Source organism: Hemiscyllium ocellatum, chromosome 2 (assembly GCF_020745735.1).
Source record: "Hemiscyllium ocellatum isolate sHemOce1 chromosome 2, sHemOce1.pat.X.cur, whole genome shotgun sequence".
Taxonomy (NCBI): Eukaryota; Metazoa; Chordata; class Chondrichthyes; order Orectolobiformes; family Hemiscylliidae; genus Hemiscyllium; species Hemiscyllium ocellatum.
The window spans coordinates 93,075,038-93,187,184 of record NC_083402.1 but is presented as its reverse complement, the minus strand read 5'-3'; the positions used below and the strand labels follow the sequence as shown (position 1 = coordinate 93,187,184).

Below are 112,147 nucleotides of genomic sequence, written 5' to 3'. Positions count from 1 at the left end.
GTTCTTACTGACAGAATCACATTTGGTAAGTGTGAGCCTTCCTTCAGGAAAGTACATGAAAATACAAGTAAAGCCAGGGATACCAAAAGCCCACGTGCCTTATTATGCATCCCTCAATAAGCGGTCTAATCAGATATTTGATTTTATTGTAAGTAACCTCAATGTTTTCTTTCCAATGTTCTCATGTTCCAGCTATACTTTGAGCTAGAAGATCTTAGCAAACTACTTTTCGAAAAGAAGAGTCACAGTTTATTCTGCAAAAGTACATATATTTTATTCCATCAAAATATGTATGCAACACTCCGTTTAAATACAAAATATTTTACAATTTATACATGGACATATATTCAGAACAACAGGTCATAAATTACTAGTTACAGCACAATAAGGAACGTAATGCCAGTACTGTACATCTGATGTGCTTTAAAATCCCTGATACAATTATATTAATCACCTTATTGAAGTGACAGAATTCAGAACCACTTAAGTTGCAACAGTTTGTACCTTCAGGCAATAATTTGATATGGTGTGTTAAATAATGACACTTAATATACTATAGTGCATTTTCACAAAACAAAATGTATTCAAATTGCTTTAATATGCTATCAAATATATTTTGCAGATACAAAAAGTACGTGACTGTTGTCCAGTTGATAAGAAAGAACTTGCTCCTTCCCCCTTCTTGTGCTAATCATCAACAATTCTGTAGTCCCTACAGGGCAGACCCATTCCTGTATTGTAATACTGACTGTATATACTGAATTACAGTAAGGTTCCAATAACATGTTTAAGGAAAACCGAAATCATTTAGTAGTTGATGGTCTTAAATTTGGATCCCTAAAAAGGCAAACAGTGCACTTCCAACTAGTTTGCTAAGACAGTTGAACATACAAAAACAGCTTTCTCTGTTAAGAATGAACAGATACCATGCATGCGGCCCAATCTCAAATTCTACGTGATGGATAGGTTGAGCAAAACAAAATAAGACGACAAATATGGTGCAAAAAGATTGTTAATGCTGAGAACAGAATCAAAAAACAGTGTATCGACTGAAAAAGAAATGCTGAGGTTTTTAAATCACCTAAAGGTTTGTGGTTGCAGAAACAGCAATTTAATGTAGCATGACATAATCAAGAGTGACTGTTGGGGATGAAGCCTCAGTTTTATTCTCTAATGAAAATCACTTTTCTTCATTTTCATAAAATAGCCAAAATTTATGCTCTGATATACATTGTTCCAAATTGTCTCTATTGAATTATCTATAACTCACACCAGTATAGTGATCTGTAAGGCACAAAATATAGACTCCTGACTCTATCACATATACTTTGGTATATTGCTGTTGTACGTGTGGAAGACATTGCCTTGATGATTATATCATATCTGTATGCAAGGTAATATTCTGAAAATGGCAATAAAGTTTAATCTGGCAGTTTGAATGAGCACCTAGGTTTATGCTAATTGTTACTGTCCAGTTCAGTCATTTCTTACAAAAAAGGTAAACAGGTCTAAAATGTATCACTGAACAACTTGCAGTGATGTGTTCTAGAAGCCCTTGCTTCTTAAATTAATGGGAAGGAAACTTCTTTCTCCTCTCCTGACTATGGTCTAGGTTGAGACATTTTGTTACTGTTCTTTTTTCATGATGCAGGGAGTCTAGGTTGTTTTCCAGGGAAGTAGGCAGACATCACTGGTGGTGGATTTCCTTGCTTTGGCATTGGTGGACGTGTGGGCACTAAATAAACATCACAAAACAATGAGAGAAAGAAGCCAGAATTATTTCTATAGGTTAAAAATTATTTATTTCCAATCTTGTCCAAAAAATGTTTTATTAAACTTTGAGTAAAAAATGAGGTCTGCAGATGCTGGAGATCACAGCTGCAAATGTGTTGCTGGTCAAAGCACAGCAGGTTAGGCAGCATCTCAGGAATAGAGAATTCGACGTTTCGAGCATAAGCCCTTCATCAGGAATGATGAAGGGCTTATGCTCGAAACGTCGAATTCTCTATTCCTGAGATGCTGCCTAACCTGCTGTGCTTTGACCAGCAACACATTTGCAGTTATTAAACTTTGGGCAGATCTTTTTTAATCTTAAAGACATACAATCATAGTGCACGGAAACAGACAGTTCAGCCCAACTTGAATATACCAACCAGGTTTGCTAAGCTGAACTGATCCCATTTGCCTGTGTTTGGCCCATATCCTTTGAAACCTTTCCTATCCATGTACCTGTGCAAATATCTTTTAAACATTGTAACTGTACCCATCTCAAACACTTCCTCTGGCAGATCATTCCATATATGCATGAAACAGTTGCCCCTCAGATCCCTTTAAATCTTTCCCTCTCACCTTAAACTTATGACCTTTAATTTTGGATTCCCCTACCCGAGGAACAGACCATGGTTATTCACTTTATCTATGTCCCTCATGATTTATAGACCTCCAAGGTCACCCTTCAGCCTCCTGAAGTCCAGGGGAAAAAAAAAGTCCCAGCCTATCCAGCCACTCCTTATAACTCAAACTTTCCACTCTCAGTAGCATCCTTGCAAGTCATTTTTGCACCCTTTTCAGTTTAATAACATCCTTCCTATAGCAGGATGACCAGAAATGCTCGCAGAACTCCAAATGTTGCCTTGCCACTCTCTTGTATAGCCGTAGCATGACATCCCAACTTCTGATCTCAACATTCTGACTGATGAAGACAAGTGTGCCAAATGCCTTCTTAACCACCCTGTCTACCTGTGAGGCCACTTTCAAGGAACTACGTACCTGCACCCCAGGTCTCTTTCCAACAACACTCCCCAAGTTCCTACCAATTATCTGAAGAGGTGACAAGTAGGTTAGACCAGGGAAACCTAGTGGATGTGGTCTATCTAGATTTCCAAAAGGCCTTTGATAAGGTGCCACACGGGAGGCTGCTGAGCAAGGTGAGGGCCCATGGTGTTCGAGGTGAGCTACTGGTATGGATTGAGGATTGGCTGTCTGACAGAAGGCAGAGAGTTGGGATAAAAGGTTCTTTTTCGGAATGGCAGCTGGTGACAAGCGGTGTCCCGCAGGATTCAGTGATGGGGCCACAGCTGTTCACGTTATATATTAATGATCTGGATAAAGGGACTGGGGGCATTCTAGCGAAATTTGCCGATGATACGAAGTTAGGTGGACAGGCAGGTAGTACTGAGGAAGTGGGAAGGCTGCAGAAGGATCTAGACAGTTTGGGAGAGTGGTCCAGGAAATGGCTGATGGAATTCAACGTGAGCAAATGCGAGGTCTTGCACTTTTGAAGAAAGAATAAAAGCATAGACTACTTTCTAAATGGTGAGAAAATTCACAAAGCCAAAGTACAACAGGATCTGGGAGTGCTAGTCGAAGATTCTCTAAAGGTAAACATGCAGGTTGAGTCTGTGATTAAGAAAGCGAATGCAATGTTGTCACTTATCTCAAGAGGGTTGGAATATAAAAACACTGAGTTGTGCTACTGAGACTTTATAAAAGTCTGGTTAGGCCCCATTTGGAGTACTGTGTCCAGTTTTTGTCCCCACACCTCAGGAAGGACATACTGGCACTGGAATTTGTCCAGCGGAGATTCACACGGATGATCCCTGGAATGGTTGGTCTAACATACGGGGGAACGGCTGAGGATCCTGGGATTGTATTCATTGGAGTTTAGAAGATTAAGGGGAGACTTAATAGAAACTTACAAGATAATATAGGGCTTGGAAAGGGTGGATGTTAGGAATTTTTTTCCATTAGGCGAGGAGACTAGGACCCGTGGACACAGCCTTAAAATTAGAGGGGGTCAATTCAGAACAGAAATGCGGAGGCATTTCTTCAGCCAGAGTGTGGTGGGCCTGTGGAATTCATTGCCGCAGAGTGCAGTGGAGGCCGGGATGCTAAATGTCTTCAAGGCAGAGATTGATGAATTCTTGATGTCACAAGGAATTAAGGGCTACGGGGAGAATGCTGGTAAGTGGAGTTGAAATGTCCATCAGCCATGATTGAATGGCGGAGTGGACTCGATGGGCCGAATGGCCTTACTTCCACTCCTATGTCTTATGGTCTTATGGGCTTATTAAATGTGTATGTCCTGCCCTGGTTTGTTTTACCAAAATGCAACACAAAGAACAAAGAAAATTTACAGTCCAAGAACAGGTCCCTTGGCCCTCCAAACCTATGCCAATCCAACTCCATTGTCTAAACCTATTATCCAATTCCTAAGGATCTGTATCCCTCTATTCCCCACCTATTCATGCATCTGTCCAGACACACCTTAAATGAATCTACCGTGCCTGCCTCTGCTGGCAACGTGTTCCAGGCACTTGCCACTCTCTGTGTAAAGTACTTTCCACGTGTATTCCCCTTAAACTTTTCACCTCTCACCTTGAAAGCGTGACCCCTCGTTATTGGATTCCCTCACCCTAGGAAAAAGCTTATCTCTATCCACCCTGTCTATACCCTTCATGATTTTGGAAACCTCAGTCAGGTACCCTCCCCCCAAATCTCCTTTTTTCTAACGAAAACAATCCTAACCTACTCAACATCTCTTCATAGCTAGCACCTTCCATTCCAGGCAACATCCTCATAAACCTTCTCTGCACCCTCTCCAAAGCATCCACATCCTTTTCGTAATGTGGCAACCAGAACTGTACACGGTATTCTAAATGCAGCCAAATCTATGTCTTGCACAATTTTAATATGACCTGCCAGCTCTTATACTCAATATCCCGTCGAATGAAGGCAAGCATACAACATGCATTCTTGACCACTCTATCCACCTCTGCAGCCACAATGGAATTGAACTCCTGGATCTGTCTGCTCATCAACTTTTCCCAAAGCTTCTCCATGTACACTATAATTCACCCGAGAATTAGACCTTCCAAAATGCATCACCTCACATTTGCCCGGATTGAACTCCATCTGGCACTTCTCGGCCCAACTCTCCGGTCTATCAATATTCTCCTCTATTCTTTGACAGTCCCCTATACTTTCTGCTACTCCACCAATCTGTGTGTCATCTGCAAACTTACTGATCAGACCACCAATGCCCTCTTCCAGATCATTTATGTATATCACAAACAACAGTGGCTCCAACACTGACCCCCTGTGGAACACCACTGGTCACCTTTTTTCATTTCGAGAAAGTGCCTTCAACTACTACTCTGTCTCCTGTTGCTCAACTAGTTCTTTATCCACTTAACTAGAATGCCCAGCACACCATGTGACTTCACTTTTTCCATTAGTTTACCATGAGGAACCTTATCAAACACCTTACTTAATCCATGTATATGACATCTACAGCCCTTCCCTTCATCTATCAAGTTGGTCACTTCCTCAAAGAACTCTATTTTTTTGATAAGGCATGATCTCACATGCACAAAACCATGTTGCCTATAAGTGATAAGCCCATTCTCTTCCAAATATAAATAGATCCTATCGTTCAGTACCTTCTCCAGCAACTTTCCCATCATTGACGTCAGGTTCACTGGTCTGTAGTTACCTCGAATATTCCTACTACCCTTCTTGAACAGGGGGACAACATTAGCAACTCTCCAGTCCTCCAGTATTTCACCTGTATTTAAGGATGCTACAAAGATATCCGTCAGTGCCCCAGCTATTTTCTCTCTTGCCTCCCTCAGAAACCTAGGATAGATCCCATCCAGTCCTGGGGATTTGTCCACCTTAATATCCTTTAGCCTACCTAACATTCTCCCACCTTATGTAAACGTGATCCAGAGTAAACAAACTTCTATCTCTAATCTCAACATTCATCATGTCCCTCTTCTCAATGAACACTGATGCAAAGTAACCATGGAGAATCTCACCCATTTTCTCAGGTTTGACACACAACTTTCCTTCCTTATCCTTTAGTGGATCAACCCTTTCGATTCTCCTTAATCCTGCTCACTAGAGTAATTTTATGACACCTTTCAGCTCGCTTGATTCCTTGTTTAAGATTGGTCCTACTCTCCTGATATTCCTCCAAAGCCTGTTCTGTTCTTAGCTGCCTGGACCTTACGTACGCTTCCCTTTTCCTCTTGGCTAGTCACACAATTTCTCCTGTCATCCATGGTTCACGAATCTTGCCTTTCTTATCCCTTGTTTTCAAAGGGACATGCCTATCCTGCACTATCTTTAAAAGCCTCCCACATCTCAAATGTGGACTTCCCTTCAAATAACTGCCCCTAATCCACATTTCCTAGTTCCTGCCGAATTTTGATATTATTGGCCTTGGCCCAGTTTAGTACTCTTTCCTTAGGGCCACTCTTATCTTTGAGTATTCTAAAGCTTACCACAATTGTGGTCACTATTCCCAAAGAAATCCACCACTGCAACTTCTACCACCTGGCTTGGCTCATTCCCCAACACCAGGTCCAATATGGCATCTTTCCTAGTTGGACTATTGACAAATTGCTCTAGAAAACTTTCCTGAATGCTCCTTACAAATTATGCACCATCCAGACCTCGGACACTGTGTACCTCAGTCAAATGTTGGGAAAATTAAAATCTCCCATCACCACCACCCTATTGTCTCTACATCTTTCCATAATCTGTTTGCACGGTGGCACAGTGGTTAGCACTGCTGCCTCACAGCGCCAGAAACCCGGGTTCAATTCCCACCTCAGGTGACTGACTGTGAGGAGTTTGCACATTCTCCCCGTGTCTGCGTGGGTTTCCTCTGGGTACTCCGGTTTCCTCCCACAATCCAAAGATGTGCAGGTCAGGTGAATTGGCCATGCTAAATTGCCCGTAGTGTTAGGTAAGGGGTAAATGTAGGGGTATGGGTGGGTTTCGCTTCGGCGGGTCGGTGTGGACTTGTTGGGCCAAAGGGCCTGTTTCCACACTGTAAGTAATCTAATCTAATCTCACAGTCTCTGTTGGGAGGCCTGTAATGCAGTCCCACCAATGTAACAGCACCCTTATTTCCCAGCTCTACGCATAAAGCCTCACTGCTCAAGCCCTCAATAGTGTCCTCCTTTAGCACAGCCATGATATCATCCCTGACCAGCATTGCAACTCCACCTTTCACTTCCTTCCCTGTCCTGTCTGAAGCATCTGTATTCTGGAACATTTAGTTGTCAATCATGCCCTTCCTTCAACCAGGTCTCTGTGATCGCAATAACGTCATACTCCCAGGCACCAATCCAAGCCCTAAGTTCGTCTGCCTTACCCACTATTCCCTTGCATTAAAACATATGCACTTCAAACCACCTGTTCCCTTGCGTTCATCTGCTCTCTGCCTACACTGCCCCTTGGAAATACTAACTTCATGATCCTGTTCGTTATAGTCTCTAGTTTCCACCGCACTGCCTACTAGTATTCTCTTCCCAGCCCCCTGCCACATTAGGTTCCCCCATCCCCAAACAGCAGTAGCAAAAGCTCCCCCAAGGACATTAGTTGCAGTCTGGTTCAGGTGTAGACCATCCAATTTGTAATAGTTCCACCTCCCCCAGAACCGATCCCAAAGTCTCACAAATCTAAACCCCTCCCTCCTACACCATCCCTCAAGCTACGCGTTCATCCTGACCATTCTTTCATTTCTACCCTGGCTAGCACGTGGCACTGGTAGTAATGTTAAGATCACTACCTTTGAGGTCCTCCTCTTTAACTTCTCTCCTAGTTCCCTGAATTCTGCTTTCAGAACCTCATCTCATTTTTTACTTATATCATTGGTGCCTATATGTACCACAACAACTGGCTGTTCACCCTCCCCTTTCAGAACGGTCTGCAGCCAATCGGTGACATCCCTGGCCCTTGCATTTATTTGAATTAAACTCTATCTGCCATTCTTCGGCCCACCAGCCCAGTTGATCAAGATCCTGTTATCTTTGGGTAACCACTTTCACTGTCCACCACACCACCAATTTTAGTGTTATCCATGAATATACTAGCCATTCTTCCTTTATCCTCATCCAAGTCAATTATATATAAAGTGACAAACAACAGTGGACCCAGCACTAAACCTGGTCACAGGCCTCCAGTCTGAACAATGACTTTCTGCCAATATATCATCAAGTCAAATTTACTAAACTAGTCTATCATCAATCTATCTTCTCGGTCACTTCTTCAAAAAAAACAAATCAAATTTATGAAACACAATCCCCTTGCACAAAGCCATGCTGATTATCTCTAATCATGCCTTGCCTTTGCAAATGCTTGTAGATCCTGTCTCCCAGAATCCTCTCCAACAATACACCCACTACTTACATTAGGCTTACTGGTCTGTAGTTTCCTGGCAGCCTTTCTTAAATAATGGCACAACAGTAGCTACCCTCCAGTCTTTTGGTACCTCACCCATGGCCATTGATGATACAAATATCTCAGCTCGGGCCATGCAATTTCTTCCCAAGCTTCCCAGAATGTCCTTGGACACACTTGATCAGGTCCTAAAGATTTATCTACCATTATGCTTGTGACTTAATCTCAACATGTGATGGAAAAGTGGGCTAAATAATCAAAAAAACTTTGCTTCTGGAAATCAAAGGATCTATTCTAAAGACACAGCAATTTAAACAGTTAATAATGGATAAAGGGGATCTAATACCAATACTGATACAATACTAGAAAGACTCCGCATTTGTGCAGACTGTTTTGATTTTCTCTAAAACTTTTTTTCCAAAATTGTTAATGAAATCTTGGCATCGCTAACAAGGTCAGCATTTAAATTGCCTCTTAGACAGCAGTACAGGGATTCTTGACAGCTGAAGTCAGGTTGTATATGTGTATCCTGATAAGGCAGTTCCAGGATTTTTACTATTAGTGGTGGTATTTTACCAAGTCAGGATGATGCAGGACTTGAAAGAGAATTGCATATTGTGGTGTTCGCATGAACTTGCTGTTCTTTTCTAATGGTAGAGATCATTGGTTTGGAAGATGCTGTTTAAGAAACTTTCACGAGTTTATGCACTGCATCTTGTAGATGGCGTGCCCTAAAACCACAGTGTGTTACTCACAAAGGGGTGGAATGCTGATTAAATGGCCTGCTTTGGCCTTGAAGGTGTCAGATTTCATGAGTGTTCTAACTGTCCTCATCCTGTTGATTATTTATAAATATTTCTGTTTGTATTTCTAATTTTAAGCTTTTGCATGCCATTTCCCAATTGTAAGGACGCCAGAGTACACATTCTTACATTCTGTCCAACTCTGAACACTTACTGTATTAGAAAGCAAGCCAAATGGTTACATTGTAATATAAATGTAATGTATGGGTACAATGCCTTCTAATAATTAAACTTTTGCTACATTAAAACAAATTATCCAATAATTTTTAACAAAAAATACATTCCACAGCTTTTCAAGATTTTTTTCAGCAAAAAATTAAAGTAGATACAAATCACATATTAGCATCCCATATGACTGTCTCGACATGCAGACATTTAAAAAACTTTACTGTACACATACATTTGACCTAGTCCCATTGCTCTATTACCTGTGCTAGATGGACATGATGCCTTCTGTAGTGACACCACTCGAGACAACATTGGTTTACCAGCTTCTCTCTTTTCTAAATATTTGAGGTCCAAACCAACTGGTTCACTATAGCAAATAAGAAATATTTTTAATTAAACAGCTGGTTGAGTTGTTCAAATCACAGACAGATAAAATGCTAACATGACGTAAAGTATTTCAGATTTTAAGAACTTTATTTTGAAAATTAATATTTCATTAATAGATTGGAGGAAATCGTATACTGCTAGGTTACAGGCTTTGACTTTTTGAAAATTATACAATTCCAAAACTTAAGTGGGCTAACTAAACACAAACTCTGCTTCCTCTGTTTCAGCCAATTATTTCCCAACAGTGCCAATTATTTCAATAAATAAGCTTACAATAGTTTCATTGTACAGAAATTTATAAGATGCCAAAACCCCCAGTGTAAACTCCTCTAAATGTTTTCATATGTTTCATACTAAAAATTACATCAAGTTCTTTAATATTAAAGGCTTAATTTATAAAACCAATAAAAAACTTCTGGAAACTAGTTTGTATAACTAATTTAAAATATAATGTGCCCAGTCACCTTGAATTCTAGTCTGGCTATATTATTCACAAACATATTCCTTGATTATAACCAGAAGTTCCATTGTAGTCTACACAGAAGTAAAAACATCAGCAGGAGAATGTCTGATAAGACCCACCATGTCTGCTTACCCATCAAGCCCTTGCTTATTTTTTGCAATCCACCTGAAACACAGGGAGTAGCTAAGACAATGTTTCTCTCCATTTTTTGTAAATCTGAATTAAATATTGATATACTCTTAAATGTAGTCCAGCATATTTAACACACTATTTTCACTCGCCTGATTTCCTTCCATTCTTTCAAGATGCTAATTTTCATCATCATGTACCTCAAGAATCTATTCCCATTGCAAGAATTTTTGTACATCGATTTTAGAGTTATTTGAGTTGAACCTTATCTCATCATCTGATAAGGTTGCAGTTGCGTTCCTGAATACTGTGACATTAGGTGAAATAACTAAGTGAAGCATGTAGGAATTAATGTTAGGGCAGAGTTAGATTCCTGCAGACATTTTTTGCTAAGAGAAATAGTGTACAGATTGAAAACTACAGTGCACATGTGCAGAACTGTGTATTTCTAGTTTAAATGACCAGCAAAAGAAAATAATTTATTATAAATCAAACTATACAGTTAGGTATTTCAGTTACTTTACCAGCAGAAAGCAAACAAAACATGAAGCTGAAGTGGTGGAGAATTAACTGCTGGGAGGTTGGTACCCCATCACTAAGTCGCCCTTTATTTACATGAACAGAATACATGAACTCTGACCAGCTAATTCAGTACCAGTTCCTAGAGTGAGGATGTTGAGACTCCTGTTTATATCCGTCAGCCAGGGATACCTGATTGGCACAGGTTAACACTCGCAGAGATCCACCTTAGCATGAGGCTTTTTAATTAGCATTAGTGGTAACTACACAAAACAATTCTCATTGGAGACCGGATGGAAGCGTTAATCTGTACCAGTTCCCCAGTACATGTTCTCAGTCTGGCCGAGATCTTGCACAAACATAAGGGTTGGAGTCTAGAGAGAGTCTTGTTAAAGACAGTTCTGCAATAAATTATACAGCTGTGCACGTATCAACCTTCATGAGAACTGGGTGACCAGTTAACCAGACTTTTATTTTGACTGGTTCTGATTTGGATGTTGCTAAGCAATTTAACTGTTCCAAATCAGATACAGATTAACTTTTCAGGGTGTGCACTCTCCTGGATACTAGCCTGTGAGTTTACTTTAGATACTTTAGATTCCCTTCAGTGTGGAAACAGGCCCTTCGGCCCAAGAAGTCCATACCGACCCTCCGAAGAGCAACTCACCCAGACTCATTCCCCTACATTTACCCCTTCACCTAACACTACAGGCAATTTAGCATGGCCAATTCACCTCAACTGCCCATCTTTGGACTGTGGGAGGAAACCGGAGCACCCAGAGGAAACCCACGCAGACACGGGGAGAATATGCAAACTTCACACAGTCGCCAGAGGCTGGAATTGAACCTGTGACTCTGGTGCTGTGAGGCAGCAGTGCTAGCCACTAAGCCACCGTGCCGGTGAATGTAGGCATTGTATGACTCCTTTGCTATCTCAAGTCTACATACCGGCAACAACTACAATGGCTGGCTGGCCTGGATCCTGAAGAACGTTTTAGCCATTTGGCTGAGGCTCAGCTTTGTTTTGGGGTGCAAAAAGTGTTAAAATAAGACAAAAACAATTTAAACAAAACAGACCAATGCAAAATAAGTTACGTGTGGAACAGCACTGACCACAATTTGTTCCATATAAAAGCTAGATGTTGAGCAGTTAAATCTGTAGCAAACCACAACTTGCTCCATTTTAACCAAAGAGGAAGTTGTGAACCACATTCAACTTATGTGGTGGGAGTCCAAGGCAAATGACCTCATAAGTGAGACATAACCAAAGTGGAATACAATTGATCTACTGTGTTACCAAGGCTTTAAAATCAATATGTAATTGGTCAATAAGAAATCACCAAGATATGATTGACGCGGATTTGTGTATTAAGACATTATTGCAACCGTTGAAAGGCAGATTCTCTGAGTAAAGACGACTGTTGACCCTTTAAGGTTAAGTCCCTTGCAATGCAAGTAATAAAGGTGCTGTGTAACAATAATACTATCATCTGACTAAATGTTCCTTCGTTAGGGCTTCTGCTATGGGTCTCTCCACTCAGGGTGTGTCCTATGTGATGCTCTGCAACTGCTTGTACTCAAGTGGTGTGCCCCAAGCTCAATCAGACAGGTGAGGTTGTCCACTTCCATTAGGATGCCCTGGAACACTCATGCTCCACTTGCTGTGTTTTCTAATGACAAAACCAGTTGTAGTGCCTGTTTGAAGTCCAAGTGAGCTTCAGCTAGTAAGCACTTTTGCATATTTACGTCATTAACCCCGCATACCAAATGGCGTATCTCATTCAGAGTTAACCCAAAATCACGTCTCTGCCAGTCATCTTAACATCGTCGAAACTCCCAATACAGATTCCTATGGTTCTTAGACTGCCAAATAAAACAAATAGCATCTCAGAGATGGAGGTGGTTTGTGGTCATAATATTCCCTAACTAAATTGTCAGCTCTTGAAAGGTTTTAGCAACTGATGCCTCAGAGAAAATTAGGCTCCTAATAACTGAAAATGCTGCAGGTCCACAAGCAGTCAGAAGAATCACTCACTGCTTTTCCTCTACCCCAATATCACTTGTCTGGAACACATTCAATCCACATACTGGGCCCAGCCTTCGACAGCAGGATCGAATGAGTCAAACTTTTCGAACAAAGGCATGATGCCAAAAATGCTTACCCCAACTGAAACAAGACTATTGCAGGTGAAATTTCTTCAGGAGCACATTGCTTTCTCTTATCACCATTAAAATAACTGCATAGAGGCCAGCATCTGGTCACAAAGTCACTCCTACTTTTACACAAACACCGCACATGGAATCTGGCCAGCTAGCTCAGTGCCAGTCCCTAGAATAAGGAGACTCTCTCAGACTCCTAGCTGTTTGTGTGTCAGCTAGGGCTCCCTGATTAGCCCAGATTAACTCCTCCAATCAGGGATCTCATATTCTACGAGATCCACCTAGCCAATCCCATTCCAATCACTACTGTGCACAGTCCTAAGTGCCTTAATTCATAAATAAAATAATTTTTACAATAAAAAATCTAAAAAACTACATAAATGCAATTACTGTAAAGTTAAACATCTGCAGTTTTAATTGAGCAAGTTCCACCTAGTGGCAGAAGAAGATAAAACTAATTGCACCAATCAATTTCTGTCACTAGGTTGAGGGCAGGACATCAGTACAAATTCAGAAAAGCAGCCTGAAGAGAAACAGTACCAAACACTTTAAAGGTAAGTACGGAGGGTGGGAACAGGATTAATGGAAGGGGATGGATGCGTATGGACTAGGCAGCAGCAGGAACTGAAGGAAATCCAGGGGACTGACGAGAGATAGATATATTGTGATTACTTAGTTGACGACGTTAAAGACTCTAAATGGGGATTTATTGTACAGTACATGCATTATATGGTAATAGTCACTAGATAGTGCCACATTAGGGGCGGCACGGTGGCACAGTAGTTAGCACTGCTGCCTCACAGTGCCAGAGACCCGGGTTCAATTCTATCATTCCAGCACTATTGAAGCCAAATAAGAGGGAGGTTCACTGTTAAAAATATGTGCAGCTTATTCAGTGCAACCCAGAATTTGAATCATGGCCTGTCTGTTCAATATCACACAGAATTATACCCTTTAAAGTATACAAGGTTATGAAATATCTGAATTCTCTTGCTTTTAGCAGGAGAATTCAGCAGTATCACACAAACATACTATCAATGAACTTGCAGCTCAATGTTAAAACATAAATGTAACTACACCACCATGTTCTACCTAGATCAGTGTACAAACAGGCTTCTTTCAAGGCTCCTACACACCTACAAATGACTCAAGTTAATTCTGGAGCTCAGCCAAATTGCTCAGCATTACCACCTAGCAACAATCTTAGCTAGGTAATTATATTGTCCTGAATTTGAGCAATCCGAACATTTACAGAAAAAACAGTTTTAGTCAACAAAAGTTCTAAAGGTCAAAGCCATTTAGGAATGCTACAGTTATGGTGAAATGGCTTCAAAACAAAAATAGAATAGTTTTTAGTTACAAAAATACTGTCAGAATAAAATGATGAAACAAAAACTCAAAAGACAAAAACCCCTCCCCCTTCACATATCCATTTCTATTTTGTTCTAATCACTGGATTTTGCTCTTTTTTTCCTTGTTTCCTTCCTTCTACTTTCTTCTGGTTAATTTGCACCTTTTTGTGTTCCTCCCATTCCATGCTTCTTTATTCCTCTCCCCTTTGCTTTACTTTCCATCTCAAGTTCTTAAATTCCTCATTCCTTTTCAATTGTGGGTTAGAGTGGGTGGGATAACTGAGATGGGAGGAAAACACCAACTGAAGCATCCAAAAAATGTGATTAAAGAAAGTAAGAGCTACTGACCAAATGCAGCTAATAAAGCTCAGAAATGTAATTCACACTGAGATACTTGGGACTTATTCAAAGCTGCATTTGTGGCCAAGCAACTGCTAGTTGAAGCATCATGTGCACATGTGTAATTAGGAATCTGGCTTTTAAACTTACATCCAGCAGCAACACACTGTTTTAAATACAAATACGGGGCAAAGTGAAAATATTTGGGTGATGACCTTGAATGTTGCCATTAAAATACAGCGTTTGGAATTTTGCCCCATTCTTTCTGCCTGTGCTTTAATAGAATTTACTTTAAACCTTGAATTTACAGTGAGTTGCCTAATTTCCCTTAAGAAGCTATATTTTTCAACCTGGACCCATATACAAAATCTCACCACGTTTCTTCTAAGTTTCCTGGCAGAAATCTGTTCAGCTTTTTAGATAATGGCCTTGAGATACAGCAAAAACAACTTATGGGTTTGACAGGGTTTTAAAGAACATTCAAATGCATCAAAGGTTACAACTAATGGCATTCTGTTATAACCAGTGTTTCGTCAATGCAAATTCGCTGTGATGTCATTGACAAATTGGGTTCACTGCTTCTAATGTGCAAACTTTTAAAATATGTGTTGGCTGTAATGCAATTACAGCACCAACACTTTAAGCGCTGTTTCGAAAGAGTGATTTTTCTATAATGCGGGATTGCATAAGAACGCAACCATTGCATTGTAGAAGAACTGACTATACAAAACTCAGAACAGGACAAGCCCAGGACCAGGCCTTTTGGTCCACCAATGTCACAGGTATAACAGTGAATGTGTAAGTAGATCACATTGGGCACGTATAACACTAGTGTAATGAGAGTAAGTGTTCTATCCTGAATATCCTCCTGAAATTGAGTTCTGACAGATTTATGCTTTCAAACAGATAACATCATCAGGGATTTGCTGCTTATAAAGCCTTGCCCACAGTTCTTTGCACAATGGGTTTTCTCATCTGTGTGGGGGAAAGGAGGACTGGGTAATTGTTTAACAGCAATTTGAAGGAAGGGAGGATTGTCGAATAGAGCAGCTGTTGAAACAGTCTCTAAGTAGAATTGGGGAAAAAAACTGAGGCAGAAGGGGGCAACAGTTTACTCCAAATTGAGACAGAGAAATACAACTTCTGACAATACAAAGCAACTCACTTTCAAGTTAAAGAAGAAACCTCAACTGTTTTGCATTGTGGCTGTTATTCATCTCTGTTGTCATCATTTAAGAATTGGAGTATATGTTATTTACTGTTCCAGTACTTTAAATACTAGATTTCAATATAATCAATTTATGCTTTTTTTGAAAATTTGTAAATTTATAGTTTGTAATCAGAATGATAATATCCAATGGCAGCATGGCGGCTCAGTGGTTAGCACTGCTGCCTCACAGCCCCTGAGACTCGGGTTCAGTTCCCGCCTCAGCGACTGTCTGTGTGGAGTTTGCACATTCTCCCCGTGTCGGAGTGGGTTTCCTCCGGATGCTCCGGTTTCCTCCAACGTCCAAAAAAATGTGCAGGTTAGGTGAATTGGCCATGCTAAATTGCCCGTAGTGTTAGGTGCAGGGGTAAATGTAGGGGAATGGGTCTGGGTGGGTGCGCTTCGGTGGGTCGGTGTGGACTTGTTGGGCCGAAGTAATCTAAAAAAAAAGAGTATGCAACAGAAACTACTAAAGATTCATCGTGGCATTAGAAAATCACATAAAATGTATTAATTCTGCTACATTTTTATGGGTGCTCCAATTAATCCATACCTTTTAGAAGACACAGGCATTAGAGATGGTGTCGAAGCTGAAGGGCCTGTTTTAGATTCCATTGAAGGAATGCTGCCAGGATTTAGCTGCAAAGGACTGAAGTGCACCTAAGAGAATTTTGCAACATTCACTTGTTATACACCAAGTTTTTCTGAAGAAAGTTACATTGGTGTATTATTTCAATGTCAATAAACAATAACCCCATGCACACAGTCATCCAGTAAATCACTTCAAACACACAGATATAACGACTATTAAAAACAGACAAAGCACACTCGAAATTTAACTGTGTTAACATTACAATACCCTATCTGGCAAGTAGCAAAACAGTTTACATGGTTAAAAACTGATTTACATCAAACAGCCTGAATTTATATGTGCAAGTTACTTTAAAACTATATTTTATTTAGAGATTTAAAATGTAGCAAATTCCAAAATATTTAACTTTGCTCAAAATGATAGAAAAGTACAAATAATATATTTTAAACCAAGCCTGCCTGAAGACCATGTCGTGGTGCACCAGGCTTCAGGGGTGGAGTATTCATCCGTACAGTGGAAACAAAGTTCTTTGAGTAAATATCCATAGGCAAAGCAGAAGAGACAGACTGTGGCATCAAGGTAGAAAAAGGAGGATGCAACAAAGATTGCTGGAAAAGAAAATGCAAAAGTGAAGTATTAGTATTTATGAACCTTTAAACTAAAGGTCAGCATCAATTACATTAACTTTCAGCAACAAGACACTTCACACATCCCACTGTTCACTGCTGTATAATAGCAACTAATGCAGAAAACCAAAGAAATAATTTTAAACCATCATCTTTTTTGTTCTGTGCCATGCAGCCTTTCCCGTATCTGCACGCCTTCCTATAGAATTATACAAACCCACAGTGTAGAAGTAGGCCACTTAGCCCATTATAAGTCCATACTGACCTCTCCGAACAGCATCCCTCCCCCTACACTATCCCTGTGGACCTGCATTTCCCACAGCTAATCTACCTACCTTGTACATTTCCGAAACGTGCAATTTAGCATGGTCAATTCACCTAACTCAAACTTCTTTCTACTGTGGGAAGAATCCAGAGTGCACAGAGGAAATCCACACAGAGATGGGGAGAATGTGCAAACTCCCCAAGGGTGGAATCAAACCCAAAGATGTGCAGGTCAGATGGGCAGGCTGTGCTAAGTTGCCCATAGTGTTCAAGGATGTGCAGGCTAAATGGGTTAGCAATGGAAGTGCAGGGTTACAGGAACAGGACTGGGGAATGGGTCTGGGTGAGATGTTCTTTGGAGAGGTTGGTGTGAACTCAATGGGCCAAATGGTCTGCTTCCATGCTGTAGGGGATTCCATCATTCACTATTCAGTCCACTGACAGCAAACAAACTGTACACATTAGTCAGTTTTTACAAGTTATTCAATCATGAGATGCTGGCATCACTAGCTCAGCTAGCACTTATTGCCCATCCTTAACTGCGCAGAGGGCAGTTCAGAGTCAACCACATTGCTGTGACACTGGAGTCACATAAAGGCTACACAGGGAAGGATGGCAGATTTCCTTCCCTAAAGAACATTAATGAACAGATGGGTTTTCCCTGACAAATGGTAATGGTTTCACGGCAATCAGTAGACTCTTATTTCCATATTATTATTGAATTCAAAATTCTACCATCTGCCATGCAGGATTCGATCCCAGAGCCTGAGTCTCAGGATTAATAGTCCAGTAATAATACCAGTAGGCCATCGCCTATCCGACTGTTAATGTGCTGTCAAGCCCAATGTTTAAATTTCCTAGATATCCCGTGGCAGATCTACCTTTTGGAAATATCACTACCAAATAAAAGGATGAACAGTCATACAGAGTAGAAGAGGCCCTTTAGCCCATCAAGACTATACAGTCACAAATGTACTGCTACCTACACTCATCCCACTTTCCCACACTGGGCCCATTGACTTGAAAGCTATGACACTTCAAGTGCTCGTCCAAGTACTTTTTAAAAGTTTAGGTTTCCGGCCTCAACTGCCCTCTCTTTCATTTTAAAATTACATCTCTTTGATATTGATCCCTCAACTAAGAGGAATAGCTGCTTTCCATTCATGCTATCCTTGCCCCTCATAATCTTTTACACTTCTATGAGGTTTCCCCTCAACCTTCACTGCTCCAACGAAAATAACCTAAGCTTTCCAGTCTCTCTTCATTGTTGGAATGCTCCAACCCAGGCAACATCCCAGCGAATCTTCTATGCACATTGTTTCTCTAGTCTGGTGTCAATCCCTATATTTGAAATAGCACACAGTACTGCAGTTGTTACCTAACCAAAGTTCTGTACAGCTTCTGTGCAATGAATGAAGACGAGAGTGTCCCATATGCCTTCTTAACCACTGTATTAAGTTGTCCTACCCAGTAAGGGATCTTTGGACGAGCACCTCAAGATCCCTGTTCCTTCAAACTTCCTCGTGCCCTGCTGTTCATTAAGTACTCCTTGTCTTGTTCCTTCTTCCAAAGGATATGACCTCACATTTATCATGGTTAAGTGCCATCTACCACTGATCAAGCTGTTTCTATCACCTATCCTAGCTGTTTCTATCCTCCTGTAACTTAACACTTTCCTTTTCAGTGTCAACTACCCGGTCAATCTTGGAATCATCTGCAAAGTTACTTTTCATCTACCTCACATTCTCATCTACATCATTTCAATATCACAAACAATAACAGTCCCAACAATGATCCCTGTGATACACCACTACACATTAGGCTCCAGTCCTACAAACAGTCTTCTACCACCACCCTCAGACTCAGTAAGTCAATTTTGGATCCAACTTGTCAAGTTACCCCAGATCACATGAGCCTTTTTAGTTTCTTTGTCAGTTTTTCATGCAGAACTTATCAAAGGTCTTGCTGAAATCCATATAAACTGTAGAAACTTCCACAAAGAATGCGACAAGATTTAATGAGCATGATCTCCCTCTAACAAAGCCATGCTACTATCCCTGATCAAACGTCAGTCCTGGCAGTCAATAAATAAATATTTCACTCAGAGGTGGAGTTCACTGAATCAATTAAATATTGTCTAGTGGTTGGAATTAAAAATCTTGCATTGCACAGTCTCAAGCTGAACAGCAAGAGACATTAACATTCCGTTGAAATGCAGGTGAAGTAAAGAGTACTAACATTTCAATCAATTTTTTTTAAAAAATACTGTTCTTTATCCCATACCTTTGTTACTCATTTTCCATACACACATCTGAAAGTGTAAAAGTAACTGTTCCTGGACACTGTTAATGGTTCACTTACCAGACTATTCTGCATACCCCCAGGTCTGGACAAATTGCTGTTAGATATCGTTGTTGATGGATCAAATGAGACTGGAGTTTCTTGCAGCGCTGCTAATTTATTTTCATTCAGTTGTTTATTCAACCAGGATATTACTGGGAAATATAAATAACAGCATATCATATTATACTTGTTCCAAGTTAAATAATGGAGGTTGTTCCTTCCCTCACCCAATGAAAAAGTAAAAGTTATAAGAACATATTTGATCAAGACAAGTTTACAGTTTTGAAATGCTTTTTTCATCATTTCATTTTTCATTAATTGCTGGTGACCGCAAATTATTAGTGCAGCTGATCTGAAACAGGGTAGGTTATATAATTGGGGGAAGGGTAAATACGATGCTGCAAGACAGAATCTGAGGAGCATAAGTTAGGAGCATAGGTTGTCAGGGAAGGATGTCGTTGAAATATAGAACTTTTTCAAGAAACAGATACGACGTGTCCTTGATATGTATGTACCTGTCAGGCAGGAAAGAGATGGTCGTATGAGGGAACCTTGGTTGACGAGGGAGGTTGAATGTCTAGTAAAGAGGAAGGAGGAGGCTTACATAAGGTTGAGGAAACGAGGTTCAGACAGAGCGTTGGAGGGATACAGGATAGCCAGGAGGGAGCTGAAGAAAGGGATTAGGAGAGCTAAGAAAGGGCATGAAAAATCTTTGACGGGTAGGATCAAGGATAACCCCAAGGCCTTTTATGTGTATGTGAGAAACGTGAGAATGACGAGAACGAGGGTAGGTCCGATCTAGGACAGTAGCGGGAGACTGTGTATTGAGTTGGAAGAGAGAGGAGAGGTCTTGAATGAGTACTTTTCTTCAGTATTTACAAACGAGAGAGACCGTATTGTTAAAGAGGAGAGTATGGAATGGACTGGTAAGCTAGAGGAGATACTTGTTAGGAAGGAAGATGTGTTGGGCATTTTGAAAAACTTGAGGATAGACAAGTCCCCCAGGCCTGACGGGATATATCCTAGGATTATGCGGGAAGCAAGAGAGGAAATTGCAGAGCGGTTGGCAATGATCTTTACGTCTTCACGGTCAACAGGGGTGGTGCCAGGGGTCTGGAGAGTGGCGAATGTTGTGCCCCTGTTCAAAAAAGGGAATAGGGATAACCCCGGGAATTACAGGCCAGTTAGTCTTACTTCGGTGGTAGGCAAAGTAATGGAAAGTGTACTGAGGGATAAGGTTTATGAATATCTGGAAAGACACTGTTGGATTAGGGACAGCCAGCATGGATTTGTGAGGGGTAGGTCTTGCCTTACAAGTTTTATTGAATTCTTTGAGGTGACCAAGCATGTGGATGAGGGTAGAGCAGTGGATGTAGGTACAGCAGTGGATGTAGTGTATATGGATTTTAGTAAGGCATTTGATAAGGTTCCCCATGGTTGGCTCATGCAGAAAGTCAGGAGGCATGGGATAGTGGGAAATTTGGCCAGTTGGATAGAGAACTGGCTAACCGGTCGAAGTCAGAGAGTGGTGGCAGATGGTAAATAATCAGCCTGGAGCCCAGTTACAAGTGGAGTTCCGCAGGGATCAGTTCTGGGTCCTCTGCTGTTTGTAATTTTTATTAATGGAAGAGGGAGTCGAAGGGTGGGTCAGTAAATTTGTGGACGATACGAAGTTTGGTGGAGTTGTGGATAGTGAGGTGGGCTGTTGTCGGCTGCAAAGGGACTTAGATATGATGCAGAGCTGGGCTGAGGAGTGGCAGATGGAGTTCAACCCTGTCAAGTGTGAGGTTGTCCATTTTGGAAGGACAAATAAGAATGCGGAATACAGGCTTAACGGTAGGGTTCTACGTCAGGTGGAGGAGCAGAGGGATCTTGGGGTCTATGTTCGTAGCTCTTTGAAAGTTGCCACTCAGGCGGATAGAGCTTGTAAGAAGGCCTATGGTGTATTAGCGTTCATTAGCAGAGGGATTGAATTCAAGAGTCGTGAGGTGATGCTGCAGCTGTACAGGACCTTGGTAAGGCCACATTTGGAGTACTGTGTGCAGTTCTGGTCGCCTCACTTTAGGAAAGATGTGGAAGCTTTGGAGAGGGTGCAGAGGAGATTTACCAGGATGTTGCCTGGAATGGAGAATAGGTCATACGAGGATAGGTTGAGAGTGCTAGGCCTTTTCTCATTGGAATGGCAAAGGATGAGGGGTGACTTGATAGAGGTTTATAAGATGATCAGGGGAATAGATAGAGTAGACAGTCAGAGACATTTTCCCTGGGTACAACAGAGTGTTACAAGGGGACATAAATTTAAGGTGAAGGGTGGAAGATATGGGGGTGGGGGGGGGGGGGGGGGGATGTCAGGGGTAGGTTCTTTACCCAGAGAGTGGTGGGGGCATGGAATGCGCTGCCTGTGGGAGTGACAGAGTCAGAATCATTGGTGACCTTTAAGCGGCAATTGGATAGGTACATGGATAGGTGCTTAAACTAGGACAAATGTTCAGCGCATCATCGTGGGCCGAAGGGCCTGTTCTGTGCTGTATTGTTCTATGTTCTATGAAAAAAGTTATCCAGGTGAATGTCTATCCATATTGCCTATCGCGGTCATTATTGAAATAAGCATTGCTATATTTCCATGCCAGCAAATTCCCATATACTTTATCTATCATTTTAGTTTGTTTTCCTTCAGTGGTAACAGTTTTAGCACATATGTTTTAGTGAAGGCAACATAATTATTGAATGTTAACCCACTAGTCTTGTAATGTGAAGGCGCCTCATGAGTTTGTAGGGTGCAGCCTCACAAAACTGATCACAAAAGATAATTTCAGCTCCTTCACAAAAATTTTTGTCAATTTCCTAATGCTTTTTAATGAAGTTCAGTATTACATTTGCCTGATAATGCTGTTGTGAGGTGTAATAGAACATTTAACTTAATATATGTTTCAAGCACTAACCATTTTCATTTGTCTTTAGAAGCTGCTTGCTTTCTTCAAGTTTTTCGACAGTGGTATCAAGCTGCTCTTGTAATTTACAAACCTAAAAGAGAATTTTTGACAAAAACATGATTTTTCTTTCTTAAAAAAAACTCATTTTCAAATAAACTCTTATTCTCTTTGTATACATCTTCTAAACTCTGTTATTACAATGCGGATGATAATGAATTGTAATTCAATACCTCTTCTTCCTTTTGTCTTAGAGACTGTTGAACTTCTTTTAGTTGTTCCTGCTCTTTCTGCAGCATTTGTGTCTTTTCTCCTATAACTTTTTCTTGCTGCATTGTAACAGTATTTTTCAGTCTAATTTTTTCCATCAATTTTTTCATGTCTCCCTGCAGTTTTTTGATGATTTCATTAGCCTACACCAAAACAAAATCACATGTTAATTACATTCCAATAATCTAATAAGGTCAAAATGAATTATAATAAAAGTTAAAGGAGCTGTTAGTCTTAGTAAAGGCAAGTAGCAAAGATGTGCATTTTTAATAAGTTGAACTTACAACCATTTTGTATTATTTTCAACCTGTGTCAAAGAAAACCTTAGGGTCCTGCACTCCAATTTTAGTCTGCAGACCAGGCTGAGGTCTTTGGGTATTGCATAAGGGCTGGATTTGAAACCAGATTTGCACCTGCTCATTTTCTGATTTTTTTTTATTTATGTAGGGGATGACCTTAAGGATCAGCCATGATCAGGCTTGAGGGACACATGGCCTATTTTTGCACTTTTTTGTATTCCTAAGCTAGTCAAGAAGCATACCTTGCCAGAGCGCAAAAATGCAACATTACACAGTGCAGGTGCCATTTTAATAAAGTAGTAAAAGGGCTTGAAGATACCATATTTCATCACTAAAGCATTTAATAAACACCTATAATCTCAGCAGCTCTAAATCCACAAAAACGCAGGTTAAATGAAATCCACAGATGGTCTGTCTTTATTCTGATTTTAATACGATAGATAGGTTCCAGCCAATTACATGATAATGCTGTATACCTTGGAAAACCAATAGGAAATGTACTGTGGCCCATTTCTCTCATTTTGCACCCCAGTCAGTTTAAAGCTGCTAAATCTGTACAGCTGTCAGGAAAGCTACCAATTTATTGTTAAAACTAGGCACCAATCACATTAATTAGAAAAGAATGCAATTTCCCAGTTTTCAGTGCCTGGTAGAAAATAAGTTTTTCAAAGACCCAACTGGTAGACTTTTAGTCACTAAGAGAATTATGGGATGTGGAACAGGACAAGAAAGCAGAGTTGATTTAAGAACTTCATTCATGATCCTATTAAGTCAATAGATGCCTCAAGAATCAAAATGCCTGCGTCTGCACTTATTTTCTTGTGCTGTTCTTATACAGTCACAGAGTCATAGAGATGTACAGCACAGAAACAGACCCTTCGGTCCAACTAGATATCTCAACTCAATCTAATCTCACCTGCCAGCACCCGACCCATATCCCTCCAAACCCTTCCTATTCACATACCCATCCAGATGCCTTTTAAATATTGCAATTGTACCAGCCTCCACCACTTCATCTGGCAGCTCATTCCATACATATACTACCCTCTGTGAGAAACTGTTGCATCTTAGGTCTCTTATTATCTTTCCCCACTCACCTTAAACCTATGCCCTCTAGTTCTAGACTCCGCCACCCCAGGAAAAAGACCTTGTCTATTTACCTTATCCATGCCTCTCATGATTTCATAAACCTCCATAAGGCCACCCCTCAGTCTCCGATGCTCCAGTGAAAACAGCCCTAACCTATTCAACCTCTCCCAATAGCTCAAATCCAACCCTGGCAACATCCTTGTAAATCTTTCGAGTTTCACAATATCCTTCTGATAAGGAGGAGACCAGAGCTGCATGCAATATTCCATAAGAGCAGAACCATTAGAGCCGCACATGACCTCATAACTCCTGTACTCAATACACTGATCAAAAAGGAAAGCATACCAAATGCCTTCTTCACTATCCTATCTATCTATGACTACTTTTTAGGAGCTGTTAACCTGCACGCCATGGTCTCTTTGTTCAGTAACACTCCCTAGGCCCTTACCATTAAGTGTATAAGTCCTTCTAACATTTGCTTTCTCGAAATGCAGCACCTTGCATTTATCTAAATTAAACTCCACCTGCCAGTCCTCAGCCCATTGGCCCATCTGATCAAGATCCTGTTGCAATCTGAGGCAACCTTCTTTGCTATTCACTACACTTCCAATTTTGGTGTCATCTGCAAACTATACCTCATATGCTCACATCCAAATTGTTTTCATAAATAATGAAAAGTAGTAGACCCAGCACCAATCCCTGTGGCACTCCACAAGTCACAGGCCTTCAGTCTGAATAACAACCTTCCTCCACCACCCTCTGTCTTCTACCTTTGAGCCAGTTCTGTATCCAAATGGCTAGATCTCACTGTATTCCATGAGATCTAAGCGTGCTAACTAGTCTCCCATCCGGGACCTTGTCAAACACCTTATTGCAGTCCATATAGATCACATCTACTGCTCTGCCCTCACCAATCTGCTTTGTTGGTACTTCTTCAAAAACCTCAATCAAGTTTATGAGACATGATTTCCCATGCACAAAGCCATGTTAACTATCCCTAATCAGCCCTTGCTTTTCCAAATACATGTACATCCTGTCCCTCAGGATTCCCTCCAACAACTTGCCCACCACTGACATCAGGCTCACTGGTCTATAGTTACCTGGCTTGTCCTTACCACCCTTCTTAAACAGTGGCACCATATTAGCCAACCTTCAGTCTTCCGGCACCTCACCTGTGACTATCAATGATACAAATATCTCAGCAAGAGGCCCAGCAATTACTTCCCGAGCTTCCCACAGAGTTCTCGTGACACCTGATCAGGTCCTGGGGATTTATCCACTTTTATGCATTTCAAGACATCCAGCATTTCCTCCTCTGTAACAGACATTTTGCAAGATGTCACCATCTATTTCCCTACATTCTCTATCTTCCATGTCCCTTTCCACAGTAAACCGATGCAAAATACTCGTTTAGTATCTCCCCATCTCCTGCAGCTATACACAAAGGCCACCTTGCTGATCTTTGAGGGGCCCTATTGTTTCCTTTTGTCCTAAATGTATTTGTAAAAACCCTTTGGATTCTGCTTTACCCTATTTGCCAAAGCTGTCTTATGTCCCCTTTTTGCCCTTCTGATTTCCCTCTTAAGTATATTCCTACTGCCTTTATACTCTTCTAATGATTCACTTGATCTCTCCTGTCTGTACCTGACATATGCTTCCTTCTTTTTCTTAGCCAAACCCTCAATTTCTTAAGTCATCCAGCATTCCATATACCTACCAGCCTTTCATTTCGTAACAGGAATATACTGTCTCTGGACTCTCATTATCTCATTTCTGAAAGCTTCCCAAATTCCAGCCATCCGTTTATCTGTGAACATCTGTCCCCAATCAGCTTTTGGGAGCTCTTGCCTAATACCGTCAAAATTGAGAATTTCAATTTTTAGATCTGGTCTATCCTTTTCCATCACCATTTTAAAACAAATAGAATTATGGTCGCTGGCCCCAAAGTGCTCCCTCACTGACACTTCAGTCACCTGCCCTGCGTTATTTCCCAAGAGTCGGTCAAGGTTTGCACCTTCTCTAATAGATACATCCACATACTGAATCAGAAAATGTTCTTGTACACACACTTGACAAATTCCTCGACCGCTACACCTTTAACACTATTGCAATCCCAGTCTACATTTGGAAAGTTAAAATCCCCTACAATAATCACCCTATTATTCTTAGATAACTGAGATCTCCTTACAAATTAGATTAGATTAGATTACTTACAGTGTGGAAACGGGCCCTTTGGCTCAACAAGTTTCTCAACTTCCCACTGACTATTGGGGGTCTATAATACTTGAGTATTTTGAGTAATTTTACAATCCATGCAAAATGATAATCCAGAGCTAATTAAGGGAAGTACAATTAAATAATGCAAAACTAACATTTTAAAGCTACTTTTGAATCAATGTTTTTTGCCCCATTCTTACCTCGTCATGATGTTGTCTACCAACAGTCTAGCCATGATACTATCAGATTAGATTAGATTAGATTACTTAGTGTGGAAACAGGCCCTTTGGCCCAACAAGTCCACACTGACCCGCCGAAGCAAAACCCACCCATACCCATACATTTGCCCCTTACCTAACACTACGGGCAATTTAGCATGGCCAATTCACCTGACCTGCACATCTTTGGACTGTGGGAGGAAACCGGAGCACCCGGAGGAAACCCATGCAGACACGAGGAGAACTTGCAAACCCCACACAGTCAGTCGCCTGAGGCGGGAATTGAACTCGGGTCTCTGGCGCTGTGAGGCAGCAGTGCTAACCACTGTGCCATTGTGCCGCCCACTATTTTGGTACTCTGATGAGATAATCTTCCTGCCCTGCCCAAAATTTTGAAACTAACAAGAACTTCTCAAAATATGAACAAATTATAGAAAATAACTCAGCAGATCTCTGTGGAGACAGAAAAAGAATGAATATTTCAAGTCCAATTTCAAGTCCTTTGGAAGTGAAGAGAAACTGAAATTTACTTATGACCAAAAACATTTAATTTATTCAAGGTAGATTTAAGGCAAGTATAGCAAGCCAGATCAGAAATGCAGCAAAATGTCTCAATGATTACCTTTAATAATTCTTCTGAAAGAGACTTCACAGTAGCTTCTAACTTTCCCATCTGTTGTTGTTTTTGTTCCAGACTTTCTTCCAGATTTTTCTGCAAATGAATGGTGTGTCACTTATATTAATTACTCCTGTGGCATTTTGTAAAGTCTCCCATTCTATTCTGCTCTTAAAAAGTTTTTTTGAGGATAGTGATGGGAGGAATAATAGCAGAGTGGAACTGCCACTGCACTAGAAATCTAATCACCCAGGTTGATACAAGTTAAACAAATTAATCAATTCAATTGACTGATTTTGTAAAAAAAAGGAATTAAAGTTAGTTCTAGTAATGGTGCCAAGGCTACCCCTCCTGGATCTGTTTTCAAAAGGAAAGATATCTGGTCAGCATGGACAGGTTGGACCAAACGGTCCATACATCTCTATGACTCCATCTATGTCACATGCAGACAGCTAGAATGTGTTCATAAAAGCAACACCACTATGCCCAGCTTTTCTGTTTGGTACTAGAATTTGCAAAAAGTGTGGTAAGCATTTATCACTCCAGTATTTCTTTCCCACTAAAAGAAATTGTTTGGGTAACTAAATACAGCATTTTCCCTGGCATATACTCAGTTTCATTTTCTCATGATAAAAACACAAAATGGCTTTATGACCTAACTTTTGAAAAATATCAAAAAAAACTAAGACCAATCAATGATTTTTTTTCATTTCTAAATTATTTAATAATTCACTAGTGAGAAAGTATCTGGACCACTTTAATTCTCCACCATTCTGGAGTAAGTGATTCTTCTACTTTCCTGTAGACATTGAATCCTTTCTGGGATGTGGTTTAACAGATAAGGCCTTTCCAGCATAACTCACCCAAATGACTATTCCCTCCTGTTCATGTGTGAATCTTAACAGAGAATAACAGCAGGCTATTCAAATGTCGAAGACAATACAAAGAGGAACCTCACCCTGTCTTCATGTACCCTAATTTTCTTGCTGGAATTACTAGAGTATAAACATGAACAAAAATCTTAATTGGTGTCTATATTCCTAGTCCCTGGATGCTGAAGCAATTATAGCACTCTAATGCCATTGTAGGTGACATTGTGTAACCTAAAATAATAAATGAAACTGTTGGAGAAGCTCAGCAGGCCTGGCAGTATCTGCCCAAAGAGACATTTGAATCAAAAGGCTCTATGAAAATGAAGGGGGCTGGAAAATGTTTCTTATGCTGTTGACAACAGGGGAGAAGGAGCAAGTGGAACAAATGGTGAGGTGCACAGTACAAAAAACAAAGGGATTGCTAATGGTGGTTAAGAAAAGATTAAAATACAAAGTAAGAGTTAATGATAGATATGAATCGAAGGAAATAGGTCAGCTGTGCTCAAGCCATTCAAACGTGACATAGTAAGGTGAGGAGAATCAACATACATGGCGGACAGTGTTAATTCCTCAAAAGTTATGGAGTCCAGGGAGGTGTAAAGTGCCTAAGCAGACAACAAGGTGCTGTACTGCTAGCTTCGCTGGAAACTGCAGCAGGCCTAGGATGGAAATGCTAGCATGGGACCATGACAGTCTGTTGAAATGTCAAGTAACTTGAAAGCTAAGGTGCTTCTCACATACAGAGCACAACGTTCTTCAAAACCACAGATGTTACTGGATCCATATTGTTTTTATTTCAGATTTCCAGCATATGCAGTATTTTCCTATTATTGTTGTCTAACTTAACATGGATTGGGTATCAATGGGATTTATTAATAAGTAGGGCTCTCAAATACTGACTGCTGTAATCAGCAAATCATTGGAGAAGCGTATCTGAAATAAGTAGCTAAAAATTTTAGAAATAAGCATTGATCATCATTGTGCAGATCTAAATTTTATTAGAGGTCAGACTACACTGCACCTAAGAAAGCTGGATCTCAAAAGTGCTGAAGTGCAGATGGCTAAAGGACACCAATTAGGCACGGATGCATTATACAGTAGATTCCATTATAGCTGTACCACTACTCGACTTTATTTAGCAGTTGAAAACTTCAAAGGTGATTTTGTGAGATTTTTAAATACCTTGTGTTCCTGCGTACTTTCAAAGACTTCTGTTGTCCTGGTAACAACTTGCTCTTTATCTTTGACTTCTTGTTCCAAGACAGCAGTCCTTGTTCGCAGCTGATTTATCAGCTTCTCTTTTTCATGACATTCGGCATCTAGTGTGGTGTTTTCTCTCCTCAGTGAATGAACTTCCTGTTTTAATCTTTGACACTCCTAAATACCATACAAGAGGGCAAGTAAATCAAAACTTTTATTTTGAACAGGAAATATACTAACCTGAAAATTTAATATCTTTGTGTGTGTGTGTGTGTTGTGTGTATTAACATTATTTAATACAGCAAAGATTAATTTGCTATCAATATGGCACAGTGTTACATTGCAGCCCATTGGGCAAACTGCTTTATTTAGCAGCATTAAACTTGAAAACTAATTGTGTTGCTTTATTTTTAAAAGAAAAGCAACGAGAATGTATTGACATATAAATGGGGTAAATGTAGGCGAATGGGTCTGGGTGGCTTGCTCTTTGGAGGGTTGGTGTGGACTTGTTGGGCCAAAGGCCTGTTTCCACACTGTAAAGTAATCTAATCTAATCTAATCTAAAGTTTAAAATTATTAAGTAGGATTTTTTAACCTCTTCCATGCTAGATAGTTTGGCTTTCAACTCTCGTATTGAGGATTCAGACTTGTATTTCCTCTCTGTTAGATCCTTGTTGATAACTTCAATTTCAGCGAGTCTGCTTTCTAAGTGCTGCACTGTTTGATTGTGTGCTGCCTCTGTCTCTTTCTTCTGCTGCTCCAGTTGATGTTGATACTGTATGTGAGCCTGGAATGAAAGGTAAAATTGGCAACACTTCAGGTTAACTGAGGAGAACAGCACAACAAAATTGTGTTTATAAAATCATTTTAAAAAAAGGCAAAGGCAGAGAGTTTATTTGGCCTAACTAGGTTACCTGTCCCTAGAAAATGACAATATGAGTTATTTGGAATTAGGTAATATTTGTTAAATGACTGTACACTTCTATGAATAGAAATGAAAGGATTTAAATCTTCAACAAATGCAATTTTAACATAAAATGTCAAAATCCTTGTGTTACATTACTGCTTTAAACTTATTTTTTGCTTTAGAAAATTGGAGAACTGTCCTAAAAATACTTGATACTATCATTTCACTGTTACTGCCTCTTCAGGGGAAAGGAAAAGGGAAAGAAAAGCACTGCTGTAGGTCATAAATCCAAATTAATGTCACTTTTGCATAGGTCAGAAAATACTCAACATTCTCCACTAACAATAGCAATCAGCAAATAGAGATAGGTAGAAAATAAATGGGAGATGGGTGGAAAACAGCAGATAAAGAGAAATGTTTCCCAATGGATAAATAACAGGGAGGAAAATCACCATCTCAAGACAATACAATCCCTGAAAGTTCTACACTAATACACCCTGATCCCAAACTTAATCAAACAAAGCATCAGATTTATTCAACATTTTTTACTGAACATCCCAAACCTGCTTACATTCACAGATAAAGACAGATTTGTTCTTGGAAAATCCAGTTGATTATGTACTCTGTGTGATAGAGCTGGAAACATCTTTTCTCTTTTAGGGAAAAAAGGAACTAATAATTGGCCATCTTGCATTTCTAAGCATATCCTACAGCATAATATTTGGTCAGACTGAAAATCAGATTAAATCCTGAGATAGATCAATGTAAGTTATGCACTCTTCAGCAAAAACAATGTAAGGTCCAGCTTTTTGGTTGGGGTGCATGATGGCTACCTAGTAGTATATGAGTGCAGCTTGCCTTGGACGCTTTAAAAAAAACACATTAAAAATCAAATATAAGCATTTTAGGTAACATCAGCATTTACTTGTTATCATCATTTTCCCTTGAAAAGATGGTGATCGGTTGCCTTCTTGAATCACTGCAGGTTCGCCCAGAGGAAAAGAAGGAATATGATTCAAAGCAATGAAGAAATTGTGATGTGTTTTCAAGTCAGAGTGGTGGGTGACTTGGAAGGAAAAACATTACTCACAGTGGGATGTCATAGTTTCATTTTTTAAAATAATTTTGTAGATTTCATGGCACGAATGTGACCACGTGATCCTGGCTACTGGTGAAAGATATCCACACATTTAGAGTAACTTCAGCATTTAAGGCAAATTTGCAGCAAAACTATAAACGTCTTCAAGTGACAGTTGAGAGTATCATTGCAGGTCAAAGTTAGGAGGGTTGCAATTTTTAATCAAGACCACACAAGTGATGCTTAGAATAGACTGCAATAAAGGGTTACCAAAATTTGATCCAAATGCTACCCCTCAACTCAGAAGCCTGCTATCTGGACTGGCTGAGAAGGCTGACATGGCTGACACCATGCTGTGAGGAAGATTGTGGGCGGCACGGTGGCACACAGTGGTTAGCACTGCGCCAGAGACCCGGGTTCAATTCCCGACTCAGGTGACTGTGCAGAGTTTGCACATTCTCCCCGTGTCTGTGTAGATTTCCTCCATCTAATCATGGTTGCAAAATGCCTTCAACCCCCGAAGAAAGTTTGCTGAAAATACACCCTAAATGTCACTGCTTGAAATGTTTTACAATAGCATAGCTGCAAATTATTTCAAACTGCTGTGGCTGTACTTTGGTATGTCTGATGATTTGTGTGCTTTAAAGGCTTATAAGAAAGACTACGCATATTGATGCAATACAACCTTGTGATCAGATTAGAGTCATTGAGATGTACAGCATGGAAACAGACCCTTCGGTCCAACCCATCCATGCCGACAAGATATTCCAACCCAATCTAATTCCACCTGCCACCACCTGGGCCCATATCCCTCCAAACCCTTCCTATTCATACACCCATCCAAATGCCTCTTAAATGCTGCAATTGTACCAGCCTCCACCACATCCTCTAGCAGCTCATTCCATACACTTACCAACTTCTGTGTGGAAAACGTTGCCCCTTAGATAAAAGAGACCTCTTCCTCTCTCACCCTAAACCTATGCCCTCTAGTTCTGGACTCCCCCATCCCAGAGAAAAGACATTCTATATTTATCGTATCCATGCCCTCATAATTTTGTAAACCTCTATAAGGTCATCCTCAGCCTCCAACGTTCCAGGGAAAACAGCCCCAGCCTGTTCAGTCTCTCCCTGTAGCTCAGATCCTCCAACCTTGACAACATCTTGTAAATCTTTTCTGAACCCTTTCAAGTTTCACAACATTTTTCTGATAGGAAGGGGACCAGAATTGCACAATATATTCCAACAGTGGCCTAACCAATATCCTGTACAGCCACAACATGACCTCCCAACTCCTGGACTCAATACTCTGACCAATAAAGGAAAGCATACCAAACGCCTTCTTCACTATCCTATCTACCTGCGACTCCACTTTCAAGGAACTATGAACCTGCACTCCATGGTCTCTTTGTTCAGCAACACTTCCTAAGACCTTACCATTAAGTGTATAAGTCCTGCTAAAATTTGCTTTCTCAAAATGCAGCATCTCGCATTTATCTGAATTAAACTCCATCTGCCACTTCTCAGCCCATTGGCCCATCTGGTCAAGATCCTGTTGTAATCTGAGGTAACCCTCTTCGTTGTCCACCACACCCCCAATTTTGGTGTCATCTGCAAACTTACCAAATATACCTCTTATGCTCAAATCCAAATCATTTATGTAAATGACAAAACATAGAGGGCCCAGCACCAATCCTTGTGGCATTCCACTGGTCACAGGCCTCCAGTCTGAAAAACAACCCTCCACCACCACCCTCTGTCTTCTACCTTCTAGCCAGTTCTGTACCTAAGTGGCTAGTTCTCCCTGTATTCCAAGAGATCTAGCCTTGCTAATCAGCCTCCCATGGGGAACCTTGTTGAAAGCCTTACTGAAGTCCATATAGATCACATCTACTGCTCTGCCCTCATCAATCCTCTTTGTTACTTCTTCAAAAAACTCAATCAAGTTTGAGAGACATGATTTCCCACGCACAAAGCCATGCTGACTATCCCAAATCAGTCCTTGCCTTTCCAAATATATAGGTAAAAACAATGACAGCAGATGCTAGAAACCAGATTCTGGATTAGTGGTGATGGAAGAGCACAGCAGTTCAGGCAGCATCCAAGGAGCAGTAAAATCGACGTTTTGGGCAAAAGCCCTTCATCAGGAATATATTTCTTTCCAAATATATGTACATCCTGTCCGGCAATCCCTAGCTTCCCAAAGAATCCTAGGATAAATCTCATCTGGCCCAGTGAACTTATCTATTTTTACACTTTCCAGAATTGCTAACACCTCCTGGTGAACCTCAATCTCATCTAGTCTAGTAGCCTGCATCTCAGTATTCTCCTGGATCACACTGTCTTTTTCTAGTGTGAATACCAATGAAAGGTATTCACTTAGCCTTTCCCCTATCTGCTCTGACTCCATGTACAACTTCCTATCCTTGATTGACCCTAATCTTACTATACTCATTCTTTTATTCCTGATATACCTATAGAAAGCCTTAGGGTTTTCCTTGATCCTATACGCCAACTTCTTCTCATGTCCCCTCCTGGCTCTTCTTAGCTCTCTCTTTAGGTCTTTCCTGACTGACTTGTAACTCTCAAGTGCCCTAACTGAACCATCATATCTTACCCTAACATAAGCCTTCTTCATCCTCTTGACAAGAGATTCAACTTCCTTAGAAAACCATGGCTCCCGTGCTTAACAACTTCCTCTGCAGTAGTTGGTCCTTGAATAAGATGCACATTCCAATTGTGCCCATCCTCTGTAGTTTCCTCCCCCACCCTATGCATCCTAAATCATACCTAATCGCATCATAATTGCCTATCCCCCCCAGCTATAACTTTTGCCCTGCGGTATACAGCCATCCCTTTCCATCATTAAAGTAAACATAACTAAGTGTGGTCACTATCTCCAAAGTGCTCGCCTACTTCCAAATCTAATACCTGGCCCCTTGTTGGCCTGTCTACATACTGTGTCAGGAATCCCTCCTGTACACACTGGACAAAAACTGACTCATCTAAAGTATTTGGATTATAGCATTCCCAGTCCATATTTGGAAAGTTAAAGTCCCTCATAACAACTACCTTGTCACTCTCGCTCGTATCGAGGACCATCTTTGCTATCCTTTCCTCTACATCGCTGGAACTATTTGGAGGCCTATAGACAACTCCCAATAGGGTAACCTTTCCTGTTTCTAATATTGGTCCATATGACCTCAGTAGACGAGTCCTCAAACGTCCTTTCTGCAAAGAGTAGCAATAAAAAGATCATATTCTGAGTGACTAGTGACCAGTGGGTTATTGCAACATCAGTGCTTGGACCCCAGATGGTAGGATGTTTAGATAAGGAAATAAAACGTACTCTCTCCAAGTTTGCAAATTACTCAAAGCTGGGTAGGAGGGTGAACCGTAAGGAGTATGCACAGATGATACAGCGTGATTCAGAGAAGTTGGGTGAATGGGCAAATCATAGCAGATGAAGTACAATGAACGTCAATGAACATGAGTCTATCAACTCTGGTAACAAAAACAAAGGCGGAGTATTATCTGAATGGCGATGGATTGGGAAAGAGGGAGATGCAACGAGACATGGGTGCTCTTAGTTCTTGAGTCATAGAGATGTACAGCACAGAACCTTCAGTCCAACTTGTCCTCACCGACCAGATATCCCAATCCAAATCTAGTCCCATCTGCCAGCACCCAGCCCATATCCTTCCAAACCCCTCCTATTCATATACCCATCCAGTGCCTTTTAAATGTTGCAATTGTACTATCCTCCCCCACATCCTCTGGTAATCCATTCCACACACGCACCACCCTCTGCGTGAAAAAGTTGCCCTTAGGTCTCTTTTATATCTTGCCCCTCTCACCCTAGACCTATGCCTTCTAGTTCTGAACTCCACACCCCGGGGAAAATACCTTGTCTATTTAGTCTATCCATGCCCCTCATGATTTTATAAACCTCTATAAGGGTACCCCTCAGCCTCTGATGCTCCAGGTAAAACAGCCCTAGCCTATTCAACCTCTCCCTATAGGTTAAATCGTCTAACCCTGGCAACATCCTTGTGAATAGCTTCTGTTCTTGTACACCAGTAACTGAAAATAAGCATGCAGGCACAGCAGGTGGTCAAGGTGACAAATAGCACTTCATAAGGGAGAGGATATGAGTACAGGAGCAGGGATGCCTTGCTGCAATTGTACAGGGCCTTGGTGGTAACACGCCTGAAGTAGTGTGTGCAGTTTTGATCTCTTTATCTGAGAAATGATGTCCTGGCTCAGGAGGGAATGCAATGAAGGTTTACTACACCAGGTTTATCAGAAACTCAATTGGACTCACCACAAACACAGTGGCTATAAGAGTAGCTCATAGGCTGGGAATACTGCACTGAGTAACTCACCCTGACTCTCCAAAACCTGTCCACCATCTACAAGGCACAAGTCAGGAATGTGATGGAATACTCCACACTTGCCTGGATGAGTGCAGCTCCAACAACACTCAAGCAGCCTGACAGTCCAGGACAAAGTAGCCCCCCTGGATTGGCACAATATCTATAAGCATCCACTTCCTCCACTACCAATGTCATTGTGGGTCAACCCACAGCAGGTAGGCTTCATGAAGGCAGCTCAACACCACCTTCTTAAGGGCAACGAGAGACATACAATAATGCTGGCTAGCCACATCCTCAAATAAATATTTTTTATAAAAAAGATTAGCTCCTGGGATGGAAGGACTGACATATGAAGATAAATTGGATCAGTTAGGACTATATAGACTGGTATTTACAAGAATAGCTTGGGTGTTTGGGGAACCTCATGGAAACCTATACAATTTTAACAGGATTAGGCAGTTTAAATGCAGAAGGATGTTCCCAATGACCAGGGATCACAATCTTAGCTTACAAGGTAGATAAGAAGAAATTTATTCAGTGAATGTGCTCCTGTTTAATTCTCTTCCACAGAGAGCAGTTGAGGCCAAAACACAATGATTTTCAAGAAGCAAACAGATATTGTTCTGAGAGCTAAAGGGATCAAAGGATATGGGGCGAAAGCAAAAGCAGGGTATGGTGTAGGATGATCAGCCACGATCATACTGAATGATAGAGCAGGCTCAAATGACCTACTCGTATTTTCAAAGAACAAGCATTTGGTCTGAAATATATGATATTCTGGAGTCAGCCTCAGAGTTGAACAGAGATCCTATATGGTTTGTGGATTTACCATCACTTCAGATGAGTTGTGACCTATTCTGAATTGGAAAAGGTTTCTCTCTAACTGAGTGACAAAGGTCTGGCTCCAGGAAATTTCTTTATTTACACTATCGTACATTTCAAAGTATATGCAGACTACTCCTTTTCTCTTCTCACACTATAGCACATTGCTACTGATGTCACTGCTGCTTCAACACATTATCTCACCATCTCATTGCTCTGCACAATTTTAAGCTGTCAAAATGCATGAACAGTATCCCCAAAATTGGAATCTTTTGTTCCTAATTGACCATGCTGGAGACAGTTAGACATGACGCCAGCATCAAACATCCTGCAAACTGAGCCCAAGAAACCACAGGGCAAGGTGAGAGATGCCAAACAGCAGAGACATTGTAGCAGACACAGATGGAGATACTGCATCTCAAAATGATTGAAAATGTTGCTGTCCCAATCATATGACCCATGCAAAGCTGTGAGTATGGCAGCCACCATACCATATATAAAACAGGATCCAAAGCAGAAATTATCTTTATGCAATTTCTCAGAGGAATCATTTTTTTCAGATTGCTGCTACATGTTCCTCATCACCATTCAGTCCTCAACCATGGAAAGAAAACTTAGAAGCAGCAACAAATTTGGTAGCAGAATATCCTACATCACAGGTGTAAAACATGAAGGAAGGGAACAAGAATTTTTAACAAATCAAATACTGTATAATAAGTGACGAAAATTTGACATTTGATTTCACACAGCTAATAATTTAGACTGGGTTTCTTTTCTGTAGCTTGACTGGGATAGGAATCCATATTCATTGAAATATTAACAAATATGAACTTGCTGCACCACCTCATTGGGAACATACATTTAGTAACACTGATTTTCTTTTAAACTGTGTTTACAAATTATCACTGAATTTGACTTCCTTCCTAAACTTTTAGCAACTCTTAACTTGAGGACCATCAATGTTCAAATCCTCCAATTCTGTGTACCATGGTTACTCCAATTCTATGGATGTAACTGCATAAAACAGGCATGTTATTATAAACTTGAATATTTTTTCAGGATTATGTGATAGGGGATTCTTATGTAGCTCCATGCAACCAACATACTTTAGCATTTCCACCATATTCTCTATTTGGATTGAAATGCCAGCTTAGATCAGCTTTGGTATTTTTCAAAATTAGGTTTCGGTTTCCATCCTCACAACAGGTTTCAGCACAAACTGTACGCAAAGAATGCTGCGCAATTAATAGGAGCCACTCTTTAGATGAGGCAAACAATTAAAACGAGCACAACAGATCTCCTGGCATTGTGTACGTATTCTGATTGACATACCTTTCTTGACTAACATTAGCAAAAAGAAACTAACCACTTCTATTTAGTGCATGCACATTTACTGCAGTATTTGACTAAAAGTGGCTTTACCTCAAAAATTGACCAACCGATTATAAATTATTCTAGAACATGCTTAGCATGTGGATAAAGCACTAAATAAATATTTCTTTACCTAAACTTTTAAATGTTGTTCATATTTTGATTTCCAACTTAACCATGCATTTTCTCACCTGAGAGGCCTTCTCCCGTTCTGTTAGAACTTCTTGGCTATGCTTGTTTGTTAGCATGTTTGTATGCGCAGTCCATTCATTCCGTAATCTATCCAGTTCTTTACTTTTATCAGCCAAGGTCTAAACATGAAAATTTAGCAGTAAGTACAGATTCACTAAAATAAATGGAACCTAGTTTGGTGTATTAAGCTACTTTTACAGTTGCATTATTTTGTTGCTGTGAATAGAAGAGAAAATAAATTTACAGTGTGGACTGCAACTGGGTTATACAGTATACACATATTCAAATGGATCATTTTCATTCACAATGTATACTCTAACCATCTATTTAACTGTGCCAATTAAAAAAGTTGGATACATTTCCTTGAGACCAAGATTTCCTTATGACATTACATTAAACTAGAGGAGAGAGTTTTACCCATGTTGTTCCAGTACATGTCAAAATGCATATTGGGAAATTAGATGTTTCACTGCATGCACTGGATCTGTTAATCTTAGTGGATGGCAAATTATGAATGGCAATACATACAATTTCAAAATATTCATTCCGAGTACTTATCAATAGTGTTGAAGCAGAAATAGTTTACATAATCTAAACAATGTTGAAAGTTTCTTTCTTTAAAGAAGAGACTCGAGACCAGTGGAGTGCCACAAGGATCAGTGCTGGGTCCACTACTTTTCACCATTTATATAAATGATTTGGATGTGAGCATAAGAGATATAGTTAGTAAGTTTATAGATGACACCAAAATTGGACACGCAGTGGACAGCGAAGAAGTTACCTCAGATTACAACGGGATCTCGATCAGATGGGTCAATGGGCTGAAAAGTGGCAAATGGAGTTTAATTCAGATAAATGTGAGGTGCTGCATTTTAGGAAAGCAAATCTTAACAGGACTTATATATTTAATGGCAAGGTCCTAGGGAGTGTCGCTGAACAAAGAGACCTTTGAGTGCAGGTTCATAGTTCCTTGAAAGTGGAGTCGCAGATAAATAGGATACTGAAGAAGGCATTTGGTATGCTTGCCTTTTTATTGGTCAGAGTATTAAGTACAGGAGTTGGGAGGTCATGTTGCAGCTGTCAAGGACATTGATCAGGTTACTGTTGGAATATTGCATGCAACATTTAAAAGGCATCTGGATGGGTATATGAATATGAAGGGTTTGCAGAGATATGGGCCAGGTACTGGTAGGTGGGACTAGATTGGGTTGGGATATCTGGTCGGCATTAACGAATTGGACGAAAGGTCGGTTTCCATGCTGTACATTTCTATGACCCTAAGACTTTGGAAAACACAAGAAACCTCCCAGAAGGCTTTACCAAACAGAATACAAATAGCATACAGGTTGTTCTGCTATAACACACATTTCATTAACCCAGAAGGCCTTACCAAACAGAATACAGATAGCATAAAGGTTGTTCTGCTATAACGCACATTTCGTTAACACAAATTTGCTATAGCACGATTGACAAATTGGGAACACTGTTCCTAAGGCATGAAGTTTTAAAACATGTATTGATTATAACACAATGCCAGCCCCATTAGTTTAAATGGTGCAATTATTAAACGATTTTCTTATAACACAGGACTGCACGAGAAATGGAACTACCGTGTCATAGCAGAACTACTGTATGACAAATCAGCATGAAACACAAGCTCAATTATGTTGACTCTGCACAAATAGCTGTGGATCAGCAAACTTATCACCGGGCAAGGAGAGATCCCATTCAGAGTGAGACACAGCCAGAGTGAGTTTGTAGTTTTGGGAAATTGGAAATTTGGAGCGCAACATGGAAATTTACTGCAAAGGGGAAGAGATGCTTTTTATTTGTTTTATAGTTTGTTAGGTCTTTTTACAGGACAACTGTGGAAGATCAGGGGCCCAGCGCAAAGAAATAACATCACAGATAAACAGTAAGTTTGCTGGTTGATGACAGCCACTAATTTGACCATTATCGGTTACTTTCAGGTTGAAGGTAAAAAGTTGAAATACTTAGACGCTACAAACTAAAAGACAAGTATGATATTTTAAAAATAAAATTAAAAGCTAAGTAATTAAAACAGAGTTGCCAGGCCAGGCACTGTGTTGCAACTGCATGATGTGGGAGTTGGTGGATCTCATTATGGTTCATAATGACCATATCTGCAGCAAGTGTTGGTTACTTGAGGAACTCTAGCTCAGAGTTAATGAGCTGGAGTTTGAGTTTTGACACTGTGACACATCTGAGAGGGTAAAAGATTACTTGGACATGGTTTCAGGAGGCAGTCACACTCTTTAGATTAACTAACTTAAATTTGGTCAGTGGACAGGGACAGGAGGATATGACTGTGAGCGAGGCAGGTCATAGTGGGATCCAGGTAGTTGTGATGAAAGAGCCTCAGTCCTTGAGCTTGTCTAACAGGCTTGACGTTCTTGTTTCCTATGTGGATGAGAGTGGGGGCCCTAGGAAAGATTATCAAACTGACCATTACACCATGGCACAAAGAGCCATTCAAGAGTAGGGAGAAAAAAAAGAGAATGTAACTGTAATCGGGGATAACATAGTGAGGGAAACAGACACTGTTCTCCATGACCAGGATCCCAAGGGCTGTGATTCCTGCCTGGTGTCTGGGCTCACAAAAACTCATCTGAAGAGAGGAATTTGGAGTGGGAGGGGAAAGATCCAATTGTCGTGGTCTACGTCGGTACCAATGATACAGTAGAAAGAGGAAAGAAGTATTTTCTGCATTTTCTGGAAATTCTTTTATTTGGTAACTAATCAATTCTAAAAATTCAAAATTAGCTCATAATAAAATAGATTCATAGTGGGGTTTAATTCAGGAATTCCATCAAAGTGAGTCCATGGAGGTTGATGGAATCAGCACTTAAGAATTAATTCATAAAACTTTCACTTTGTCAATGTTGAATCACTGGAAGTTCTAGCTCATTCAGAGCTTGATGTCTGATATACAGATAATAGTTTCCAATTAATATCACTACAAAGGAAGTAAATTTGGGTGCTAAAGACATCCATGTGAAAGCCAGTTCATTTCTTGCAATTACTATTGTTAAGGGATTGCACTACTACTAAGAGAAAACCAGTAATGTAACCTTATGACAGAGCAGAGGTGACCACATGGACAAAAGAAAATTGAGAATATAGAATTGCAGAATACTATTGTGCAGAGAATGGCTATTCAGCCCATTAAGGATGCACCAACACTCTGTATGGAATGCTCCACCCCAGAAGGCTGTGGAGGCCAAGTCTCTGGATACTTTCAAGAAAGAATTGGATAGAGCTCTTAAGGATAGTGGAATCAAGGGTTTTTGGGATAAGGTAGGAACAGGATACTGATTGAGGATGATCAGCCATGATCATAACGAATGGTGGTGCTGGGTCAAAGGGCAGAATGGCCTACTGCTGCACCTATTGTCTATTGAAGAGCCAGACCTAGCCCATATCCCATTTGCTCCACATTTATTATGGTTAATCCAAATGCATAAGAAACCCTAAATGAGTTTTTTGCTTTGGTTTTCTCTAAGGAAAGGGACCTTGCGTGAATGAGAGCTTTGAGGAGCTGGGAAATAGGCTTGAACAGATTAAGATTGATGAAGTTGATGCGCTGGAAATTTTGGTAAACATCTGGCCAGACCAGATTTTTCCTAGGTTGCTCCGGGAAGTGAGAAAGGAGGTTGCTAAGCCGCTGGTGCAGATCTTTGCTTCCTCACTTGCCATGGGAGTTATACTGGAGGATTGGAGGGGGGTGAATGTTGTTCCTCTTTTCAAGAAGGGGATTAGGGAAATCCCTGGCAATTACAGACCATTCAGTCTGTTTTGGAAGAATTCTGAGAGATAGAATTTATGACTATTTGGAAAAGCATAGCATGATTAAAGGCAGTCAACATGGCTTTGAGAGGGGCAGGTCATGCCTCACAAATCTTACTGAGTTCTTTGAGGTGGTGATGAGACAGGTCGATGAAGATCGAGCAGTGAATGTGGTGTACATGGACTTCAACAAGGCATTTGATAAGGTTCCCCATAGTAGGCTCATTCATAAAGTCAGGAGGTATGGGATACAGAGGAACTTGGCTGCCTAGATTCAGAATTGATTGGTTAACAGGAGGCAGAGAGTGGTCGTAGACGGAAAGTATTCTGCCTGGAGGTCAGTGGTGAGTGGTGTCCCGCAGGGCTCTGTTCTTTGACCTCTGTTCTTTGTAGTTTTTATAAATGACCTGGATGAGGAGGTTGAGGGGTGCGTTAGTACATCTGCCAATGACACAAAAGTTGGAGGTACCACTGATAGTATTGAGGGCTATTGCAGACTGCAAAGCGACATAGACAGGATGCAAAGATGGGCTGAGAAATGGCAGATGGCAATCAATCTGGATAAATACAAAGTGATGCATTTTGGAAGGTTGAACTTGAATGCTGAATATAGGATTAAAGACAGGATTCTTGGCAGTGTGCAGGAACAGTGGGTTCTTGGTGTTCAAGTGCATAGATCCCTCAAAGTTGCCACCCAAGTGGACAACAGGGTTATTAAGAAAGCATATGGTGTTTTGGCTTTCATTAAGAGGGGGATCGAGTTTAAGAGCTGCGAGGTTTTGCTACAGCTCTACAAAACCCTGATGAGATCACATTTGGAATATTGTGTCCAGTTCTGATCGCCCTATTACAGGAAAGATAGGAATGCTTTGGACAGGGTGCAAAGAAGGTATATCAGGATGCTGCCTGGACTGGAGGTTGACTGAGCTTCGACTTTTCTCTCTGGAGAGAAGGAGGAAGAGAGGTGACGTGATTGAGGTATACAAGGTATGAGAGGCATGGATAGAGTCGATAGCCAGAGACTCTTCCCCAGGGCAAGACTGACTGGCACGAGGGGTCATAGTTTAAAGTGTTAGGAGGAAAGTGTAGAGGAGACCTCAGAGGTAGGTTCTTTACATAGAGAGTTGTGAATGCATGGAATGCGTTGCCAGCAGTGGTGGTGGAAGCCGAGTCATTAGGGACATTTAAACAACGGCTGGACATGTATATGGACAGCAGTGAATTGAGGGGTGCGTAAGTTAGGTTAGAATTAGATTACTTTTAGATTAGATTACTTACAGTATGGAAACAGGCCCTTCGGCCCAACAAGTCCACACCGACCCGCCGAAGCGCAACCCACCCAGACCCATTCTCCTACATTACCCCTTCAGCTAACACTACGGGCAATTTAGCATGGCCAATTCACCTAACCTGCACATTTTTGGACTGTGGGAGGAAACCGGAGCACCTGGAGGAAATGTGCAAACTCCACAGTCAGTCGCCTGAGACGGGAATTGAATCCAGGTCTTTAGCATTGAGGCAGCAGTGCTAACCACTGTGCCACCGTACCACCCACTATTTTATTTTAGATTAGGAATAATCCTCGGCATCATGGGCTGAAGGGCCTGTTCTGTGCTGTACTTTTCTATGTTCTATCTTTGGACATGATTTGGAGATGCCGGTATTGGACAGAGGTGTACAAAGTTAAAAATCACACAATACCAGGTTATAGTCCAACAGGTTTAATTGGAAGCACACTAGTTTCGGAGCAACGCTCCTTCATCAAGTGATTGTGGAGGGCTCGATCGTAACACAGAATTTATAGCAAAAATGTGCAGTGTGATGTAACTGAAAGTATACATTGAAAAATTGATTGCCTGTTAAGCTTTTCATCTATTGAAAGAAGTGAAACTATCACTGTATTCTGTGTGTGTGTGTGTGTGTGTGTGTGTGTGTGTGTGTGAGAGACAGAGACAGACAGACAGAAAGAGAGAGAGAGAGAGACAGAGAGAGAGACAGACAGACAGAGAGAGAGACAGACAGACAGAGAGACAGAGACACACACACACACACTTTCTCACACTCACAACTCCCACCCCAGACAGACAAAGATCCACATGTACACATATATTTTGTGTGGTGAATTTGTACTTGCAGAGTTACATTGCACTTTGCTCAAAAACTGCATACATTCATGTAGAACTCTGAGCTCAAAAACTGCATGAATTTATGTAAAACTCTGTTATCTCACTTTTTAGATTAGAATCAATCTCAACATCAGGTCACAGACAGAGAACACAGGGGGCTAAAACCTTCAACATATTGTCTAGCTATCACCATTTTTAACAGCTAACCCGAGAATGCAACTTTTAAAAAAAGGGTTTTGTGATTTACACATGAAAGAAGTGAAACTATCACTGTATTCTAACAGATGAAAGGCTTAATAGACAATCAATTTTTCAATGCATAATTTCAGTTACATCACACTGCAAATTTTTGCTATAAATTCTGTAGTTACGATTGAGCCCTCCACAATCACCTGATGAAGGAGTGTCGCTCTGAAAGCTAGTATGCTTCCAATTAAACCTGTTGGACTTTAACCTGGTGTTATGTGATTTTTATCTTTGGATATATATTGACAAATACGAAAGAACCAATAAGTGTGATGACACGGAGATGGATCTTGAGAAGAAAGAATGGCGAGAATGCGATGGTCAGCAGTTTGAAAGTCAACACACATGAAGTTTCAGCCATGGAGGAGTTGCTTGCTTACTCCATATTTTTATGGTCACCTCATTGTGCAATTATATACCCTTTAGTCCAATTTCCTTTCGTTCATCAACATAGGGATCAGAAACACCGCATTGCTAGACATCAAAAGAAATTTCCCAAAAAAAAATCAGAATCCTGATAGTGGCCAAAAATGCAACACACCCAGCAAGCAGCATTCCCTCCCTTTGATTTCACAGCTGAAGAACAAGGTGTCAGTTGGGTTTCTTTCCTGTTGGCTGTTCCCCAATACGAGGACTGACAGTATCAGCAACAACGGCCAGTGCTGAGCAAAGCTTGAACCCTTCAACCTACACTAGACAGGCTGAAGAAATTCTTATATTAACATTAAAATTATACTAATGGAGAAGTTCCAGTATAATTGGTAGGGCCATTACCCATGCCTGGCCTCCATGTTTGAAAAGAAGAAAACTCCCCCTCTGGGACATCACCAAGAAGTTGTCCGCATTCAGCTGGAGGCTCATTCATTGTCAGAAAATGTTTACAGCTAGAAAAAGTGGGGCTTTATAGAGCTGCTGGATTTTTACTTTGCTCTCCATATTATTGTGGTGGCAGGAGGATTGTTTAAAGTTGTTGATACAGCTCTTCTCAATTTTAGCATTTCTATCCAACCCTTCTTGCTATGATCATGCCTTGTAGAGGCCAGCAAATTCTCATCGTCTTGTCTGACATTTTAAAAAAAAACTAACAACAGCTTAGGTCAAGATTAAGTCAACAAATCTTCATACTTGATATGTAGCAATGCACACTGGTATTTCAGTTCATTCTACCATTATACTGCTGAAAATCAAGGATTTTATCTACAAACCTGTTGAGTGATACTTAATCTTTTTGTTAGATCTTCTTCTGTTCTATGCAACCTTTCTTGCAGTGAACTATTTTCTATCTAAAAAAGAAAATAACTTTGAAATTTGTTATAGTTAGCCTATTCAAAGGTTTCTTAAATCTATCAACTTAATAGTTAGCATTATACATAACATAGTACAAAGTAAAACTGAAATATACTTTAAGTGGTACATTATTTTCTGTGTTAAGCAATATATCATAAAAGTGAAATTGACACTTGAATTTAGCAACATTGTACTCACATCTTTTTCTCCCCAGATGGATTCTTTTTATTCCTGTTATATAGTTTTATTATTTTAGTCAGAATCATTCACAATTGCTGAATTTGATCAGAAATAATATGGTTCTAGAAATAATTCAATTTGATATCTGTAATAATATTTTAGGGGATCAATGAACAGTTATCAACAAACGGAGGATTAACCCAACATGTTTCTCTGCAATAACCTCATTGCAAATTCAGAAAATGAGATAACTCAGGTAAAAATATAAAAAATGGTGGGGGGGGCAAAGAGGTCACAATGATGCCAATCAAAATCATGATCATAAAGGGCAGAAAAAACAGGCTAGAAATGTTGAAATTTTAAAGTTTTTTTTTATTCAGTCACCCCTTACCCAATGTACAATCTTCCAAGAAAAAAAAAGACTAGACACGGAGCACACTGAAAGTGTCCAAAACCAATGTGCCTACCATCACCAGGTGATCTCTCATCCAAGAAGCAACTAAATTCTGTTTTGCCTTGCTTCCAGTATCATACAAAAGTGGTGCTGAGCGACTGGAGGTTGGCCCAACATACTTTATTACTCTGCTTTGGCCTCGGTTAGTAACTTAAAGATACTGAGCTGTCGGTATTTATCTAGTTTTTCATAAATTAGACTATATTGATATAGAATTTTTCAACAAGATGACTAAAAGGAAAGAAAGCATTTGCAGCTTTTGTTCAAAATCATACCTTGAGAAAAGATTATATAAATTAATGGATTAATATCAGATTATTATAAGACAACTTTTAAAAGAATGTTTCATTATTGGAATAATCAATCAGAATAAATTTAAGAACATGTTTAATATACACTGGAAATAGGAATAGAAACAAACCTTCACATTTTGCAAGCAGATAGCCAAATATTTCTTAATGTCATTGTCATTTCCTGGAAGCAGCTTTAAAGAGAGGTGGGTGAGGTGTTTGAATGGATTGGTTTCTACTATATCTAAACTTGCAGGCATGCAGTCCAATGGATGATGCTGGGTTGCCAACTGAAGCATAAACCTACAGAAAATTAATAATGTAAAGCATTTTAAAATCAGAAATTGTTTAAATACAATTGGACAAAAATAATCTTTCAGTTATAAACTGTCTTTTACGATCTCAAGCTACCCCTCAACACTTCAGACAATTAAGTACTTTAGATGTCTACTCATTGTTTGCTACACTGTTTTGCATTTCATTATTTTGCACACATTAGGTCCCACGAGCAATATTAGAATAAATGACCAGATAATCCATATTAGTTGAGTGATAATTATTGGCTAGGATAACAGGACAATTCGCCTGGTCTTTTGCCAAGGAATCTTTTACAGCTACCCGAGAGGCAGATGGGACTTTGGTTTACTGTACCATTTACAAATTAGCAATCTGCTTTATAGCATATTTCACATATGGAAAGGTGACACATATAATGTTGTCTCTCATTTCTGCTCATGTGGACTTCTAGCACTAAAAGCCACCAACTACACAGTTGAACACTTTACTAAAGTAGAGTTATTTCAATGTTTTCAATACCAAGCAGTGCCAATGGATTCCTTAAGGCTACTTTTTCAGTCATTCTCAGTCAAGAATCATTTGAATTATGGATAATGCAACTCTCAAATTCTAGTTACAGATGTTCTAATTGTAACTGAGGATAGGACAAGATGAAAGCAACCATTTATACTAGGACCAAATATAAAACTCCAGTAACTAGTTACCTCTTGGTCAATGGTTGGAAAGTGACTGGCACAGAGCTTGATATTTCTCCTGCTATCCCCTCAACCCAGTGGGTCAGGTACCAAAAAGCTTGATGAAAGACGCAGATCTCAAGGAGTCTCTCAAAGGAGAAAAGTGATGCAGAAAGATTGGGAGAATTCCTAAATTTCCAGGCTTAGGCAAGTGAAAGCACCATTACCAACTCTAGAGAAACTAAAACAGCAGCTGCTCCAGATAATAGAACAGAGAAGCACAGATATCTCAGAGAGTTGTGGGGCTGGAGAAGATGATAGAGATATAGGGTTTTGAAAACAAGCTTGTGACTTTTAAAAAGCAAAGTACTGATTACATAAAAATTGAATAAATGAGTAACAATCTGATCATGAATTGAAACTGAAATTAAAGTGTCTCAGCTAGAAACAACAGGATGAATCTGTAGATCCTGCTCATGATTATGGGTCACAGCAGAAATATTGCAGTTATTTAGTACACTTGGAAACCCCTCTTAATTTTTTGATAATTCAAGGTCACAGAATTCAAGACTCATAAAAATGTAAAAGATGGAGGTAATCATTCCGAGAAGTGAATCAAGAGAAATTCATACTTCTGTTCAATTAGATGATATATCAAACCCACCTTGGCACCTCTTTGCTTTGTTCCTGGATACATTGGTCCAGAAGCTCTATGAATCGGTGTGGAAAAGCAGAAAATTCTACCAGCAGTCCTTGCTGAATCTTTAAACTGTAAAATCGAATAGTTAACTTAATTTTACACCATACAATATTTCCAGTACTAAGACAGGTCATCTCATTAAACAGGAATAGGTCCTGATGTTCCATATCAGCAAAGCATTCTATTCCTTTCACCATCAAGTGTTTACATAGCTAATCTTTTCAATATACCTATGCTGCGTGCTTCAACTACTCCATGGGGTAGTAAGTTCTATAATCTGACCAATGAGTAAAAAATTCACCCTATCCAACTCCATCATAGTTCTAAGAAGCTCTAAGTGATTATTTCTCAGCCTTCTCCTTTCCAAAGGAAAACAGTCATATTTCCTTCATTATTTCCTGATAGTTATAATTTCTCAGTTCTGATATCATCTCGGTAAAACTCACTTTTTGTACTTTAGCCAATATGACTACACATCATTTTGCAATTTGGAAGCCAGAACGGAACACCGTAAGTGCAACCTACCCAAGGCTCCATGACACTATAGTAATATTTTGCAAGATTGTGAACCCATATCACTGGTTTGAACTGTGAGGCCAAAACTATTTTTTTTTCTCTTTCCAATAATTCTCAACCTCTCTCGAAGTTGTCAAGAAGAAACAGAAAAGAAAGGTAACTGCTTCCATTCTCAGATGTATCCACATGAAAGATAGAAATAATCAGAATCAAAACTACAAAACGTGCCAAATAGGAATATGGTTACTCATTTTTTCTCATTATTTATTAAGGTTGCTAACTACTGATAATTCCATTCCATTATTTCCAGGGAGTAATATGAAAGGCCTTCAAATGGATAGGGATGTCGCAATTCATTTTAATTTTAAAGAAATAAGGTTTGCCATCAACACTCCTGCTCACCTCAAACAAAAGCTTTAACAGCACACTGTTTAAAGGCTTCACACTTCTACTACCAGGTTGTAAAGAGCGCAGTATTGATTTAATAATGACACATGAATGAAATAAAAACAAGTTTTCAGGATAGATTCATAATTTAAGTTTAAGAGAATATATGCATAAGTAAGATTAATAGACAGTAAATATTGTCAATACACAGACTACTTCAAAATATAATGCTGAGGTAGTTAAATATTGAGCTTAACAAACATCGCAGAATACTCAGAATCCTTATTTCCACAGTCCCTAACAAAATGAACTATGAGCCTTTAAGTATCATTAACTTCATTTTCACATAAGGATATACGCTCAAGAGAACTAAAGACAATAAAATTGCTATCATAATGCACCCAATAACCCAGATTTTGTTTTGGGAATTAAGGTGAGGCAACAAGCAGTCACCATTATTCTGAGCAATAACTTCCAGATTTCATACCTGTATAGTTAACCCACTTTCTTAAGTAATCACGCTCCTCCACTGACTTTGTTCAAATAAAACCTCACCAACAGACTTGATTAACACCAAGAGGTGAAACTGCCGTATCTATTTAGTGAACATGCCAGGAAATGTTAAATCTGATGCAAATGTGAACAAATTTTTAATAGCTTATCAGTCTTAGTTACTGATTGAAGTAATAAAAAAAAGTGGATCTGATAATCTAATTTAATAAAAATAGAAACTCCTACCTTCATAACTTAACAATAGTGATTTAATTAAAAGTATTTTATTTTATCTCTCTAGCTTAGTTTTAGCTTATTTTCCCCATCGTTACGCACATGATTTAAAGCTAACTTGCAAGTCCTTCTTTAGAGTAGTCATATTGCTCCAATCCAAATGGTTGAAGAGCTTTACTGGGGCTTACCCTGCTCAAAGATGCTACAGATCCCCCGTGGACTGCATACCCTGGATCAGGCTCACACTGAGAGCACGTCTACATGATACCTGTCAAAAATTCAGTTAACTGTTGGTGTAGCGAACAGTAAGTATCATTCACCACTGGCCACAAATCGGCTCTTATCTTATTGGCCCAGGTAACTATTGAAATGGAGTATACTGGAGTTGCACATTAAGATCATGTGAAACCTATCTGCAGCTGGCTTCACTGAAATGAGCCAATAAATTGAACTCCTGACAGGTAATTCCCCTGTGTTTGGAACCCTCAGAAAAAATCTTACTTAAAAGTTGGAACTTGAGGATTCTGACCCAATCGAGCTTAATAGTTAACCAGGAACAATTAGAGGGTTAAGAACCTATTATAAGTTCAGGCAACCAATGAACTGAACCTTGAATTCAGCACTGACCAGCCTGGCTGGTTCAATAACCTTTTCATGACACCCATCCCAAAATGTCATGACCCCGCCTCCAGCATATCCAACACTACCCCTCAACACAACCCATCCTGACAATCCTCATGCCAACTCTCATTCTACCTATATCCATTTACCTAGCACCTTATTCATCTCATCACATGATATGGTTACCCCTTTGTTACCTTACATGCTCACTATTTCACATGAGCTGTCAAATGCTAGATATTTAAACTACAGTAGAATTCAGCACTCAATAAAAAGTTTCTTTGCTGCTAGATTCGAGAATTCCTGGACCAGTTCATTACATGAGGCCCATGCGGGAATCTCCAGCACAGAAGTCATCTAGTTGAAGAAGCCAATCTGAAAGTTATAAAACAAAATAAACACCACTTTCAAATCACCCTTAAGTTTATTTAGCAATAACTTATTAAATAACCTAAAGTTTGGCAAGTTGGTAAAATCTCAACTGAAAAGCAATTATCACAGCTGATTGAATTAAAAAAATGAATGCATGCGTGAATCTGACTTCACAAATCAAATAAATAGTCGCTAGGAATTAAAAATGAATCACAGCATTTTAAATTATTCCTTGTTCTATCTCATAAACTTGCAACATTTTCCTGAAAAGAACTTGGAACAAGAATTCAAACTGCTATAGCAAGGTTTATAGTGAATTATTTGAGTTGTAAATAAGTTAAAGAACTTCTTCAAAACTACTTAGCACAGGGGACAAAACAGTAGAAACTATTTTACATTCATCCTTGAAATGATGCTAATTCACTGCATTTGCCTGGTCTGTTTAGCTATTAATCCTGATGGAGAATGCAACAGAGGTAACCCCTGGTGTTGAATATCTTTTTTCCCCTCCAGTTTCTCTCTCCATATAACACTTCAATTGCACTTGCAATGTGCATTTTCTGAACAACTAGTATCACTCCTTTTTATCTGTAACTTTTTGCTTGTAATACCAAGAATCAATAAGTAATTAAATTTTCAACGTGAATGTTAAACAACTTTTAGTTATGAGATGATCAGATTTTGATGTATTCATTCAACTACTTGGTACATCTTTTTCAACAAAAACAGAAATTGCTGGAAAAAACTCAGCAGGTCTGGCAGCATCTGTGGAGAGAAAGCAGAGTTAACATTTTGGGTCCAGTAGTTGAAATTAACATAGAATCTAAAACTGCTTTTTGCTAGCTATTTCTAATTATATCATCACAAACCCACAAGATTCAAAAACAAAACTAAATTAGCTCATTTACACAAAAACAAAATATTGAAGATGGTAAAGATCTGTACTGAAGGAGGTCTGCTGGGTCTGCCGGTATCCATGCGAGGGATAGGGTGGAGAAGGAACAAATTACTATCTTTATGTTGATGCAAAACAGGGATGGAAATGTGATGAATTTTGTACTCATGAAGAAAAAGGAACAAATTTACATTTGTTCTATTGAATTTTACTTACAAGATTCATAACTTACCCTTGAAAATCTTCTTCACCAATTGTAAGGTTATACAAGAAAAATGGATTTGTGTCATCAGTCAACCGGATAGTTAATTCCTAAGACAAAGCATAGAAATTCTTACAGCAAGAACAAATTGGAATCGATCTTGAGTGCCAATACTTGCTAATTAAAATTCATCAGTGAAGCGCAGACAAAAATAAACACTTCCGAATCTGTAATATCCTGTGCAGTGAGGGAATGTTCGTTTTTTTTTAAAAAACAAACAGTCTTCATACTTTTCAATTTGATGTAATAAAAATCTGCAATCAAATGGTGAATGTAATAAAGTGCAAATACGTTTCCATATCCATGAAGCAAATGTAACGACAATACAATATTACATAAATTGTGCCTTACTCAAAAATGCCAAAAATCCTCAGTTGAATTTTGGACCAAACACAGGCACACTTGTTATAATAATTTCTATCATGCTGGTCAGTTGGAATACATCTGTTAGATGACTGACCAGATACGTTCAATTATAGAGTCATAGAGATGTACAGCATGGAAACAGGCCCTTCAGTCCAATCCATCCATAACCAGATATCCCAACCCAATCTAGTCCCACCTGCCAGCAGCCGGCCCATATCCCTCCAAACCCTTCCTATTCATATACCCATCCAAATGCCTCTTAAATGTTGCAAGTGTACCAGCCTCCACCACTTCCTCTGGCAGCTCATTCTATACATGTACCACTCTGTGTGAAAAAGTTGTTCCACAGGTCTCTTTTGTATCTTACCCCTCTCACCCTAAACCTATGCCTTCTAGTACTGGACTCCCCGACCCCAGGGAAAAGACTTTGTCTATTTATCCTATCCATGCCCTCATAATTTTGTAAACCTCTATGAGGTCACCCCTCAGCCTCCGACACTCCAGGGAAAACAGCCCCAGCCAGTTCAGCCTCTCCCTGTAGCTCAGATCCTCCAATCCTGGCAACATCTTTGTAAATCTACTCTGAACCCTTTCAAGTTTCACAACATCTTTCCGACAGAAAGGAAACCAGAATTGCATGCAAAATTCCAACAGTGGCCTAACCAATATCCTGTACAGCCGCAACATGACCTCCCAACACTTGTACTCAATACTCTGACCAATAAAGGAAAGCATACCAAACGCCTTCTTCACTATCCTATCTACCTGCAACTCAAGGAGCGACAAACCTGCACTCCTAGGTCTCTTTGTTCAGCAACATTCCCATTAAGTGTATAAATTCTGCTAAGATTTGCTTTTATCCGAATTAAACTCCATCTGCCACTTCTCAGCCCATTGGCCCATCTGGTCAAGATCCTGTTGTAATCTGAGGTAACCTTCTTTGCTGTCCACTACCCCCAATTTTGGTGTCATCTGCAAACTTACTAACTGTACCTCTTATGTTCGCATCCAAATCATTTATGTAAATGACAAAACGTAGAGGGCCCAGCACCAATCCTTGTGGCACTCCACTGGTCACAGGCCTCCAGTCTGAAAAACAATCCTCCACCACCACCCTCTGTCTTCTACCTTCTAGCCAGTTCTGTATCCAAATGGCTAGTTCTCCCTGTATTCCAAGAGATCCTACCTTGCTAATCAGTCTCCCATGGGGAACCTTGTCGAAAGCCTTACTGAAGTCCATATAGATCACATCTACTGCTCTGCCCTCATCAATCCTCTTTGTTACTTCTTCAAAAACCTCAATCAAGTTTGAGAGACATGATTTCCCACGCACAAAGCCATGTTGACTATCCCAAATCAGTGAGGAGAAAGTGAGGAGTGCAGATGCTGGAGTTCAGAGCTGAAAATGCGTTGCTGGAAAAGCACAGCAGGTCAGGCAGCATCCCAAATCAGTCCTTGCCTTTCCAAATATATAGGTAAAAACAAGGACAGCAGATGCTGGAAACCAGATTCTGGATTAGGGGTGCTGGAAGAGCACAGCAGTTCAGGCAGCATCTGAGGAGCAGTAAAATCGATGTTTCGGGCAAAAAGCCCTCTGTCAGGAATATATTTATTTCCAAATATATGTACATCCTGTCCCTCAGGATTCCCTCCAACAACTTGCCCACTGGCTCAATAGTTCCCTGGCTTGTCCTTACTGCCCTTCTTAAACAGTGGCACCACGTTTGCCAAACTCCAATCTTCCGGCATGAAGATGATACAAATATCTCAGCAAGAGGCACAGCAATCACTTCCCACAGAGTTCAGGACTTGATCAAGTCCTGAATATTTATCCACTTTTAACCGTTCAAGGTATCCAGCACTTCCTCCTGTGTAATCTGGACATTTTGCAAGATCTCACCATCTATTTCCCTGCAGTCTATATTTTCCATATCCTTTTCCACAGTAAATGCTGATGCAAAATACTCATTTAGTACCTCCTCCATTTTCTGTGGCTCCACACAAAAACTGTCTTGCTGATCTCTGAGGGGTCCTATTCTCTCCCTAGTAACCCTTTTGTCCTTAATATATTTGTAAAAACTCTTTAGATTCTCCTTAATTCTATTTGTCAAAGCTATCTCATGTCCCCTTTTTGCCGTCCTGATTTCCCTCTTAAGTATACTCTTCTAAGGATTCACTCGATCTATCCTGTCTATACTTGAAATATGCTTCCTCCTTTTTCTGAAACAAACCCTCAATTTCTTTAGTCATCCAGCATTCCCTATACCTACCAGCCTTCCCTTTCACCATAACAGGAATATACTTTCTCTGGATTCTCATTACCTCATTTCTGAAGGCTTCCCATTTTCCAGCCATCCTTTTACTTGCGAACATCTGTCCCCCAATCAGCAGTTCTTGCCTAAAACCGCCAAAATGGGCTTTCTCCAATTTAGAACTTCAACTTTTAGATCTGGTCTATCCTATCCATCACTATTTTGAATCTAATAGAATTATGGTCGCTGGCCCCAAAGTGCTCCCCCACTGACACCTCAGTTACCTGCCCTGTCTTATTTCTCAAGAGTAGGTCAAATTTTGCACTTTCTCCTAATAGGTATATCCACATGCTGACTCAGAAAATTGTCTTGTACACGCTTAACAAATTCCTCTCCATCTAAACCTTTAACACTATGGCAGTCCCAGTCAATGTTTGGAAAGTTAAAATCCCTTACCATAACTACCCTATTATTCTTACAGATAGCTGAGATCTCCTTACAAGTTTGTTACTCAATTTCCCTCTGACTATTAGGGGGTCTATAATACAATCCCAATAAGGTGATCATCCCTTTCTAATTGTTCTGTTTCACCTAAATAACTTGCCTGGATGTATTTCCAGGAATATCCTCCCTCAGCACAGCTGCAATGCTATCCCTTACCAAAACTTCTACCCCCCCCACCGCCTTTATCCTTCCTGTAGCATTTGTATCCTGGAACATTAAGCTGCCAGTCCTGCCCATCCCTGAGCCATGTTTCTGTAATTGCTATGATATCCCAGTCCCATGTTCCTAACCATGCCCTGAGTTCATCTGCCTTCTCTGTTAGGCCACTTGCATTGAAATAAATGCAGTTTAATTTATTAGTCCTACTTGTTCCTGCCTGCCCTGACTCCCTTCTGTTCTCAGCTGTACCCATCTCAGATCGATCTCTTTCCTCACTATCTCCCCGGGTCCCACCCCCCACCTTACTAGTTTAAATCCTCCCAAGCAGTTCTAGCAAATTTCCCTGCCAGTATATGAGTGCCTTTCCAATTTAGGTGCAAACCGTCCTTCTTGTACAGGTCACTTCTATCTCATAAGAGATTTCAATGATACAAAAATGTGAATCCTTCTCCCATATACCATCTCCTCAGCCATGCATTCATCTGCTCTATCCTCCTATTCCTGCCTTCACTAGCTCGTAGCACTAGGAGTAATCCAGACATTACTACCCTTGAGGACCTCCTTTTTAAATTTCTGCCTAACTCTCTGTAATTTCCCTTCAGAGTCTCAACCTTTTCCCTTCCAATGTCGTTGGTTCCAATGTGGACAATGACCTCCTACTGGCCCCTCTCCCCCGTGAGAACATTCTGCACCCTCTCTGAGACATCCTTGATCCTGGCACCAGGGAAACAACACACCATTTGGATTTTCTCTGCTGGCCACAGAAATGTCTGTCTGTACTTCTGACTATAGAATCCCCTAACACAATTGGATCTCTTGGAAGCCGATGTACCCCTCGTTGCATTAGAGCCAGTCTCAATACCAGAAACTTGGCTGTTCGTGCTTCGTTCCCCTGAGAATCCATCACCTTACTATGTTTTTGCAGCATTTATCTGCTTGCACAGTTCTATTTCCACAAACAACCTCACTAGGTACTAAGCCCTGAATGTAATAATAAATTGCTCTCAGTCATCAGGTGAAGCCTTACATCTGTCCCAAATCTCAATTTTCTTATCAGTTATATATAAATATATGGTGCAGGAATATGCAGAATATCTTGGGCCAAACCAGCTAACGTTCTAGCCATCTATGTCTGTGGCTGGTTTCCAGATTCACTGTGCTTATTCCAAATACTTATGTTTTAAAAACAACAGCATCATCCTAGGATGTCAAAAATTACATAAAGCAACAAAATGTTATTTATACTTAACACAGCCATCTAACACAACATAAATAAAATTTAACTTTTGAATACAAAAGCAAAACATAATAGGGACATTTTTCCTTTCTAAATTCTATCATTCACAATTCTTTTGTTTTTTTATCCAAAAGAGCTGCTGATGCTATAGATCAGAAACAAAAACAGAAGTTGCTGGAAAAGCCTAGCAGGTCTGGTAGCATCTGTGAAGAAAAATCAGAGTTAAGGTTTCAGGTCTGTTCTGAGGATGGTCACTCGACCTGAAACATTAACTCTGATTTCTCTTCACAGACGCTGCCAGACCTGCTTAGCTTTTCCAGCAACTTCTGTTTTGTTTCTTATCCCTTTGATTCTGCCCCACCAACACTCATCAGTTTATTTCCCTCTCGTTGTATCATGGACCTTCCATTTTGCTCTTTTTCATCCACTTAAGATCTATTATATTTATTAATTACACAGTTCTGATAAAAAGTAATTGATCTGAAATATAAATCCTGTTTCTTTCTCACAGGTGGTAGCTGACCCGAGTTTCCAAAGTTTATCAATGTTTGATACAAATTATTTTAAGTTTTCTTTTCCTCTCCTCCTCACCAGTTATCTCAAGGCAACAATGATTTGAATTGTGGCAGTGCTTGTGATAATGCCTCTACAATTATGTTAATAGGCAATTTCACAACATTGTTGCTGACAAAGGGATAAAATTAAAATAAGAATAGCTTGTTTCTTGGAGGGTCATGATTCTTCTATGAAACTAACTGTCTTTGTTCTTGCTGGTGTAAAAACTTGTGAGAATCTCAAAAGGAAACTTGGTGGGTTGCTGCAATGTCTTCAGTACATAGTACACACTGCGGGTAAAAAAATGAGGTCTGCAGATGCTGGAGATCACAGTTGAAAATGTGTTGCTGGTTAAAGCACAGCAGGTCAGGCAGCATCCAAGGAATAGGAAATTCGACGTTTCAGGCATAAACCCTTCATCAGGAATGGCTTATGCCCGAAACGTCGAATTTCCTATTCCTTGGATGCTGCCTGACCTGCTGTGCTTTAACCAGCTACACATTTTCAATAGTACACACTGCAGCTACATTGCATCACCATTGCAATATGTGGATGTCAGACCTCATACCAGGAAGTGCACCATTCTGGATCCTGTCTCTTTTGGTTGGTGTTGTGGCTTCACACCTCCAAAGAAGTGTCATGACAGCCATTCTGTATTACAACCTGTCCTTACAGGACATTGCATTTCTTTATGTTATTAAAATTCCTGCTAAAATCTATATCCCTGCTTCAAATTGATCCATGGTCTCACCCTCTCTGCCAATCATCTTTTCCTGCATGACAACAGCCACACCTCTGTTCCTCTAGCTTCATCTTTCCCATATGTCCTAAGGAGAATATCACAAAGTTGTGATTCTTTCAGCTGTACACGACCCAGCTATCATTCCTAAACTACTCCACTTTCACTCTTTGCTGTCTTCCTTAAAAATGTTTGATCAAATTTTTGATCGCCACTCTAAATAGGTTTTTCTTTTACGTGGCACCCATTTTTGTATGATTAAACCTCAATACAGCACCATGGGATACTTTCTACCTTAACAGCTAACATACAAAAGGTGAGTTATCGTTGTGACGCTTTGGTGAAGAACATACTAACTACATTATGTAGAGATCAAACCACAAAATTTTACTTACTGTACCTTTTTGTGAACTGGATTCGAAGAGCTTTGCCATCCCACAGTTAATCGAACATTTTCCCTTCTGGAACAATAAGTTAATGGATTAATACAAACTGTAAAACAAGATGCTTTTCGCAGATGCAATAAACTGTTCAAATTATTTGAAATGGATGTGATGTAAGCAAGGGTTTAAGCATATTCTATTTTCTTTGGAGGGTGCTATTTGATCAAGGACCTCTGACTAACAATGTAATATCATAATTCCTGGAGATTCGATCACTGAAATTTGAAGATATTCTTTGCATCATAAATAACAACACAATGACATCAACAATGCATAGTCCTTCTTCCCAACAATTGCAAACTTGTACCAAAATTGAAGACTGACTCAGACTCATCAAGCAATTAATACTCAACAAATCGTATCTTACAGGAGAATCACCATCACCACTCCTTGGTCTATCCCACTGGTAAGACACCCATCAAAATGCAGGGTCAGCACATGGTAAGTGCAGTCTGAAAGGAGTTGCCCTGGAGTGGTAGGCATTGACTCAACCCCACAAATTCTCTCGGCATCGGGTCAAACACGGGCAAGGAAACCTCCCATTACTTCATCAGTTGATGAATCATGTGACTTTCATGTAGGATATCAATTGGAAAAAGCACTTAGGATGGCAAGGGCATATTGTACAGGGGGTAAAAGACTTCAATAAAGTCCACATCTTGTTATATTTCTGTATTTTTGACTGTGAGAGGTGTAGACTGAAATGAGAAAACTGAGTTCTTTTAAAAAGCAACCTATTGCAAGTGGTGTTCACATTGTTGTTTATTCAAACATTGGAGAAAGATTAGTTGCAGGTGAACTGGCACCAGCGAGTGTGTACAAAGTGAATGCAGTCAGCAAGCAGTTGATTGATCTATGGAATGGTAACCAGCTGTAGATGACAAAGGCCTTCTGCCTGCCAACAACTTTATGATTTATTTCCAGGTAGCTGAACAGGTTGTGGGCATGAATGGTCAGCCAGAAGCCTTCAGATCTCAAAAGTGAGTTACAATGGTCAGACTGATTCTAATCTAAATTTGTAGTTGCAGAATTACATTTTATTTTGCTCAAAAACAGCATGAATCCATGTAAGATTCTGTAAATCCACGTTTTAGATTAGAATCAGTCTGACCATTGTGGCACAGACAGTCTCACACAGGGCAGCTCACACCTTCAATGCATTATCTGGGCTAACATGACACCAATTGTTAAAGTTCACTTGAAAATGTAACTTTGAAAAAAACGTTCTGCCATTTACATCTGAAAGAACTGAAACCAACATGGTAATTCTGAAAGATGAGAGGTTTAACAAACAATCCAGGTCTTTTTCAGTTTATAATTTCAGTTACACCACACTATAAATTTTTGCTATAAATTTTGTGTCTTACGATCTTATACTCCACAATTACCTGATGAAGGAGCAGCGCTCCAAAAGCTAGTGCTTCTGAATAAAACTGTCGGACTATAACCTGGTGCTGTGTGATTCTTAACTTTGTACACCCCAATCCAACACCAGCATCTCCAAATCATAAAAATGAGGTTTCAATCTTAAGTTACAATACAGGACTACCTTCATGTTAAACAACAGAAGCAATATGCAACAGACAGAACACATGCATCAAGATTCAACAGAACATAGAACAGTACAGCACAGGCCCATGTCTTTGCATGTCATGATGCCACTCTAAACCAAATGCATGAGCCTGAACATGGTCCATGCCCATTCATGTATTTATCCAAATGACTCTTAAAACATTGCTATTGTATTTCCTCTACCACATCTCCTGACAGCAAGTCTCAGGGACGTACCACCCTCGCGTTAAAAAAAACTTGCCTCATACAGTCATAGAGATGTGTAGCACGGAAACAGACCCTTCAGTCCAACTCGTCCTTGCCAGATATCCTAAATTAATCTAGTTCCATTTGGCCAGCACTTGGCCCATAGCCTTCTAAACCCTTTCTATTCATATACCCATCCAGATGCCTTTTAAATGTTGTAATTGTACCAGCCTCCACCACTTCCTCTGGCAGTTTATTCCATACACTTTTTCTGCACTTTTTCCCCCTTAGGTCCCTTTTATATCTTTCCCCTCACTCTAAATCTATTCTGTCTAGTTCTGGACTCCCCCACACCATGGAAAAAACTGTGTCTATTTATCTTACCACGCACTTCATGATTTTATAAACTTCAATAAGGTTACCACTCAGCCTTCAACGCTTCAGGGAAAACAGCCTCAGCTGATACAACCTCACCCGAGAACTCAAATCTTCCAACCATGGTAACATCATTATTAATCTTTTCTGTATATTTTCAAGTTCCACAACGTCCTTCCTGTTGGAAGGAGACCAGTATTGTGCACAATATTCCAAAATTGATCTAATCAATGTCTTGTACAGCCGCAACATGACCTCCCATCTCCGAGACTCAACGCTCTGACCAATAAAGGAAAACTTACCAAATGCATTTTTCACTATCCTATATATGTGCGACTCCACTTTCAAGGAACTATGAACGTGCACTCAAAGCTCTCTTTGTTCACGAAAAACATTCCCCAGGACCTTCCCATTAAGTGTATAAGTCCTGCCTTGATTTGCTTTTCCAAAATGCAGCACCTCACATTTATCTAAATTAAACTCCATCTGCCACTCCTTGGCCCACTGGCCCATCTAATCAAGATTCAATTGCATTCTGAGGTAACCTACTTCGCTGTCCACTACACCTCCAATTTGGGTGGCATCTGCAAACTTACTAATTATACCTCCTATGTTCACATCTGAATTATTTATATAAATGAGAAAAGCTGTGGACACAACACCGGTCTGTATGGCACACCACTAATCAAAGGCCTCCAATCTGAAAAGCAACCTTCTACCACCACTCTGTCTTCTACCTTTGAGCCAGTTCTGTATCCAAATGGCTAGTTCTCCCTGTATTCAATGAGAATATCTTGCTAACCAGTTTACCATGAGGAACTTTGTCGAATATCTTACTGAAGTCCATACAGATCACATCTACTGCTCTGCTCTCATCAATCCTCTTAATTACCTCTTCAAAAAACTCAATCAAGTTTGTGAGACACGATTTCCGATGCACATTTATCAGTCCTTGCTTTTCCAAATACATGTAAATTCTGTCCCTCAGGATTCTCTCCAACAACTTGCCCACCATTGATGTCAGGCTCACCGGTCTCTAGTTCCGTGGCTCTTCCTTACCACCTTTCTTACAGTGGTACCACGTTAACCAACTTCCAGTCTTCCAGCACCTCACCTGTGACTATCGACGATACAAATACCTTAGCAAAGGGCCTAGCAATCATATTCCCAGCTTCTCACAGAATTCCAGGGTGCACCTGATCAGGTCCTGGAGATTTATCCACCTTTATGAGTTTTAAGAATCCAGCACCTCCCCCTCTGTAATATAGACATTTTCAAGATGTCACCATCTATTTCCCTGCATTCAATATCTTCCATATCCTTGTCCACAGTGAGCACTGATGCAAAATACTCGTTTAGCATCTCTCCCATCTCCTAAAGTTCCACATAGAGGCTGCCTTGCTGATCTTTGAGGGGCCCTATTCTCTCTCCAGTTACCCTTTAGTCCTTAATAAAGTTATAAAATCCCTTTGAATTCTCCTTAACCTATTTGCCAAAGCTATCTCATGTCGCCTTTTTGCCCTCCTGATATTGAAGTATACTCCTATTGCGTTTATACTCGAAGGAGTCACTCTATCTCTGCTGACATATGCTTCCTTCTTCATCTTAATCAAACCCTCAATTTCTCTAGTCATCCAGCATTCCCTACACCTACCAGCCTTTCCTTTCACCCTAACTGGAATATACTGTCTCTGGACTTTCATCATCTCATTTTTGAAAGCTTTCCATTTTCCAGCTGTCTCTTTACCTGAAAACATCTGCCCTCAATTAACTTTTGAAAGTTCTTGCTTAATACCATCAAAATTGGCCTTCCTCCAATTTAGAACTTCCAACGTTTAGATCTGGTCTATCCTTGTATATCACTATTTGAAAACTAATAGAATTATGGTCACCGGCCCCAAAGTGCTCCCCCATTGATACCTCAGTCACTTGCCCTGCCTAATTTCCTAAGAGTAGGTCAACTTTTACATCTTCTCCAGTAGGTACATCCACACACTGAATCAGAACATTTTCTTGTACACACTTAACAAATTCCTCTCTATCTAAACTCTTAATACTATGACAGTCCCAGTCTATGTTCAGAAAGTTAAAATACCCTATCATAACCACCCTATTATTCTTACATATAACTGAGGTCTCCTTCCAAATTTGATTCTCAATTTCCCACTGACTTCTGGGGGATCTATAATACAATCCCAATAAGGTGATCACCCCATTCTTATTTCTCAGTTCCACCCAAATAACTTCCCTGGATATATTCCTAGGTATAAGTACAGCTGAAGTGTTAACCCTTATCAAAAATGCCACTCATCCTCCTCTCTTGCCTCCCTTTCTGTCCTTCCTGTAGCATTTGTATCCTGGAACATTAAGCTGCTAGTCCTGGACATCTGGTCTTCTCTAGTCCTCCTGGTCTGAAATTCTACACATCGTTGATCCATTTCTTTCGATTCCTTCAACCATCCAGCCTACATTGTGACAGTGATCAGTATCACCTTCCTCTACTTTCTTTATGGAGATTTTGCACTTGAATATTACAGTCAGCTTTAATTCTGTGCTGTCCACCAAAAGAGATAGAACTACAGTGATCCAGGTTTTCTTGCGCCAGCTGTCTTTACAATGGCGGCTTTTTTTCCCCAACAATCTTGAGAAAGTTCTTTTTATGTTCATCCAGCATTACCAATGCAGACCAACCAATATATATTCTTAATTTTATCATACAACTTCAAAATATGACATTTGAAGGTTTTATTGTTGAGCTCAGATGGTAGATGCTATGAAATTGTTTTCTGTTCGAATATTAATCCATGCCCTTTCATGAAATGGTCTTGAATCTAGAATACTATCTTTCTTCACTTATGTGGGTATGGAATCAGTGACTGCATTGTGCTTACATTACAATTTTCTCAATAACACATTCACACATCCTGCCATTCTTTTGCTAGATGGGACCATTTTCTCAGTCTTCCTTTGCTGGTACGTTTCTCCTTCAGCTTTTTAGTTTATTGGATACCTTTCTCCGGTCTATAATTATTTTCTTACAAATACTAAACACTTTTGTTGCACAATTCTTGTACTTCTCAGTGAATGTTACAATGTTATTTTAAATTAAGCAACATATTTTTCGTGCTCATTCCATGGTAGTATGATAGATTACATGATGTGCAATACTCTTGTTGATTGGTGGGAGATTTGTTAGAATTTGCACAGCAAAAATCTTAATAGATTGCCCCCAATTACCTTTAGTTAATGAACCAGAGCAAGCATGATTAATGTAGTATAAACACTGAATATCTAAAGTTGAATTTTATGAAACACGTTAAAAAGTCCACTCAAGGCAAAAGTCTTGGTGTCAACTTTTATCTGATAACTATTTGGTATATTCCCCATCATGGGCTTATCCTTGATTTGCAACTTTAAGTTTTAAATTTGGTTATGCTTTGATGTTGAAATATTTGTTCACAAATTACACATTATGCTTGGTGCTATACAATATTTCAGGCTCCCTGGGCTAGGCGCCCTTTTAAGACATTTCTGCATATTCCTATATGCATCCAGCCAATTACTTAATCTTTCTCCATGTAGGATTTGCACAGTTTATCTGTCCTCATTTCAGTTTAATTCATTTCTTAAATCACTTTAACTGTGAGGTCATAAATTCATATTCAGTCCGCATAAAATGCTGGAAACAAGGAGGAGGTCTGGCAGAATCTGTGGCAAGAGAGTTAACATTTCAAGTCAATCCTGATGAAAGATCTTTGATCTGAAATGATAACTCTGTTTTTCTTGCCACAGATACAGCCAGAACTGCTGAATATTTCCAAATACGTGCTTTAATATCCTATTTCTAACATTTACAATATTTACTTTTGTTTCAATTATTCTTCACCTTTATTAAGCTTTTAAAACTTTCCCATTTCTCCTTTCCAAGTAACATTATAAATATGGACATTCTTCTCTGGGCTATCTAAAACACAGATCATGAATTAGTGGGATCAATTCTTCAGCCATCCCTCCAAGCCTTACTGATATTTCTCATTCAATGTATATTTTTTAAAAATAGTGGTAGTGTCCTTACATCTGAACCAAGAAATAAAGTTTTAAAGTCACATATCTTAACAGAGAGATTTAAAATATCCATAAAAATTTGTAACAAGAGGTCTCAAAAGGAAATTTATAAAAAAAAAGTGATTAATTCACTGTTGAATAATTAAGCAACTTATATTTATATTGTGACTTAAATATAATGAAGGGTCACAAACCATTTCACAGGAACATCATCAAACCAATTTGTGACACCAAACAATGAACAGATATGGGCTCACATGATTAAAACTTGGGCAAAACAGTAGGCTTTGAAAGAGTGCCTTAATGGAGGAACACTTATCTGTTATATGTAATATTGAAAAATTAGTAGGAACTTGGGGAAGGGCATTAGGACAATTGCTCTTGTTGGCAGGCATGTCAGGCAGATTGGTGACCTTCTGTGCTATAACAATTCTATGTTTCTATTCAATTTAAATAGCCAAGACTTCCTCAATTACACCTAATAAATCTATTGAGGCAAGAAACTGGGGCAATATTAATTGACATTCAACTTTAAGGTCATCTCATCGAACAGCCTAGAGGTTGTTCTTCAAATAACATTTTACAAAGTTAACCAAATAAAATGCCTGTTTACAACAGCAAAAGACAATATTAGTAATTAGAAAAAGACTCCTACTCATTCAATGCTTTCCGCATTATTTTAAGCACTTCAAACACCTTCAATAGATAATACAAATATTTTGTACAGAACAAAATCCTTCCTGCAGTAATGTGGCAGTGCCAATGTTGGACTGGGGTGGACAAAGTTAAAAATCACATACTAGGTTATAGTCCAACAGGTTCATTTAGGAGCACTAGCTTTTGGAGAAGAAATAAAAATCATAAAACCCCAGGATATAGTCCAACAGGCTTACAGTATTTGGAGGCACTAGCTTTCAGAGCGCTGTTCCTTCATCAGTATACTCCACAACACCTGATGAAGGAGCAGCGTTCCGAAAGCTAGTGTTTCCACTTAAACCTGTTGGACTACAACCTGGCGTTCTGTGATTTTTAACTTCCTGCAGTAAGTGAGGCAACTGATCAATAATCTGTTTAGGTGACAGTTCAGGAATAATATGAACCAAGAATTCAAAAAAAAATTGCTGCTCTTTGATAGATTTGCCTTGGCATCCTTTACATTCACCAGAAGATGAGACTGCAATTTAATAACTTGTGAAAGATGGTACCTCCAACAATGCAGAAGACCCTCAGAATTAGTGGTTGCTGACAATGCCGATTCTGTGTTTCAATATTATCTATTAAATACTTATTCTACCCAGTGTAAACTGCGAACAACCAGAAATGTGACCACTACCCCGTTGGCTGAGTAACGATATGTTTTAGAATAAATCAGTAGAAAATACTCAGTACGTTACGTAAACGGCTTGCAGCATCATATCCATTACTGTTTTAAGCCTATTCGAACTACAATTATAGACAAAGATTTATTTTGACATTGAACTGGATCACCATCCAATCAAACAATTCAGCCAAATGACAAAGACTTTGTAAGAGTTCAGACCAGCTTTCATTCGGTGCTTCCAGTTAACAAGAGAGTGTATACAACTTTAAAGTGAGAATTTGTGTTATTATAGTTTAAAATGTTCATTAACTGTCGGCAACTTTACAAGATTTAATACAAGACTTCCAGTCGGAACAGAATTTGGTGCTTCTAAAGCAATGAATTCAGAATAAATCCAGACTTCACTTCAGAAAAAGACAGTATTTTGTATGATACTCAGTTCAAAGAGAGCCAAAATAATAAGTCAAGATCACAGCACAACTGCAGACAAAAATAGCTAATTATGGAGAAGCATAGAAAATAAGAGCAGCTATTTGCCCTGCTCTGCCATTCAAAATCACCATGGCTAATCATTCAATTTACCACCTGCACCTACATCCTCCCCATACCTTTTGATTTCTTCAGCCCTAAGAACTATATCTAACTCATTCAATGTTTTTGCCACAACTGCTTTCTGTGACGTGGGCAAAACAACTTAGAACCTCAGGAACTTGGACCTGCACAATGCCTTCAATACAAAGTGAGGTTTTAAAGTAAAACTAAAAGAAAATCAGAAATTACATATTTCTCAATAACATGTTTAGATTATCCACTGCTGTCTTTGCTTACTTTAAATGTCTTCAAGTCAAAAAAATGCAGCCTCAGTCTTAATAGATAATAGTTTTGATTAAAGCTGGAGTGATACATGCCAAATTTGAATTTGAATCTTGCAGCAACAGCATATGGATTGCATTTAAACTCCCGAGGAATGACATCGCACAGTACTGAAGGATGTAGCAATAGGTAGTGAATGAATTGGTGATTACCTTTTGTAATTCTCAGGGGAAAGTAGCACTAACAGCCAAGTTTTTGGTATTGAGACTGGCTCCAATGCAACAAGGGGTAGCTCGGGTTCCAAGAGATCAACTGTGTTAGGGGATTCTCTAGTCCGAGATACAGATAGATGTTTCTGTGGACAGCAGAGAAAAAGCAGAATGGTGTGTTGCTTCCCTGGTTCCAGGATCAAGGACATCTCAGAGAGGGTGCAGAGTGTTCTCACGGGGGAGAAGGGCCAGCAAGAGGTCATTGTCCACATTGAAACCAATGATATGGGAAGGGAAAAGGTTGAAATTTTGAAGGGTGATTACAGAGCGTTAGGCAGGAATTTAAAAAGGAGGTCCTCGAGAGTAGTAATATCTAGATTACTCCCCGTGCTACATGCTAGTGAGGGCAGGAATAGGAGGATAGAGCAGATGAATGCATGGCTGAGGAGCTGGTGAATGGGCGAAGGATTCACATTTTTGGATCATTGGAATCTCTTCTGGAGCAGAAGTGACCTCTACAAGGAGGACGGATTGCACCAAAATTGGAAGGGGACTAATATACTGGCAGGGAGATTTGCTAGAGCTGCTCGGGAGGATTTAAACTAGTAAGATGGGGAGTGGGATCCAGGGAGATAGTGAGGAAAGAGATCAACCTGAGACTCGCACAGTTGAGAACAGAAGCGTGTCAAACAGTCAGGCCAGGCAGAACTAATAAATTAAACTGCACTTATTTCAATGCAAGGGACCTAACCAGGAAGGTAGATGAACTCAGGGCATTGTTCGGAACGTGAGACTGGGATATCATAGCAATTACAGAAACATTGCTCAGGGATGGGCAGGACTGGCAGCTTAATGTTCCAGGTTAAAAATGCTACAGGAAGGATAGAAAGGGAGGCATGAGAGGAGGGGGGGTGCATTTTTGATAAGGGATAGCATTACAGCTGTGTTGAGGGAGGATATTCCTGGAAATACATCCAGGCAAGTTATTTGGGTGGAACTGAACAATTAGAAAGGGATGATCACCTTATTGGGATTGTATTATAGACCCCCTAATAGTCAGAGGGAAATTGAGAAACAAACTTGTAAGGAGATCTCAGCTATCTGTAAGAATAATAGAGTAGTTATGGTAAGGGATTTTAACTTTCCAAACATTGACTGGGACTGCCATAGTGTTAAAGGTTTAGATGGAGAGGAATTTGTTAAGCGTGTACAAGACAATTTTCTGAGTCAGCATGTGGATATACCTATTAGGAGAAAGTGCAAAATTTGACCTACTCTTGAGAAATTAGACAGGGCAGGTAACTGAGGTGTCAGTGGGGGAGCACTTTGGGGCCAGCGACCATAAATCTGTTAGATTTAAAATACAATGGAAAAGGATAGACCAGATCTAAAAGTTGAAGTTCTAAATTGGAGAAAACCAATTTTGGCAGTATTAGGCAAAAACTTTCAAAAGCTGATTGGGGGCAGATGTTCGCAAGTAAAAGGAACGGCTGGAAATGGGAAGCCTTCAGAAATGAGGTAAAGAGAATCCAGAGAAAGTATATTCCTGTTATGGTGAAAGGAAAGGTTGGTAGGCATAGGGAATGCTGGATGACTAAAGAAATTGAGGGTTTGTTTCAGAAAAAGGAGGAAGCATATGTCAAGTATAGACAGGATAAATCGAGTGAATACTCAGAAGAGTATAAAGGCAGCAGGAGTATCTTAAGAGGAAATCAGGAGGGCAAAAAGAAGACATGAGATAGCTTTGGCAAATAGAATTAAGGAGAATCCAAAGGGTTTTTACAAATACATAAAGGACAAAAGGGTAACTAGGGAGAGAATAGGATCCCTCAAAGATCAGCAAGACAGCCTTTGTGTGGAGCCGCAGAAAATGGGGGAGATACTAAACGAGTATTTTGCATCAGTATTTACTGTGGAAAACAATATGGAAGATATAGCTTGCAGGGAAATAGATGGAGACACCTTGCAAAATGTCCATATTACACAGGAGGAAGTGCTGGATGTCTTGAAATGGGTAAAGCTGGTAAATCTCCAAGACCTGATCAGGTGTACCTGAGAACTCTGTGGGAAGCTAGAGAAGTGATTGCTGTGCCTCTTGCTGAGATATTTGTATCTTCGATGGTCACAGGTGAGGTGCCGGAAGACTGGAGGTTGGCAAACGTGGCGCCACTGTTTAAGAAGGGTGGAAAGGACAAGCCAGGGAACTATAGCCTGACGTCGGTGGTGGACAAATTGTTGGAGGGAATCCTGAGGGACAGGATGTACATGTATTTGGAAAGGCAAGGACTGATTAGGGATAGTCAACATGGCTTTGTGTGTGGGAAATCATGTCTCACAAACTTGATTGTGTTTTTTGAAGAAGTAACAAAGAGGATTGATGAGGGCAGAGCAGTAGATGTGATCTATATGGACTTCAGTAAGGCCTTCGATAAAGTTCCCCACGGGTGACTGGTTAGTAAGGTTAGATCTCACAGAATACATGAAGAACTAGCCATTTGGATACAGAACTGGCTAGAAGGTAGAAGACAGAGGGTGGTGGTGGAGGATTGTTTTTCAGATTGGAGGCCTATGACTAGTGGAGTGCCACAAGGATTGGTGCTGGGCCCTCTACGTTTTGTCATTTACATAAATGATTTGGATGCGAACATAAGAGGTACAGTTAGTAAGTTTGCAGATGACACCAAAATTGGGGGTAGTGGACAGCAAAGAAGGTTACCTCAGATTACAACAGGATCTTGACCAGATGGGCCAATGGGCTGAGAAGTGGCAGATGGAGTTTAATTCGGATAAAAGCAAATCTTAGCAGAATTTATACACTTAATGGGAATGTTGCTGAACAAAGAGACCTAGGAGTGCAGGTTTGTCGCTCCTTGAGTTGCAGGTAGATAGGATAGTGAAGAAGGCGTTTGGTATGCTTTCCTTTATTGGTCAGAGTATTGAGTACAAGTGTTGGGAGGTCATGTTGCGGCTGTACAGGATATTGGTTAGACCACTGTTGGAATATTGCATGCAATTCTGATCTCCTTCCTATCGGAAAGATGTTGTGAAACTTGAAAGGATTCAGAAAAGATATACAAGGCTGTTGCCAGGGTTAGAGGATTTGAGTTATAGGAAGAAGCTGAACAGGCTGGGGCTGTTTTCCCTGGAGTGTCGGAGGCTGAGGGGTGACCTTATAGAGGTTTACAAGATTATGAAGAGCATCGATAGGGTAAATAGACAAAGTCTTTTTCCTGGAGTTGGGGAGTCCAGAACTAGAGGGCATAGGTATAAGGTGAGAGGGGAAAGATACAAAAGAGACCTGTGGAACAACTTTTTCACAGAGACTGGTACATGTATGGAATGAGCTGCCAGAGGAAGTGGTGGAGGCTGGTACAATTGCAACATTTAAGAGGCATTTGGACGGGTATATGAATAGGAAGTGTTTGAAGGGATATGGGCCGGGTGCTGGCAGGTGGGACTAGGTTGGGTTGGGATATCTGGTCGGCATGGACGGGCTGGACCGAAGGGTCTGCTTCCATTCTGTACATCTCTATGACTCTGTAGGTGTGATATGGCTCTGTAGCTTTTCTAAATGATCAAATAGAAGGCTAGGAAAAAGAAAAGTAGGGCACAAGGCATTAGGGACAAAATACCTGCTCAAATGGATTCAGAATTGGTTAATCGGTAGGAGAGAGAGAGTAGGAAAAAGACAAATCATTCTCAGAATGGCAGGCTATTAATAGTAAAGATACCGCATGGATCTGTGTAATCATCCATAATCTACATAAATGATTTGGATGTGGAGACCAAGTGTAATATTCCCAAATTTGATGATGATACAAAATTGGATGGAAATGTAAGTTATGAGACTTCAAAGAATAAAACAGGCTAATTGAATGGGCTCAAAGATGCCAGGTAAAATGTTATTTGGATAGATATGAAGTTATTCCCATTTTTTTGGGAAAAAAGAAACAGTTCTTAAAGAATGGGAGATTGACAAATGTGGTGTCCAAAGATCTGGACGTTCTTCGCCACCAGCCACTATAAGCTAGCATTCAAATGCACCAAGCAACTGGAAAGGTAGAATTAATGTTAGCATTCATTTCAAGGGGATTTGTGCACAGAAATCGAAAAATAAAAACAAAACACAGCAGATGCAGTAAATCTGAAACAAAAATAATGCTGGAAAAGCTCAGCCAGTCTGGCAGCATCTGCAAAGACAGAAAAATAATTCATGTTTCAAGTTTGGTATGACTGAAGACATCATACAGGATTTCAAATGTTAACTGTTTCCGTCCAGCAATCTCCTCAGCATTCTCTGCTGAGATGTATTGTTGCAGCTGTATGGAAGTTTGGCAAGACCTCACCTGAAGTACTGTGTGCAAAAGTTTGGTGTCATTCTCCAAAGAACGATATATGTACCACAGAGGGAAAACAGTGGAGATTCAGCACATTAATCCTTGGAAGTGCAGGGTTGTTTTAAAAGTAAAGATTGAGAAAACTGATTCTGCAGTTATTAATCTTCTGAATGGACATCGCAAATTTTACATTTAATGTTGACCTCCCTCTCCGTGCGCCTTCTCTGCAGTCGTAACTTTGTATTCTTCGCTCAGTTCTATTCTCTTATGCACTTTGTGTTGCATAATCTGCACACAAAACAAAACTTTTCACTGTAAGGAGGTACACATGACAATGATAAATCAAATCAAATCTGAAGTTTTGAAGAATGAAAGGTGATCTTGTTGAAAAAGGGCACAACGGGGCAAATATAGACAGGATGTTTGCCTCGGCTCGTGACTCTAAAACCAGAGGACATAAATTACTTGACCTTTATCCTGAGATTAAGTCTGATATGAAGAGGAAACTCTTCACAAAGACAGTCATGAATCTTTGGATGGAGAATTTCAAGGGAGTTGTGTAATCTCAGTGATAAAGCAAATTCAAGACAAATGTCAAGGGGCTTCTGGAGTCTCATGACATTAAGATATATGTTCAGTTCTGGAAGCTCCAGAGAGGGTGCAGAGGAGATTTACCAGCATGTTGTCCAGACTGGAGGACATGTCTTTTGAAGAAAGGTTGAGAGAGCTGGAGCTTTTCTCATTGGAATGAAGAAGGATGAGAGGTGATTTGATAGAGATATACAAGATGATGAGAGGCATCAATAGAGCGAATAGCCAAAAGCTTTTTCTCAGGGGGGAAAATGACAATCACAAGGGATATAATTTTAAGGCGATTGGAGGAAGGCTGAGGGAGATGTCAGAGGTAGGTTCTTTACAGAGAGTGGTGGGTGCATGGAATGCTCTGCCAGTGGTAGTAGCAGAGTCAGATACATCAGGGACATTTAAGCGACACTGGATAGGCACATGAATAATAGTAAAATGAAGGGAATGTTGGTTAGTTTGATCTTAGAGTAGGATAAAAGGTTGGCATATCGAGAGCCGAAGGGCATGTACTGTTCTATGTTCTCTTGGAAGATAGTGAGAGTTCTGTACCAGAGGGCACCAAAGTGTGTTGCCTGGAAGACAAGCCAGAGACGATTGTACAATTGCCCATTCCTCCAACTTATGCCAGTCATTTTCCACAATCCTGATATCAAATTTTATAAAGTTACCATCAAGTTTTAAGGAAGTTGTTTCTCTACAAATAGAGCTATTCCTGGTGTTTTTGCTGGCATCTCACAGAAAAAAAATCTCAGAATACTTACAGCTCACAGAAAGAGGCCATTCACCCCATCGAGTCTGCATCGACCCACCAAACAGCATCCAACCCAGATGCAAACACCCCCTTCACTGCCCCCACTCTAATCCTACAATCTCACATTTATCATGGCCAACCCATCTAGCCTACATATCCTTGGACATTACAGGGCCACTTCACCATCACTAACCCATTGGCATATTTTAGACTGCTGGAGAAAACTGGAACACTTGGAAGAAAGAGCTGAAAATTGTGTTGCTGGAAAAGCGCAGCAGGTCAGGGAGCATCGAAGGAGCAGGAGAAGCGACGTTTCAGGCATAAGCCCTTCTTCAGGAATGAGGAAGGTGTGCCAAGCAGTCTAAGATAAAAGGTAGGGAGTAGGGACGTTGGGAATGCGATAGGTGGAAGGAGGTTAAGGTAAGGGTGATAGGCTGGAGAGGGGGTGGGGGTGGAGAGGTCGGGAAGAAGATTGCAGGTCAAGAAGGCGGTGCTGAGTCCAAGGGTTGGGACTGAGATAAGGTGGGGGGAGGGGAAATGAGGAAGCTGGAGAAATCTGCATTCATCCCTTGTGGTTGGAGGTTTCCTAGGCGGAAGATGAGGCGCTCTTCCTCCAGGTATCGTGTTGCCATGGTCTGGCAATGGAGGAGGCCAAGGACCTACATGTCCTTAGCGGAGTGGGAGGGGGCTCCAGACCCACACTAGGTCCTAGCTCCCAGCCCTGCCGTATTTTCACCATCCCTCCAGACCTCCCCCTCTCTGAAGATGAAAGATCAGTCCTCAGCAGAGGCCTCCCCTTCATTCCCCTACGCTCTCGGATTAACAAGTTCAACTCTCGGCAAGAAATCGAACAATTCTTCTGCCGCCTTCGCCTCCGCGCCTACTTCTTCAACCAGGATTCTCGCCCATCCTCTGATGACCCCTTCTCCCACCTCCAACACACCCCATCCACCTGGACACTCCGTGCTGGCCTCTTACCTACCCTCGATCTCTTTATAGCCAACTGCCGCCGCGACATTAACCGCCTCAACCTGTCCGCCCCTCTCACCCACTCCAACCTCACCCTCGCAACGTGCAGCCCTCCACTCCCTCCGCTCCAACCCCAATCTCACTATCAAACCGGCAGACAAGGGAGGCGCAGTGGTAGTTTGGCGCACCGATCTTTACATTGCTGATGCCAGCTCGCGGACACCTCCTCCTACTGCCCCCTTGACCATGACCCCACCTCCCACCACCAAAACATCATCTCCCAGACCATCCATAACCTCGTCACCTCAGGGGATCTCCCATCCACCGCCTCCAACCTCATAGACCCACAACCCCGCACCACCCGTTTACACCTCCTGCCCAAAATCCACAAACCTGACTGCCTGAGCCAACCCATTGTCTCAGTCTGCTCCTGCCCCACCGAACTAATCTCTGCATACCTCGACACAGTCCTGTCCCCCTTAGTCCAAGAACTCCCCACCTACATTCGGGACAACACCCTCGCCCTCCACCTCCTCCATGATTTTCCCTTCCCCGGCCCCCAACGCCTTATCTTCACCACGGACATCCAGTCCCCAAACACCTCGATCCCCCATCATGAAGGCCTCAAGGCCCTCCGCTTCTTCCTTTCCCACCAACCCAACCAGTACCCTTCCACTGACGCCCTCCTTCAACTGACTGAACTGGTCCTCACGCTGAACAACAACTCTTTCCAATCCTCCCACTTCCTCCAAACCAAAGGAGTAGCCATGGGCACCCGCATGGGCCCAAGCTGTGCCTGCCTCTTTGTCGGATATGTGGAACAGTCCATCTTCTGCAGCTACACTGGCACCACCCCCCACCTTTTCCTCTGCTACCTCATGCTCCCACGAGAAGGTTGAACAGTTCATCCACTTTACTAACACCTTCCACCCCGACCTCAAATTTACCTGGACCGACTGGAGACTCCTCTCTCCCCTTCCTAGATCTCTCCATTTCTATCTCGGTCGACCGACTCAACACAGGCATTTACTATAAACTGACCGACTCCCACAGCTACCTGGATTACACCTCCTCCCACCCTGTCCCCTGTAAAAACACCATCCCATATTCCTAATTCCTCCGCCTCCGCGCATCTGCTCCCAGGAGGACCAATTCCAATACCGAACAACCCAGATGGCCTCCTCCTTCAAAGACCGAAATTTCCCCTCAGACGTGGTTGACGGTGCTCTCCACCGCATCTCCTCCACCTCCGCTCCTCCGCCCTTGAAGCCCATCCCTCCAATCGCCACCAAGACAGAACCCCATTGGTCCTCACCTACCACCCCACCAACCTCCAGATCCATCGTATCATCCTTCGTCATTTCTGCCACCTCCAAACAGACCCCACCATCAAGAATATATTTCCCTCCCCTCCCCTATCAGCATTCCGGAAAGACCACTCCTTCTGTGACTCCCTCGACAGGTCCACACCCCCCACCAACCCAACCTCCACTCCCGGCACCTTCCCCTGCAAACGCAAGAAAGGCAAAACTTGCGCCCACACCTCCCCCCTCACTTCCCTCCAAGGCCCCAAGGGATCCTTCCATATCCGTCACAAATTCACCTGCACCTCCACACACATCATTTATGACATCCGCTGCACCCGATGTGGCCTCCTCTACATTGGGGAGCCAGGCCACCTACTTGCGGAGGGTTTCATAGAACATCTCTGGGACACTTGCACCAACCAACCCAATCACCCCGTGGCTGAACACTTTAACTCCCCCTCCCACTCTGCCAAGTAACTTCGAACCATGCTTAGTCAAAAAGAAAAAGGAAGCAGACATAAGGTTTAGGAAACTGACGACAGGCAGAGCCCTTGAAGAGTACAAGGATAGTAGGAAAGAACTCCAATGAGGAATGAGGAGAGGTTAAAAGAGGCTATGAAATGTCTTTGGCAAACAGGATTAAAGAAAATCCCAAGGAGTTTTGTACACATATAAGGAACAAGAAGGTAACTAGGCAGAGGGTTGGGCCACTAAAGGACAAAGGAACAAATTTATGCATAGAGCTAGAGATAGTGGGTGAGATCCTTAATGAATACTATATATTGGTATTCACAAAGGAGAAGGACATGATGGATGGTGAGTCTAGAGAGGAGTATGCTGATATTCTAAGACATACTAACATCAAAAAACGAATCCATGTAAGATTCTATAAATCCGTTTTTTTAGATTAGAATCAGTCCGACCATTATGGCACAGACAGTCTCACACAGGGGGAAGCTCACACCTTCAATGCATTATCTGGGCCGACATGACACCAATTGTTAAAGTTCACTTGAGAATGTAACATTTAAAAAAAGTTTTGGGATTTACATATGAAAAAGCTGAAACCAACATGGTCATTCTAACAGATGAGAGACTTAACAAACAATTCAGGTCTTTTTCAATATATAATTTCAGTGACATCGCACTGTAAACTTTTGCGATAAATTCTGTGTCTTACAATCTTATACTCCACAACCATCTGAAGAAGCAGTGCTCCAAAAGCTAGTGCTTCCAATTAAACCTGTTGGACTATAACCTGGTGCTTCCAATCAAACCTGTTGGTCTATAACCTGGTGTTGTGTTATTTTTAACTGGAAAAAAAGAAAGTGTTGTATGTTTTGAAAAGCATTCAGGTGGACAAGTCCTGAGGACTTATTGTGAACTATCCTAGATCGCTGAGGTTGAGGAAATTGCTTGGGCCTTGTACGAAATCTCAGGAGTGATCCCAAAGGTCTGGACAATAGCTAAAGTTGTTCCTTCATTTAAGAAGGGCAACAGGGCAATTCCAAGGAACTACAGGCCAGTGAGCCTTACGTCATTGGTAGGAAAATTACTGGAGAAGATTCTCAGGGATAGAAATTTGGAAAAATATGAACTTATTAGCAATGGGCAGCATAACTTTGTGCAGGGAAGGTCATGTCTCACAAACATGATTGAGTTTTTTGAGGAAGCGACAAAGGTGACTGATGAGGGCAGGGTAGTCCATGGCGATATGAACTTTAGCAATGCCTTTGACAAGTTCCCTCATAGCAGATTGATACAAAAGGTGAGTCAAATGGGATCCACAGTAATCTGATAAGATCCTTTCAAAACTGGCTTAGTCATAGAAGACATACAGAACAGTAGTGAAAGAAGGGTATTTTTCTGACTTAAGATCTGTGACCTGTGGTGGTTTGCAGGCATCAGTGCTGAGACCCCCGCTGTTTGTAAAATTATATAAATGATTTGGAGGAGAATGTAGGTGCCCTGACTAGTAAGTTTGTGGATCACACAAAGATCGGAGGAGCTGCGGATGGTGAGGAGAATTGCTAGAGGATACAACAGGACATAGACAGGCTGGAGACTTGTGCAGAGAAATAGGAAATGGAGTTTAATCTGGACAAATGTGAAGTGATGCATTTTAAGAGATCTAATCAAGGAGGGAAGTACACATTAAAAGCAGATCCTTTAATAGTATTAACATTCAGAGGGATCCAGGTGCACAAGTCCACAGATCTCTGAATGTGGGAACACAAGTTGGTAAGGTTGTCAAGTGGCATATAGCACGTTTGTGCCTTCATCAGTCAGGGCACAGAACTGGCAGATGTATATAACTTTAATTAGATCACATTTGGAATACTGCGTATAATTCTGGTCCCCAAAGCACCAGAAGAATGTGGAGGTTTGGAGAACATCGAACTTTACAGCGCAGTACAGGCCCTTAGCCCTCAATGTTGCACCGAGCTGTGAAACCAATCTGAAGCCCATCTAACGTACACTATTTCAATATGATCCATATGCTTGTCCAATGACTATTTAAATGACCTTAAAGATGGCGAGAAAGAATACAATACCAAAGTTTGCTTGAAATGGGGGATATTAGCTATAAGAGATTATATTTTTACTTGAACAAAGGATGAGCAGCGACCTGATAGAAGTTTACAAAATTAAGAGAGGCATCGATAGAATGGATAGTCAGCGTTTTTCCCCAGGGTAGAAATGCCAATTACTTAGTGACATAGGTTTAAGGTAAAAGGAGGTAAATTTAAAAAGAGTTGAGATGACAGAGGCATCTTGACAGATACATGCATAGACAGGGAATCGAGGGATACAGACTGCAGAGAGGCAAAAAGTTTCTAAGTTTGGAAAATGCAGTCTTGGTGGCCAAAGGGCCTGTTCAAAAACATCAGGACATCACAAGCAGATGGAACAATCTAGGCAATACTTCAACATTTAGTCACAATTGGTGTTATTCTGAAAGACAATCTTGGTCCAAACACAAAGTCACCATCTACACGTTATCTGTGTAAGCATGTTTGTACTCCAGTATTCAATAGCATCATATTTTGTATTCAATCCAAACTAGGTTTAGCAGATTAAGGAATCTAACTTTACAACAGTCAAACCTCACTACTCAACACCAATAAACAACAGAAAGTGGAAACCCTTGGACCATTCATCCTTCTTGACAGTATTACAATCAGTTCATTAAATTTACCTGACTTACACTTAAATCAAGGCAAGAAAGCTCATTGAACAGACGATACAATCGACAGAAAGTTTCTATTTCAAACTGCAAAAGGCCCAAAAGAAATTCAATCCGCAAAACATGACTCAATTAAGTGTGGGCATCAATCGTCACTTTGTACACCGTTTAAAAGACCAACAAACTATCACACAATACTAGAAAGTGTATCTTCGTCCTTTTCTTGATTTGAATTCCCTTACAGTCCCAACATAACAGCAAACTTTGCGTCATTTTAAAGCGATTGCATGAATTAGTTTCAAAACTACAGCAGGATTGATTTGGTGACGTATCTGGTAACTCGAAGTCGTTGTTTCTTTCACACGTACGAACTACTCATTATAGAATTTATAAATACAAACTTCACAATTGGTGTCAATAGGATGAATTCCAAAACTACAGGGAATATAAAAGATCGGAGTGGGGAGACAGAACAAGAGGAGTGCTAAACCGTACAAAATTAGTGTAACAGAGAACAGCAGAGACTGAACTTGGAGAGGTGCTGCTGAAACCCAGCCTAGTAATTCAAAACTCAGTTAAAAGTCACACAACTCCAGGTTATAGTCCAACAGGTTTATTTGGAAGCACCAGCTTTCGGAGCATGAAGGAGTAGCGCTCCGAAAGTTAGTGCTTCCAAATAAACCTGTTGGACTATAATGGTGTTGTGTGACTTTTAACTTTGTCCATCCACAGTCCAACACTGGCGTCTCCAAATCCTTTTAAACTCTTAACTGATGTGAAGGAAAGTCTCTCCTCGGCCTCACCTGTCTTCACAATCCTTGCACTTGATGAGCACGGCGGCGCTTTGACAGAACAACTCCTCGGCCATGGTGATTGGGGGCTCGAATCGTGAGGCCACTTTCACCTCATGGTCAGCCCCTGACAGAAAGTCCGGTCGATAAGTGAGCGACTAAGCAGAGCGGCCTTTCTCACATACTGGGTGGCTCGTTCCCCGAGCCCCGTTCCTATTTCCAGGTGAAGGCTGTGCTGGGCCCGCCGCTCTGCTCATTCCCTCAGTTGCCAGGGACGACCGTTCCCGGCCGTGTTCCCGCCACCTACACAGCGCCGCCAAAGAGCTAGCCCCTGACATCCGGACGCCAAGATAGAACACCCATTCCAGTTTCTTACACAATCCGTGCTTCTTGCTGCCCCCTCTGGGCTGGGATGAGTCCCTGGCGGCAACTGAAGTACAGTACAGTAAATTCCTGCAATCGTTCAACGGTAGAAAAGCGAACTAAAGCGCAATACATTGGAAATAGAAAACAGAAAACGCTAGACTCATCGACCAAACCTTGCTGTATCTCTGGAGACGGAAGTAGTTAACATTTCAGGTCAAGACTATGAATCACAACTGATGAAAAACAGAAAACTAAACAATTGTGATTTTTATTCATGAGATATGGATGTCGCTGGGTAAAAAATGAGGTCTGCAGATGCTGGAGATCACAGCTGAAAATGTGTTGCTGGTTAAAGCACAGCAGGTTTCATTGCTGATGAAGGGCTTATGCCCAAAACGTCGAATTTCCTGTTCCTTGGATGCTGCCTAACTTGCTGTGCTTTAACCAGCAACACATTTTCAGATATGGATGTCGCTGGCTAGCTTGGTATTATTGCCCATCCCTAATTCTTCTGGAGAAGGTGGCGGTAAGCTGCCTACTTGAACAATGTTAAAAATCACACACCAGGTTATAGGCCAACAGGTTTATTTGGAAGCACTTGTTGGACTATAACATGGTGCTGTGTGAGTTTTAACTTTGTCCACACCAGTCCAAGACCGGCTACTCCAAATGGTGACGACCTGAATAATTGTAGCCTTGGGTGGTGTAAAGACACCCACAATACTGATCGGAGTTATACAATGAAGTGCCTCTGAAATAGTTAATGTTGGAGCTGAATGAAGTTCAACCTACTCAGACAATCTTGCAGTTTTTGCAAGCAGTCGTGCACAAAACCCCAATCTAGCTGAAAATGTTAGTTCTAGTTCTTGGTAGTAAATAGTTAATGTAGCTAGTCAATTCAACTTAAAGATTGCTCTTTTTAGTGTTTTGGACCTTGGCAAGGTGATACCATTTTTCACCAATGCCATCCAAAAACAAAGGAACTCTCTTTCAAAGGAGAACAACAAATAAAAAGCTAACACCAACTAGTTGTGGAAGGACAAAGGCATTACAGTGGATCTCAGTCTCACCAATGTTAATAGACTTGGGCAAAGTACTGGAAAAGAGATACAGAGCCAAAGTGACTTCATAGTTAACTTTCTGGTCAGCTATTGTTTTCAAGATTTTCTGCTAATTAATGGGAAAAGAAACTATCAAATCGCACCATTATCTTAATGGCTATCTTTATGTACAGTAGCATCAAGCTGTGTGTAGATCTTCAACATGCAAAACAAGTGTCACTACATGTTGAGGTTCTACCAGTCCCCAGTATTGCAAAGGCTGCGATTTAGCCACATAGGTAGGTAGTGTGCTGACCAAGCTGGTCACTTTATCTTGAGTGACTTCCTTGAGTGTTGGTGGAGCTGTGTTCATCCAAGAAAATGTAGAATATTCCATCACAGTCCATACATGTGCCTCTTAAATAGTAAACAGGCTTTGAGGAATAAAGGTGGGTCACTCGCTACAGAATTTCCAACCTCTAATTTGCTACTACAACCACAGTATTTAAGAGGATGCTTCATTTACATTTCTAATCAAATTCCAACCCCAAAGCCCTCACCACCGCTATAGATGTTGATGTTGGGGAATTCAGGGGTCAAATGTTTAGGCATGATGATTAGATTTTGTCTCATTAAATGTAGTCATAGTCTGGCACATGGCACAATTCACAAATGTTTCTTATCAACTCAAATCTAAATGTTATCCAGAAGTTGCAGATACAGACTGCTTCAGTATCTGAACAAAAACTGAAGTTGTTGGAAAAGCTCAGCAGGTCTGTCTGCACCTGTGAAGAGAATTGTGAATGGTACAAAACACTGCAAAATTATCAAAAATATCCCCACTCCTGACCTTATATGGTGGTTCAGTGGTTAGCACCGCTGCCTCACAGTGCCAGGGACTTGGGTTTGATTCCAGCTTTGGGCAACTGTCTGTGTGGTGATTGCACATTCTCTCCGTGTCTGCATGGGTTTCCTCCAGATGCTCTGGTTTCCTCTCACATTCCAAAGATGTGCAAGTCAGGTGAATTGGCTATGCTAAATTGCCCATAATGTTAGGTGCATTAGTCAGGTGTAAATATAGGGTAGGGGAATGGGTCTGGGTGGGTTACTCACCGGAGGGTCGGTGTGGACTTGTTGGGCCAAATGGCCTGTTTCCACACCGTAGGGAATCTAATCTGATCGTGCACAATTGATTACTATCATTCAAATGAAGGGTACACATTCAAAACATCATAACTTGTCTGTTCTTTTTACCAATGCTTACGATTGCTGTATATTTCCAAATCCTGTTTTAGATTTCCAGAATTTGTAGATTTTCCTTCCTGATTTACCATTTCATCCTGCAAGCTTCATGTGTAGATATTTGTATTCAACCTGTACAGACATGTTATGACAGATGTCTGATAGGACTTGAACCCAAACAATTAATCAAAACTAATCTGTAAAATACATTGATGCTGCAAACAAATCAATTATCGCAGGTAACAGACTGCACCTTGATTACCAAGTCAGCAAACAATACAACAGTCTCCAGTGTTGCAATTGCAAAAGCCACAGATAGAACTGAAGTGACTGATAACCCTCATGATTATGTGAACAGTTTACAATCTGGGAATGACTTTTGTTTCCCATTGTTAGTTAATTCATTTATGTAAACAAAAATCAGGCAATTGGCTTTGAATTGCTCCATGCCAGGCGATTTTGAGTAGTTCTCATCTTCCCTCATACAAAGAACCAGACAACTATTCCAAAATATGATTTTTTTTAAAAAACTGGTACAATACTTACAAGCTGCAGATTCCAACAATATCAGCATAAGAGTCATAGAGTCCTACAGCACATAGACTTCAACCCAGACTGGTCCATGCTGACCAAAATGTCCATCCACATTAACCCCATTTCCTGCACTTGGCCCATATTCTTCCAAACCTTTCCTATCCATGTATTTGTCCAAAGATATCATTTAAAAGATATATTATGGATGTAAATAATATGCTTAAACAGTTTAAAATCTTGTACTGGACCAGACTTTGGAAAGATACTATCGCTGAGGGAAAGGTGAGGACTGCAGATGATGGAGATCAGAGTCAAAATGTGGTGCTGGAAAGGCATAGCCAGTCAGGCAGCATCCGAGGGGCAGGAGAGTCAATATTTCAAGCATAAGCTCTTCATCAGGAATGTTACTGAGGGAGCAGAGGACACATAGGCTGAAAATTGGTATTGATCATGCTTCAGCCAGCAGAAGGAACTGAGGTCATATTTAGTTGATGGCTGCCCTCTCCATTAAGGATGGTGACTTGTCCCAAGAGCAACTACACAAATGAAGGGTCAGTAGTTCAGCAGCACCACCATATAGTATTAGGATAATTGATTGATGATGACAAACAGTATGAAATTTTGTTATTATTACTTGGTAGGTACTTGATAGAGTTGTTATGAAGGGTTTAAACTAGTGCAGGAGGGGGATGAGAACCAGAGGAGTAGGGAAATAGATGCAGAAATTGAAGAAGGATGTAGAAACCAAGGCAAACATGACGAAGAACAAAAACAGGCAGGGAACCGCTGCTGGAAAAAGCAAGGGAGGTTTTCTGAAATACATTTGTTTCAATGTGAGAAGAATAATGGGCAAGGTAGATTAGCTCAGAGCTTTTAGGAGAAAGTGAGGACTGCAGATGCTGGAGATCAGAGCTGAAAATGTGTTGCTGGAAAAGCGCAGCAGGTCAGGCAGCATCCAAGGTGCAGGAGAGTCGATGTTTCAGGCATGAGCCCTTCTTCAGGAATTCCTGAAGAAGGGCTCATGCCTGAAACATCGACTCTCCTGCTCCTTGGATGCTGCCTGACCTGCTGCGCTTTTCCAGCAACACATTTTCAGCTCAGAGCTTTGACTAGTACTTGGAACGATAACATTATTGCAATTATGGAAACTTGGCTAAAAGAGGGACAGGACTGATGGCTGAATGTCCCAGGATTTAGATTAGACTAGATTGCCTACAGTGTGGAAACAGGCCCTTCAGCCCAAACCGACCCTTCGAAGAATAACCCACCCAGACCGATTTCCCTCCGACTAATGAACCTAACACTATGGGTAATTTAAGCCTGGCCAATTCACCTAACTTGCACATCTTTGAACTGTGGAGGAAATCGGAGCACCCAGAGGAAACCCACACTGACACAGGAGGAATGTGCAAACTCCACACAGATAATCACTCGAGGCTGGAATTGAACCTGGGTCCCTGGCACTATGAGGCAGCAGTGCTAACCATTGAGGAGGTGATGAAGATGATTGATAAGGGACAAGCAGTTGATGTTGTTTACATGGACTTCAATAAAACCTTTGACAAGGTCCTTCATAGCAAACTGATTCAAAAGGTGAAGTCGCATGGTGTCGGGGTGAACTGGAAAGATGGACACAGAGCTAGCTTAGTCATAGGAGACAGAAGATTGTGGTGGAAAGATGCTTTTTGGAATGGAATGGTGTTCCACAGGGATCAGTGCTGGGACCTTGGCTGTTTGTGGTCTACATAAATGATCTGGAGGAAAATGTAGCTGGTTTGATTGATAAGTTTGTGAATGATACAAAGATTGTTGGTTTTCCAGACAGTGACACCCCATACCAACACCAGCACCTCCACTGATAGTGAGGAGGATTGCCAGAGGATACAGATCAGTTGGAGCCATGTGCAGAATAAATGGCAGGTGGAGTTTAATCTAGACAAATGTTGAGGTGATGCATTTTGTAAGGTCGAGTTAAGGTGGAAATTATACAATGAATGGCAGTGAATTCCCTAAGGAGGAATACTGATAGTCAGAGGGATCTGGATATGCAAGTCCACAGATACTGAAGGTGGCAGCTCAGGTAGATAAGGTAGTAAAATATGCCCAAGGCATAATGGAAGGGACAATTAGTACAAGGATAGATAAGATATACTTTAGATTTATAGAACTTTAGTTAGGCCATACTTGGAATATTGCTTACAGTTCTGGTCACCACACTACCAGAAGGATGCTTTGGAGAGGATACAGAAAAGGTTTAACAAAATGTTGCCTGGTATGGGGGATTTTAGCTGTGAAGTAAGGTTGGATGGACTGGGTTTGTTTTCACTAGAATGCAGGAGGTTGAGGGATGAATATTATGAATGGCTGGGGTAGAGTGGTAAGTATGAGGCTTTTTCCCAAGGTGGAGGTGTCAACTACTAGGAGACACAGATTCAAGGTGCAGGGGAGAAGTTTAAAAGAAATACGCAACACAAGTTTTTCATATAAAGGTTGATGAGTGACTGGAATGCATTGCCAGCGGAGGTGGTGGAAGCAGACGTAATAGCAGCATTCAAGAAACACCTGGACGAATACATAAACAGGAGGGGAATAAAGGCATTTGTATCCTGTAAGTGAGGGCAGTTTTAATTTGGAAGGGCAAAATGTGTTGGTGCAGACTTGGAGAGCCAAAAGGCCTGTTCCTGTCCTATATTCTTCTTTGTTCTTTGTACAGCTGAGGTTAGATCTCAGAATGGAGTATTATGTGCAGCTCTGGGCACCATATTCTAGGAAGGATGTGAATGCATTGGAGAGATTGCAAAAACAGTTTATAAGAATGGTTTCAGGGATGAGGAACTTCAGTTATAAGAATATATTGAAAGACATTGGATCCATTCTGCTTAGAGAGAAAACTGAGAAGAGATCTGATTTTTCAAAATCATGAGTAGGCTGGATAGAGTAGACAGGGAGAAAGTGTTTCAGGTTTGTAGAAGAGATTTAAAGTGATCTGCAAAAAAGGCAAGGATGAAGTGAAGAAAAATGTTTCCACTCTAAGTAATTAGGGTATAAAATGCATTGCTTGGAATTGTCGTGTAGACAGATTCAATTGATGCATTCAAGAGAGCATTGGATGTTTATTTGAATATAAATAACAAGGAGTATGAGGAAAAAGCAGGAGATTGCCATGAGGTAATGATAGAGCTAGTAAGGACTGCAGATGCTGAAAAGTCAGGTTCGAAAAAATATAGAGCTCAAGAAAGTACACCAGTTCAAATAGCATCAGAAGAGTAGGAGAGTCAACATTCCAGGCAGGACTCCTCATCAGGACTGGGGAGGGGGAAGGGGTCAAAGGAATAGAAGGATGGGTTGGGCTAGGGGAAAGGTAGGTGGAATGGCACTAGGTGGATGCAGGATGAGATTGGTCAATGGGAAGGGTGGAATGGATAGGTGGGAAGGAGGATGGACAGGTTAGGAATGGTCAACAGGGTGGGGCAGAATGGGAGGGCTGGACTTGGGGGTTGTGGCGATTTGGAAGCTGGTGAATTCTATGTTGAGGCCACAAGATTGTAAGCTCCCGAGTCAGGAGGTGAAGTGCTTTTCCTCTTATTTGCATGTGGCCTTATGTTGATGGGGGAGGAAGCCCCGGGATGCACACATCGTCGGGGGGAGTTGAAATGGGTGGCAACCATGGGATGGGGTTGATTGGAGCATACTGACCACAAATGTTCCCTGAAAGGGTTCCTGAATTAGTGTTCAGTCTCTCCAATGGAGAGGAGACCACATCAGGAGCAGTAAATCAGGTTAGAGAAAATGCAGATAAATCTCTGCCAGATTTGGAATGATTCATTGGGGCCTTAGTCAGAGGTAAGGGGGGGGGAGAGGTGTGGTGGCAGGTGCTGCACCTCTGAGGCCACAGGAGAAGATGCCAGGTGTGGAGGAGAGATTGGTAGGGAGTGTGGACCTTACAAGGGAGTTCGGAGGGAACAGTTCTTGCAGAGTGCAAATTGGGGTGGGGAAGAAAATATCTTTTTGGTGGTAGAGTCAGACTGCAGGTGGCGAAAATGGCAGAAGGTGGTGGGTTGGATTTGGAAATTAGTGGGGTGGAAAGTGAGGACCAGGGGAACTCTGTCCTTGGTGTGGTTGGGGATGTGTTGAGGGCAGAGGTGTGGGTTATGTAAGAGATTCAGTTGAGGGCGTCAATGATCACGGGGGAGGGGAAATTATAGTGCTAGAAGTAGGAGGACATCTGGGATGTCCTGGAAGGGAATTGCTCATCCTGGGAGCAGATACAGTAGAGGTGGAGGAATTGGGAGTATGGGATTGCATTGTTTCAGGAGGCAGAGTGGAAGGAGGCATGGTTCAAGGTAACTGTGGGAGTCATGGGTTTGAAATAGTTGTCAGTGCTAAGTCGATTGTCAGAGATGGAGATGGAGAGGTCCAGGACGGGGAGGGAGGTGCCAGAGATGATCCAGGTGAATTTAGTGTCAGATGGAAGATGTGGGTGAAGTTGATAAACTGTTCGAGCTCCTTGTGGGAGCATGAGGTGGCCCATACAGTCATCAATGTAGCAGAGGAAAAAGTGGGAGATGGTGCTAGTGTAGTTGCGGAAGAGGGACTGTTTCACGTATCTTACGAAGAGGCAGGCATAACTTGGACCCATGTGGGTACCTATAGCCACCCCTCAGGTTTGTAGGAAGTGGGAGGATTCAAAGGAAAAGTTGTTAAGGGTGAGGACCAGTTCCATCAAATGAAAGAGAATGTCGGCGGAGGGGGACTGGTTGGGTCTGTGGGAGAGGAAGAAGCAAAGGGATTTTAGGCCCTCCTTGTGGTGAACATGGTTTTGGGGGCTGGGGAATTGAAACTCATGGAGAAGGTGTCCCAAACGTAGGAGGGGAGTTCTTGGACCAAAGGGGACAGGACAGAGTCAAGATAAGAAGAGCTGAGTTCAGTGAGGCAGGAGCAGTTGGAGACAATGGGTGGACCAAGACAGTCAGGTTTGTGGATTTTGGGTAGGAGGAGAAATGGGCAGTGCAGGGTTGGGGAACTATAAGATTGGAGGGCCGTGGATGGGAGATCTCCCGAGGTGATGAGGTTGTTGATGGTCTTGGAGATGATGGTTTGATGATTGGAGGTGGAATCGTAGTTGGTAGGTAATGATGCTCATTTGAAGAGCTGGTGCAAACACAATGAGTGAAATAACCTCTTTCTGCACTATAACACTTCTGTTATACATGTGTTCTGGGACATACAGCGATGCTTTGAGAAATTAATGAGTTTTTATTCTTACACATACATCACTCTCCTGGTCAACATTTATTGTCTGCCCCTACTTTCCCCTTAACTGAGTGGCTTGTTTGGCAGAGGGCAGTTAAGATTCAACGACATTGTTCTGGATCTGGACTCACATGTAGCCTCAATCAAATAGTGACAGCAGATTTGCTATCTGTAGAATCTTGATTAACCAGTTACATTTTTACAATGACAATGCTTCCTGTAACCATACTTGTGGGAAAGACACACTGTCCATGGAGTCACAGTGTCTGTGAAATCATTTTATTTATAATCTGCTTTGTTTACCCACAACACCAGCAGTAATCTCTTGCACAATTATATCATCATCTCACCTTTTAAAAAAACAAATTGCCTATTTCCATTCTTGACCTCAACAGTTTTAGCTACCAAAGTGAACAACTTCACATTTATCCATGTTATATGACATCTTCAATGCAATTGTCCACTCACTTAATTTGTCTAAAATACCTTGAAGAGTTTTACATTCCTCCTTACTACTTATTATCCCAGTTAGTTTATGTTATCTGCAAAATTTGCTCTATTCTCTCTCCAAACCATTAATTTACATTCAAATACCAGAGGCTAAGCACTGATCTCGATGGGTACCTTACTTGGCACCATCTTCCAATCTGAAAATAATGCATTATTCCTACTCTGCATTTCATGTTTGCTCAATTATACTTCTTAATCGATGTCAGTATATTATTAGCAATTGAATGTGCTTTGATTTTGTACAGTAATTTTTTTAATGTAGAACTTTATCAAAAGCTTTCTGAACATCTACACACACCACATCTACTAGCGCTTCTTCATCTATTCCACTGGTGACATCCTCCAAGACCTCCTGGAGGTTTGTCAAACATGATTATCTGTTCATTAATCCACACTGACTTTATGTAATTCCATTGCTATTTTCTGTGTCTGAATTTTCTATTCTTCCCACCAAAATAGACAAACATTCACTTTCCCATATTATGAAGATGGTGTATACAATCAGCCAAATTTTTGCCTACTCACCTAACCTATTCTCTTCTTTACAGCCTCTTTGTATATCCCTCAGAAATTGCTATCAGTTAAATTGGACCATGTCAGAGTTCGGGGTAATTAAGTTTCAACATGTTCATGTCAATGTGATAATTTTAAAAAAACACTCAGCTTGCAGTGTTTCTATGAAAGGTCAGGTGTAAAAACAAAGATTAATTTTGCATTAAATACAGAATTCTGAAATATGTGGGTTGCCTGTGTAAGAATGTAACTTTGACCAGAAGTTGTTTTTGATAAAGCTTGTAATTTGCTGTCACAACAACAAGTGTGGTGAGATCATATTTGTCCTCTGTAGCATTATATACAACATAGGCAATCAGTGCAATTAAAGGTTTGATTTATGCAAACAAAATTCCCATATCCATTGTATTTAAAAACAACTGTTAAGCCATAATATGTTGGACTTCATCCCGTTTGTCAGAAAGTATATACAAGTTAGTACAACAAACCTTTAATTTACAAGATTCATTGTAAATTATTTACCTAATAAAATTTATTTGAAAAGTTCTTTGTTAAAACAAAATACGCTCCAATCTACATACAGTGCTTAGCAGTGAAGTGAATAATAGTTTTAGTCTAAATCTCAACCTGTTTTTGAGCCACCACTAAGATTGTATTTCCACCTCTGTAATATTGCCTGATTTTGTGCCTTCTCAGCTGATCTGTTATTGAAATACTAATTCATGCCTCTGTTACCTCCGGAATTGATTATTACAGTCCATATCCTTGTTCTCTCATCTCTTTATGGTTTTGACCTTCATGTCTCAGTAATCTTATCTGTATCCTCAAACCTCTGAGATATCTATGTTTCTTTAATTCTGACTTCTTGGCATTCCCTGATTTTAATCACTCCGTCATTAGCAGCCTTTAGATGTCGCGGTCTCAAGTTCTGGAATACCTTCCCTTCACCTCTCTGCCTCCCTATCTTGCTTTAATCCCTTCAACCATTTCTTTCAAACCTACTTATTTAACCAATCTTTTGGTCATCTAGCTTGATCTCTCCTCGTATGTCTCCCTTTTCCTTACTTTCATTGCAGAAGTGCTTAAATGATTGTTCTCAGAGCTATGACCCATCTAATTCACACACTAGGACATCAAGCCACCAACAGGGACTCGTGTAACAGTTTGTTTTTAACTTTCTTTTTGTATACTTTTTGAAGACCAAAACATAAAATTCTGCAAAGGTGGCTTTCTGCTGACAGAGAGTAGACAGTCAGCCTCCTAACTATTTCTTGTTGTTTAAAATTTCCCTGACAATCATACGATAATTCCATGGGTCCCAAACAGAATTATGTCAGATAGTGCCTGAATTTATGTTGGCGGTCTTTCTTTTTCCTGTAGCAAACTTAAAAAGACATATTTTTGAGTTAAAAGTTAATATCATGGTCCCTCAGAGTTTTGATCCAATATCTTGACACCTACCAACAATTTTAACAATCAGGACTCATCCCTGACTCATATATAAGAACAAAAGAACATAAGAACTAGCAGCAGGAGTAAGCCATCTGTCTCTTCGGCCCTGCTCCACCATTCAATCAGATCATGGCTGATCTTTTCATGGACTTAGCTCCACTTACCTGTGGTCTCACTGTATCCCTTAATTCTTTTATTTTTTTTTAAATCTATCTATCAACTACTTCACTGGGCAAGGAATTCCATAGATTTACAACCCTCTGGTGAAGAAGTTCCTTGTAAATTTAGTCCTAAATCTGCTTCCCCTAATTTTGAGGCTATGTTCTCTTGTCCTAGTTTCACCTGCCAGTAGGAACATCCACTCAACTTCTTTCTTATCTATTCCATTCATAATTTTATATGTTTCGATAAGATCCTCCCTCATTCTTCTAAATTCCAATGAATATAATCCAATCTACTCAGTCTCTCCTCATAAGTCAACTCCCTCAACTCCAGAATCAACCTTGTGAACCTCCTCTGCACCCCCTCGAGTGCTAGTATATTCTTTCTCAAGTAAGGAGACCAAAGCTGCAAGCTGTACTCCAGGTGTGGCCTCACCAGCACCCTGTACAGCTGCAACATAACCCCCTCCTTTTAAACTCAATTTCTGACAATGAACGACAAAATTGTACTTGCCTTCCTAATTACTTGTACCTGTAGACCAACCCTCTGTGATTCATGCACAAGGACACCCTGGTCCCTCTGCGTAGCAGCATGCTGCAACTTTTTACTATTCAAACAATGATCCTTTTCACTGTTATTCCCACCAAAATGGATGACTTCACATTTATGAACATAGTATTCCATCTGCCAGACCTTTGCCCACTTACTTAAGGAATCTATGTTCCTCAGCAAAGTTTCACAGTCCTCTGCACACTTTGCTCTGTCACTCATCTGCCATTCATCTGCAAACTTTGTCACACCACTAATTACTGATTGCCAACCAGAATAGCACTCATTTATCCCCACTCCTTGCTTCCTGTTAGTTGACCACTCCTCTATCCATGCTAATACTTTACCTGTAATGCCTTGGATCTTTATCTTATGCAGCAGCCTCTTGTGTGGCACCTTGTCGAAGGCCTTTTGGAATCTAGGGACACCACATCCACTAGGTCCCCGTTGTCCATCTTGCTTAATGCCTTCAGAGAATTCCAAAAGATTTGTTAAGCATGACCTGCCTTTCATGAACTCATGCTGCATCTGCCCAATGGAACAATTTCTATCTAGATGCCTTGCTATTTCTACCTTGATAATAGACTCAAACATCTTCTCCACTACAAAGGTTAAGCTAGCTGGTCTATAATTCCCCATCTTTTGTCTACCTTCCTTTTCAAACAGTGGGGTCACATTTGCTGTTTTCTAATCTGCTGGAACTGTCCCAGAGTCCAGCGAATTTTGGAAAGTTATCACAAGTGCACTTGCTATTTCTCCTGCCATTTCTTTTAATATCCAGGAATGCATTCCATCGGGCCAGGAGACTTGTCTATCCTTCGTTCATTAGCTTGCCCAACACTACCTCTTTTGTAATAATGATTATTTCCAGGTCCTCACCTACCTTCATCCCTTTGTCATTTTCTGGCATGTTATTAATGTCCTCCACTGTGAAGACCGATACAAAATACCCGTTCAATGCTTTGACCATTTCATCATATCCCATAACCAAATGCCCCTTCTCATCCTCCAAACAACCAATGTTTACTTTTTTGTTTTATATATTTATAGAAACTTTTGCTATTTGTCTTTATATTCTGTGCTAGTTTTTTCTCATGTTCTATCTTACTTTTCTTTATAGCTCTTTTTGTGACTTTCTGTTGACCTTTAAAGTTTTCCCAATCTTCTAGTTTCATGCTGTTTCTGGCCACTTTGTATGCCTTCTCTTTCAATTTGATAGCCTCCCTTATTTCCTTAGACACCCATGGCAGATGACCCCTTTTCTTACAGTCCTTCCTTTTCACTGCAATATACCTTTTGCTGACCACTTTGAAAAATTGCTTTGAAAGTCCTTCACTGATCGTCAACTGTCCCACCATAAAATCTTTGTCTCCAGTCTACTTTCGCCAAGTCCTCACTCATTCTGTTGTAGGCTCACTTATTTAAGCACAGGAACCTAGTACTGGATTTTAACTTCGCATTCCCCATCTGTATTCTAAATACTGTGATCGCTCCTTCCAAGATGGTCCCTAATGATGAGGTCATGAATTATTTCAGGATAGTTTGCTCCCTTGTCAGTTCCACTATATACTGTTCAAGAAAACTATTACAGACACTCTCAATGAACTCCTCCTCAAGGCTACCCTGACTGAGCTGGTTCAACCAACTGACATATGGATTAAAATCTCTGATGATAATTGCCTTACCATTTTTACAATGTAATGTTAATATTTGGTGGCCTGTGGCTATGTCTATCTTAGAATTTCAAATTTCCACCCAAATGGAATCAATCTTATTCTCCGTAGAACCTATATTAGAATTAGAATCACTACAGTGTGGAAACAGGCCCTTCAGCCCAACAAATCGACACCGACCCTCCGTAGATTAACCTACGCAGAGACCCACTCCTCTAATCTGTATTTACCGCTGACTAAAGATCTACACTATGGGCAATTTAGTATGGCCATTTCACCTAACCCACACACCTTTTGGATTGTGGAAGAAACCCATGCAGACACGGGGAGAAGGGCAAACTCCACACAGTCCATGGCTGGAATCGAACCTGAGTTCCTGGTGCTGTGAGGCAGCAGTGCTAACCACTGAACCACCATGCCGCCCCAAATATATTAGCTCTCAGCACCGCTCTAATGTCATCCTTGAATATCAGGCTTACACCACCTCCCTTACCTTCCTGTATCCTTCCGAACATAGTACTGTTGCAGATATCACACCTGAATCTCACAGGTTGCACACTTTACTAGCTATTCAATTATGATAACATTGCCACTTAAACACCTTGTACCACACTCGCTGGCGCAATTACTTCAATTACTTTTCCCTTTGCAGGACAAGGTGGCACACAACTGGAGGCAGCTACTGTTAACCTGTGGGCAACAGGAGCAACTGCATACTTTTGGCTCCATGGTATAGATGGTATCTGTGTGGCTATTGCTGAGGATGTGACCAGCAGTGAAACTAAAATGATGTAAGATACTGGTATCTGCATACCTGATCCTCCATCTTGAATTCCATTTCCTTTATGGGCTTAAGTGGTGGGGGAAGGAAAACCCATTCAGTAATTAGCAATGGTGTACAGAATCTCCCATATCACAGGTAGATGTAACTCTGTCAACAGACATTCATGTGTCACTGTTGACTACACAGAGGTTGATCAAGACTGTCCAAATATTCGATAGCCCCATAATAAACACTTAGTCTGCCTTGTCCTTACATTTGGTGCCCATCTATGATAGCTACTGCAGGTAGTATTATTTTACTCTGTTTCTGCAGAAAAAGAGAATCCACTGTGTAAGGGTGACCAAGGTTGTGACTTCAATGTCCAGGGTTATTCAATTTTCAGGAAAGGCTGTCAAAGGAAAGGACTGTGCGGAAATGCTGGTTGAGGAGGAGATTAACACAATAGTAAGGGAGGACATTAGCCTCTTCAATGTGGAATCAGTATGGGTGGAGCTGTGGAACACCAAAAGGAAAATGACCAAATGGAAATTGTGTACAGACTACCAAACAGTGGATGTTATGGTGGGGACTGTATCAAACAGGAATTAGAGATGCTCGCAGTAAGGGTCCAGCAGTTATTATGAGTGACATCAATCTTTATATTGATTGGAAAAACCAAACTGGTAGCAATACGATGGAGGAGGATTTCTTAGAATGCATGACAGATGGTTTCCTCGACCACTATGGCAAGGAACAACTAGACAGCAAGCCATCCTAGATTAGGTCGTGTGTAACAACTGAGGATTAATTAGCAGCATTGTGGTGCGAGATCCTTTGGGGAAGAGTGACCATAATACAGTAGAATTCTCCATTAAGATGGACAGTGACACAATTAAGTCTGAAACAACGGTCCTGAACTTAAAGAAAGCTAACTTTGATGGCATGAGGCATGCATTGGCTAGGACAAACTGGCCAAGGATACCTAAGGGGCTGACAGTGGATAAGTGATGGCAGATATTTAAAGAACACATGGATGAACTTCAACAATTGTACATTCCTGTTTGGCGTAAGAGCAAAGAAGGGAAGGTAGCTCAATCATAGCTAACAAGGGAAATCAGGAACAGTATTAAAGCCAAGGAAGAGGCATACATACACATTGTCCAGAAAAAACAGGAAACCCAAGAATTGGGAGAAATTTTAAAATTCAGCAGAGGAGGACATAAGGTTTAATTTGGAAAGGGAAAATAGAATATGAAAGTAAGCTTGCAGAAAACATTAAAACTGACTGCAAAAGCTTCTATGTTAAGAGAAAAAGCCTGATGAAGACAAATGCAGGGCCCTTGCAGTTATAATCAGGTGAATTCGTAATAGATAACAAAGAGATGGCAGAGCAGTTGAACAAATACTTTGGATCTGTCTTCATTAAGGTGGATGCAAATAATCTTCAGGAAAAGCCAGGGGACAGAGGATCAAGTATGAAGGAGAAACTGAAGGAAATCCATATTAGTCAGGAAATAGTATTGGGGAAATTGATGGGATTAAAACCTGATAAGTCCCTGGGGCCTGATGCTGTGCATCCCAGAGTACTTAAGGAAATGGCCCTAGAAATAGCAGTTATACTGGTAATCATTTTCTGGCATTTTTTAGACTCTGAAAAAGTTCCAATGGATTGGAAGGTAGTTAATGTAATTCCACTCTTTAAAAGAGGAGGGAGAGAAAAAAATGGTGAATTATAGGCTGGTTCACCTGGCATTAATGGTGTGCAAAATACTGCAGTCAATCGTTAAGGATGCAATAACTGAGCATTTGGAAAATGATGACAGGATTGGTCCAAGTCAGCATGAATTCACTAAAGGGAAATCGTGCTTGTCAAATCTTCTGGATTTTTTTGAGAATGTGATCAGTAGAGTAGACAGTGGTGAATCAGTAGATGTTGTGTATCTAGACTTTCAAAGGCTTTTGACAAGGTTCTACACAGAGATTAGTTAGGAAACCGAAAGCTTATAGTATTGGAGATAATGTTTTCACATGGATAGAGAACTGGTTGGCAGACAGGATGCAGAGAGTTAGAATAAATGGGTTCTTTTTAAAGTGGCAGGCAGTGGTATTGGGGGCCATGGGATTCAGTACTGGGACCTCAGCTAATCACAATATATATTAAAGATTTGGACAAAGGTATTGAATGCCAGATTTCCATATTTGCAGATAACACTAAGCTGGGTGGCAATGTGTGCTGCGAGAAGTATGCTAAGAGGCTTCAGGGTGACTTGGATAGACTGGCTGAGTTGCCAAATACTTGGTAAATGCAACATAACATTGATAAATGTGAGAACAGGAAGGCAGATTATTATCTGAATTGTGACAGTTTAGGAAAAGGAGCGGTGCAACAAGACCTGGGTGTCATGATGGAACAGTCTCTGATGGTTGGCTTGCAGGTATAGCAGGCAGTGAGGAAAGCTAATGGCATGTTGGCCTTCACAGTGAGAGGATTTTAATATTAGAGTAAAGATGTCTTGCTGCCGTTATTCAGGGCCTTGGTGAGGCAACATCTTGAGTATCATGTGCAGTTTTTGTCTCCTAGTCTGAGGACGTCCAGTGAAGGTTTACCAGACTGATTCCTGGGATGGCAGCACTGACATATGAGGAAAGACTGGGTTGACTGGGCTTGTATTTGCTGGAATTTGGAAGAATGAGGGGATGTCATAGAATCATATATAATGCTGATGGGACTAGACAGGCCAGATGAGGGAAAAATGTTCCCTATGTTGGAGAAGTCCAGAATAAGGGGTTACGGTCTAAGAATAAGGGATAAGCCATTCAAGACTGAGATGAAAGATTTTTTTTACTCAGAGAGTTGTGAACTTGTGGAATTCTCTATCACAGAAATCTGATGGGGCAGGTTCATTTAGATATATTCAAGAGAGAGATGAATGTAGCCCTTGTGGCTAAAGAGATCAAAGAGTATGGGGAGAGGGCAGGAGTGGGATACTGAGATTGCATGATCAACTATGATTGCATTGAACGGTGGTGCGAGCTCCTAGGGCTGAATGGCCTACTCCTGCACCTATTTTCTATGTTTCTATGTATGCCACCAGTTTCAGCTCAAATATACATTCAAAAATCATATTTAATTTCTTCTCATTCTCATGTAAATTTAATTTCTGGATATATTACATATGGCAATGAAGACCCACTTGTTGTTTTCTATCTCTCTGTATGGGCTAGTTAGGAATAACTGACTTGAAAACAGTTTATTTTGGTAATGTAAAGGCTCCAGTAATAAATTTACAAAGTTTATGGTAGAAAGAGTCCTTTTCCAATTTCTCATTTTCTATAAATGGACAGAATAAGGAAGCTGGCAGACTGTGATGAGATCTGTCGCAATCTTACAAAAGAGATGATATTTTAAATAAATTTGTCAGGAATATCATGAGAGATAATAGGGATAGACTTGCTTGAAATTTTACTATAAATTACAAAGAAAGTAATTATTTGAAATGATAGATTGTAGAATGTTAAAAATATGTACTTTTTAATGTTAATATCAATACTATCATAGATCTTGAACAATGGAATTGCTATCCAACCAGATTCTGGCTTAATTACTTGATCAGCAATTATTACTTGCAAGATATGTACTTCATGTAAAAAAACCTCCTTTAGGTAAAGAACGGTTAAATCCCCCATTTCACATTTCAGACTTATTAAATAATGTGCAGATGCATGAAATTATATCAGAAATAAATAACTTACTGTATATGATTCCTACTTGGTCTTTTTTTTTAGTGTACACTGAAGTATTTTTAAAAAGCAAAGGTTGTTATCATGATAACATTTTGAAAGCAAAACCAGCTAACACCAGCAATGAGGTGATGTTTGATCATGGAACAGGATGTTGGTCATAGAGCCATAGAGATGTACAGCACGGAAACAGACCCTTTGGTCCAACTCGTCCATGCCGATCCCATATTTCAATCCAATCTAGTTGAACCTGCCAGCACCTGGCCATATCCCTCCAAACCCCTCCTATTCATACACCCATCCAGATGCCTTTTAAATATTATAATTGTACTAGTCTCCACCACTTCCTCTGGCAGCTCATTTCACATACGTACCACCCTTTATGTGAAAAAGTTGCCCTTTTTATATCTTTTCCCTCTCACTCTAAACCTATGCCCTCTAGTTCTGGACTCTCCCACCAAAGGAAAAAGGCTTTGTCTATTTATCCAATGCATGCCCCTCATGATTTTATAAACCTTTATAAGGTCACCCCTCAGCCTTTGACGCTCCAGGAAAAACAGCCCTAACCTACTCAACCTCTCCCTATAGCTCAAATCCACCAACCCTGGCAACATCCTTGTAAATCTTTTCTGAACCTTTTCAAGTTTCAAAAAATCTTTCCAACAGGAAGGAGACCAGAATTGCAACAGTGGCCTAACCAATTTCCTGTACAACCACAACATGACCTCCCAACTCCTGTACTCGGTACTCTGACCAATACAGCAAAGCATACCAAATGCCTTCTTCACTATCCTATCAACCTGTACTCCAAGGTCTCTTTGTTCAGCAACACTCCCGAGGACTTGACCATTACGTGTACAAGTCTTGCTAAGTTTTGCTTTCCCAAAATGCAGCACCTCACATTTATCTAAATTAAACTCCATCTGCCACTCCTCAGCCCAATGACCCATCTGATCAAGATCCCATTGTAACCCGAGATAGCCTTCTTCGCTGTCCACTATACCTCCAATTTTAGTATCATCTGCAAACTTACTAAATATACCTTTTATGCTCACATTCAAATCATTTATATAAATGATGAAAAGTAGTGGACCCAGCACCGATCCTTGTGGTACTCCACTGGTCACAAACCTCCAGTCTGAAAAACAACCCTCCACCTGTCTTCTACATTTGAGCCAATTCGGTATCCAAATGGCTAATTCTCCCTGTATTCCATGAAATCTAACCTTGCTGGCCAGTCTCCCATGGGGAGCCTTGTCGAATGCCTTACTGAAGTCCATATAGATCACGTCCACTATTAAATCCTCATCAATCCTCTTTGTTACTTCCTCAAAAACCTCAATCAAGTTAGTGAAACATGATTTCACATGCATAAGGCTATGTTGACTATCCCTAATCAGTCCTTGCCTTTCCAGATAAGTGTACATTCTGTCCCTCAGGATTCCCTCCAACAACTTGCCCACCACTGCCATCACTGCTCTATAGTTCCCTGGTTTGTCTTTCCCACCTTTCTAATAAACAGTGGCGCCATGTTAGCCAACGTCCAGTCTTCTGGCATGTCACCTGTGACTACCAATGATACAAATATCTCAGTAAGAGGCCCAGCAATCACTTCCCTAGTTTCCCATTGAGTTCTAAGGTACACCCGATCAGGTCCTGGGGATTTATCCACTTTTATTTCCTCCTCTGTAATATGGACATTTTTCAAGATGTCACCATCTATTTCTCTACATTCTATATTTTGCATGTCCTTTTCCACAGTAAATGCTTATGCAAAATACTCGTTTAGTATCTCCCCCATCTCCTGCGGGTCAGATCATCAGGTGAGCTCATTGTTGTCATTATGCTGCCACGTCTTGGTTTAATATCTCATCTGAGGTGTCTCACTTTTGATTACCCTGTATTAAGTTACAACTCTAATAACCTCCAATTCTTACAATGGAACTTGAGTCATTTGACTCATTGGGAAAAATACCGTTGGCTGAATCAAGCTAATAATGCAGCTGTAACTTTCAAACGCAAACTTAAATAAAACAATGAACTACCAATGCGAAAGTCTGAAACAGAGATGAAGTGCTGGAAGGGCTCAGTAAGTTTGGTGGTATTTGTGGAGCAAGGATCAGAGTTAATGTTTGAAGTCCAATGATCCTTTGTCAGAGCCATTCTAAAGAAGTCATACTGGGCTGGGATCGCTAACTCTGTACCTGTCTTCGCAGGTGCTGCCGGACCTGCTGAGTTTCTCCAGCACTTTCTGTTTTTATTTCAGTACACAAATATCACTTGACCTCATCATTTCCATGATTGTAGAGTTTAGCCAGACTGCTGTTTGGCTGAATCCTCAATGTGGGGCCCAGCAGGTCCGTGTCCTTCACATGTGACAACACATCTTTAAGACAACTCACACCGTCCGAAAGGGAAGTTGCATTCATTAGAAGGAAGCTGATGCTGATTGCCTTTTGTGGAAGTGGTTGAGAAGAGAAGTAAAGGAACAGGCTTGAGAGCGAATTTGCAAGGTTTTTTTTGTGTATTCACTGTTGGGATGTAGACCTCGCTGACTGGGCCTAGTTGCTGTTGAGAAGATGGTGGTGAGCTGGTCCCATGCCTTAGTGCCCAAAGCTAGATTTGAAATGCCTTCAACCTTAGTTGGTTCCACTTTGCAGGCAGGCAGAACATGTCCATGCACTCAAGTGGGAAGACTTCTGTCACACTTCTGACTTGTGCTTTATTGTTTTTGGATACAGTATAGCAGGCCTTAGCCCAGAAAGAAAGAAGCAAAGTTTCTGTTAAGAGTGACAGGACATCCGTTAGTAACATTCCAAGAAAAGAAAGGAAGCATGTGGCAACAAAGTCAATTTCCTGAGTTATCCCAAAAACGGGAGTATTACAATAATTTCCATGGTCTTGAGCAGGTAGTCAAGGTCAGCAAATATGTTTAAATGACATCTCTCAGCCCATTACTTCATCATTTCCTGTTGCTCAAACACCTACTCCCCCATCAGTAATATTACTCTGACCAAAAGACCATAATAAAGGAACAGGAATGGGCCTTTCTGCCCCTTGGTTTTGGATTAATGGTGCTGGAAGAGCACAGCAGTTCAGGCAGCATCCGAGGAGCAGCAAAATCGATGTTTCGGGCAAAAGCCCTTCGTCAGGAATAAAGGCAGAGAGCCTGAGCTTAGAGAGATAAGCTAGAGGAGGGTGGGGGTGGGGAGAAAGTAGCATAGAGTACAATAGGTGAGTGGAGGAGGGGATGAAGGTGATAGGTCAGGGAGGAGGGTGGAGTGGATAGGTGGAAAAGAAGATAGGCAGGTACGACAAGTCATGGGGACAGTGCTGAGCTGGAAGTTGGAATTAGGGTGAGGTGGGGGAAGGGGAAATGAGGAAACTGTTGAAGTCCACGTTGATGCCCAGGGGTTGAAGTGTTCCGAGGGGGAAGATGAGGCGGTCTTCCTCCAGGCGTCTGGTGGTGAGGGAGCGGCGGTGAAGGAGGCCCAGGACCTCCATGTCCTCGGCAGAGTGGGAGGGGGAGTTGAAATGTTGGGCCACAGGGCAATGTAGTTGATTGGTGCGGGTGTCCTGGAGATGTTCCCTAAAGCTCTCTGCTAGGAGGCGTCCAGTCTCCCCAATGTAGAGGAGACTGCATCGATAGCAACGGATGCAATAATGATATTAGTGGATGTGCAGGTAAAACTTTGATGGTTGTGGAAGGCTCCTTTAGGGCCTTGGATGGAGGTGAGGGAGGAGGTTTTGCAATTCCTGCGGTGGCAGGGGAAGGTGCCAGGATGGGAGGGTGGGTTGTAGGGGAGCGTGGACCTGACCAGGTAGTCACGGAGGGAATGGTCTTTGCAGAAGGCGGAAAGGGCTGGGGAGGGAAATATATCCCTGGTGGTGGGGTCCTTTTGGAGGTGGCGGAAATGTCGGCGGATGATTTGGTTTATGCGAAGGTTGGTAGGGTGGAAGGTGAGCACCGGGGCGTCCTGTCCTTGTTACGGTTGGAGGGGTGGGGTCTGTGGGTGGAGGTGCAGGATGTGGACGAGATGCATTGGAGGGCATCTTTAACCACATGGGAAGGGAAATTGCAGTCTCTAAAGAAGGAGGCCATCTGGTGTGTTCTATGGTGGAACTGGTCCTCCTGGGAGCAGATACGGCATAGGCGGAGGAATTTGGAATATGGGATGGCATTTTTGCAAGAGGTAGGGTAGGAAGAGGTGTAATCCAGGTAGCTGTGGGAGTCGATTAGATTAGATTACTTACAGTGTGGAAACAGGCCCTTCGGCCCAACAAGTCCACACCGACCCGCCGAAGCGTAACCCACCCATACCCCTACATTTTACCCCCTGCCTAACACTACGGACAATTTAGCATGGCCAATTCACCTGACCCGCACATCTTTGGAATGTGGGAGGAAACAGGAGCACCCGGAGGAAACCCACGCAGACACGGGGAGAACATGCAAACTCCACACAGTCAGTCGCCTGAGGCGGGAATTGAACCCGGATCTCTGGCGCTGTGAGGTAGCAGTGCTAACCACTGTGCCACCATGCCGCCCACGATGGGTTTGTAAAAAATGTCAGTGTCAAGTCGGTCATCATTAATGGAGATGGAGAGGTCCAGGAAGGGGAGGGAGGTGTCAGAGATGGTCCAGGTAAATTTAAGGTCAGGGTGGAATATGTTGGTGAAGTTGATGAATTGCTCAACCTCCTCACGGGAGCATGAGGTGGCACCAATGCAGTCATCAATGTAGCGGAGGAAGATTGGGGAGTGGTGCTGGTGTAATTACGGAAGATCGACTGTTGTATGTAGCCAACTAAGAGACAGGCATAGCTGGGGCCCATACGTGTGCCCATGGCTATCCCTTTGGTCTTGAGGAAGTAGGAGGATTCGAAGGAGAAATTGTTAAGGGTAAGGACCGGTTCGGCCAAACGAATGAGAGTATCGGTGGAAGGGTACTGTTGGGGATGTCTGGAGAGGAAAAAAACGGAGGGCTTGGAGGACCTGGTCATGGCTGATGGAAGTGTAGAGGAATTGGATATCCATGGTGAAGATGAGGCCTTGGGGGCCAGGGAAACGGAAGACTTGGAGGAGGTGGAGGGCGTGGGTGGTGTCTTGAACTTATGTGGGGAGTTCCTGGACTAGGGGGGATAGGAAAATGTCGAGGTAGGTAGAGATGAGTTCAGTGGAGCAGGAGCATGCTGAGACAATGGGTAGGCCAGGATGGTCAGGCTTGTGGATCTTGGGAAGGAGGTAGAACCGGGCAGTGCGGGGTTCCTGGACTATGAGGTTGGAAGCTGTGAGTGGAAGATCTCCTGAGGTGATGAGGTTCTGTATGGTCTGGGAGATGATGGTTTGGTGATGGGGAGTGGGGTCATGGTCGAGGGGGCGGTAGGAAGAGGTGTCCTCGAGTTAGCATTTGGCTTCAGCTGTGTAGAGGTCAGTGCGCCAAACTACCACTGTGCCCCCTTTATCTGCTGACTTGATGGTGAGGTTGGGATTGGAGCAGAGGGATTGGAGGGATGTGCGTTGTGAGGGTGAGAGGTTGGAGTGGGGGAGGGGGGTAGACAGGTTGAGGCGGTTAACGTCCTGGAGGCAATTGGAAATGAAGAGGTCGAGGGCGGGTAATAGGCCAGCGCAGGGTGTCCAGGTGGATGCAGTGTGTTGGAGGGCGAAGGGGCCCTCAGAAGGTGGGCGGGAGTCCTGATTGTGAAAGTAAGCTCGGAGGCGGAGGCGGCGGAAGAAGTGTTCGACGTCACGGTGTGTATTAAATTTATTGATGCTTGGACGGAGGGGGATGAAGGTGAGTCCTTTGCTGAGGACTGATCGTTCATCCTCAGTGAGGGGGAAGTCTGGAGGGATAGTGAAAACTCGGTAGGGCTGGGAGCTGGGATCTGGTGTGGGTGTGGAGCTGGGAGTGGGGGCGGAGCCAATAATGAGAGGGTGTGATGGTGGGGGAAATGGGGATGGAGTCATGAGCAGGGGTGGTGCTCCCCTTAGGGTTCTGGGGGTCGGGAATGGTGACAGTGGGATATGCAGGGGGCGTGTCAGCAGAATGCAAGTGAGTGGCGTTAGTGGGGGCGGAAATGGTGGCAGACACGGCAGTAAGGGTGGCGGAAGTCACTTTCTACCCCTTGGGCCTATTCTGCCATTCTATGGGATCATATGTGATCTAATATTCCACACATCCACTTTCCTGTCCTTTCCCTATAACCTTGGATTCAAGAAAATTCAGAGGCACCACCCCATTCTTGACTGAACGTCAGTGAATCCTTGTTACTTCAACATGTTTATAGAATCATGAGAGATATAGAAAGGGTTAATAGTAGGTGTATTTCCATAGGATAGGTTATTTCAAAATAAGAGGGCATATTTTTAAGGTGAGAGAAAAGAGATTTAAGAAAGACATGAGGGGAAATTTTTTTACACAGAGGATGGTTTACATGTGGAATGAACTTCCTGAAGAAGTGGTGGATGCAAGCACAGTTACAATGTGTAAAAGACATTTGGATAAGTACATGAATAGGAAAAGTTTGAAGGGATGTGGGCCAGGAGTAGGCAGGTAGGATTAGTTTAGTTTGGGATTATGTTTGGCATGGACTGGTTGGAACGAGAGGTCTGTTTCTGTGCTGTATGACTATTCTGACTCTAAAAGAAAGGGTCTAGGTCAGTGGGGGAATGCCATCGCTCTCTATCTTCCCACTCATGGAAGAAGAAGAGGCTCTGGTATTGGTATCACTCATAGTAGCTGCTCCATTGCAGATTGAGAATCAGGGGGATAAGCACAGGAGCACGAATACTCTCACAGTTTGGTACAAAGGTGCCTTGGATTTGCACAAGGATAATGCTGCTGTTACCTCCACTGCACATGCATCAATCTGAACACTTGAAAGTACATGTTGGAAAGGTGAAACCTTTTGATCTTCCTGTTCTGTCATGCAAGTCAAGAACACAAACAAAAGCTCCTGTCTCTGTCAGATAATCACCACTGCTGAGAAGGAGGAAGGGATCTCAGTTATATCATTCCCCTTCATACCCTTCACTAGTATGGACTCTCCATCTCAGTTGAGTAACCACTTGAGCTCAGATTCATGGTTACAACCTTGTGAGATTGTTGCAGTTGCAGCCAGATAGCCAATAGCAAGACCACTGATGGCCCAAGGAGAACGATAGACCATGCCCATGTTGAATCCTAGGCTGACAATGTGCCTCTGGAGTGCAGTAAGGTGGTAGATGTTGGATATACATGTGAGTTGCACAAGAATATGGCAGATTACAGAGGGTATCCATATTGAATATTGGAGGCATCTGTACAGATCATCTAGATCAGAAGCCTACTCTGTCTTCAGTTGCCAACAAAAAGGAAGTTGAAAGAACATTAAAAAGTCCACCAGATGCACTTAAGCTTCTCAGATAAATACATTACTAAGGAGGAGCACTTTGTGTTCATTATTATTTCCAACAAATGTGTAGTACTTTCTGTCAACATTTCTATTCATTACTGGCAGATCTCTGAAGTAAATGAGTTTATTGACTCACCACAAGGGCTTTCTGGGAGGCAGCATAGCATTTTTGGTCATTACATTGCCCATGCCAAAAACTGAGATGTCAAGTGGGAAAAGTGAAGGGGGACAATTAATTGATTGGAAGAATGAGGCAGGAAAAGCCACACGAAACATGTATGTATGAGCACTTTCTTTGCTTCCGCAATGCTGATGTCATTGCACCTTTCCATAGTTCCTGGCGCTCTTCACAATGCAGCCTCTGGTCATCAGCTTCCTTCACATCCTCCATATCAGTTGTGCTGCGCTGTTGGTCAGGTCCTCTCCGCTCTGTTGTGCCAAGCTGTGCAGAGTACAACAGGACTCATTGATCTAGGAGATCTTTGCTGTTGTCAATGAAGGACACCGTTGGATTAATCCAGCTGCCTGAATCTTAGCTTCATGAGACTTATTATCTGTGTGTTAATAGCTCAGGTTGTCACATGGAAGGTATTTCTTCTCTGTTTTCATCCTTTAGACCCCAGATGGAGTCAGTAGACATGTTCTTGGACTTGACTGGATTTATCATTCGATTTGGTTTATTATTGTCACCTGTACCGAGATACAGTGAAAAGTTTTGTTTCGTGTGCTATGCTGGCAAATCATACCTTACATAAGTGCATCAGGTAATAGAACAGAATGTAGAATTTAGTGTTACAGCTACAGAGAAAGTGTAGAGGAAGATCAACTTTAATATATAAGAGGTCCACCAAAAGTCTGATAACAGCAGGTAAGAAGCTGTTATAGGATCTGTTAGTATGTGTTTTCAAACTTTTGTATTTTCTGTATGGCAGCTGAAAGCATAGACAAAGTCAATAGAAGGAAAGCTAGTTTTTGTGATGGACTGGGCTGTATTCACAACTCTCTGCAATGTCTTGCTGTCTTGGGCAGAGCAGTGGCCATAACAAGCTATAATGCATCCACAACATCCACCTTCACTCTCAGTGGCAGCAGTATGTACTAGATACAAGATACACTGCAGAAATTCACAAAGACCCTCAGAAAACACCTTCCAAACCTATGACTACTTCCACCTAGGAAGACAAGGGCAACACCACCACCTGCAAGTTCCTTCCAAGCCACGTGAGCAGCACGGTGGCACAGTGGTTAGCACTGCTGTCTCACAGTGCCTGAGACCCGGGTTCAATTCCCGACTGACTGTGTGGAGTTTGCACGTTCTCCCCGTGACTGCGTGGGTTTCCTCCGGGTGCTCCGGTTTCCTCCCACAGTCCAAAGATGTGTGGGTCAGGTGAATTGACCATGCTAAATTGCCCGTAGTGTTAGGTAGGGGTATGGGTGGGTTGCGCTTCGGCGGGTCGGTGTGGACTTGTTGGGCCGAAGGGCTTGTTTCCACACTGTAAGTAATCTAATCTAATCTCACTCACCATTCTGACTTGGAAATATATCACAATTCCTTTGCCGTGAATATGTTAAAATCCTCTAATTCCCTTCCTAAGAGATTGTAAGTCAACCTACAGCACGTAGACTGCATATTCAGGAAGGCAACTCACACCACCCCCTCAAGGGCAACTGCAAACAGCCATTAAATGCTGGCCAGCCAGCAATGCCTCTGACCTACAGCTGAATGAAACGGAGGGGTACCTGCTTTATATAGGAGGGAGCTTCTGGTCCCTATTGCTATCTTCTTCCATATCGCCACCCCGAAGCTGCCTGTGAAGGTGATCATAAGACGTGTTTGAGGCAGATACCTATGACTGTAGCTTCCCTATTCTCCAGTCCTCCTCCTCAATATGGAACCTACCTCCTGACCACACAATGTCAATGCCTGGTGGACACTCTCAGTCTTGACCTCTCTCACAGACACTTTTTTCACCCCTCTAATTACAACCAGCCCCTTTCAGTTTCTTTTATGATATCAAAGTGACAGTAGCTAAATAACAGTCTGGCAGCATGGCCCAAAACCCTGGCAGAGGAAACTCCTCTCAAAACTTAATGGATTCCAAATTCATGGTCTGAACCTGCTGCTTCTTTGCAGCCTCCACTGACATGCTGCATGTCTTTTGTGCTTTGTAAAAATTGAGACCGGTACATAAATCACAGGTTATTGGCACTTTGTGAGTCAAATGTGTGTGCAGATCTGACAGAAATAATGAAGTCACAATGCTGTCTATACCTAGTAGAATATGGAACTGACCTGAAGAACCCTTATCCAATTTTTATGCATGGAATATTACATTCTACAGCAGCCCACCCCCACAACCCCCCACCCCACCCCCACACCCCCACAACACCTCCAAGGTCCTCCTCGTTGGGCCTCTAGAATCCAGTCCATGTGTCCATAATCAATAGACCAGATTAATATGTAATTCAGTTTTGTTAATTCACAAATATAGTGTCACTAAGAAAGACAAAATACTGCGTTTGTTCAAAGTAAAGTCAATCACACAGAAATATAAAATTCTACTAATGAATCCAGGAGGTCAAACACAATTCCTTCTGTCATTCATACTGTGATAAATGGATGCTTCAATGTCATTGTGAGAAAACTATCAGGCTTCTGTGAATAGCATTCAATTCTGCGAAGACTTCCATAAAAACTGGAGTAAAAGGCACAAAGACTAGCATTTCATTGTGTGTAAGTCTGAATCGAATTGAATGAAAATTTCATTGAAGGTTATTCATTATTTTGTTGACTGGATTAATCCACCAAAGATTTCTTTTGTTTTTCTGTTAAAAAAACAAACTTTTATTGCCAATTAAGTGTACAACAACATGAATTCTAGAACTCAGAAACAGCAGATTTTAAAGAATCAGCTAATCATCAGGATTTCTTATCAAGATCCAACACAAAGACTTCTTTAAAGCATTTTCTTTCTCCAAAACTCAGTCTATCCAGCTGAGTTCAGTGTTACTGTAAATTCAGAAAGTAGAAATGCTCCGCAACATTTCGCTTCCCGATCTCCCTCTCCCATTCTGCAGCCGGGCCATCTTACACATGCACACACTACCCACGTAAAAACATTTTTAAAAAAGGGAGTGCAGGGTTGGTGTGGTGGCTCAGTGGTTAACACTACTGCCTTAAAGCACCAGGGATGTTGGTTCAATTCCTAGCTTGGTCTGTGTGGAGTTTGCATATTCTCTCTGTGCCTGCGTGGGTTTCTTTCAGGTGCTCAGGTTTCCTCCCACAGTCCAAAGATGCTCAGGTTAAGTGAAATATAGAGGAATAAGTCTAGGTGGGTTACTCTTTGGAGGGTCAGTATTGACATGTTGGGCCAATTGGCCTGTTTCCACATTGTAGGGATTCTATGATGATTTTCTCTCTAAGACCATCATATGTTTGATCTATGTTTAATGCCGTTATACACCTATTGAAATTACTTCATTTGATCCTTTCAAACTCAATTTATGTTAGACCAGGGTCCCTCCTGAAACATCTGTGGGCTTCTGGCACAAGCTCATTTGCACTTAAGATGGCTTTCTTCACCTCCTCATACTTCCCAGATACCTCCTCTGATAGTGATGCTCGACCTCCCAGCTTTGTTTGGATCAACAAAACTCACATAGTCACTGGCAACTTCATTTGTTTAGCCACTTCCTCAGATGAAATGAAAAAGGCTCCTACATCTTTCTCATCACATTTAGGCAATGCTTGGGTATATTTGAACAAATCCGCACCAGATCTTTGGCTACAATGAGTTTGCTCATCCTCATAATCTTCCTCACTAAGTCTACCTTCTACCTTTGCCTCCATCCTTTTACGTTGATTTTCCTGTCTATTTGCCAACTTCTGAAGTTCAAACCCTCTCTCCTTCTTTCTTGCTCTCTCTTTTTTCGTTCATATCTCTCTTTTTCCTTTTCTTCTGCTAGGGCCTTCCTCTCCTTTCCTTTTTATTGTGTCAAAGCAATTCTTTCCTTTTCTTTTTGTTCTGCTAGGGCAAATCTTTTCTTTTCTCATTCCTCTGCTTTTGACTGAAATTCAAACTGTTTCAGTTCCTTTTCATGTTCAAGGTGCTTCATCAGTAATTGAATTCTAGCCATTTCCAAATATTCTAATGGCATTTCCAACAAATATAAATGTCAAGTTATTGCTGTAATTATCTGTCCTTTTCTCACAGACGAAGCAACCCCAACTCCAGCTTGTCTGCCAATTCCAATAGCTGTGCTTTGCTCATTTTTTGTAAAACTCCCAAAGTCACTTCTTCCACTCCCAGAAAACGCTTAGTGACTGAAAGAACCTTTACTATCCAAAGCGAATTAAAGCTACCGAATTCAATACCCTGATCAAATTTGAGTCCAGCAACGCTAAACCCAAAGTGGAATTATAGAATCGATCCCGACAAAACCTCCCAAACTATTATGGACCAGGCCAAACCCCCTCAAATTATTTAAGAAGGTAGCCTAAACCCCCAAATTTTCTTGTTTTAAAGACAGATGTGAAATTGATATTCCAGGTGTTACATAGCCGGTCAAACCAGTCGCCTTTAACCAAAACTGAATTTATTTAACAATTACAGTTTTAGACTAGATTCCCTACAGTATGGAAATAGGCTCTTTGACCCAACAAGTCCACACCGACCCTCCAAAGAGTAACCCACACAGACCCATTCCCCGACCCTACATTTATCCCTGACTAATGCACCTAACACTTTGGCAATTTAGCATGGCCAATTCACCTATCCTGCACACCTTCATAGACTGTGGGAGGAAACAGGGGTACCCAGAGGAAACCCATGCAGACACACGGAGAATGTGCAAACTCCACACAGACAGTCGTCCAAGCCGGAATCGAACACGGGTCCCTGGTGCTGTGAGGCAGCAGTGCTGACCACTGCGCCACCGTGCTGCCGTGCCGCCCTGTAGCAGCATGAACAAAAGAAAACAGAATTTAGAATAACAACTAATGGAAAACGTAACTGACCCAATACAGCAACTATTACTAATTAATTGTTCCAGTATATCAACATCCCATAAACACACTCCTTGACAAAAAGGTTAATTCAAACCCATATCCTTAAAGACAGAAGGGAACAACATCCAAAGGGAGATTTCAGAAGAAAGTCAGAGTTCTTTATTGAAGCTTGCAACTCCCCTGGACTCACGCATCTTGTGACTGCAACAGCTACCATCAACTAGAAAAAACCTGAACTGGGAGAATTTGACCACTCCCCTTCCATTATTAAACTAGACCCCTCAGCACCTCTGCATTTACGACCTCTCTTCAAAAAAACCAAGGACAAAATAACCTACATTTTTCTTTTTTTTCACCCATGGTGTGTGTGTGCAAGTGTGAGACACAGTGAGAGACACAAGATGCACAAATTTTTATTCACTTTCCACCACCAGGAAGATAGGAAAGCACTCGGTTGGCCAGTGACATGCAGTGCCCTTCATATCAAAGGACAATGCTGTGTGATCAAACAGTGAAGGGGAGGGCAGGGACTAAATCAAAATAAAGTTGGAGGAGGAAATAATGCACTCCACTCCTTGCAGTGCCCAACTCTCCCTGAACAACTCCAGGGTGTTGGTGGACAGTGAGTGCTCCTTCTCCAAGGACACCCAGGCTCTAATGTAACCGCGGAAGAGGGGCAGACAGTCGGCCCTAACGACCCCCTCCACTGCCCGCTGCCTGGACCTGTTTATTGCCAGTTTGGCCAGGCCCAGGAACAGACCCACAAGGAGGTCTTCAGACCTGCCCTCTCTCCTCCGTACCGGGTGCCCAAAGATCAGGAACGTGGAACTGAAGTGCAACCAAAAGCAGAGGAGGGGGTTTTTCAGAAAATGAAAAAGGGAGTGCAAACGCCCACACCCAATATACACATGGTTCACGGACTCCACAGCACCACAGAACAAGCAGTTGGGCTGGGAGTCAGTGAACCACCTCAATCTGCGGTTGCAGGGGACTGCTGCATGCAGCACCCTCCACCCCAGATCCCCGAGAGAAAGGTGGAGGACTCCCACATAGAGAGCCCTCCACTGGGGATCCCCACTGCCCGGTGGCAAATGGGCACGCCAAGGTGTGCCGGATGATGGATGAGGGAGAAGAGGTGGACGGTGTGCAGTAGCAGTCTATACAGGGCACGCCTTTTTACCCCCTGAAAGGGAACAAAATTAAAATTCCAGAGGTGGCTCAGGTTGTGGAGTACAGGCTCCCTTGGGAAGTACGGGACCTTGGGGCCAATGTGAAATTCTGTCCGGGCTGGCGTAAGCGCGGATGGGATAAAATAACCTTTTAAAGTGACAGCATCATCACATGGATTACCCACCAAATACAGATCTTGGTTCGTGGTATTTCTCAGAGTTTGTGGTATTACTTAGAAGCTTAATAAAGGTGTAACATATTAAGTGTAACTGTATCCAAATTGTTGTGTTCCAATGATATCTAAACCAGACCTTTCACCCAGAGAAGGTTTTTTTTTAAACACCTCTCATTTATGGTTCATGTAAAACAAAATTGCACTGAGAAATGGGAGATCTAATATCCCCAATGTTAAAATGAATTCAGACTTTCTATGTAGTGTCACAGCAAAACATTTACCAAAAAGTGATTGACAAACTACAAGGAAGAGTTAGACATTTTCATGTGTTTGAATTCTATAAACATCAGAATAATAAAGGATATTTTGCAATAAGCATACAGTTATTTTCATCAAGTTATTCATGATAAGCAGTCAGTATGTTTCTAAGTCATTTTCATACACTCTACAACATTTTCCACAAACAATATTTTATATTCCACTCTGAAAAAGTGCAAAAATAAATTTGAGACTACTTAAAATATAATTATAAAATCAAATTGCTCTATGTAAAATGCAATACAACAGAAGTAATAATTACAAGATGTCAAAAGATATTCAAGCATACCCAGTATTTTTCTTATTTTGATGTTTTTTTGAAATTCTTTTCTTCCTTCTCCTATTTTCTTGTCTTAGGCTACATCCACTGAAGGCAGTGGGATATCGTTTCAAATTCAACAGCAACTTTTTAATCCTCATTCAAGAGCTTTTCTTTCTGTGCGAGCATGGATGATGATTATCATACGGCTATCACAGCCAAACTTAAGCCAGGTGGCATCTGACATTCATGCACATGCACTTCAAGCAAGTCATTTCAAAGTAAATATCACAACTGAAAACTTACAGCAATAGTTTTGAAAGATGGAAGCCAATTGTAACAACTATTATTATTTTCCTGGCTGAGACTGCCACCCAGAAAGGGCCAAAATTTGAACAAGAAACCTTCTAGTCTGTGTGCTCAAGTGTGACATATTTACATTTAACCACCTTTACAATATCACTTCACAAAGTGCAAAAATTATACCATTGACAAAGAGGAGTTCCATTTATTTTATTGAAATTATCTGTTTAGTCTGGAATAATATATTTTGATGCAAAGTAATTAATCAGAATATGAAATATTGATTTGGTTCAGCTTACTTATGTGAAATGATTTTTAAAAATGATCATTTACTTCCAACATTACTGAATTAGAGAGTAAGATGAGAATTTTTAAACATTCTTACAAAACATCATGTCAATCTGTTACATTATTCATTATTCAAACATTATCGACACATTTTTTGTAATGAAAGCAAACAGAAATTCAGTTAAAATGGTTTTCAGTTATCAGTGATAGTAAAAAGCCTGCTTTCAAATTTCCACTTTTCCTTCTCTTATAAATAACATCCATGAACAGATTCAAGGAAAATCCAGAAAAGAAGTAGTTAGTATTTACAGTTACCTATCAGCTTAATCTTCTCCTGCATTTATCAATGCTACCAACAGCTGGCACAAGATCAGTCAGCCTCATTTTGCTGTGAGATAGTCAAGTCTTGAAAGTACAATTATTGTTCATTAGAAGGAGAACAAAAAACTGCCACATTTTTTGGAACTGTTGTGAACTATGCCCACTGAATGCATAAAGTTATTTATGTTTGTCTTTGTAGACCATAACAGAGAAAGGAAATAATGGAACAGTATGATAGTGGACCTTCCTTCAACTACGGGAATTAAAGATGATGAAAAGTTATTTTGAATTGTGAATTATTTTTAGGAACTTTTAAGCATATTCCGAATTGACGCTTTGTACTTTTAATTCATAAATGCCTCATGTATAGAGAAATAAGCAGGTGAATGCTAGACCAAAGTGAATCTAAGTGATCTCACTTTACAATAAATGAAATGAAGAAAATACTATGTATGAATAACTTCAGATGATTGGTTAAAATAACTTTCTAACTGTAACTAGATTCTACTGCAACATTGTGAATTAGATCAGTCAAGATAGACAAAGAAAAT

At 41.1% G+C, this 112,147-nt stretch overlaps 1 protein-coding gene across 1 annotated transcript; it reads right to left on the bottom strand.

Annotated features, from left to right (window-relative positions):
- Positions 1–310: 310 nt before the first annotated feature.
- On the bottom strand, positions 311–78,868 carry sass6 (SAS-6 centriolar assembly protein). Its single transcript, XM_060845337.1, has 17 exons — positions 78,575–78,868; positions 58,052–58,112; positions 51,810–51,889; positions 48,025–48,129; positions 46,521–46,692; positions 45,384–45,461; positions 37,999–38,118; positions 29,852–30,043; positions 29,239–29,433; positions 27,191–27,280; positions 22,709–22,888; positions 22,488–22,569; positions 19,564–19,697; positions 16,771–16,920; positions 16,274–16,380; positions 9,425–9,531; positions 311–1,735 (listed from the first exon to the last, which is right to left on the bottom strand). The coding sequence occupies exons 1-17, from the start codon at positions 78,637–78,639 to the stop codon at positions 1,641–1,643; spliced, it is 2,013 nt and encodes a 670-aa protein (XP_060701320.1). The 5' UTR covers positions 78,640–78,868; the 3' UTR covers positions 311–1,640.
- Between the last annotated feature and the right edge of the window lie 33,279 nt (positions 78,869–112,147).

Coding starts and splice junctions, on each gene's coding strand:
- sass6 (XM_060845337.1), bottom strand. CDS start 78,639: ATGGCCGAGGAGTTGTTCTGTCAAAGCGCCGCCGTGCTCATCAAGTGC. Junction 48,130..51,809: donor GGTGAAGAAGATTTTCAAGG/GTAAGTTATGAA, acceptor TCGATTTTACAG/TTTAAAGATTCAGCAAGGAC. Junction 38,119..45,383: donor GATTAAGTATCACTCAACAG/GTTTGTAGATAA, acceptor TTTCATGTTTAG/ACCTTGGCTGATAAAAGTAA.